Below are 144,179 nucleotides of genomic sequence, written 5' to 3' on the forward strand. Positions count from 1 at the left end.
TTTAAAAACATCATTTTATATCAGAAAGCATGCAGAGACTTAAAGGGGTGGTTCACCTTTGTGTTAACTTTTAGTATGTTATAGGATGACCAATTCTAAGCAACTTTTTAATTGGTATTCATTATATATTTTTTAAAGTTTTTTAATTATTTGCCATCTTCTGACGCTTTCCAACTTCAGATTGGCATCATTGACCCCATCTAAAAAACAAATGCTCTGTAAGGCTACAACTTTATTGTTATTGCTATTTTTTATACTTTGTCTTTTTATTCAGGCCCTCTCCTATTCATATTCCAGTCTCCTTATCAACTCAGTGCACAGTTACTAGGGTAATTTGGACCCTAGCAACCGGATTGCTGAAATTGCAAACTGAAGAGCTGCTGAAAAAAGCTAAATAACGCGAAAAAAGTAATAAAAATGAAAACCAATTGCAAATCGTCTCAGAATATCACTCTCCACATCATTTAAAAGGGAACAACCCCTTTAAGGTGGCCATACACTGCCAGATCAGTTTGTTTGGCAAGGTTGTGCCTCTTCTGGTAAGATTTTCCATACCTGTTGCCTAGATATCAGTTGGGCACCCAACAGGTGGACCCATACATGCTTTCTCCCTAGTAATGGAAAGCTGGGTACATTTTTAAAAGCAAAAGATTGAAGGGTGCATGAAATCTAGTTATGCATCTAGTTTGGAGATAATTCCAACATAATAAGGGGTCCGTTTATTTAAGCGCGGTAAAAATATGTGCACAAAATATAGAAAAATTTGTCGCCAAATATGTTTTCGCCAGTTTACTAACCTGTGGTAAATATAAATTTGCGAATTTTCTTGCGCAAAAATATGTTTTCGCCAGTTATCGCATTTGCTGAAAATAATTCTACGTACACATTAAAGCCTGGTTTAATAAACAGTGAAATGTGCAAAAGAATACATTTACGCAAGAATATTTTCAAAATTTTACCGCCGCCTATGTAGTGCCATAAAAGTATTTTTTAGCCAGAAAATTCTCAAGGGGCAGGAAATATCCTATAATACTTTTTTTTTTACCCATCATTCTTTGCTGACAGGAGAGAGACCTGTAGCTATTGCTGACAGGATGTTTTGGCTTCTGCTTCTATCTGCTGTAACAGCAGCAGTTTCAGCTCAGAGGCCTTTATTGGCAGCGGGCATCACAGTCAAGGATTTGTCAGCCTCTATGCTTTTTTGGTTTCATTGTGATTGGCTACATTAAACTGTACATTTCTATGAAGCAAAGAGATTGACTGGTATCATTTCTTGTTCATATGATTCTATTGGCAGAAGGGTTTATATGATGCATACATGTTTGATTGGTGTTACTCTGGTAATGTTGTTGGATGGTATATAGTCAATAAAGTTTATGAGTTTTGAAGATGCATTACTGGCCATAAATGTCCATAATAACCTCCATAAAACAAGATAAATATTCACAAAAACGTAATTTGTCGCCATAAAATTTGTAACTCGCTAAAATTACCACTAACGTAAGCTGGTTCGTTAACGTAGTTATCGCAAGTGATCCCAATGACTTCTGAGCAAATCGCTGTTTAGTAAACTTAGTCGCTACGAATATTCTGGCGGAAAAATATTCTCAGCGATAACACGCTGAAACTTAAAGTCAAATTTACCGCACTTTAGTAAACGGACCCGTAAAATATAATGTGGTTTAAGTAGTTATTGACTAATAATTGTTACTATCCATTTAATGTACATTGTATATATACAGAAGAAAGTTTGTTTATTTGGGTGTTTGGACACAGTACGACTAAATACAAATAAACTTCTCGGGGAACATCTCAGCAGGTACTTCTGCTTTTAAATAACACGTAGTATACAGAAAACGGAAATGTGCTTAATTGGGTCTTCTCTTCAGTGTATACAGAGGAGTAAGAATTTTATGAACCACTTTATGGGGGCACAGATGGCTCATCTTGAGTCAATGGCTGACACAGAATATGGTACACAAATATTTACTGAAAATGTATGTGAACAAGGCACCATAGCCTGATATAATACACCCTCAGATACTAAGAGCATAGTTTTAGACAGGCCTCTTATTTTGTCAGACTCTTTCATCTGGCACGGTATTTATGGATTAAAGGAAAGATGGTGTAATTCCAATTTGTAAAATGGAATTATGGTTTCATCCGGACAATCATAGGCCCAGAAATTTCACTGGCACAGCTTCCAATCCTGTCATCTAAAGCAGGGCTGTCCAACTGGCGGCCCGCGACCCCCCCTTCTTTGGCCCCCCCAGATACTGTGTCTGTTTACCATATGTAAAATTTAAAAGGTATCACTGTAGAGATAAACTGCACCCTGCATTGTTTAAACCTCAAATTCAGACTCTAATCCCCTGTATCACACCTGTGATCCCCCTGTATTGTTCACACTTGTGACACCTCTATTGTTTATATCCTAAAGCCCCTGTACTGTTCTACCTGAGACCCAGACTGAAACTGCCACATTGTTCTCCTGTTCACACTTTATACAAAATGCTAATGGGGCACCAGCACTGTGTCACTGTATGTAGTACATATTAGACTGGTCCTGATTCCTGTCTCCTGCTCTGTTCTGCCTTCCTCCCTGCAGGGCTGGAACTAGGGGCAGGCAGAGTAGGAGCCCACCTAGGGCACAATCATGGAGGGGCACACTTTTAAGGGGAATTTCCTTTCTTTCTTTTTTAAACCCTGATTTGCTTAGCCTTTAATAGTTTTTCAACTTTAAACCCCCGTTCCAGAGAGAATCACTCCCCAGCTCCCTTTTTGGCAGCTGCTGGCACAGTTACATATTTGTGGGCAATGTCTTGGCTGCTACTTGCACAGGTAAACAGATAATATGATGGATATTTGGCTGCTGCTGACACAAGTACATATATGGAGGCAATAGTGTGTATTTTTTGGCTGATGCTGGCACAGGTACAGATTGGGGGCAATATAAGGGATTGGCTGCTGCTGGCTCAGGTACTTGGGGCAATATGGTGGCTACTGGCACAGGTACACAGTATGGATTTTTGGCTACTGCTGGAACAGATGCAAATTGGGGCAATATGATGGATTCTTTTGGTTGCCGCTGGCATAGGTACAGATTGGGGGTAAAAATATGATGGATGTTTTGTCTTATGCTGGCACAGGTACAGATTGGGGCCTGGGGGCAATCTGAGGGATTGACTGCCATTGGCATAGGTACAAATGGAGGCAATATGATAGGTGCTGGCACAGGTACAGGGGGCTGACTGGTAAGGTGGGAAATGGTAATGCAGGACTGGGTGGGGGGGTGCTGATTGAAGCCTTTGCCTAGGGTGCAAAAATACCTTAGCCCGTCCCTGCCTCCCTGTGTGTGCCATTCTCTGCTTGCCCAGTGCTGCTTGCCCTACCCTACCTGTGGGATGTAAGCCTGTTAGGGGTTTGTTAGCATTTGGAAATTGTTATTAAGGGCCCCTAAGGTGTTTAATCATGTGTTGGGGGGTTGTTGTATTATCCACAGGGGAGGATGAGGCATATGGATTTAAGGGTGTGGTTTTTTTTTTTTTTTGTAATTTAACGTTTTATTGACCTTCATTTCCAAAGAAAGATAACAGGTACAACAATGATGCAAGAAATTATTCAAGTGACTGTATCAGATACTTCACAACAGAATATGACTCTGCAATTAGCTCAATCAACACTTATGCACTGTATCCTGAAAATGGATATCGCAATAATGAAACAATGAATCCTCAAGGAAATGAAAGAGGTTTTTAAGGGTGTGTTTTTAACATTACTTCAATTTTTCACATATGAGTGATGAGGGATTTCCCTGCAGTGAGCACCAACCATTTGGTTTTTCGGTGTTACCACCGTTAATGTGGATACGATCTTGTAGTAAGTTCTTGTAGTAATATGGGTGTGGCTTACAGTGGGTGTGGTTTAAAAGGTGGAGTGTGCCTCTTTATGGAGGATATTGTGCGATAGCAGGAATCGGGGAACTGTAACATTTTGTTTTCCCTGTCCTTTTACTATACAGTATGCCTGCATTCAACATTATTACTCGTAGAAACTAAAACAGAATCAAAATAATATGATATTCGAATCCTATGCATAAATAATCAAGTAAGAGGAAATGAGTTAAAAGAACCATTTAAAAAAAAAGAAAAGGACATTACAGAGCAGTACAGTACAGGAGAGGAGTTTTGTAGTGTGGTGAGGAATGGCAGAGCTGTGATAGGCAAGCTGTGAACCCGTGTGGGGATGTATAAACTATATATAAACTGCAATATTCTACTTGTCAGTCAAGTGTGTTGTACCTTAGAAGCCCTGATTGAGGTGTTTTTTTTTTTTTTACCCTTGACGCATCTCTCCATCTACACACACACAGGTGGTAATATTCCCATAAAGCACAGTGTAACCGGCACAGCCACATGTTTAGCTGCTTGTTTGTGTGGATTAATTTATTTGGGCATAGGAAAGTTTATTAGATTAAAATACTTGCCCTCTCTTGTGTTAAATGAATAGTTATTTTGTGTCGTTTTATATCAAAGTTTTAATGTAATTATTCTATATTGGGATTGCTCCTTTGAAATCAGACAGATTGAATTTGTAAATGTTCACCAGGACAAAGGCATAGGCTTTTTGTTGGAGGGTTCTCTGGTTAGATGAAACAGAAGTGTTTGGCAATGATGATCATATGGAGAAAGAATAGTGAGACTTTTAAGCAGAAGAGCACCATCCCAACTGTGGAGCATGGCGTGGCAACATCATGCTGTGGGGGTGTTTTGCTGGAAAAGGAATTTTGCACTACTGAATGTAGATGACATCATTAGAAAGGAGCGTTATACAGAAATAATGAAGCAATACCTCAAGGCATCAACCAGAAACTTAGAACTTCACAGCGTTGCCTCCAAAATTGTAACTAGTAACATGCAAATCTGTCTGGTAAAATGTGTGAAACACATTGAAGTCAATGTTTTTTTTATTTTGCATAATGCCCTGAAGTCAGTTGGCATTTTTCTCTTCTTTTTTTTGTGCAAAATACTTTATAGCCAAAGAGCATTTTTTCAAGCAAAATGTAATGGAGGCAATGGGTGGGTTTTCAACTGTGAAAACTTTTGTGGTAAAATTGTGCAGCGGTATTGCAACAAAATTCACTGGTGATGAAATTAAAATTTCATGCAAATCTATGCCTTCTGAAAATTTCGCTCATAACTAGTTTTAACAAAATGGATTAAAGACAACAAAGTAAAATATGTCATTGCAGACCCAAAATTGCCTTAACGCCAATGTTATTTTACTTTCCAATTGACTGTGCATTGACTATTGAAATGCATTTCATGAAATCTTACGGTTTCACAAATTTACTGCAGCTTTACACATTTTTATGCCTGTGTGAAATAGGCCAGTTTGGCTCATCATTACAACTGTAAATTTTTGAGGCACAGGAAATCAGACATAGTAAATAAACAGGCACTGTGCCAATGAGGCAAGTTCAGAAACTCGCCTCAGGTGGCTGCACCGAGCAGGATACTAGGGGCAACTACAGCCGCTCCTGGTACTATTAAGAGCTGAGGTTTTTAAACATGCCGCAATTGTGCTCTCTGCACTAGCAATGCGCCCACCGGACTCCCAGCCGCACAGGAAAGGTAAGCAAGGGGGCAAGGTGGAGGGGGGGGCGGCATTGCAGTAGACGACTTAGACGGCTCCCATATCAGAAACACCACTATAAATAAAATCTGTAATAAGTCAGTTTCTAATCTATCACTTTTAAATTACCCATAGAGAAATAAAATATATATCATATCTGACATGTTTAGTAAACTTTAGGACTTAAACAGTAACACCAACACATTAAAGTGTTTCAAGTAATTAAAAAATACATTTGCTATACACTGGTAACATTTGTGCATTTGCTTCTGAAATAAACAAGGCCAAAAGGGATCCTGCCAAGAACTGATGGCTGGATGAAGAACCGTCATCCAAACTATAGTGCTTAATAAATGTCTGGGCTGATGACCATGAAGCCACCTCACAGATGTTGGAAGAAGATACAACCGCTACAGCTGCCCAGGAGGTTGCCACAGCCCGAGTGGAATAAGCCCTCAAACCTGATGGAGCTAGCTTGCCTTGCGCTTGGTAGGCTTTGGAGATACAAAGTGTGATACACCTAGCAACCGCAGAAACTGCCGCCGATTGACCCTTACGACAATGAAGAGTCTATCTGACTTCCTGAAAGGTTCAGAAACTTCCAAATACCTCTTCTAACAGGATCAATACATCCTCTTTCTGGAGAGTCCAGAGGCTCATTCAGGAAAATAGGTAATACCACCTCCTTCTTTAAGTGAAAATTAGATACCACCACTGGCACATGGAGGCTTGCATCCTTCAAATCCATTGAAAGAAGCCAATCTCCAGGCTGGATTGCTTTGATGATGGTGAAAATGGTCTCCATCTCAAATTTTCTTACTACTAGTTGACTGTTTACTTCCTTGAGGTCCAGTACCATTTTCCATCCTCCACATGCCTTTTTTACTAGAAACAGGGTTGAGTAAACACCTGTGCCCTGCTGATACGGGGGAATTGGGACAATCGCTTCCTGCTTCAACAGCTGCTGAAGATGATGCAACATTACTTGTCTCTTTTATGGATTTCTGGGCAACATGGACTGAATGAAAAAATCTTTTGGTGGAGAGGAAGGGAAATTCTAGATGGTACCCCTTCAGCAAAATATCCAGCACCCAGAAATGGAGACTTTCCACACCTAAATGGCCTCCTCTCCATGAAAAGGATTTGAAGGGCTCTTTAGCTCCTCTGGAGCTCTGTTGCTAGAACCTTGATTTCCCTGAGCCTCTAAAAATATTGGACTTAAAAGGCAAATATTTAGATTTTTTCTTCTCCTGAGGCAAAAACGGGCTCTTTCCTTCTGAGGCGGATCCTTCAGAAATGTAACTAGCTGCTAGCTTAATTTCTGCCAGACTGGAGGATAGTTACTTGCGATCTGCTCCCTCCTTGACTGCCTTATCAATGCTATCTATCCAAAGGGATGAGGTCTTTGCGATTGAAATAAGGGCAACAGCTGGCTTACAAGCTGCACCTGCCACCAGGAAGCCCTTTTTCATCTTGGATTCAACCCTCTTATCCATAGGGTCTTTAAGGTCTGACACATAATCAATAGGCAGTGTAGTCTTTTTGGCAAAATGAATCACTGCTGGGTCAACAGCTGGAGGAGATACACAAGCCTTTGTATCCTCCTGAAGAAAAGGATAAAGCTCGGTAAATCTAGTGGCTGGTGAAGCCAAGGAGACTTTCCTTGCTGCCTTTTAGCATTCTGCCTTGATAAGATCAGAAACCTCTTGGATAAGAGGAAAACATTGTCGCTTCTTGACAGGCGTAGGAGACCTTGAGGCAGGGATCCCCAACCAGTAGCTCGTGAGCAACATGTTGCTCTCCAACCCCTTGGATGTTGCTCCCAGTGGCCTCAAACGAGGAGCTTATTTTTTAATTCCTGGCTTGGCGGCAAGGTTTGGTTGTATAAAAACCAGGTGCACTGCCAAACAGAGCCTCAGTATAGGTTGACAATCCTCATAGAGGCTACCAAATGGCCAATCACAGCACTTACTTGGCACACCAAGAACATTTTTCATGCTAGTGTTGCTCTCCAACTCTTTTTACTTCTGAATGTTGCTCACGGGTTCAAAAGGTTGGGGATTCCTGCCTTGAGGGATCTGGGTACCTCTGAGTCCTCCTCCACCCCTAGAGTGAGTCTAACAGCCTTGATATGGGGATTTACCAGATCAATATCAAAAGCATCAGATTGCATCTGCACCTCTTCATCCGAGTCTGAAAGGAGATTTAGATTTCAATGCACACAGTCAAGCTATCAGACTACACTTTTCCCACGCATTCCACCACTAGTGTCATGAAGCTGACCCCAACCTGAGTAAGTCCACTTAGTTTGGTGAAATTACACTGTGGAAATTTACCACAACGCTTCGCCAAATTTTGCAAGTTGCACTAATTTTTAATCCTTGTATGCAAAGTTCTGTTACCCATAGCAACAGGAAATCACATTTCCCTTGCATTCCACTACTAGAGCCATGAATTACACTACCACCTTACTCAGTCCACTTAGTTTGGTGAAATTTCACTTGCGAAATTTACTGCAATGCTTTCCCAAATATTGCAAGTCGCACTAATTTCTAGTCCTCATATGCAAAGTTCTGTTACCCATAGCAACAGCAAATCACATTTCCCATGCATTCCACCACTAGTACTTCATGGCACTAGTGGTGGAATGCACGGGAAATGTGATTTGCTGTTGCTATGGGTAACAGAACTCAGTGTTGAGTGTTTGGGGTGGGGGGAGGGCGGTAGTGTGGTGTTACTTCGGATAGAGAGGATTAATATAGATATAAAAGTGCTGCTGACACATTCAGGACCGGAGGGGGAAGCAGGACTGATGCGTTAACCCCCTCCTTTAGGGCTCTTACAGACGAGCGTTTTTACCTGCGCTCCCCTGCGTTCCGTTTTTCTGCGTTCAGCCGCAGGGGAGCGCAGGGATCAACGCATTACATTTTTTCCAATGGGGCTGTACTCACACAGGCACGTGTAGGCGCCGAACGCAAGAAAAATGCAGCATGTTGCGTCTCAACCCGCGTTCGGCGCCTACACGCTCCTGTGTGAGTACAGCCCCATTTGAAAAAATGTAATGCGTCTATCCCTGCGCTCCCCTGCGGTTGAACGCAGAAAAACGGAACGCAAAGGAGCGCAGGTAAAACGTTTGTCTGTAAGAGCCCTTACAAAGTTACTGCAAATGTAGTTGAACCATAATTCATTTAACAGAACCTGCTGCACTTCCTAGCTGGTAATTACAGGACACAGTCAGTGGTGGCTGGCTCTCTGTGCAACAGGAGGAGGAGGAGGAGGGGAAAGCTGGAGACAGCTACACACTGCTTATTAACCCTATCTGTATGTCATATCACTTGCTTCTTTATTGAACTTAGGGTCGGCCAAATTACATGCTGGTATTTGTATAAATCAGACTATTTGTATATATATATATATATATATATATATATATATATATATATATATATATATATATATATATATATATATTTATTTACTTTTGGAGTTTTATACTTTAAGGTCTGTTATATGTTGTTTTAATATATTAATATGAAGAGCATGAGTTGAGGTTACAGAAATAATTAACATCGGTAATGTTCAGAATGGTTATTGCTTTCTCCCAGTGATGTCAAACTTTTTTTCTTTGTACTGATCATTTGATACCCCACATACGAGATTGTACTAGAATAATGTCATATGTCTACTTAGTCCTTTTGGCAGACAGAACTATAAAAATTGTGTGGAGCGCCACATCCAACTTAGGGACCTTGATTGCTTTGCCTTAACCAATGTTTTGAATTATTTTGGGATTGTATGTTAGCAATTATTTGAGGTATTACACAGATATCAAGTAGTACCTTAAAGGGGTGGTTCATCTTTAAAGGACCAGTAACGTCAATTAAAAAAAAAAAAAAAATTGTCTGTATAGAATGAAAAAAAACCGACCAAGCCATACGTAACTTTAAAATCGCAAAGTCTTTATTAAAAAATAACTTACCGAAACTCCGCTTACGCTCCACTTCAGAAAAGCAGACAGGGCGACCAGGCCAGGACTTGCAATCTGTGGGTTCTGGCAAATGCCATAGACCGTCACTATTTATTGGGCTGGTGGGGTGCTTTTTGGGCCTCTGTTTGGGCCTCTGTGTACCTAAAATGCTCAGTCCAGACCTGAGGGCAACGATCCATCATGTGGCGCTCAATTTCTCCTCCCTGGCCATCTCCTATAGCAGGAAGGAGAAATTGAGCACTGCACGATGGATCGTTGCCCTCTCGCCTTTTCTGAAGAGGAGCACAAGTGGCGTTTCAGTAAGTTATTTTTTAATAAAAACTTTGCAATTTTAAAGTTACATATGTATTGGTGTTTTTTTTTTTCGTTCTATACAAGCGTTATTTAAAAAAAAAAAAAAAAAAAAAAATTACGTTACTGGTCCTGTCGTTTATTTGCCTTCTTCTGACTCTTTCCAGCTTTCAAATTGGGGTCACTGACCCCATCTAAAAACAAATGCTACTAATGTATTGTTATTGCTACTTTTTAATATGTAGCATTCTATTCAGGATTCATATTCCAGTCTCTTATTCAAATCAGTGCATGGTTGCAACCAGATTGCTGAAATTGCAAACTGGAGAACTGCTAAATAACTCAAAAACCACATATCATACTAAAAGTTAACTCAAAGATAAAACGACCTATTGAATCTGTTAGGAAACAACTATTTGTACATATTATTTATATGGCTCTACTTATATTTGCATCGCTGTTAGTTCTGATGGGGGTGGAAACATTGCAATACTTAAATATATACAGTTACAAAGATTAAAAGGTACAGGAGAAAGGAAAGCCCTACACTGTAAAGCATACAATCTAAATATAAATTTATGGTGTACAGATGCAGATGTGGAATGCACGGGAACTGTGATTTGCTGTTGCTATGGGTAACAGAACTCTGCATATGAGGACTAGAAATAAGTGCGACTTGCAATATTTGGCGAAGCGTTGCAGTAAATTTCGACAGTGAAATTTCACCAAACTAAGTGGACTGAGTAAGATTGTTGTGTACTTCATGGATCTAGTGGTGGAAAGCATGGGAAATTTGATTTGCTGTTGCTATGGATAACAGAACTTTGCAAATGAGGACTAGAAATTAGTGCGACTTGCAATATTTGGTGAAGTGCTGCAGTAAATTTCCACAGTGAAATTTCACCAACTGAGGCGGGCCTGGCTGATCAGGCACCCAAGGCAGTCCAGCCAAACAGCTCGCCCCCATCGATGGCCCATGCGTGCACAAGCACGCCATCAGCGCGAGTCATTAGCGCGTGCGAGTTACCAGTGCTTGCATGCGAGGCATCATCGCTCGTCAGTGTATTCGCGGGCCGGCATCATCGATCACATGTGCATGCGCGGCATCATCGCTTGCGTCCTTGGCAACAGCTTTCACCTATGCAGAAGGGCCACACCAGGGCCGGAACTAGGGGTAGGCAGAGTAGGCACGTGCCTAGGGCGCAAAGCTGGGAGGGCGCCAGACACGTACGTCCTCTGTCGTCTACCCCAAGTCCGGTTCCCTTCTCTGGCCAACTCGATATCGTTTTCACGATTTGTGAGCTTGCGCATGCGCACACAATCGCAAACTCGCGCACGCGCGCACTAAATAGGCGCTGCGACTGCCAGGCCTGCCTAGGGCGCCTGCCCAGCATGGCCCGGCACTGGGCCACCCTAAGGCGCAATTCTAGTGCCAGGTTTGGGAGTAGGCAGAAGAGGTAGCTGCCCAGCGCCCCCCAATCGTTGCGCCCTAGGCAGCTGCCTCTTCTGCCTACCCCTAGTTCCGGCCCTGTTCACCAAACTAAGTGGACTTACTCAGGTTGGGGTCAGCTCCATGACACTAGTGGTGGAATGCGTGGGAAAAGAGTAGTGTGATAGCTTGACTGTGTGCATTGAAATAAATGGTCTGATAGCTTGACTGCTTTTCAGAAACAGTCTGATAGCTTGACTCCAGTCAAAACCACCACATGGGAGGTGTCTTTGTGCGTTTAGCCCCGCCCACAACACATCTGCGTTGCAGCCCAGTAGACGTGGGGGAGTGGAGGCCCAGAACACTAGGTGGGTGGGAGTGGGGAGCGAGCGCTGCTGCAGGGAGACTGGTGCAAGTGCACAGGACAGAGCTGCTGTAGGAGTACAGTGAGGAATTGGAAGGCATCATAATGTGACTTCTCAACAGCTGAGAGGTCCAAAGGGGGCATCACGCATTGGGCATTGCTGAGGACTAACCTCATGGACACTAGAATCCTTGCATGACACGCATCGCTATGGCTGCCCAGTCCAGGTAAGGCGCTTCTAGTGCGTTACTGATGCGTCTAATCGCAAAACTTATTTCCCACTGCACTGATACCTAGGCTGTGGCTTTTGCTGCCAACCAATGTTTGCTTTATAGCAGAGCTACTAGTACTCCTCCTATATCCGCCTGTCGTCTACTGGTGATAGATGTAGTTCAACAGCTGGAAAGTCATAGATTGTAGACTTTCATTTTTTTTTTTTGCGGTTAACTCTTTCAGTTTTTTTTGTTTGTTTCATAATCCTGTGGTGTCATTCATCATGTGTGGAATTTTTATAACAGGAGAATAATAAATAGGATTGTCACATACCTACTTGGCACTCAGCAGCCCTGGAGAAGTAAATGTGGGTAACCCACATGCTGATCATTGCTAAATATTGCTATTCAGAACCCCACAAAATGATGGGGCCCAGTAATGCCCCCTCCCAGATTATTGGCATGTATGTAAACTAGGAATATAGATGGTATGGGGTAGAGAACTGGATGTGCCTGAAGGGACGGGGACGGGTAGATGTGACTTTGCTGAGTGTTTGGGGTGGGGGGAGGGCGGTAGTGTGGTGTTACTTCGGATAGAGATGATTAATATAGATATAAAAGTGCTGCTGACACATTCAGGACCGGAGGGGAAGCGGGACTGATGCGTTAACCCCCTCACGCATCACAAAGTTACTGCAAATGTAGTTGAACCATAATTCATTTAACAGAACCTGCTGCACTTCCTAGCTGGTAATTACAGGACACAGTCAGTGGTGGCTGGTTCTCTGTGCAACAGGAGGAGGAGGGGAAAGCTGGAGACAGCTACACACTGCTTATTAACCCTATCTGTATGACATATCACTTGCTTCTTTATTTAATTTAGGGTCGGCCAAATTACATGTTGGTATTTGTATAACTCATACTATTTGTGTATATATATATATATATATATATATATATATATATATATATTTACTTTTGGAGTTTTATACTTTAAGGTCTGTTATGTTGTTTTAATATATTAATATGAAGAGCATGAGTTGAGGTTACAGAAATAATTAACATTGGTTATGTTCAGAATGGTTATTGCTTTCTCCCAGTGATGTCAAACTTTTTTTCTTTGTACTGATCATTTGATACCCCACATACGAGATTGTACTAGAATAATGTCATATGTCTACTTAGTCCTTTTGGCAGACAGAACTATAAAAATTGTGTGGAGCGCCACATCCAACTTAGGGACCTTGATTGCTTTGCCTTAACCAATGTTTTGAATTATTTTGGGATTGTATGTTAGCAATTATTTGAGGTATTACACAGATATCAAGTAGTACCTTAAAGGGGTGGTTCATCTTTAAAGGACCAGTAACGTCAATTTATCAAAATGATCTGTATAGAAAGAAAAAAAACCCACCAAGCCATACGTAACTTTAAAATCGCAAAATCTTTATTAAAAAATAATTTACTGAAACTCTGCTTGCGCTCCACTTCAGAAAAGCAGACAGGGCGACCAGGCCCGGACTGGCAATCTGTGGGTTCTGGCAAATGCCATAGACCGTCACTATTTATTGGGCTGGTGGGGTGCTTTTTGGGCCTCTGTGTACCTAAAATGCAAGGGCCTAATTTCATTCTCAGTCCAGACCTGAGGGCGACGATCCATCATGTGGCGCTCAATTTCTCCTCCCTGGCCATCTCCTATAGCAGGAAGGAGAAATCGAGCAGTGCACGATGGATCGTCGCCCTCTAGCCTTTTCTGAAGAGGAGCACAAGCGGCGTTTCGGTAAGTTATTTTTTAATAAAGACTTTGCATTTTTAAAGTTACATATGTATTGGTGTTTTTTTTTTTTTTGTTCTATACAAGCACAAGCATAATTTTTTTTTTTTTTTTTTTAAAAATTACGTTACTGGTCTTTTAAGTTAACGTTTAGAATGTTCTAGAATTTTAAGCAACTTTCAATTAAATTTTTTTTATTGTTTATTTGCCTTCTTCTTCTGACTCTTTCCAGCTTTCAAATTGGGGTCACTGACCCAATCTAAAAACAAATGCTACTAATGTATTGTCATTGCTACTTTTTAATATGTAGCATTCTATTTAGGATTCATATTCCAGTCTCTTATTCAAATCAGTGCATGGTTGCAACCAGATTGCTGAAATTGCAAACTGGAGAACTGCTAAATAACTCAAAAACCACAAATCGTAAAAAATCAAAACCAATTGCAAATTGCCTCAGAATATCACTCTCTACATCATACTAAAAGTTAACTCAAAGGTAAACGACCTATTGAATCTGTTAGGAAACAACTATTTGTACATATTATTTATATGGCTCTACTTGCATATGCATCGCTGTTAGTTCTGTTGGGGGTGGAAACATTGCAATACTTAAAAATATACAGTTACAAAGATTAAGAGGCACAGGAGAAAGGAAAGCCCTACACTGTAAAGCATAAAATCTAAATATAAATTTATGGTGTACAGATATGTTTTTGTTAATGGACTGTAATGCAGGGAAAACTGCAAAAAGTTTTAATTTTTATAACATAAACAAAATAAGTAGATTGCAAAATGAGCGCAGTTTTTGAAGTGTAGAATTGTACCTTTAGAGGTCATTATACCTATACATGTAGGTATCTGGTGAGCTCAACATGATTGCCCGTATGATCAATTTATATGTTTAATTATCTTTTTTTTTCAAAAAACATATTGAAAAAATCAAAAGTTATACTTTTTGATAAATAATTAAAAAAAAAATATAATGAGCTTGTAATGCTGTGGAGTATTATTGAAGTGTGTTAAGAAAATCTTGTAATTTGACCTGCTCGCTTTCCATTTATATTTGAGGTAGATTGCAGTGACATTGATGTAAATTCTCTTTGTGAAGACACACCATTGAGGTGAAAGCTGCTATAAGCAGCTGGAGAGCTGAGAGGCGAGCATTACTGTGGTCCTGACTCATCTTTCAGGCTGTGGTGAGTGACCAGTTTGCTGACCCAGCAATCACCACTGTGCAGCCTTTTATAGAGCTAGAAATGTCCTGCTTTTTCTAATGATATCTTTGGTGACCTCCCAGTCCCCTTTCCAGTGCTCTAGTTTTAATGAGCTGTTGAGGTTGTCAGAAAAGCCATTCATATTGTATGTCACTTCTGTGTGCCATATAATTCATGATTAACAGACATAAATCTTAAATAAGAGCTGTTTAATAGGTAACAGTTGAATTGTAAATAACACTTTTACATTTTCTGTAGTTCATTTCCTCAGCCAAAGGACAATAGCATGTGAGGAAAATTCCTTTTGTTTTTGTAGTATGCGTTTTTTTTAGGTGCCCACAAAATTGTCTATTATTGTTAATTGACAGAGAGTACATATTCAAGATTACTAGCCAACTTTTGCCTGAAAACATGGACTGCTGCAATTAAAGGTAACGGTCACCTTATATTTCTGAACAATGTATCAACTAAATTGGCAAATTGTAATATTTTGGAGTGTCCATATCTGACATACACTATGCAGGTTATAAATTACATAGGTAGGTAAAACACTGCAAGGAGAACATCAAACTTTAAACATAAATGTAAAAAAAAAAAAAGCAACCAAAAAAAAAAAATGTCATTGCTGGTGTTTTATTGAAAAACAATTTAAATAGCAAGGTTTATGAAAGAACACAGAAAGTTGTGAGAGAATCAAGATCATTGATATCTGATTTGAATCCAACAGGAATTATTTATCTGAGGTTACACCAACCCCTAGAGCAGTGGTCCCCAACCAGTAGCTCGTGAGCAACATGTTGCTCTCCAACCCCTTGGATGTTGCTCTCAGTGTCCTCAAAGCAGGTGTTTATTTTTGTATTCTGGGCTTGGAGGCAAGTTTTGGTTGTATAAAAACCAGGTGCACTGCCAAACAGAGCCTCAATGTAGGCTGACAATCCACATAGGGGCTACTAAATGGCCAATCACAGCACTTATTTGGTACCCCAAGAACATTTTTCATGCTAGTGTTGCTCCCTAACTCCTTTTACTTCTGAATGTTGCTCACGGCTTCAAAAGGTTGGGGATCCCTGCCCTAGAGTGTGAAGGATTCACAGTGCTCAAAGTCAAAGCTTCAGGTTTAGGGTCTGGCCACACGGGCAGATTGGGGGAGATTAGTCGCCAGGCTACAAATCTCCTCTTCTTTGCGGCAACTAATCTCCCCGATCTGCCTTCTGCCGGCTAAAATGTAAATCGCCTGAGGGGCAGGCACACGGAGCGCTTCGTTTTCCGAAGTTTCCTCGGGAGGCAATTACGGGGGACTTCGTAAACTAAGCGCTCTGTGTGCCTGCCACCCAGGGAAAAGCAGATCAGGGAGATTAGTCGCCGCAAAGAAGGAGATTTGTCGCCTGGCGACTAATCTGCCCATGTGGCCAGACCCTTAGTGTCACTTATTGTCTACTAGCGTGACCTGCGGGTCTTTTGTTCAGGAACTTTGCTTATACTGTTTCACTGCCATTCAAGCCACTGCCTCGGTGGCTAGGATACATTGGACCATTTCAAGCAGATAGCTGAACAAAAGGCTAAATAATTTAAAAGCCACCAAAACCCATCAAAAACTGCAACACGTCTTATAATATCAATGTTTACAAAGTTAACTACCGCTTAAAGGAACAGTAGCATCAAAAAAGATAAGTGTTTTAAAGTAATACAAATATAATGCGGTGTTGCCCTGCACTGGTAGAACTGCTGTGTTTGCTTCAGATACACTACGATTGTTTTTATAAATAAGCTGATGTGTAGCAATGGGGCTGCCATCCAAAGGTGAAACTGCTCCGGTTACACAGCAGATAAGCACTGTAGAACATAATGGTGTTATGTTATCCACTATTTAACCTGTGCCATATAGCTTTTTTTTTAAATTTCTGCCATTGCTACACAGCAACTTGTTTATATGACCTATAGTAGTGTTTATGAAGCAAGTAGATCAGTTTTACCAGTGCAGGGCAAAAGTACATGATATTTTCATGACTTAGCTCTTTTAAACTTTTGGTGTTGCTGTTCCTTTAAATGCAACTAAACTGATCTTTTTTTTTTTGTAATTTTACAAAATTATACTGAAGATCTGTTTGCAAAACCAGACTCTAGTTGAAACTGAAACGAAACTCCTTCAATTGTTGACAGTGGCAGACTCGACAAGAAAGTCTCTTTTGTAAATTCATCAGATCTTTTGAAAAATAAGATCTACCGTATATACTCGTGTATAAGCCGACCCGCGTATAAGCCGAGGTACCTAATTTTACCTATGAAACCCAGAAAAACGTATTGACTCGCGTATAAGCCTAGACACAACTCAGAAAAGTCTCAGAAATATCAAACAGTCGGTTTAATGTTAAAAATCAAGCCATGATGCTTAAAACATTAATTCATAAAAACAAGAGACTATTGGCCTCATTCCTCCGCACTTTGATTGGCCAGGCAGCAGCTAGTCGTACCCACCTCATAACAAAGGGAACAAACATCCCAACAGATCCACTCAATAGCTGAGCCACATATATAAATAAAATACAGGTGCTAATAGCAGGCGTGATGTTACCAGTACAAAGAGGCTCTGCCCTGAGCTCTTTTAACCACTCGAAGCCTCTAACTGCAACCCCCAGCGTTGTACTGACAGAGGATTGTGGGAATTGTAGTTAACTGAGTCGCCTTACCTAATCGCTTCCAAATCTCTACGCCCGCAGTGTCCCGTCCCAAACCGATCGTTTTGCTCACCGCAGCTCCCGGTCGTTCCCTCCCCCAGACCTCTCCCCCAGACCTCGCACCTCAGCACCGCTGACTTCCGCCTCCAATCTGCGTCTTCGTTACGTACCGTAACATCTCCCGTATGCCAGAGAAAGGCATGCCGGGAGGAGTAGTTTTAGCTCTGCCCGAAGGGAATTGCGGCTTGTGCGCAGGCGCGGCTGAGAGAAACAGGAAGTACCGGTAGTTGAGAGTAAGGGGAGACTGAAGGCAAAGAGTAGCAGGTACTGGGGTGGGTTTGTTGGTGGGACGGAGGAGGGTTACTCTCTTACTGCCTCTCACCGCGCTGACCCGCGTATAAGCCGAGGTAGGATTTTCAAGCACATTTTGGGTGCTGAAAATCTCGGCTTATACGCGAGTATATACGGTAATTAGTATTCCATGAACATCTATAAAGGATCTTTTATTTATCACCTATATATTTGGCAATAATAACAGAGAGTATACATCATTCATGTCAATCCCTGCTCCATTGGCGCTAGTCTAAGCTTCCTATCACATTCAGACACCAGAAAAAAACCCAGTGAGCCTCAGCCTTCATGAGCTGCCACCGGTCCCCCATAAACACCCGCTCCTGCGCTGTGGCGGGATCACGCATGCGCACTACAGCGATGACCGCTCATGCGCTCAGTGCCCTGGTGGGGCCAAATGCTCCAGTACAATCCTGGTCAGATAAATGAATACAATCACTTGGGGGTACCTAAAATTTGGCCCCCCAAGTGGAAAATAACTTTCCTTTACCTTTAACTTACAAACTACCTGTAGATTGTTCCCTGGTCCAACTGAACCTAGAAACTCCAGAACTGCAAGGCAATGCCATGGAACCATTGCATTTTTTCCAAGTATTTGCATTCGGCAATAATTGTCTGACTCAACCAATTACACAATGCTGTACTCTCTTCTATAATTTTTTCTACTATTTTGCTCCTCCTGTGCTAAATGCTGAATTAAATCAGTGGGAAGTGGTCCACTAATCTTAGGGGGCTTTTTAATTGTCACTGCCAGCAAAATTTGAAATGGTGACTGTAAACTTTTTCATGCCACAGATTAAAATTGTAAAATTGAGGGAATTAATGGTACATGCTGCTTTTTTGTGCTTTAATCTGCTTCATCTGTCAGGTGGTGCCGAAGCACGACAACAACTTATTTACTGGATTGCAGCACTGCCATTGGGAGAGGTTAAGATATGGGCACACAGGCTGTTGTCTGCGGCTGTTCATCGGCTGTTTTCAGCCTGCTTAATTTTGCAGGCTGAGAGAAGCAGATCTGCTCCGTGCCCCTGCTCCATTGATTTGCATCTGATCAGCCTGTGTGCGGCCAGCCCAAATGCGCAGGCTGAAAACAGCCGCTGACAACCGCCTGTGTGTCCATAGCCTAAATTGTGTTTGGGAATAAATGGGAATGTTCTGGCAGATCGGTGACGTGGTTAACTGTGCTTTATAGGTGAGAATTTTTCTTTTGAAATGCATTACTTGATTTATTTAATCTTGTGTATTAAAAAAAAATAATGTACCACTTTTACAAAATATGATGATGATGAAACCTTGGAATTACTTGTTAATTGTGCTTTTATTGTCATGAAAAATTATTGGCGACTGCAAATATCCTAACATTTTACTAGAAAAGGAACAATATTCCATATAATGATTCTTTGCCATAGTGGGTGCTGAGGAAAAGGGAAAACACTCAAATCATGTATTTGCATAAAAATATGTAGAAAGGCAATTAGGCAATTAAAGTAATTTCTCTTGTTACCACCTACTCCTGTATATCGATCGGCATTTATATTGTTTGAAAAATACACTCTTTTGTTAGACCTTTCAATGTTGGTTCTTTCAAAAATTTTAAGTAAGGAGGCAAGTAGCTTTAAAGTAATGTAGATATAGACTTGAAGATAGCATGCTTGAACTGTGATAAAAATATGATTGTAAAAAGTGATAGAAGGATTGCAGCATATATGTATAAAACAAGAAGAATCAAACAGGAGGTAGATTGAGGAGGGATTGGTTTAATTTCTTGAAGAAAATTCTCGATTTTATCTTAAAGGCATAGTATACACCTACTATTATAATATTATATATTATTCACCGTGCACTTTACAGAGTAAAATAATACAAATAAAGACCAAATGGTTAACATATACAGTAATTTTTTTCAAAAATGATTTAGTTATAATTGGATATTGTTGGGAGACAGTACAGGAAGAGCCCTTCTAGGAGGTAGAGGAAGTGAGATGTACAAGGAGGGTAATAAGTGTGGCTTTAGAATTCCTGTTGGTTAGTGAATTGATGGTAAGTGCAGGGTTAGAGATGAATACTAGTAGTTAATAAGTATGTGAGCAAAGAATAGGATGTTAGGTGGGGGTCACGTTACTGAGGGCTTAAATTATAAGTTCGAATGGCAAGGTGAGTTTTAAATGATTGTTTGAAAGCCTGAAGGCTCTGAGAGTGGGCAGGGCTGAACTAGGGGTAGGCAGAAAAGGCACATGCCTAAGGTGCAGAGGTGGGTGGTGCCAGGCACGTACCTCTTCCATCACACCCCTAGTCCTGACCCTCGTCCTCACCCTGCTGGCTCTACTTGCAGCACCCCCGGTCTCACTGCACTCTTAACACATTCGTGCAGTGGCGAGGTGGCTGGCCAGGTTGCTTAGGGTGCCCTGTCGCCTTGGCAGAGCATTTCAGAAAATGGGTGCACCGTAGAAAAGTCCTAGATTCGGGAGTGAGATGAAGTAGAAGTTAAACCATGGAAATTCAGCACTTTACTGCAAATTTACTGGAAACTTGCTACACAATGCTGGTTCAAGCAGGACTTTTTTTTTTTTTGTTCAGGTAAGTTTATTGAAATTGACATGGTTATACAACATTGTGATCATCATCATGGCATGCATAAACATATTGTCCACATGCTATCAAGTCAGGCATTTAGTACAAATAAAAGAGAAACATAAAAAATTACAAAAGCATTTGTGACAGCCTGTATCTTGCCTCAGTAGTTCTTTACGAAACCTCGAGGAAACCTCTTCAACCGGTGTCAGACCACCAATACTGGTGAGGGGGGAATTTCACTAGCCAGGGGTCCCAGATCCTATGGAACTTGTCCTGGCGGCCCTTTCGCTTAGCTAAAAGATATTCTGTATTGGCAAGGCTAGCCATTGCCGCCACCCACTGGTCCACACATGGGGGTGACGCCTGTTTCCAATTCAGGGTGATCAGTCTACGCAATTGGAATAGTGCTTTGCAAATGAATTCTGTCATGTGGGAATCTACTCCCAGCCCTATCTGTATACTTAGTAGGCATACTCTTGGATCATTAAGAGTTTCACACCTTGTCAGTTCACCTAGAATCTCAAGGGCCTTGTCCCAGTAGTTACGCAGAGCCGGGCAGCTCCAGAGGGTATTAATTAAGTCCCCTACAGCTTGGTCACATCTAAGGCACTGAGAAGATGTATTTGGGTACATTTTGCTTAACCTGCTTCTTGTGTAGTAGGCCCTATGTATCAAGTATAGCTGCAGCAATTGGTGCCTAGGGATAAATGAGACCTTCCTGGGGGCTCTAAGGACTGCTTCCCACTGGGTGTCAGTAAGAGCACCGAGGTCACTCTCCCAGAGATCCCTGCACTTTAACTGGGTGCCCTTAGATCTGTAGTCCACCATGAGTTTGTACACCTTGGAAATCATACCCTGGGGCTTGAGCTTACCAAGCAAAGAAATTAGCGGATGTGCAATTAGATCCGTTGGTTTGCCTTTAAGCCACTCCGTCAGCTTACCCCTAAGTCTCATGTAAAACAGCCAGTGTGAGGACGGTACATTCCACTTATTTCTTAGTTCCAGAAAGGTAAGAGGGCCCCTGAGACCCCAAACATCTGCTAAGGTACAAATCCCCGTATCTATCCAGTAATGGGGGGGTACGAGATCCGCCACTCCACCCAGTTTAGAGTTGTGCCAGAGGGGGGTGGATGGGTCTGTTTGAGTAAACCCTGTAGTTTGGTTAATTCTGGCAAATACCCATTTGACATTCCCCAGGACTGGGTTGAGTTTTGCCCTGTTCGGTCTTGTGGGAGCCACTAAGAGGGCTTGCACAGGGGATACACCTGGGGGAAGTAAAGTATGCCATACCTTGAACAAGGCCGAGCAAGGGCCATTCGGTTTGAGAGCTGTCAGATGTGAGATCTGCAAAGCAAGATACAGGGCCTGAAAGTCAGGCAGAGCCATCCCTCCCGCTTTAACCGGCCTTTTAAGTGTTATCATACTTAGCCGGCTCCTGCCGTTCCCCCAAATGAATTTTCTCATTTTCATGTCTAATTTAGTGAAGATACTGAGGGGGAGAGGCAGTGGAGCATGCCACAGCGCATACATTAGCTTAGGTTGTATAAACATTTTGATCAGTTGAATTCTGCCAACTGGGCCAAGAGGAAGGGCCTCCCACGCGTTCAGCTTCACGTCCACCCAGGCTAAAAGAGGGATAACATTCAGTTCGCAGTAACTTGATATCGGTAGTGCAATTTCCACACCTAGGTACGTAAACGTATCTGATAGCTGTAGGGGGCAATTTGTGAAATCCTCAACAGCGGTTGGGGGGTCCACCAAGAATAGTGTGGATTTTGAGGGATTTACTCTCAACCCTGAGACTCTCCCAAACCTCTCAGTCAGGTTAATAAGCTCTGCTAAGGACTGTCCTCTGTCCCCGAGGTATACCAGGGTATCATCTGCATATAGCTGAATTTTATCTTCCCCCGCACTTGAGACCCATCCGGTCATACGTGTGTTTTGCCTGACCGCCGCAGCAAAGGGTTCGATGGCTATTGCAAACAAGAGCGGGGACAGCGGACAGCCCTGCCTGGTGCCTCTAGTCAAAGCAAAAGGAGTAGTCAATGCAGCACCCACCCGCAATGCAGTGATTGGTTTGGCATAAAGCAGCTGTATAAGGTTTATGAAGTGGTCTCCAAAACCCATAAGTCTTAACACGTTCCACAAATACCCCCACTCCACAGTGTCGAATGCCTTGGCGACATCTAATGCCGCCACTGCACGACCTCCTCTGTTGGAGTGCTCCATAGTGAGGTTAACCAATAATCTGCGGATGTTCATGGCAGTTGTCTTGCCTGGCATAAACCCCAGTTGATCATCTGGTATTAGGAGGTGAATTACTTTTTTTAACCTATTTGCTATGATTTTAGCGAGTATTTTTGCATCTGCTGTCAGAAGGGAGATAGGCCTATATGATTCCGGTAGGGTTGGATCTTTACCTTGTTTAGCTAATAATATTACCGCTGCTTCATACATAGACGGGGACAGAGCTTTCGCTTCTAAAGCTTTATCATACACCTTAAGTAGAAAAGGTGCTAGCGTTTTGGAGTGGCATTTATAGAGTTCAACGGGGAGGCCATCAGCCCCTGCAGCTTTCCCGTTAGGGAAGGAGTCGATTGCTTCATGTACCTCAGTTAAAGTCAAATTAGAGTCTAGATACTCACTATATTGAGGGTCAAGATGGGGCAGCCTTAGCGAGCCGAGAAAAGATTCCACTTCCGGGAAATCTGCTGGAGTTAAAGTGGAGGTGTATAGCCTAGAGTAAAAGTCCTTGAGAATATTTTGTATTTCTAACGGTTCCGAGGTTGGCTTACCAGTGGCGTCTTTTAGGAGCGTGATAGCAGGGGGGGTTGAGTGTTGCCTGGATAGGTGTGCCAAAAGTCTACCGGCCGTTTCCCCATGCTCCAGGATGTTAATTTTTGAGAATAGGTGTTGGTGTTTGGCCTTTTCTGTCAGATATGTAGCTAGGGCATCCTGTGCTAATTGCAAGTCCCTGAACCCTTGAGTATCAGGAGCCATGGTTACAAGAAGTTCCAATCTAGTTACTTCCCCTTCCAGCTGTTGCTGCCTATATGCGAGTTGGGCCTTATAGGCATTTATTTCTGAGTTAAAGAATTTTCTGAGGTGGTCTTTCATTATCTCCCAGGCTACAAGATGGTCATTGGGGTCATCCAGTGCTTCAATTAGGTCAGTAATGATTTCCTCTACTCTATCATGGGTCTGAAGGATATTTAACCAGATCGGATTTAGTGACCATCTGGGAGTATTCTGGTGGGATTCCATTCTGAGCACTAGTTCTAAGGGGGCATGATCGGAGATGCCTCTCGGGAGATATTTAATGCTTTTCACCAGGGGGAGAGCCCTATGGTTCACGAAGGCATGGTCAATCCGAGACAGGGCCAGGTGAGAGGTGGAGAAACAGGAGTAGTTTCTTTCCCCTGGGTGATAATGCCTCCATGCCTCCTCAAGCCCGCCCCTCCCGTTATGGCTGATAAGTTGTGATAGGGTGAAGTGCCAGGTTTCCCATCCCTCCGCAACCTGTCTAATGTGGGGTCTAAGACAGCATTATAATCCCCCATAGCCACTACTGCGGCATGCGGAAATTGAGCAACAAACTGTATTAATTGTACCACACAGTCATCAGAATATGGGGGAGGAATATATATGGATGCCAACACCACTTCCTGAGCTTGGAGGAAGCCATGTACAAACACAAATCTGCCTAATTTGTCTGTTTTTATGGATTCAAATCGAAACGGTACTGACTTGTGGATTAGGAGCGCCACCCCCGAGGAATGGGTAGAATAAGGGGCATGGTACATCCAGCCAACCCAGGGGCGCTTAAGGGCCAGTGTCTTTACACCTAGCAGGTGAGTTTCTTGTAGGAACATAACCTTAGCGCCGGATTTTTTTAAGGTAATCAAGAGCCAGCCTACGCTTAATACTATCATTCAGGCCCCGCACGTTCCAGCTAATGCACGTCAAAGACATTTGTACGAGTTGACATATTATATACCTGAGAGAACACAAATCTTGCAAACATGACGACATACCTGAACCATATGCAGCTGACACAGTCTAAGCTACAAAACATACCCCAATCCCAATCCACCCTCCCCACCCCTTCTGCCCATTCCCCCAACTTGTGGCAGAATTTTTCCCAAACTTGCATATCTGCTTAGGAGCGTGAACTCACGCTGGGCCAATATAGGCCGTGAACTGGTAAATACACTTCACCCAGAAATTGGTGATAGACACTTGTAATCCAAAGTTAACGCATCTCAGTCTCGGACGCTAAAGGTGAACAGCACTAGTGTTGCGAAATAGGATTATTTGAGGCAACACCTAGGGCAAAAAGATCTTACCGTCCCCTTCAATGTCCAAGCTTTGTGATATATGATAAAATACAATTTTAAGGACTGTAGCGGGCCTGCTGGTGCACCCGGTACTCAGGGTGGTATGGCACAGTCCCGACAGACGCTGAAAGATGAGGGGCAGTTTAGGAAAATGATAACTTGGGAGATAACGAGAAAAAAACAAACTAAGTGGAAGGGAGAACTCCCCCACCCACCCCAAAACAGTACTCACGGGGCACTCTCCAAGTGCCGGATTACGCCAGGAGGATGTAGAGTGGGCCTGCTCCTTCTAAGGCCTGGGTGTTTCATGCCCGGTTCTGCTGGGTATCCAGCCAGGCACTCAGCTCAGTGGGCGATGTGAAAAAACGGGTCTGGCCTTCTGCGATGACTCGTAGCCTGGCGGGATATAACATCGCATATTGCAGATTGAGGTCACGTAGCCTCCGCTTCCCATCAAGGAACTTCGCTCTTTGGCGCTGGACCTCCGCAGAGAAGTCTCCAAACACCGAAATCCGTGCATCTTGGAAGTTGAGGGCGTCCCGCTTCCTTGCCATCGTCAGAACACCGTCACGATCCCTGGCGTTGAGAAGGCGCGCAATCAAAGGGCGCGGTGGGGCCCCCGGTATCGGGGCTCTGGTGGGGATCCTGTGGGCCCTCTCGATGGCAAACATTGTGGAGAAGTTGTTTCGCCCAAATTGATCTATAAGCCAGGCTTCCAGAAAGTTCTCTGGGGAATTGCCTTCAGCCTTTTCAGGGAAACCAATAAATCGAAGGTTGTTGCGTCGCAACCTGTTTTCCAAGTCATCCGACTTGGAGGTGCATGCGACCACCGCTTGTTGTAGGTGCTGAATACGCTCAGGCAGGGGATGACATAAGTCCTCCACAGAGCTCACCCTTTGTTCCAAGGCCGCCGTCCGTTCCCGCACCTTTTGCAGATCAAGCTTAATAATAGAGAGGTCAACTTTGATTTCCTCCGTCTTGGAGCAGATAAGGCTGTTGCTAGATTCCGTTGATGCTCTGATTTCAGCCAGCAGGTCTGCTAGGGTCGGTTCTTGCGAACTACCATCTGCGTGGCTTTGGCCTTCCCTTGCATCCGGCCCGGGAGACTGCTCTCTAGCGCCATTTTGATCAGAGAGATTCTCCCGCGCATACTTTTCAAGCTTCGATGCAGCCTCCGAGGCTCTCTTTACTGCCCGATTTTGCCCCATCAGTGTTCTTAGGGGTAGTCCGTCGGTAGGGGTTGCCTCTGCTGCCGTGATTCTGCTGTTCGTTCAGGATAAAATCAGGGATAATGAGACCGATCACCGGAGCTGCACTAACTCACGTCTATTCACATGCCGCTCCAAGCCACGCCCCCTCAAGCAGGACTTTTACTTTGAATCATGGCAAGAGCGGTCCCCGATTATCTGTAAATTATATTCTTCTAAACAATGCTTAATGATTCCATTCTTTACCATCTGTGCTTATGGCTGTTGCATGTATCACTTGATTTATTTAATCTTGTATATAACAAAAATAATATACCACTTAAATATGATGAAAACTTGGAATTACATGTTAGAAAAGGATTCTTTGCCATAGTGGGTGCTGAGTATCACTAAAGGGAAAACACTCAAATCATGTTTTTGCATAAAATTATGTAGAAAGGCGATTAAAATGATTTCTCTTGTTACCTACAGTATTACTGTATATCAATCGGCATTCATATTGTTTGACTCATACACTCTTTTGTTAGACCGTTCAATGAAATATGTTGGTTCTTTAAAAATGTTTATTAATAATAATAATAATAATAATAATAAATGGTTTGCATTTGCTGCATATCGGAACTGCAAAGCAAATGTCCATAATTTATATAAGCTGTTCAGTGCTTTCCACATAGTTTACTGCAGATCTTAAATATGATCATTTTGAAGGTAAGCTACCTTTGTAATGATATCTGGATTTTCCACACTCTCTGGGGGAACTTTTCTTCAACATCTGTTGCTTACATTGTGGGATTGCTAATTAAGACCTTTCCTTGAGGGAGTACAATCATATCTTTGTAAATACTGTCGCTTGGTTCCTATTAAATTGTCTCAAGCTTCTTGTGTGAACTAAGGAATTGTAAGCATAAGGAAAAATCTAAATGATATGGAAATTCAAAGTCAATTCTGTTCTCTCAAGGAAATTCCATTTTCTTAAATAATTTCACTGTAACAAGGGTATGTGCTAAAGAAAAACAATGCATATTTGGGCTAATCACAACCCTTGATAATAGAGAAGTCTTTGCAATTTTATATGGCCATAAATGCCCTGAATACATTTAAAGTTATTTCCAAATCAGCAGATGTTGTGATTTACCTGTTTGCTTGATTACACTTTTTTTCCCCTTGTATAGGCTTGTCTGAAAATAATGGCCAGTAAATAGGCTGCACTGGGGGCCCTCAATATTTTATCTAGGCTAAAACAGGCCTTCCCAGCTAGTTAAGATAGATCACGGGTCATGTTGGACTCTCTCACCCAGGATGGACCTTTACTAAGTGGAAGAGTAAAGGTGTTGCTGTTGTATGAAAATAAATATAGAGGAATCCAGATTTTCTTGCACTTACAAACAGAACAAAGGCCACCAGGGTTAATACAAGAAATATTCAAATATGAGTTGGGGCAAACCGGACGTCACATGGAAAAAATTTTTTTGTGCCTTAGTCACTTAGTCATAGGCTGATATCATTCAAAATGCATGTTTTTTTTTATAAGTTAAAGACACATGTACACTATTGTCTTGTCACACCCACCACCTCCTCTTGCTGCTAAGTTACCATCGTCTACTGCCTCCACCTTCTGCCAAGCTGTGTGCTCTTGGAAGAAAGCAGTGTGTAGTATAACCTGCAGGAGAGGCGCTGAGTAAAAAAGAGGAGGAGGGGGGATATTTCATTTAGATGGGGCACACAGTATTTACAGAGAAGCATAATCTGACGTACTGAGCTACCTTAAGGGTAGTGGCACACCGAAAGACTTGTTGCCCGCAATTTTTTATTTGTGGCTGCCGGCCACAAATCACCTGAAAATAACTCTCAATTGCCAATAATTAAAATCGCTGGGGGTATGCCCAACAGATCGCTAAATCACCCAACATTTCTAGCAATAAATTGGGCTTACCGACAGTGATTTAAATTATTGGCAATTTCGGCAGATTTGTCATCCACATGCACACATAAAAAATCATGGGTGACAAATCTTCTGGTGTGTCACTACCCCAAAGAGAGTTACTGAGGGCCAATACACACATTCTTCAGCAATTTCATTGTGCACTTGCCCCCTCCCCATTTTGGATCTGAATTATTCTAGCATCCACAGTGATAATGACAACATAATCATCAACCCACTTTTTTAAACCTGGCAGAAAGACATCTGCCAGATTTTTGGCAAGATATTGAACGGGGCAGTCTGATGGAGGGACCTACACTGCCCAATAAGCTGCCACCTTACGTGTAATAGCTATTGAATGCAATATCTGCCATTCTATTCTCTGCTTTTATTGCTGGTTCGAACTATTTAAACAAAGTTATAAAAGCCAGCTCTCCTCCAGTCAAGACTCCAATTTCCACTATGCCTTACAATCCAGCGGCTATTTCATTTCAAAAGTCGGAACAAGCCATGCAGAGAAAAGCAAGTGACGGATACAGTATTGCTTTCAGTACCAATTACATTTAAAAGTTTAAAATGTTTTATCAAATTAATCTGTAATAAATGTATATTGGGAAGTTGCTTAGAATTCAGTTTTCTTTTATAAGGGCAAAATGTTATTTTTAAGTTTACACTTCTTTAATGGTGTGAAGCAACGTAAGTGCATTTTAAAGGAACACATATGTACATTAATGAGCATGCCACCCCTGATGTCCACCCATTCTTACTTTATTAACCCCCTTTGTACTAAACTCAAACTTGTCATCCCAACGAGAATGCTGAGCAACAGCATGAACTTATATTAGTATTTTTGATGCGTATCTGTTACATCCATGTATATTTGAGGGAATTGGGGGTTTGGTTCAAACCACAAGTCCAAATGCATACTTTGAATCATACAATGAAATGTCTCATAATTAATGATAAGGGGCTAAATTTTTACTATTAAAGTTCCAAACCTGCATACAAAAACCTGACTTAATATGGGTACAAGAAACCCTCTTTAGAAAAGGGGACCCAATGTGCCTTCAGAACTCCACTCCTACTCCAATGGTCAGAGTGGCTTCTGCCCCAGGCAAAAAAGCATATTGCTAAAAATGACCATAACCTGTTATAGATGAATGGTGTGATTCGAAAGGGAGAGCTCTTATATTGATCTGTAATGTTAAAAATGTTCTATACCCTGCTGCCTTCCAACCCGCTAGAATCTAAATCGCCGGCAGCGTGACACTTGGGGGGAGAATTACTAAAGGGCGACGTCAGTATTGCTGGCAACGATTTACCAGCGTTACCACTTTCAGGCACTTTGCCGATTTACTACCAGACGCACACATGTAACTTCGCTAGTGAAAGAGACAGGTGCTCATTTGCACTCTATCGCCAGGCAAATTTTCCCAAAAAACGCTGGCGTCTTTTCCTTTTTTCAGAATGATAGCCTGGAAAAGTTTACTAATCTCCACGTGTGTCTTTGCCCTTACCCTACAGCCGGAGATTATTCATACTATACCCCCTTAAGGAATATTCCAAGATACATACATGCCTCTTCAATGCTACCCTTCTCCTCCAGTATTTCCATTAGCCCAATCTTATAGACTAAACACAGATCTGTGATTCTGGAGCTAAATTATTACAGTTGCACAAGGGAAAAGACCTGTTGGAAGTTGGTACCAGCACTTTGAGCAGACCTAGAATTTAATCCGGTTCTGCACAAAGGAGTACAGGGATATTTTAAAGAAAATTATACCTCTAAATGGTGTGCACATTCTGGGACGAATAATACAGCAAAATGTCAAGCTCAACAGACAAGGGGCACAGACCAGGAGAGACCTTTGCACTCAACTGGTGTCCCTGATGACTCTCAACAAGTAAAACCCTACAAAACGGAGAGCTAAGCAGATACAAGCTATCAGGGAACAGTTGAACACAATGGATCTGGCCAGTTGTTATGCTGTATTCATCAATTGGGGGTTTCTACCTTGATTGAAGCCTAAGGGACTCGCCCCAGTTCACATGCAATCATATACAAAAAATTCCTTTATCAAAAGATAACTGTCCCAAGGCTTTTTTTCTCCAGTTAAAAAAACATTTTATTTAGATTCACATTAATAATTCAGATACATACTGACCCCACAAGGCCAACCTTACGTGTTTCACACCCTCCGGCGCTTAGTCATGGGTGTGTCTGTAAACAGCATATCCTATGCAGCATTTAAACCCTATTAATCCCTCCCATTTTCTTTAAAACCAATCAAAAGTTAAGAGGGATTAACCCTACTTTTTCAATATGTTCCCAAAATTTACCTCTGTGGGATGTTCGTATCCTATTCTATGTATCTCAAATTGTAAATTCAAATAGTATTTCAAAGTTATCAATGTTCATAAAGGCAGTATAAAACGTATCACATTAAAACAGTATAATACCAAAGTAATTTATAAACACTTCTTTGCACAAGTTATTAATAATAAAAGCTGTCACTAGTTCTCCCTGTTAGAGATTTCCAGCGGAGATGTTTTAGATACTTAAAGCAAGTGTTCTACTTAACCTCTTCAAATATAACAGGTGACATCAAACTCATAATTGAGACCTAGGGGCAGATGTGTTCCCAAATGGAAAATCCAAAACACCTTTCTCCTTTCCAATAGACTCAATTGATCACCCCCTCTCACTCCCAATCTAACTCTTTCAATTCCTTGAATGGAGAAGAATTCTAAATCTCCCCCATTACAGACAGTAAAGTGTCTAGTGATATTACTCTCCTCTGCTGTTCGTGGATTTTTTATCTGACTCATATGTTCCCTTGCCCTTTCTTTCAATTTTCTAGTCGTGCACCCCACATATTGCATCTGACATTTGAGGCAGTTGTGATGCTGGCCTCCGTTTCTAAAACTGGAGCACTATTCTAAAGATAACCGGCCCCCTGATTACCTGGCAAAAACAAGTTAAAGGACCAGTAACATCACTTTTTTTAAAAAACATTTTTAGTTTGTATATAACAAAAAAAAAAACACCAAGGCATATTTAACTTTAAAATCGCAAAGCTTTTATTAAGAAATAACTCACTGAAACTCCACTTCTGCTCCTCTTCAGAAAAGGCGGCAGGGCGAGGATCCATCGTGCACAGCTGGATTTCTCCTCCCTGGCTATCAGCCCTTATTCTCCTGACAGCATTTGAAGGAGCGTGGGCGAGCAACAAGGGACACTAAGCTGTCCGAGGCACTGTGACACCAACTAGCCATTGGTAGGACCACTCCAAGCAGTAGCAGCACAGGAGTAAGAGAACCAGGTGTCCAACAGCAGCAGTAGCGCCGGCAGCGCAGGAGGAGGTTTCACCATCGGTTCGGCCTCGGCTCCCCCCTGCAGGCTTTACATTCTCCCGTGCTTTCTGTCACCAGTGTCTGCAGGGGCGCTGGAACCCTGTGTATTCTCTCCAGCTGCGGTGCCCGGTCTTCCCTAAGCCAGCAGGCCCATCACTAGTGCACCATTCAGGCTTTTTGAGGCTGAACCGCTGCCAACAATGCGTGGATTGTAAGGGTGCATAGAGCCATGTGAAATGTTATTGCTATCAATAACTTACTAGCAAGTATTCTTTAGAGCAGTGAGAGATTGAGGCCCAGAATGAATGATTCAATAAGAGCAATAAGAGAGTCGCAGCAGTAGCGCATGGTGTTTGTAGTGGCGCTGATAGAGACCTGCAATGAGAGCCAGTGAATTGGATAATTTCATATGCCCCAAGCTTGCGGCAGTGCGGCCACAGAAAGGCTGAATGGTGCACTAGTGATGGGCCTGCTGGCTTAGGGAGGACCGGGCACCACAGCTGGATAGAATCCACCGGGGCTCCGGCGCCCCTCCAGACACTGCCGATAGAAGGCATGGGAGAACGTGCAGCCTGCATGTGGGAGCCGAGGCTGAACCGATGGTGCTACCTCCTCCTGCACTGCCGGTGCTACTGCTGCTGTTGGACTCCTGGTTCACTAACTCCTGTGCTGCTTGGAGTGGCTCTACCAATGGCTAGTTGGTGTCACAGTGCCTCGGATGGCATGGTGTCCCTTGTTGCTCGCCAACGCTCCTTTAAATGCTGTAAGTAGAATATGGGTGATAGCCCGGGAGGAGAAATCCAGCGCTGCGCAATGGATCATTGCCCTGTCGCCTCTTCTGAAGAGGAGCAGAAGTGGAGTTTCGGTAAGTTATTTCCTAATAAAGGCTTTGCGATTTTAAAGTTAAATATTTCTTGGTGTTTTTTTTTTGTTATATACAAACACATTTTTTTTGGATGTTACTGGTCCTTTAAGAGACAGAGAGTTAAAGGAACAGTAACATCAAAAAATGAAAGTGTTTTAAAGTAATAAAAATGTAATGCATGTTGCCCTGCATTGGTTAAACTGCTGTGTTTGCTTCCTTCATAAACACTACTATAGTTTATATAAATAAGCTGCTGTGTAGCAATGGGGACAGCCATTCAAAGGAGAAAAGCCTCAGGTTACAGAGTAGATAGCAGATAAGCTCTGTAAAATAATAATGGTTTTATCGGTTTTCTAATTAACCTGTGCCGTATAGCCTTTTTTCAATTTCCACCATTTGTTAAACAGCAGCTTGTTTATATGAACTATAATAGTGTTTCAGAATCCGTTTTACCAGTACATGGAAACAGTACATCATATATTCTTACTCATATTTTTATTACTTTAAAACTTTTTCATTTTTTGGTGTTGCTGTTCCTTTAAGACCTTCATAGCTAAAATGTCCAAACATGTTTGGTGTACTTGTATAGGCCTCTGCTCATGTTTGTCACAACAATTTTTCAAATTAAAACTCAAATTCACCAGACTCAAATGTGTGCTTTTTTTTTTCTAAAAATTTGAGTCTCGAAAACATGGAAGAGTAAAATGTGCACAGCAAAATTGTCTTTTATTTATTATTTAAAATGAGTCTAACCAACTTAAAAAAAATTTGAAAAAAACTAAATTGAAAAAGCAAATTTTGCCAAGGACAACTCCCATTGACTTGTACAAGAACTCGACAGCGTTTAGAAGCTTACATTTTACATTCAATGTAAATCTCAAACATTTGAGTTTCAGAAACCATTTTAATTTGTGAATTTAGGCGAAAAAAACCTCAAATCATGGTAAAAACTCGAATTTGAACATTGATAAATTTGCCCCTCAGAGATCTGGCAAATAGTTTCTCTTTGTTCATGAATATCATTATTTTCTTTCTTCTTCTGACTCAACTTTTAAATGGTGGTCACTGACCCCCTTCTTAAACAAATGTCTGTAAGTCCGCACATTTATTGTTATGGCTACCTTGTATTACTCATCTTTCCATTCAGGCCCTTTTCTATTCATATTCTAGTCTCTTATTCAAATTATCGCATGGTTGCTAGGGTAGTTAGGATCCCAGCAATCAGATTGCTTAAATTGCAAATTAAAGAATTGTTGAATAAAAAGCTAAATAACTGAAGAAAAATCACAAATAATAACAAATGAAAATCAATTGCAAAATGTCTCAGAATATCACTCTCTACCTCCCCAGCCATTGGCTCATGAGCAACATGTTACTAACCAACCCCTTGGATGTTGATCTCAGTGGTATCAAAGCAGGTGCTTATTTTTAAATCTTGGCTTGGAGGCAAGTATTGGTTGGATAAAAAACAGGTGTACTCACACAGAGCCTCATATATGCTGTCAGTTCACATAGGACCCACCAAATCATAGCCCTTATTTGGCAGAGCAGGAATTTTTTTAATGCTTGTGCTCCTCAACTCTTTTTACATTTGAATGTGACTCACAGGTATAAAAGTTTGGAGACCCCTTCTCTACATCATTCTAAAAATTAAGTTACAAGTGAACAATTCCTTTAAATAGTAATTACATTTAGGGTACCTTGTCACACAACATGTGTCCTTGTTCCCTGATATGCCTACACAGCTGAGAAAACATAAAGCAGTCTGGCATACAGCACTGTAAACTAGCTTGTGATAAATGGAACAGAAAAAGCAAACACGTCAATGCAAACAAACATAGCTGTTTTTTGGTGATAAATGTGAACTATTAAAGGAATAGTTCAGTGTGAAAATAAAAACTGGGTAAATGGATAGGCTGTACAAAATAAAAAATGTTTCTACTATAGTTAGTTAGCCAAAAATGTAATGTATAAAGGCTGGAGTGAACAGATGTCTAATAAAACAGCCAGAATCCAACTTCCTGCTTTTCAGCTCTATAACTCTGAGTTAGTCAGCGACTTGAAGGGGGGCCACATGGTACATTTCTGTTTAGTGAGTTTGTAATTGACCCTCAGCATTCAGCTCAGATTCAAAAGCAACAGATATGACCCATGTGCCCCCCCTCAAGTCTCTGATTGGTTATTGCCTGGTAGCCAGGGTAACCAGTCAGTGTAAACCAAGAGAGCTGAAAAGCAGGAAGTAGTGCTCTGACTGACTTACTATACATCAAATCACTCCAGCCTTTATACATTACATTTTTGGCTAACTAACTATATTAGAAACATTTTTTATTTTGCACAGCCTGTCTATTCCTGAACTATTCCTTTAAAGGAACAATTCAATGTAAAAATAGCTAGCCAAATTGTAATGTATAAAGGCTGGAGTGATTGGATGTGTAACAATAGCCAGAACACTACATCCTGCTTTTCAGATCTCTAACTCTGAGTTAGTCAGTGACTATAAGGGGGGGGGGCACATGTGACATGACTGTTCAGTGAGTTTGAAATTGATCCTTTGCATGCAGCTCAGATTCAAAAGCAACAGTTATGAACCATGTGGCCCCCATCAAGTTACTGATTGGTTACTGTTTGGTAACCAATCAGTAGAAACCAAACCAAACATGCAAAGCACAAAATAGTGTTGTAGTGTAATCAAACAGATGTGAAAGCTTGCGGTGGTTTAAATATAGAACTAACATTCTATAAATAGTTGCAAGCATGGAGCGCAGATGCTTGCGTTTATAACTCCTGTTCCTTCGTAGAAAATCATAATAAAATATATTTAATTTCTTGAAAAACCATGACATTAATGAACTAGTGATGTGTGGGTTTACCTGCTGGTCTAGTTGGTTTGGTCCAGCCTCGCTGCACCATTTGTGGGTTCGGGTTGAGCTCTTCTGCCTGCTCTCCCCACCTGCAACTAGGGTTGCCACCTTTTCATAAAATTTCTACCGCTCGAAGGTGGGGGCGGGAACAAAAGGAGCGGGCTGTGATGTAAATGGCGCAGGACGCGCTGTGACATAAAAGGGGTTGGGGCCACATTGCGCGATGGCCAGAAGTCAGAGAAACGTTAAGTTTTAGCTTGGCAGGTGTTTTATTGGCTGGGTGGCAATCCTACCTGCGACCTTAGACTGCCGGCTTCCAGTTTTATAGGAACATGCCTGCCTACCACTCCCCTTTTGTGACATCATTGGCGGGTCTGTTAAAGGAAGAAGGAAGCCACAGGCGGGCGTGGGACGGGCTGTTGTGGGTTGAGATTTTCCCGACCTGAGTATCACTGTTCTGAACCAAAGCTGTCAGATAACCACTCTCTTTAAAGGAATTGTTCAGTGTAAAAATAAAAACTAGATAAATCGATAGGCTGTGTGAAATAAAAAATATTTGTAATATAGTTAGCCAAAAATGAAATGCTGGAGTGACTGAATGTCTAACATAATAGCCAGAACACTATTTCCTGTTTTGCAGCTCTCTTGGTTTCCACTGATGTTATCAGTCAGCAACCAATCAGTGATTTGAGGGAGGGGGGCATATGGGTCATAATTGTTGCTTTTGAATCTGACCTGAAAGCTAAGGATCAATTGCAACAGTTATGTCCCATGTGGACCCCTTTCAAGTCACTGACGTGAGAGCTGAAAAGCAGGAAGTAGTGTTATGTTCTTTTATGTTAGACATCCAGTCACTCCAGCCTTTATAGATCACCGTACATTTTTGGCTAATTATATTAAAAATTATTTTTATTTTCCACATCCTATCTATTTACCCAGTTTTTATTTTTTCACGGAACTGTTCGTTTAGGGTCAGGACACACAGGCAGATTTGGGGAGATTAGTCGCCCGGCGACAAATCTCCTCTTCTTTGGGGCAACCAATCTCCCCGAACTGCCTCCCCTGCTTTCCCGTCGGCTAAAATGTAAATCGACGGCAAGATGGCACTAGGAGCGATTTGTTTTTTGAAGTCGCCCAGAATTGCCTCACGAGGAAACATTTTAGCCGGTGCGAATGCAGGGGAGGCAGTTTGGGGAGATTAGTCGCTCTGAAGAAGAGGGGATTTGTCACGGGGTGACTAATCTCCCTGAATCTGCCTGTGATGATTACCTCCCTGCACACTCAGATCTGCATCTCTGTGGAGGAGAACAGCACATTAAAGGTTCAGTTCTACAGTGCAATGTAACTTTTAACATGAATTAATTATAAAGTCAAAAAACACGCAAGGAATGCATTATAACTACTGAAAATCTGTCCCTTTCAAAGCACACAGCAGAGTGCGAGGAGCTTAAACCAAATAATATTTAATTAGATGCATGGTTTATATAAATACGACTATTCCTTAAAGCAAGAATCATCTTATATTTGAATTGCTCTTGTGGTACAGGACTACTTCAATAATCTATCCTTTGTCGATGAAAAAACTGCCTTAATCAACATATATGTTTTGATTTTTTTATTTGCAGCTTGTACAATGAAGAAAGGAATCTGCTTCGACTCAGAGAACGAGAAAGACGAAATCAAGAAGTTCATCAGGAGAAGGAAACTTTCATTGACTGTGCTCCCCTGTTTCCCGAACCCTACAAGGTAGACACTAATAATGCTGATTTAGCAAAGCTAAAATGACTAATGATGGTGTGGATTTAAAAGCTGTCCTAGAAAAGGAATTGATGCATCAAATGAATTCATTAAAATTGTTATCTATTACTGTGTTATATGAAACAATAGTTTGGAGCAGGGGTAGGCAACCCGCGGCTCCGGAGCCTCATGCGGCTCTTCATCCTGCTTGCTGCAGCTCGGTGTTGTAGCTTTGCCTGTCATTTCGTCTATACAGCCCTCGCACCTGCTGGCGGCTTCTTGAGCGTGCGACTGCGGTAAGCTAATGGTTAGCTTACCGCGATCGCACACTCAGGAAGCCGCCAGCAGTTGTGAGGGCTGTATAGACATCCCAGGAGTGACAGGCAAGACTGAGCCTCAGCAAGATGATTCATCATGGACCTTACCGTGGTCACACACTCAAGACAAGAGAGGGAAGATCAGCATGGAGCTTCAGAAACAGAAGTCACATTAAACAGTTGGGAACACTAACATTTAACATGGCTATTCAGTGTTTAATTTATTTCAAAGTAGGCCTTCACATACACACTGCACTTCTGTTTGTTGTATTCTGTTGTTGTAACAGTTGTAATTAAAAAAAGGTTAAAACTTTTAAAAGTTTATAAGCTGTGCTATTTTTTGCGGCTCCAGACTATTTTTCTTTAGTGGAAGAGGGGGCAAAATGGCTCTTTTGATAATAAAGGTTGCTGACCCCTGGTTTGGAGTGAAAAAATAAACTCCCTTTACAAGCCTGGTGCATCTTGTGAAGGTATTTACAGAGCATTACTTCTTTGCATAGAAATGTTCAAATATTTGCAAGAATAATGCAATACTGTTTGCCTCCCTGAAGAAACCTTTATATGCTTTTTAAACTAAACTAGCACCAGAAGTGACCTCAAATAGATGGTGCTTGGGAATTTTACATTACGTTCAAAGCAATTATATAGTGGTATCATAAAACAATTATGCTACAGATGTAAGCAGAGGTCTCTGTTTCACAAATATACAAATATGTACTTGATAGTGTAAAAAAATCTTCCCTTTTAGTGAGGCACAAGTCCTCTTTGACATCTTAATATTAATTGTTTACAGATATTTAAATGTAAGCATAATGGTTATTATCATTGCCATACCCCTAGTACAGGTATGGGATCTGTTATTCGGAAACCCATTATACGGAAAGGCAGTCTCCCATAGACTCCATTATAATCAAATAATCCAAATTTTTAAAAATTATTTAGTTTTTCTCTGTAATAATTAAACAGTAGCTTGTACTTGATCCCAACTCAGATAAAATCAATCCTTATTGGAGGCAAAAGCAGCCTATTGAGTTTGTTTAATGTTTAAATGATTTTATAGTAGACCTAAGGTATGGACATCCATTATCCGGAATACCCCAGGTCCTGAGCATTCTGGATAACAGGTCTCATACCTGTAGAAAGTATTGTATGATCAGCTTTTAGCCCTTCCATGAATGAAGGGGCGGTGGACACAAAGTGCAACTGTGCTTTAACACGCAGTCTTGATTGTTTAATAAGGTAAATTGAAATGATGCGGATCGCATCGGAGCTCATCCAGTTCAACTGTGTCTTCCCAGCCGATGCCTTATCGAGAAGCCAGCCACTCCGCGCCGGTAAATCCGAAATGCAAAGAGAAACTCCCGCATGCTAGGCGCTGAACCAGGAAACGATGCGAGGACACAGGCGTGAAGAAAAGTTGGCTTTATTAAAACAAACACACAGGGGGAATCTTGCGGTTGATGTGCTGTGCTGACTTGCGCATTTCTTGCCGTGTTACCCGGCACTTCCTCAGAGTCTCTCTGAGGGTTACACGGTACGAAACGCGTAAGTCAGCACAGCACATCCACTGCAAGATTCCCCCTGTATGTTTGTTTAAATAAAGCCGACTTTTCTACACAACACCTGTGTCCTCGCATCGTTTCCTGGTTCAGCGCCTAGTATGCGGGAGTTTCTATTTGCATTTCAGTCTTGATTGTTGCCTGGCAGTCAGAATGTTTAACACATTTTGTTGTTTAGTATTTGCTTGGGATGCATCACAATAGCTTCAGCAAACCTAATTTAATTGTTCTTGAAGCAGTGTTTCTGTGGATTAAATTAATAATTATAATTGTGTTTTTTTAACCCCTAAATTATTGATTTATGTAATTTTATCTTTAGACAAGCAAAGGAGATGAGTTATCAAGTCGAATTCAAAGCATGCTTGGTAATTATGAAGAAGTAGAGGAGCCAATTGGTGCAAACGGCAATATACATATATCTGATATTTCCAAAAGTGGTGTAGCGGTTTCCACACTGCAGAAGACTGAGCGACAGAGAGTAGGGCCTCCTATTTCCTCTACTGCTGTATCTTCTAGACACCACCAAAGGCCTCAAACAGACAATGACATCCCTTCTTGGCAGCTAATTAAAAGCCACAGTTCAGTTCGAAGTCACACACAGGATCTCATACCTTTTGAGCAGCGCAGCAGAACCAAGACAAAGAATAAGAATGGTAAGAGACTTAAGGAATATGACTGTACTGAACAATCGTCCTCTCCTTCCTCGATTTCTGCCCTTTCTCCTCTTCTTTCCTCCTTGTCTTCTCCCATCAAGCCCTTGTCCCCATTACATTCCACCCAACAAACTGATTCCAAGCCACAAACTGACGAGACCGAGGATAAAGCTTACCGCCATGCTACTCCAGTCCACAATGACACAGGGAACAGGGATGGTCCTGCATCTGTTACAAATCTGATAACTGCCACTCAAACCTTTCCATCATCCATGTCTTCAAAAGCTAGTGCTATGCCTCAAAAACCTACAGCTTATGTGCGCCCAATGGATGGACAAGATCAGGTTCTTAGTGAGTCTCCATATATAAAACCTTTGCAAGAAGACTATTATGAAGAGTCTTATGGAAACCTTACAGATGAGAAATTATCGAAGTTGGAAAATCCTTCTGAAACATTTGATGTAAGTCCTGCCAAATAGGTTTTGTAGTTTATGCTTGTTCTAAACTTTCATATTTCTATAATTTGAAGCCTTGCAGTCTGAGAATATATTGCTGTTTTGTTATCTGACATGTGCAAAACAGGCGGGCCTAGGGCAGCACATTTTTAGGGGCAGAATGTCGCCCAGCTTCATCTATAATATAGGCACTGGGAGCAGGTAGAGGATTTGCACGTGCATGCTTTGGGGAGGGAGCACAGGAGAAACAGCTTTGTTAGGGAGAATGGTTGACAGCAGGTGGGATAGGCATAATCAAGGTTTTAAGTGTACACACAACTTTTTTCCCTGTGTTGTTATAAAGGTAAACATATATTTTTTTCCAAATGACATTCTTTTGGAATCTGCAGATATTATCCATGTGTGTTATTGTTTATTTTTCTAAGTTAAAGCTCAATAAATAGTTCACTTCATTACAGCTTTTAGAACTGATTGCTACACAGAGTGATAATGTGTAATTAAGTCCAAAAATGCATCAAGAAATGTGGTCTGCTTTTGACCCTAAATGACATGACAGGGAGAGCTGGAGAAATGTTACTAGTCACATAAGGGAACTGTTCTCACTTTTCTATTTTAAAAAGCACACGTATTTCACATATAAGCAGTACATAGAAATATCTAAATAGAAATGTTCAGAGTCAGATGTTACAAAATGGACTGCTGTTTAAATAACTTAAATATTCAGGTAGATAGTAAGAAAAACGTACAAGATCAGTAATTAATTTAAGGCTGCAGCCACACATATGCCGAGAATCAGCCCTTCGCTTGAATGAAGTCCATTCTGTGCCTGCATCTGGAACTGCGGCTTCGTCCAGGGTGCAGGCACACAGCAGATTTTGACACTAAGACGCTTAAGTATGCATTTCATCACCAAAATCCGCTCCATGTGCCTGCACCCGGGCTGATACAGTGGTTCCAGACACAGAAGAGTGCTGATAGAGTAAAGGTGCTTATTCTCTTCTGTTTATCTGTAGGCTGAGAATTAACTCAGTGTAGCCATAACCTATATTAAAAGCTGAATCTGCAACCACACTCCTGGCCTCATAGAGTGGCAACAACTTATGTTGACAGTTGACATAGCCTAGACCTAATCTTTCACTTATTGCTTTCAAATAAAGGCATTTTTTTTCCTCTGCTTGGTGTTCTTGTTAGCCTTTCCCCATTGCCACTCGTGGCTAAAGCCTAATGCCACACGGCACTGAAAATCAGGCAAACGTGTGCTTGCACCCAGGCAGACGCAGTTGTTGTGCAGGCAGGGCAGGAGGCTAATGCTAGCATAGGGGCTGATTCACGGTCTGTGGATTTCAACATGCCAATGTTCAGCCCCATATGGCAGTAGCCTATAATGACAAAAAGCTAAAAAGTTTTCCTATTTACCATAGCTTTTAGCTAATTACATTTCTTGGCCTGTGTCTCTTGCAGCTGGCCTGCTATTTTATTGTTGGTTACTCGTGCCATGACATTTGAAAAGGCCAGAATTTTTTGGTACAAAAATAAATAATCCATACTGAATAACTATTGAGTGATTCACAGGCGGAATGAACCTCATAGGCATTCATATTGGCTATATGTTTAGGAAAAATTTAACCGTTACAAAACTTCTGTGTTGTCTTATAAATCATCAAAGTTTTTTTTTGCATTGCTCTTTATTTCCTTGATGGAGATTGGGGGACAAATGATCATGGAAAAGCTTTACAGCTGAATTAACCAGTTGTATCTTCAATCTGTGGAAGAACCATTAGATATCCTTGTTAAAGATGACCTTCCCTCCAATGAATAAACAAAAATATTGAAGTAAATAAGACTCAATGGACAGTCCAGTGCTGCTTTTTTTCTGTTTACTTGGACAATTACCTGTGCCACTTGTCTAGTATTTTCACCCTATATATGTTTAAGAAACATTTTCTTTTAACATTTTGAGTTATTTAGAGGCCCTGAAAAAAGTATATAGTTTTTCTAGCTTAACAAAAAGACCCCTGTCCCACAGGAAATACAACCAAATGGGTAGCATACAAGCCCCATATGTAATAAAAAGCAAAAAGTCTGCCCAGGAGCAGTAACCAATAGTGACCACTAAAAGCTACCTGCTGATGGTTTACTGCTCCTTTGTCTTATCAGCTGTCAGGAGCTTGTCGTTTTAATTAAAAAATATGTAGGTTTTTGTTGTTCTTTCTTGCAACAATTCCTGCATCAGTGCTCAGAAGATCACTCTAAGCAATTTTACTTTTTTTGATCTTTACATCCCCTTTAAAATTATTTTTGGTGGTGTAATATTTGGATTTGCTCTTAAAGGAATGCTGTTACCTTTAAAATAAAAGGGTTTAATAAACTTATTGTATGGTACAGGGATGTCCTAATCTGCCCTGCAATCTTTCCTGGACTTCTGGTGCAGCTTTCATGGCACATGTCTTGTACTTTAATTGAAGAAAAAATTCCTTTTATGTAAGCTACATGATCTGTAATTTTGTATTGGTGCTTAAACTTTAAAGGATTAAAATTTACATTATTATTTTGTAATCATATTATATGCATGCCTACATGCATTCATAATTTATTTCTATTTCATTCCTGTAGTTTTATGTAAAAAACATTAAAATGGGAGCAGCATCCAGCTTTTCTTATGTGTGTATTAAAGGGATACTGTCATGGGAAAAAAAATTATATTCAAAATGAATCAGTTAATAGTGCTGCTCCAGCAGAATTCTGCACTGAAATCTATTTCTCAAAAGAGCAAACAGATTTTTTATATTCAATTTTGAAATCTGACATGGGGCTAGACATTTTGTCAATTTCCCAGCTGCCCCAAGTCATGTGACTTGAATATCAATACCCCTACCTCCTGCAGAGTGGTGTTTACTTGTTTGGCTTTTGTGAAGGGGTTTCTCTTCACCATGGAAATGATCCTGCAATCATCCACCACTGTTGTCTTCCGTGGACTTCCAGGTCTTTTTGTGTTGCTGAGTTCACCAGTGCTTTCTTTCTTTCTCCGGATGTACCAAACTGTAGATTTTGCCAGTCCTAATATTGTAGCAATTTCTCGATGGGTTTTTTCTGTTTTTGCAGCTTAAAGGAAAACTATACCCCCAAAATGAATACTTAAGCAACAGATAGTTTATATCAAATTGAATGACATATTAAAGAATCTTATCAAACTGGAACATATATTTACATAAATATTGCCCTTTTACATCTCTTGCCTTGAACCACCATTTCGTGACTCTATCTGTGCTGCCTCAGAGATCACCTGACCAGAAATACTACAACACTAACTGTAACAGGAAGAAGTGAGGAAGCAAAAGGCAGAACTCTGTCTGTTAATTGGCTCATGTGACCTTACATGTGGTTTGTATGTGTGCACAGTGAATCTTACGATCTCGGGGGGCGGCCCTTATTTTTTAAAATGGCAATTTTCTATTTATGATTACCCAATGGCACATACTACTAAAAAACTATATTATTATGATAATGGTTCATTTACATGAAGCAGGGTTTTACACATGAGCTGTTTTACTCAGTATCTTTTAATAGAGACCTACATTGTTTGGGGGGTATAGTTTTCCTTTAAGGATGGCTTGTTTCACCTGCATGGAGAGCTCCTTTGACCGCATGTTGTCTGTTCACAGCAAAATCTTCCACATACAAGCCACCACATACATTGCCCACACCTGCCCATGAGATGGCCTTTGAGTCAATTGTCCAATTACTTTTGAGTCCCTGAAATGAAGTGATTGTTTTTTTTAAAAAAAAGAAAGGCTTTAGTTCCTCAAATTTTTATGCAATTTTTTTGTTCAACCCACTGAATTAAATTTGAAAGTTTGCAGTTTAACTCCATCTGAGTTGTTTCATTTAAAATTCATTGTGGTAATGTACAGAACCAAAATTAGAAAAAAAAGTTGTCTGTCCAAATATTTATGGACCTAACCTTATTTCTGATACCCAAAAAAGACCCCTATCTCCAGCTGGTGTTGGACCTCAAATATTTAAACAAATTTCTACATGTCCCATCATTCACAATGTAGTTGCTCGATCATTGATTGCAAATGTGGAGCACAGGGATTACTTCACGTCCATTGGTTTACAGGACACCTATCTCCACATCCCAATTCATGAAGATCATCAACAGTATCTTTACTTCTCTATCCAAAAAGGACCATTTCGTGCCCTTCCTTTCAGATTATCAATGGCACGCTGAGTCACAATGGTCATGGCGCAGTACAGCTGCCTAATCAAATGTCTTCAACATAGATATACTAGCCACAACTTTCTTGTTTTGCACCTAATTCTAAATGTGCTATTTTAGGGCTGAAAGTATACTGGTACCTCATGTTCTAAATAAATATATAAATATATAAAAAAAAACAAAGTTTGTCTGAACGTTTAAAAAACTGAAAAGATAAACTTCACATATTGAAGCAATGTATATTTAAATATATATGTTGCATTAGTTTATGGATTCTAAACAGGCAGATTAATATTTTAGAGTGAACTTCCTGTAAGAAGTAAACTAGTTCCTGGCAAATCTTTGAATTTTTCCATTTTATAATAATAAGCAATGTGACATGCTAACATGCAGATCTAATTCACACCCAACCTCAAAAACATATATATTAACACGATGCAGGAGCTGTGAGACTGGATTATATATTCTAGGTCATCTAGCCATGTTATTTTGCTTGGTGGAAAATGGCTAAAACATGGACAGACAGTCTCCACTTACATCACTGTGTGCGAAGTGTGCTGTTCCCATGGCTTTCTGGCAGGTCAGGGTTGGGTTGCTGCTAAACTAATAAATTATTGTGTCATAGGAGGAGGCTATGGAAGGTGCAGGCAACGGAGTAGAACAGATTGTACAAACTCAAAAGTACAGAGTGCAAACCGATTACATAACAAAAATTTCTGTCCTTCTGCCTGTGTGCATCGAAGCCTTCTGAAGTGTACACTTTTTTGCAGCTTCAGATTAATAACCATATGTCATTACAGTACTCAAAATGTATTTATTTCTTTGTGCATCCTCAACATTAAAGGTTATGGTATGTGCACTTACAGTTGAATATAAAAGGACAGAAAGTTTTGTCATATTCCATATTAGCCCCCAAATGTAATAAAATTGGTTGCTATAGGTTATGGCACCTGGGCAAACTTAGTACATTATATGAAATAGCCCCAAATAGTAGCAAACATTTACTGAAGGAATCAGTGTGTTAAAATTACATATTTGTAATGAGTGAAATTTGTTGCCAGGCTTGGATGTTTTTGCAAAATTATTGCATTTTGTGCGGGGGGGGGGGAAAAAAAAACATTTGAAAACAACAAATGCCCATTGAATTTTTGCTCATCGCTATATATTTGGAATGGCCATGCCCAATTACATTTAGGGGCAGATTAACTAAGCTCAAGTGAATGGTTCGAATGAATTTTGGGGTAATTTGACCATCGAATAGGCTAAATCAGGGGTCAGCAACCTTTACTATCAAAAGATCCATTTTGCCCCTCTCCCACTAAAGAAAAATATTCTGGAGCCGCAAAACATAACACAGCTTATAAACTTTTTTAAACTTTTTTTAATTTTAACTGTTACAACAACAGAATACAACAAACAGAAGTGCATTGTGTATATGCAGGGCTACTTTGAAATAAATTAAACACTGAATAGCCCTATTAAATGCTAGTGTTCTCATCTGTTTATTGTGACTTCTGTTTCTGAAGCTCCATGCTGATCTTCCCTCTCTTGTCTTGAGTGTGTGTCCGCGGTAAGGACCATAATGAATCATCTTGCTGTGGCTCAGTCTTGCCACTCCTGGGACGTCTATACAGCCCTCGCACCTGCTGGCGGCTTCTTGAGTGTGCTTACCGCGGTCGCACACTCAAGAAGCCACCAGCAGGTGCGAGGGCTGTAAATACGACCTGACAGGCAAAGCTGCAAGACTGAGCCCACAGCAAGCAGGATGAAGAGCCGCATGAGGCTCTAGAGCCGCAGGTTCCCTACCCCTGGGCTAAATTCAACTTCGATTTGAATGTTTCGAAGTAAAAATCGTTTGGCTATCCGACCATTCGATAATCGAAGTACTGTCTCTTAAAAAACAAACTTCGACTTCATACTTCCCAAATGGGGACCTTCCACAGCACTTTTCTAATTTTTTTTTGGTCGAATAGAAATCCTTCGATCAATCGCTAAAAATCGTTCGATTCGAACAATTTCTGTTCGATCGATTGAATACGCGAAAAAACCCTCGACTTCGAAGTCGAGAGATTACAGTTCAATGTCGAATTTCAAGGGTTTTAACCCCTCGAAATTCGACCCTTGATAAATACCCCCCTAAATGTCATAAACTTTAAAACATAGAATAGTATTTGTGGTATGTGCAAAAGTTTGGACACTCTAGAACATCAGCTTTTAAATGCCTTCTGTATACCAAAGAATACAAAAGACTCAACTACTCTTCTTTCAGTTCTTCTTGCATAGATCACTACCTACACTTCTATGTAGTTTTAACTTGCATTAAAATTTTGCAGGGGGTGCCCAAACCTTTCCATTTAACTATACAGTCATTGAAGGAGAAGAAGCAGAAGCCTTTTTACCAGGGGCGCTGCTGCTATGAGGCAAGTTGAGCAACTTGCCTCAGTCTTTAGTGCCTAAGGGCAACAGGGGCGACATAAAGCTGCTCCTGGTAACAGTAGGATGCAAATTTTTCAAAAAATTCAAATTCTTCAAACTCTGGTGAATGGGATCGACCCGCAAATTCCAATCGAATTTCACTAAAATAAACTCAAATTTCGAATTTTCACTTCTACCCTTGATAAATCTACCTCTTAGTGTGCAAACAAATTTCTCGCACTCGGCAAAGCAAATGTATTCAAAGGTACAACATTTTATTTTGGTGAAATCCCAGCAAATGTTTTAGGGAGGTGCCTAGGATAAAGATTGTTCCATATGTACAGGTTGTTGAGCATGTCTAAAGGCATTGTAAACCTAAAAATAAAAATGTGCCAAATGAAAGAAAATTTAATTATTTACAACAGAAATTTTTTTTAAAATGTATTTACTATTGAAAGTGGTATAAATCTGCCCCATGCTATTATCTGCATTGTTCGATATGACTATTTTATAACAAATAATGCTGAAGCCAGCTGATTCACTGTGAAGAGGAATGTTGTATTGCAGGAACTGGGGTTTTGGCCATAGAAGAGAGAGTATCTGTAAATTATTTATTTATGTAGTCCTTATTTTCACTAGTCAGAACCATCCGTGTAGAGAATACCAAGGTCAGATACAGAATGCATTCAGTAGCTATAAAATTTTCAAATAATTTTAAAGTCACTGAATATTTGTAATTACTGTATATTGGAAAGTCTTTAAGATTTACATATTATTATTTATGCTGTGTTGGGTGGTTGGAGCACTATTCTTCTTCCTATTGATCTTCTCCGTGAAGTGTTTGCAGTTAACCTAATTACAGTTTACAATTTGCCCTGTTTCGCCAGAGGGTTAAACAGAGACAAGCTAATACGCCAGCACTCTTATGTGCACATCGTAACAAGGGCAAAGAACTATTTAATTCTCTTTCAGGGTTTTCATGAGAACCTACGCAGGTAACTTGCATTAATGATTAACATGCGATTTGCCTCATACTATCTGCCTGTGTCTCATTTATAAGTCTACTCTAAAGAAATGTAGAAAACACTGGCACACTTGTAAAAACGTTTGTAAACTCGTTGAATATTCAAGTTTTGAAACTCATGGGAACATTTTATTTTATTTTGAATACTTAATTTGTTTTCTCAGCAACACAACTTTATTTATTTTTTCTTTATGTTGTGAAACCTTATAAGTTAGCTTGATGTTTGTAACCTTGTCATCAGCCTACACATAGCATACATATCTTGCTGGTCCATTATCTACTCAATATTAGTCACAAGTGTAATATTTTTCTAACATAAACCTTGCTATACAGCTACAAGTTAGCTACATGTCAGCTACATGCTATACTCATGTCTTGCATATCCCTGAACTTATTGATTGTCATTACCTACTATATTGGTGTCAGTTGTTATCTTCTTTTATGTATTGCACTGTAGAACTGTATTCCTCTTCTGCTGGACATAAAATTATTCACATACAAGTACAGAAAGGCTGTCAGCTATAGCCAAATAATGCACATTTTTAAAAATGATTTCCTTTTTCTCTGTAATAATAAAACAGTACCTTGTACTTAGTCCAAACTAATATATAATTAATACTTATTGGATGCAAAGCCAGTCTATTGGTTTTATTTAATGTTTAAATGATTTTCTAGTAGACTTAAGGTATGAAGATCCAAATTACAGAAAGATTCTTTATCCAGAAAGCCCCAGTTCCTGAGCATTCTGGATAACAGCTCCCATACCTGTATAAACATAAGCAAACAGATGAAGGGTCATTGGTACATCAACCTTGCAGTAAGGGTAAGTGCACACCTGGAGATTCGGGGAGATTTAGTTGCCCGGCAACTGCCCTCCGCCGGCTTAAATGAGAATCACCTGGGGGAATGCACACGCGGCACTTCGTTTTCCGAAGTTGCCCTGAAGTCGCCTCACGACTTTTAAATTAAAACATCTGTACCTTTAAAAAAAGGTATTTGAAAATCTCAGCTGTCAATCATATATTTTTTGCCCTGCCTCAATGCCTCGGGTATCAAATCCCCCATTCTGGAGCATAAACAAGATTTTTGCATGATAAAAGCTTGCCCCAATAAGTGTTTTACTAAATGGCAGCTGCATGCTTCCTGTGATTGTGTAATTCCAAGACTGAAGGAAACAACATCTAAGTAATGTATAGAGTGTAAGTGCTTGACTAACAATAGGAAAGAATTATTTGTTATTTGAGTGACAGGCCCCCATTTATAGACTACATGTATTCCTACATATGTCTGCATAGAATAAATGATCTGTACACACAAAAAGCTGTGCCAGTAGGCCCATGGTACATGAAGTATGGAGTACTTTGCATATTCTTTGTGCAATTCTTGGGAATGCACAGCGGCGCTTCAGGGGCTGCTGCTGTCTGAGGCAGCAGTCCCAATGCCGCCCCCCCTCCTGCTTCACACTTTCAACTTTTATGGTTGGATCGGGTCCAAGGGGGTCACATCACTAGTGCAGTGAGCAATATTGTGCTCGTTGCACTAGCAGAGCAGAATTTCCATTTTAAAAAAAAATGGAAATTCACCTCTTAAAGTTACCAGAGGCGGCTTTTTTCCTGTCCTGGGAACGCACATTTGCTGGTGATGCAAATTAATGGTTCATTGATGAAAAGGGGAGGATCTTGCATTCTGGACCATCCCAGTAGAGAAGAGGTAAGATGGAGCTAGATTTGAAGGGGTACTGGGCTTAAGTAGCCAGGGGCAGAACAACAGGCAGAGTGGCAACTCTATTTGTCATGGACATTAAATTTCAGTATATTATGGTGACCTCTATGACTGACCTATATATATATATATATATATATATATATATATATATATATATATATATATATATATATATATATATATATATATATATATATATATATATATATATATATATATATATATATATATATTAGGGATGCATCGAATCCGGAATTCGGCCAGGATTCGGCCTTTTTCAGCAGGATTCGATTCGGCCGAATCCTTCTGCCTGGCTGAACCGAATCTGAATTCTAATTTGCATGTACAAATTAGGGCTGGGGAGGGAAATTGCGTCACTTTTTGTCACAAAACAAGGAAGTAAAAAATGATTTCCCCTTCCCACCCCTAATTTGTAAACATTTGGCAGTGCAAGTAAAATGCCCGTCTCAAAATATTTCTTGGAAAATTCTCATACGTGTGTGTCAATATACATTCATAAATTGGATGTTCTTGACACCATGGAACCAAATGTATGTTTATTATGAAACCGAGGAAGCGCTCCATGGTCACTGAGCTCCTCCCTCCTAATACATTTCGCGTCATTGGATGCTTCATTAGGTGACCCGCAGTTTTCAAAATGTGCACTAAAACACAAAGGTAAATAAAACATTTGCATGTGCAAGTTATCCAGTTGGTTTAATTTGGGAGGTGTTGCCCTTTTCAAACTTTCTACTGTTAATAGTGGTGTTGGTTTATCCTTTTTCATGACCTTTGCTGTTTTTGCCACCTGTGGCACTGTGGATAGTGAAGCTCTGTGTACATGTATTTACAAGATTAGTGTAATACACGCACATGTAACTTGATAATTCTAAGTATCGCAGCATTTCTGAGAATGCAGTTTTTTATATTCAATTATTATATGTAATCGGATGCATATAATGTATCTGACTTAATTTTATCAGATGATAAAGTAACAGGTGTTTGCTTTTGCGCAAGTGAAGGGAAAAAAAGATCACAACAGTGCATGGTTACTAAGGAGGTCCCATGGGTACTTAGGCTTTCATCACCTCCAGCCCCACCTTCACAAAAAGACAATCCTTTTATTAAAATCAAAAGGCTTCTGAGCTGACCTAGAGGCATTTTTGAAAAACAGAAGTGTTTGTGTGTATCAGCTTCTCGCCATGTTGTCTTCGTGCTAGTCAACGAGCTGCCAGAGGGACAGATGTTGCCAATTTCAAATATACAGAGGGGAAGGCAAATATTGCTAAGCAACCATTTACTTGAGAGAGCATTTTTAGGAGCGCAGCCAAGGGAGTTATGCCTGGGAGCTCAGTGAGACTTCTCATGGCCCTGCCTGTGCAAGGGAACAGATTAAAAGTTCTTTCCCGTGAAAGCCACTGTGGAAGCAAAAAGCAGACTAACCTGTTCACACTGATTAGGACTGACAAGTGGGCTTATGTGGAGACGAAAAAAGCTTTCGGCCATGTAGGAGCGATGTAAGACATGTTCACAGAAGTAAGTGCTGCTTGCTGGAGATCAGGGTTAAGCCTGACAACATCTGCTAGAAGGTGCAAGGTTGAGGTGTTTACTTGAAACTGGCAATTCTTTATTTCTGCACAAAAATGTTATCACCCTTCTGTTTATTGTTCGAAAGTGAGACTAAGCTGTCTTTAAAAAAAAATGCTCTGGGTCAAACATATGTTAATAATCTCATGACGGGAGAGTGAGGCTTGTTTATAAACAAGAAAACCTGCTTTGGGAAAGCCTAAGTGGGATTTTGCCCCTCCTCCTTATACACGAAGATTAATGGATTGGGTGTGCATTTCTTCATGGGTAGGGATTTAAAAATGTTCACTACACTATCTCTTGAGAGCCTGCTTGTTGGGAAGCAATGGGTATCAAGGGTCTTTATTCAGTATATATATATATATATATATATATATATATATATATATATATATATATATATATATATATATATATATATATATATATAAATTGTGTGTGTGTGTATGTATGTGTATGTATATATATATATATATATAGTCATCCTGACGACGGTTCAGAGAGAACCGAAACGCGTTGATGTGGGGTAGAGTGTAATACTCTATCCCAACTATGGACTTGTTCAGAGGGGGCACATAATTACAGATACAATGTGTGTGTGGAAAAAATATAGATGTATCTTTATATAAAATATGTAGATGTATTCATGTGAGAGCTTTATGGAAAAGTACACAGTATAAAGACTAAGCACACTTAAAAGTCAGTCAGTGTTCATAAATTCTAAATAATTCTATTTAGAATTATGAGCTGGACCACTGCATGTAAAATATTTTATATGTGGCGATTCCCTTTGTTCTGTATTACAAGGTATTTTTGGACACTTTGTCACCAATGGGAGTGCTTCTTCCTCATTTAAAGGGCTGAGAATGTCAGTGTTGTGTACATAAATAAAGGGTAATCTGCAGGACTAAAAGCTGTTATAACTAGTTTTAAGCAGAAGTTTACACTAAAGAGAGTGTTTTGGAGAATGCCATTAGCTATAGTAATCAGCATGGATTTATGAAGGACAGATCAAGGCACCATAATTGCTTTTTTTATAAATAAAACAAGTAGAAACTTGGATTTTGCCAAAGCTTTTGATACAGTGCCACATAAACAACTGCTTTCTAAACTAAGGCCTGTTTTTACATGGTTAGGAAACTGAGCTTGTGAAAGGTACTTTCTCTACTAGGTGTACAGTTCTTCATTGGGTACCACAGGGTACAGGTTGTCAATTGGTTTTTGCAGATGACACAAGAGAGACCAATTCATTCCATCCAATATTTGACATCCTTGCAACATGATCTGGTCAAAATGGTGGTGTAGGCCTGTTAAGTGGCAAAACTGTTGATAAATGTGAGGTTATGCATCTGGCATGTAAAAATATGCAAGCCACTTACAACCTTAATGGAACTGCAGTATAAATCCATGATGAAAAGGGACTTTGAGTACTTGTGGATTCTAAACTTTGCCCTTCCAGCTTCTGATTTGCATTGGTTGCTAAGGCAAACACGGTTTTAAGGTATATTAAAATTTACAATCTTTCCCATTTACAAAAAACCTGACCCTAAAATGCAGCGCAGAGCTCCAGGGCACCATCTTCCGCCACTTCGTATTCTTTCAGGACTCAATGCCAATGCTGTGGGAGCATGACTAGTTGGGCCAAGTCAGGAATCGGCTTCAACTGCACATGCTCAAATGGGCGTTGAGTTTCGAAAGAATACAAAGAGGTGGAAGATGGTGACCTGGAGCTTTGCTGGGTTGCTCTGTATTTTAGGGTCAGGTATTTTTTTTTTTTTACTAATGCACATTGCGTATAGGGAGAGGGAAGGGGGTCAATGCCAGGCAGTTAAGGGGTGGTTCAGTTCTCCTTTAAGTGCAGAAAAGGAGCTGGGCCAACAGAGCCAATTCTCTGTGTGCTCTCTGCCTTATTAAAGTCAACTTTGAAAATGAATACATTAGTTACTGACATTCCTGAGATGCTGCTGTGAAATGTATAGAGAAATGTACTGCAAACTGTAAGTATACAGTTCTCAGCAGTCTCACTGAACTGTTTGTCTTAGGTGAACAGGTCATTGTTCATGGAAGTGCATCCATGAAGTATGGAGAAAACCGAAATGTCATGGAATAGAATTTTGTCATAGAATATCGAATCGCAGTCAATATTTGTTTGATTAATCAGCAGAAATAAACTCATGTCAAAGTGAAAACATATCTCTGCAATATAAAAACACAAAATAAATGATTGCATAAGCATACACTCCTATAGGACACACCTAAATCATCTGTGGTTCAGCCAATTTTTTTTCCAAAGGCACATAATTAAAGTGAAATGGAAATCGGCTATATGTAGCCAAGAGTTTTGGAGTGATTGTCCAAATACATGTGTATCTGGAAGGTCCAAATTCTGGTCAGTAGTGTAGCATAACCTACAACAAAGAGACCATGAATGGACATGAATATCCATTGGAGCAAGGAATGAAAAGAATTGAAAGAGTAAATCTGCCAAGACCATGCCCTCCAAAAAAGGGTCTGGCCACACGGGCAGATTCGGGGAGATTAGTCGCCCCAGTGACAAATCTCCTTTTCTTCGGGGCGACAATCTCCCTGAACTGTCTTCCCCCTGCCCTCCGCCGGCTAAAATGAAAATCGCCTGCGGCAATGCACTTGCGGCACTTCAATTTCCGAAGTCGCCCAAAGTTTCCTCGTGAGGCAACTTTGGGCGACTTCGGTAAAACGAAGAGCCGTGTGTGCCTTTCCCCAGGCGATTTTCATTTTAGCTGGCGGAGAGCAGGGTTAAGGCAGATTTGTCCCCAGGGCAACTAATCTCCCCGAATCTGCTTGTATGGCCAGACCCTTAAAGTGAGTGACTGTGCAAGAATTGGATTAGTGAGGGAGGCCACCATGAGATGAATACTAAGGAGTTACAAGCCTTTGTGGCCAAGATAAGAGAATGTATGCATTCTTGTTCCCCTTTGCTTTTCTCCCTCTGACTTCTGCAGATTCAGTTCTCCAGATGGTCCAAGCAGGAAATGCAAACCAATCCTTCAGCAGAGGTGTCAAGTAGCTGCTAACTGCTTAGGGTAAGGGCACACCTGGAGATTCGGAGAGATGTAGTCGCCCAGCGACTAATCGCCTCTTCTTTGGGGTGACTAATCCCTGTGTCTTCCGCCCGGCTTTAATGAAAAACGACAGCGCAAATGCACTCGTGGCGCTTCAATTTACAAAGTCGCCCAGAGTTTCCTCACTAGTAAACTTCGGAAATCGAAGCGACGCGAGTGCATTGGCGCAGGCATTTTTTCATTAAAACTGGCGGAAGACACAGGAAAGCAGTTCGGTGAAATTAGTCGTCCCAAAGAAGAGGCAATTAGTCGCCGGGGGACTAAATCTACCCGAATCTCCAGGTTTGCCCTTACCCTTAGCTGCCCATTGTTCTGTTGATTGGCTGCTGATGGGCTGCTGCGGAGCAAAGGGAGGGGGAGTTATCACTCCAACTTTCAGTGTAGCAGTAAAGTGACTGAAGTTTATCAGCTTACAAGTCACATGGTTTGGGGCATATGGAAAATTAACTTCATGTCTAGCCCCATACCAAATTTAAAAATGAAATATAAAAAAAATCTTTTTACTCTTTTAAATAAAATGGATTTCAGTGCAGAATTGCACTATTAATTGTGCAATTTGAATAAAACATGTTTTCCCACGACAGTATCCCTTTAAGATTAGCAGGTCTCTTGGAAGACTCATGCAAATTAAAGAGCAATACATCTTCATTAGCAAAACTAGAAATGTGTCCAGACTTTACATAAACTACCAACTTTTTGTCCCTCTTTCCAACTTTTATATGTTGGGAGCTACAGTATGCTGTGGGAATGCTTCTCTACAGTAGGTTCTGAAAGGCTTGTGAGGGTAAAATATATGCTACAAAATCATACCTCCCAACATTTCAGAGGGACAAAAACATAAGCCACACATTTTATGGCCACACCCCCTAAATACCATGTCTATTTTACAAAATTTGGCAGGTTATGAAAGTTTGAACACATTTCTGGAAATTTTACTAATGAAGGTGAATTGCCCTTTAAGCTGTAAGCCTCCGTTCTCCCAAGAGACCTGCTTATCTTAAAAGAACAGTAAACAGTAAAGTAAAAGACCAAAAACTGAAATTTAAAGTATTTAAAATATGATGTAGTGTTACCTGCACTGGTAAAACTGCTTTAAAAAGACTACTGTAGTTAATATAAACAAGCTGCTGTGTAGCCATGGGGGCAGCCATTCAAAGCTGAAAAAGGAAAAAAGGCACTGGTTACAAAGCAGATAACTGATAAGCCCTGCCCAATACAATAGCATTTTATCTGTTATCTGCTATGTAACCTGTGCCTTTTCTCATTTTTTCCAGTTTAAATGGCTTCTCCCAATAGTATTCTTTCTGAAGCAAACGCACAGCTTTTCCCAGTGCATGCTAACAGTATATTATATGTTCATTACTTTAAAATGCTTTAATTGTTTTGGTGTTACGGTTCCTTTAAATAGTTATAATTGTATCTTTGCTTATCTTAAATTGTTACAGATGTATCAAAGGGCAGGGGCTGAGTGTTCTGGACTCCTTGCCAAGAGCCTCTTATTTAATTAAGTTTCAGAAACTTTGATTTCCTGCACTAAACAGCTAGAAAAAGATACAAAGAGAATGTTGGGACATTTCAGTAACTGTGTGCTGAGCTGTCATACTCAAACTATCCCGCAAAACACAGGAAATTTGGAAGGTATACAAAATATAGAAAAATCCTGGAGGAAAACCTGATGCCAGTGGTGTAAATTCAGGCCCCCGGAGGCACAACATCTTGGGTGACCCACTATGTGAGCAAATCTCAGCAGCCATTCAAAGGAGAATGATGAAGCGCCAAAAACTGCTCAAGCTTCTTCAGGTTGCATGGAGATCATGGGTATTTTAACATTGCTGTTTTTAAATGACACAGTAGAATCTGAACATAAGTTAAAAAAACAAAAGCGCCTAAGGGGGAAATACTTTTTATAGGCACTGTATATATCCATTATTCTTCCCTACCACAACTTCAGAAAATGTTACAAACAATCTTCTTGACAAGGCTTTATGCATCTAGGACACAAGACTATATGCCAGGGGCTAATAGTAATAAGATTTATTGCAGAAAAATGAAGTTTGCCTAGAAATGTACACAGCCAAAGTGGAGCGATAAAAAAATATTTTCTGTTAATAATAATGGGCAAAGCTGTGTGAAAAGCACAGTAGAGCACACAATACTATAAAAATGTCTGTCCAGGTACAGTTGCAGTGCAGTTAAATATATTTTATAATATGGTATAGTTTTACATCTGTTTTTCCCATATACATTTCCATAAAAATGCCCCATCCAATGTTTATTTCTTAATTGTATTGTATTGTATTCATGGCCATTATTTTGTAAGGCTCATTGAAAGGGTAGAGGACATCCATTCTTTTGTCCTAAGTTTGCCTTCCGTCAGGTGTCTTTCATTGCTTATAAATTCATTACTTTTTGTGTATAGGGAAAAACTTCCCTTTGTTTTAAATGAAGAGCATGCTCCTTTAAAATACCTTTGCTCCAATACCTCCCAAACATAAGGAAACATCAAAAAATAGGCTGGCACAAGCCTGGACCCACAAAGAAGTAAAGCTGGAGTCAGATTGTAAAAGGTTAAAAGGCTTACATTTTATTCTCCATAATTAAGAACCAAGGCCTGACACGTTTTGTGTCTACCAGGGACACTTAGTCATAGGCATGTGCCAGCCTCTTTTTGATGTTTCCTGGTGTTTGCTCCCTTTGCAGAAGGTCTGGGGAGTGTGCACCCGGGCCCATCGTGTACAGCGGTAAGCTCAATCAATGCATTCTAATACAGCATATACTGGTTACATATTTGTATACCTCCCAAACAAAACTATGTCTTTTCAAACCTAAAATTTTAAGTTGTTTACACATCCCAACATATATTGTATAGAAAATATAGAAATGGGAGATACTTCAACTATATTGATTGCTTACCTTCACATATGAATCCACAAGGAACACCTACAATTTGCTGTTCTATGAAATCACTTTCATTTTTAGGCCCTTCACTTTTGATTAGCCATGAACATGGCCATGACCACTGTGGTGCATCACACGGTAGACTTGTGTGTACTTCTTGAACAATCTGTTGCTGAGGGCATTCTACTCCACTTCCCTAGCCAAGACTAGACTATGCATCCAAATATTAGAGTAACATAATTGGAAAGTCCATGACTCAAAGAGCACTCTTCAGCCCACTCATTTATATGTCTTTCTGGGAGTGAGGCTCAATAAGTCTCTGAGAGCAGTGAAAGCAACACAAGATTCAGCCAACAAGGAATTCTTTGTGCTGGATAGGGTCTGTTCTCTTCAAGACTGGCTAGGTATTTCAGCAGATGCCAGCCTCACCAGTTGGGGAGGCATGTTCACCCCTAGAACTGTACAAATCCAGTGGTTACATGACTACATTATGCACATCAGAGTATTCAAGCTCAGATCCATCTATTTCTTCCCTATTCAATGTAAGCATTTCCTCAAAGGGCAACCACTAAATATGAAGTTAGACTGCCACCACTGTGGCTTACATCAGTCATCAAGTGGGAACATGCAGCAGAAGTGGCATGTAAAGAGATGACCTGTTTAAGATAATTACTAGCATTATAATAATATGTCAATCATTTTCTGCTTGGAAAAGTCTTTCTGGCAAAATGCTAGAAAATTGCCCATGTGTCATGAGCTTGCAGAGCTGAGCCATGTACTATAGAATACTAAAGATTATATGAATGAAGGAGTTTTGGGGACATGAAAGTTTGTGCTGTTCCTTAGTAAACACTGATAGTGTTTAATATATTTGTAGCTTATGAGGTGCTTGTGCACAGCATTGGTGATATCGAAGATCCACAAAGCCAGAACAAGAATGATTGGTCTTGTTTGAGCAAATACTAGAGACTGTTTTAGAGATGAGATTAGTAGATACCAAATATTTTATTATTGCTATGCTGCAGAAAAGATGCAGGTAACTGCAAATTCTTGATATTCCTGTCATTAGAGAGAACTACACTGTATACAAATTTGAATACATTTCTTGCAGCATCTGTCTGATGTCTATAGTATAAAAGAAGTCCTAAACGTTTTACACAAGTATATATTATGTAGGAATGTATTTTTTTTTAAATGTGCTTTTTTCTATGAAAAAAGTGGACATAGCAATTGTCCTTCCATGACTATAAAAACTTTGCCAGATGAAATTTAAACAGGAACATCTTTGAAATGTGGGCAACTAACTTTCATTCTCACACCTTCTTTACTGGCAAATGCTAAGAATCTGGTTTGTTTTCCTCCCAGCTATCCAAGTAGAAACTAAAAGTCTTCAAAATATATAAGAATGATCAATTTTACTAACAAAATTACAGAAGATGTATACCATGCAGTACTATACCTATAGATGTTCCTGTAGATTTTTTCTAGGTTATTTGCTAAGATCGCAATGTTCCTCATTCAGTAGTACCATAGTATGTCAATGATTTTTTTTTTTTTTTTTTAATTTTACAAATCCAATTTGGATCTGAAACTTTTGTCACAGTTGTCACAGTTTGTCCAACCACTGGTTGGGGATCACTGCCCTAGGCAATGAGCAGAAGGGGGGAACAAGTAGCCCCTGTGATGCAATAAAGGCAGTAGACACATGAAAACTACATTTAGGGATTGGGGGTTCACACATTCACAGCACTTGCACATACTTGCTTGCTGCCCAACCACACCCACATTGGTTCAGAAACACTGGGGATTACAATAGTAATTACAATAGTTACAATAGTTACAATAGATACATTTCCCGTGCGCCAATCCCCATTGTTCCGGTCCCAATGAAAATTTGTGCAAATAAAAGGGAGGGGACTGGGGCGACAAACAGCAGCGGGCCTAGGGGCGCTTGCTGTGTAAATATGGCCCTGCATACTTGCGTGCACACACATACACACAACGTGCCATTTGCAAAGTGTACAGACACCTACACACACATTTTTTTTCTTACTGCATCCGGAGTTCTTTGAATTTTTTTTATTGTCATTACTGTCATCAATACCTTTCGTATGTTATTTCAGTAATTATATTACCGTTTTGGTGCATTTTAGCTAGGGATGCACCGAATCCTTCTGCCCGGCCGAACCGAATTCGAATCCTAATTTGCATATGCAAAAGGAAATCTCGTGATTTTTTGTCACAAAACAAGGAAGTAAAAAGGAAGTGTTTTCTCCATACCACCCCTAATTTGCATATGCATATTAGGATTTGGTTCGGTATTCGGAATCTTTCGCAAAGGATTCAGGGGTTTGGCCAAATCCGAAATAGTGGATTCGGTGCATTCCTTATTTTAGCCATTTTATTGCATTTTAACTATTTTATTGCAAATTATTTGGCCAAAATATTATGTCTGTGTTTCTTATTGCTGATACACTGGGCTTTTAGCACTGTTACTTTTGCCCATGGAAATTTTGTCAGCTATATATCCATTTGGGTGCCTTTGTACACCACAAAGCTTGGTTAATCAATGCATATTGGGCATCAAACTGTTCAGTAGACCCCTGGTGTTCAATGGTTTATGTTGGTTCTTTACGAAATGTGGGGTTAATAATGAGGAAAATGCAAGCTTTGTGATGATTTTCAGAAATTTCATAAAAACCTTTATGTTCAGCATAGCTTTGCAGTTTGGTAGTTTGCAGTAGAAAAATGGATTTACCCATTTTGGATTAGGCAGAATGTGTACTTTGGTTTCCCTGCTGTTAGGTGGTCTTACAGCACATAATACACATACCGGGTGTGTGAAAACAATTTCAAAATGTGTGCATATAGCCGAGAAGTAATTAGAGGGAACATTGGTTGCCACCTTTTCTGGAAGAAAATACAAATATATATATTTACCTTGACGTGGTATGGTGGCTTATCAATTTTATGATCATAACTTTGTAACAAAATAACCCCTATTTGGGTACATATGCAATAGCATTTATTATACTTATATATTATATATACTTTAAAGCCTTTAGAGTGCTCCCACAACCCCCCTGTTTTGATATTGTGTGTGTGTGTATATATATATATATATATATATATATATATTCTCTCTTATTTGCTAATTGCCATAACTTTAGCAGAGACTGGGTTAACCCCTTTAGGAGTTTAGCATATACTCCCAGTAGCATTAATATTTTCAGCCCCACTATTCTATTTGTTCCAGTACGATTACCCATTCAACAACATATTTTATTAATTCTTACCCACCAGCCCACTACAGATGCGGTGTGAACATATGGAACTGTGAGCACTAGATTCAAACAGTTTTTAGCAGGTTCCATGCTATTTTTTCAGTAACTTCAATAATATTAATCATTCATACTAAACAGTTAAATGAAGAACTATCTATGAACTAGCTAAATTTTCAACCAGAATGTGTAACATTTCACAATGCCTGCACGGGTTTCCTGATCTGCTTCTCCCTGTAGCTCCTCCCCCACTGGGTAGGCTAAGCTCTCTCAGGGAAGGAGGGCAGAACTACAGACATAGAACACAAGGTACAAATTAAAGTACTACAGCTACAGGGGTGGGGTTTGTTTATAGGTGACCGACACTTCAGAACAAAAGTATTAGCTTCTTCCCAACCTCCCCCCCCCCCACAGAGCCTACATAAAATGCTTTAACTTGCATGCAATATAGGCAATTCTACAACAGAAAGCTAAACAACTTGCCATTTCAGGCAGGTTAAAGTGCTTTAACATTGGATTTTAGCCGCTCATGTCTTAGGGCTAATTGGTTGAATGCTGTGTGGGGTTGCAGTGCATATGGCCACATTTACAGGAACATGTAAAGGGAAAAAATTTAAGTTTTTCGTATATGGTTGATGTTTAGTCAAGGGGACTCCTACTCAAAGGAGTAGTATGCCTTTTGTTCAAAGTGAGCTCAATTAATAGGGATTGTACTGAACTACTCTCATTGTTTTAATCATTAAAAATCTATGCCTTTGTTATTTTTGATCAATATGCATAGTAGTGGGAGCACTTACCGGTCTTCGCTTGATTTCAACGTGCTTCACATCCACTGTGATACCAACAGTCAATTTACAGCGAACAATTCCATAAGAATGGAACACAGGGGAAGCCAATATTCGTAGAATTAAAATGTGAAATTTATTACATTATCTTTAAAAGTCACAAACACATGCCTCAAACCATCCCGTGGGCTGAACGCTTAACGCGTTTCGTGGCTACCTGCCACTTCCTTAGAAGCTAAATGCAACCCACTTCCAATAGCCCTTAAAAGATGTACAAACCCACGCCCATAAAACACATTAACCCTAACATTGCACTATAGAGCAATCCAATATACATAACCCACAAGTACTAGAAAATTAACTGCTGTTAACACATCGGCATATAGCGCATACATTAAAGCAAATACATACATTTAATTCAAGTTGTCATCTTAGAGCAGTAATGTATATCAGTCCTGCCCTTCTAAGGATGCACAAAAGCTGAGTTTCTTGAGTTAAACTTGGAAATTGAAGCTACTCTATGTTTGATCCTTATGAGTTAGATGCTATTTTCAATTTATGGTGTTAAGGCCCTTTTAATTGTAGCTTCAATAAAACAGGCTAGTAACTTATGAGCAGTTTTAGCAATGCATGTTTAAAAATATATTTGCATTTAAAATTTTATTGAAATTAAAATGAAAAGTTTAGGTTTAGTTCAACCTAGATAATGTGCTTGATTTATTCTTGACAAAGATTAGTACTCATACAGAGAGACTGCCTGGGACTAGCTGTGCACTACCCCTTTTATTTTTAACCTATAAAAAAAGTTGGCTTTCTGTGTAACTTTATAATGTTTAAATGAGCAACTTATTAATAAATACTGAAAACGCTTTACTCACATAAGAAGGTCTTGATTTTAATCTGAGTGGAAATGTAAATAAAACCTTGGTATGGTAGAGGCAGCACTGGAAAAGTCATTTTGCACTTTGCCCAGAAGATAAATCAACAGTTTGGAACACAGCAAGAGGTTTGTTTTTTATGTGCTGTTTAACTCCTTGTAGGATGGCTGTAAATATATGAAACAGTTACTGTGGTGCATTTATCCACTTCTCTTTTAAAATGTACGATTTTGCTATTTTTTGATTTATGGAAATAATTGTTTCTATCCATAATTCAATATAGACTTTTAACATAAATGTAATGAAGAAGAAAGAAGAGATTCATATTAGGCATCTGTTGTCTTTGGTTTGCCAGCCATATTCTCTTATGGAAGCAGTTTGAACTTGCTGGATGTTTAAGGAAAATAAAAGGTGAACTCACTGGGGGTGTAAAAAATTAGGCACCCTCCAGTAATTGTATTCACTTATCTGATAGCCTGGGGCAGTGCCCAGAAGACTTCACTGGCTTGGGGTTCTACTCAGAGAGCACCACAGAGCAATCCTCTTCCTGCTTCTTCATTCTTCGCTTGGGTGCACCTGTGCAGTAGTAAAAAAAAGCCAAACTTTAAAGGGGTTCTGTCACCCAGACATAAAAACTGTATAAAAACAGCCACTTAATTAAACGTGAAACTAAAATATCTTTTTTAAATTTTTACATTAATTAAACATCCATAAATATAACGGTGCATATGTTGGGAATAGGTATTTGTTTATAAATGCTTACAAATTTGAATCGCCAATCTGTATCTATATGACTGAAATCAATATTTGACTAATCCTACAGGTGACAGGTCCCCTTTAACGAAAAAACTGTCCTTATCACTTAACTATGCAAACTTTGGCCCCTGGGTAGCGAAGAAGGGCAAAGCAGAAAAGAGAATGGCTCTGTGGTGTTCGGGGCAGGGTGGGAACCCAGTCTGATGCAGTTTTCTGCTAACAGGAGCAGCAGCTTTGGGTATCAGTTAAGTGAATACAATCACTTTGTTGTGCCTAACTTTTGGCACCCCCTTCCCCACTGACTTCATCTTTCTTTCTTCTTCTTCAAGTTCTATAGGAGGGCATGAGCAAATTTCCATCATACAGGGTTTGTGATACGCAACCTTTGTATGCTTATGTGATAATTTATATATGTTATACTTACAGATAACCAACATTTATTTTATAAGATACATGGCTGTCCCTATAGGTAGAGAGCTCAAATAACATGCAAGATTATTATTGAAATAAATCATATGTATAAAGTGCCAATATATTCCCTTGTCCTGTAAGTAAATAAAATAAATGGGTGTATACATTAAACATACAGATTTACATACAAAATTAAATCAATAACCAAAAAAGCTGAAAGGGCATTGCTCAAAAGTGATTGCAATCTAAAAGATACTGGATGTAATATATTCAAGCGTTTATGGAAAATAGAAACAAAAAGACTGAAGCAAAATACATTTTTGGTTTGTATGTACTGTACTGATTATATGCTCCTTAACAATATCCCTGATCCACACATCACCTTTATTCTACACCTGACTGTTGTACAGCAGGATGGGCTAAAATAGACTGTAACATTAGTGGTTACAGGCAATTATCGGTGATGTTTACAAGAATCCCACCGGGGACATTTGATGTTGAAAACACTGACTTGCAAAAACTTCCCTTAGTAGATGAGCAGCATCACGAAACAAGATATTATAGATATTATGGCTTAAGATAAAGAGCAGGGGCATGAAATCTTTCCATATTTTGTATGTTTGGTGCTTTGTTGTACGGACATAAGTAATCCAGCTTTTACCAATAGTCAGGTCACAGGGATAACTGGTTGTTCTCCCATGTAAATCAGTGTTGTGCTTGCGTGACACTTAAAGGAACAGTAACACCAAAAACTGAACGTGTATCAAAGTAATTAAAATAATGTACTGGTGCTTGGTAAAACCAGTCTACAGCATCGTACCAAGATAAAATCCCCTAAACATGAAAGCAACACCTCAATATTCCAACTCTGAAGCATCGTATCTCCCACAAATCATTACATACCAAGATAAAAAGATAAAATCTGAAAGGCCGGGGTCCGATGAACAGTTTGATGCCCAATATGCATAGGTATACCTTAAGTATGTGGCGTATAGGGGCCCCAGAAAGAAGACCCCCCCCATATGAGTGATCAGTTCTATAATTCCAAATACTGGAAAATCAACACATTTACAGCATTTTTGAAGAGGCAATCATACAAAAATGTTTGTTCACCCCAGAAAACCATATCTTTTTGGAAAGTACACATTCCGACAAATCTAAAATGGGTATGCATGCCTTTCTACTCCAAAGTACTAAGCCGAAAAGCTTTTGTACATTTGGCAATTTTTTTTGACATTTCCGAAAATCACCTCAGTACTCCAACTCTGAAGCATCCTATCTCCCACATATCAATACATACCAAGATAAAACACCCTAAATCTGAAAGCCCGGTAAGTATGTGGCGTATAGGTATGGGGTGTCGTTTGTCCCAAATACATTCTGTATACAAAACTATCCCTAATACACAAAATTAATGTCTCTCAAGTATTTGTGACCATACACAGATAACAAAAATATACAAAAGACTCATTTCTATTAAAGAATGAAAACAAAATCTGGTTAGTGCACAAAAGGATGTCATTATATCACAAACTCCATTCTGTACATTTTAACAAGCAATCTGTCTCACAAATGTATAACCTCCATGTAATGGACACACTTATGTGCAAAGTTACTTACAGAATGAAATATGTAAAAAAAAACTTGGACATAATATATAATAGTGTAACTAACTAGTGCATGTCAAGCTAGATTTGAATGACAAAGTAGATATTTGTGACAGAAAGCAAAATTTTATAGTACAGGATTCATTCCTTCCACAAAATGAAAGTTTTGTTTCACAAAACAGATAACCATTCTGTGAAGCAATACTGTCAGTCACTTTCCTGAACCAATAAGAACAAGGCTTATTGCCATATAACAAACAAGATGAGAAGTTGCCAGCTCTGCTCCACATGGCTGCATCTTCCCTAAAGGCATAGGGGCAAATTCACTAAGATGCGAAGTTGTGTCAGGCGCAACTTCGCCACACTTCGCCAGGCGTAGTTTCGCCAGCGCTCCGCAAATTCACTAAAATCCGAAGTTGCGCACAGGGGTAGCGTAAGGTTGCGAAGTTGCGCTAGCGTTGATTCGCTATGTAAAGCAAAGTTACGCTAGCGAAGGCTAATTTGCATACGGCGCGAAATTCAAATTTCAATGGAGGAATACGTATCAGCACTACAAATGCCTAGAAAACCTTCAAATCAGCAAATAAAATTTTTATTTTGCCCTACACATGTTCCCACTGTCTAGGTAAGTTGCCATGAGTCAGGAAATGTAGGGGGGAAGGAGGGGAGCCCCAAAAAAAATTTCGATCTTTTTCAGCCTATCACCCATCATGTAGAAAACACGCCAGCGTTTTTTGGGACTTAGAAAAAATTTTAACTTTTTTTGAAACAATCCCTATCTACTCTTTTGCCCTTTGCCAGGTCTGAGGTGGCGAAGGAAGTCTAGCGTAAAAGGTAGCGTTCAGTACACTGCGCAAGTTAGTGAATTTGCGTAGTTACATCGCTAGCGAAAATTCGCCTGGCATAAGGGTGCGGAGTAACACTCACTAACGAACGCTGGCGTAGTTTCGCTAATTTGCGCAGTAACGAAAATGCCAAACGCTAGCGAATTAACGCTAGGGTTCGGCTCTTCGGCGCTTAGTGAATTTGCCCCATAGTATCTGGCAAACATTTCCTAAAAGGGCTGCTGTTAAACACTACAGGTTCATAATTGGAAGTTTTTAAAACATTTTAGAAATATAATGCTGCACTTATAATGATTGTAGAGAAAGAAAAGTATGCAAAACATTAATATGATCATTTTAGGTGATATAGCTATTCTTATTGTAGTAACCTGCTTGTGTGGCCATTTTGGTTAAGGGCATTCCTGCTGCTTTGCCATTGTCTTATGATTCACTCCTGTTTCTGTTTCCCTCTTCCTGTCTAAGCTGAGACCAATAATGGGACAGGCCACACCTACCTGCCATGTTGTAATAAAGCAGTAGCAGGGGGGTAACTACAGAGGAAGTAGACCTTGCGGGTGCAGGGTGGGCCAGGAGGTATAGGGGCCCAATAAGGCCCTAATTCATATACAGTTTAAATAAATATTGGTAAAACAAGTCAAAAACTAGACATTTTAGGGGCCTGGAAGACATCTCTGTCATCTCAACTGCAATGTGGTGAAAAACATGGCAACTGTAGTCATAAATGACCCCTAAAGTCTATGTAGTACAATGTGTAGCCTTGGTGATTAGGGTTAGTGATGGGCCGTCAAAAATTCTGCTGCATCAAAATGGAAAATTGGCGCTAGTAAAATCGACACACACATTAAAATTATTCAGACGCCCATTGACTTTAATGCATTTGGCCCAAATAGTTGCATGTAGTAGCTCGCGTCAAAATTGACACGGGTCAGAATTATTTTGACGCCCATTGCATTTTGCGAATTTTTGCTGTTTTGAAAATTTCAAGGCACAGATTTGTCCATCACTAATTAGGGACATTGTATAATTAATACTGTCAAATCTGAACTGCGGAGTTCCTTGCCCAGCAAGGTGCATGTCATACAATAATATAATTAGAAAAACAGTATTTTACTTAGTGTGTTCAGAATCTTTCAACAAGACTGTACTGCTGAACTCCATCTGCCAGTCGGACATTCAGCTGTTTTACCAGATTAATCCATATGTGAAAACTTCACTCATGAGTAGTCTCTGCTCACTCACAAACTGTTACACTGCTTTTGACAAAGCTGCCATAGCGATGAAATGGAAACTTCCAAGAAACTGCTTATAATCCTACTCATACTATACAGACTGGGTGTGAGTCCCCATTGTCTGGAGTGGAGCCAAGGATCTATTGAGCAGTTTGATGCCCAATATGCATAGATATACCAAAGCAGGTGGGCATGTGTAGACCCCAAATGAAAATAGCACATATGAATTTTCTCGGCTGCCAATTTGCTTTCTGTGACCAAAACCCCCTGTGCATTACGTGCTGCAACACCCCCTACAAAGACCCCCAGAAAACCATATATTTTTGGAAAGTACATATTCCTACTAATCTAATACTGGTAAAGCTACCTTTCTACTACAGGTATGGGACTTGTTATCCAGAATGCTCGGGACCTGGGGTTTTCCAGATAACGGATCTTTCCGTAATTTGGGTCTTCATGTCTTAAGTCTACTAGAAATTCATTTAAATATTAAATAAACCCAATAGGCTGGTTTTGCTTCCAATAAGGATTAATTATATCTTAGTTGAGATCAAGTACAAGCTATTGTTTTATTATTACAGAGAAAAAGGAAATAATTTTTAAAAATTTTGATTATTTGAATAAAATGGAGTCTATGGGAGATGGCCATTCCGTAATTCGGAGATTTCTGGATATCGGGTTTCCGTATAAGGGATCCTATACCTGTACCAAGTTCCAAACTGCAAAGCTACGCTAAAAAAGGCAATAAGTAGGGATAAAAATGCAAAATTTGAAAATCAATGAAATAACAAAATAATTGATCTAACACAATAATTAGTAGTTCAAATACATCATCTAGCTGTCACGCTAATAAAATAAACTGATTTAAGGGGGAACAAAAAAAGACAAAAGGATAAAATAAATACCAAAAAAAACAAGTATTTGTGTATACAGGTGTGTACAAGTCTAAAACTTATGTGACAGTGTGTAATAAATTGCATACAAGTGTGCAAAATACCAAAAAAATTATAAAAAAGCAATCTTTACTAAAAGTTGTGTTGTATGAGTGTGTAAATGTATGTAAGTGTGGGTAAATGTGTATAAATGTATGCAAATTAGTGTAAGTGTGTGCAAGTGTGTAAATAAAGGCCACTTACCTTTTTTGAAGCAGGAGGAACGGCTGGAGGCGCCCCTGAAGAATCGCCACGTGCAGAGTCCAGCAGCAGGAAGTCGGTAGGTGGTGTTGGGAGAGCATGCATGAAGGAGGAAGCCTGGTCGGCCCTGTGACGATCACGTCGCAGGACTGACACAACAGCCCCTCAGCCTCGTTGCCTAGGGGGCTGTTAAGACTCCCGACCCTCTGCAGAGGCAGCTAACGCCAACAATGCAGAGGGAAACCGATACGCAAGAAACAAATACGCAAGAACGTACATTGTACATTCTTGGCAGATAAGACCTTTGCATGCCAGCATGTATGGTGTATGTGCGTGGCAGGCAAAGGGTTAAAAAGCCCCAGTGGTGGGAAAGGGAAAGTGGTGATGTCATAGTACTTCAATATAGGGAGACACTAACTTAATTAAATCAATATACCCAGTAAGATGAAGAAACAAAATATAAATTGCACAACCTAGTGGGCAGATAATAATACAGAAAAGAAAGTATTACACGCAATACATCAGCAGATTTAGAATGAAAACACAGTAACAGTGTTCTTGCAATAATGTATCCAGTGCTTATTACCGTAATAAAAGTGTCCAAATCCAGTAATAGTGGGATTCAGTCAGGAAATATATGTACAGACGTTCAGAGCGAAACGAGTCGCTGTTTTGGCAAAGACTGCGAGTCACTAGGGTGTCCGATTTGGTTTAAATAGAGGCATGGAGAGATGTCATCGGGGTCTGTTCGTTGAAATTCAGTCACAGGAAAATGGAGATTGCTGGCTTCCATATAAATGGACAGCCCTCTGGTAATAGTACTTAGTCCTTAATGGACTATCTCTGTAAATATTAACAATAAGCTAGTCAGGTACAAAGTCTCGGAGCGGGTAAGGAATTACAGGTTTGATGGGCCATTAGAAATTACGGGTTTGATCGCGTGTGATAGACACAGGGGACCTTCTCATCAAGCTTAAGAACTGTCAACCTATACCTACACATACCCTGCATACCACCATCTACCGCAAAAAGACTGACAAACACTTTTTATTTCATCATGCTTCCTGTCAACAGCCACATCTTCTTCTGAGGAGTATGCCATACTCACAAATGATTCGTATTATCTGCAACAACTCTGACCCAGTACGGCTCAATGACCAACTCGAGGAACTCATTGCTCAATTCCAGCAACGTGGATACCGTCTCCATTAACTACTAGACAGCCGAGCAAGGGCCAAACATCATACACAGAATGATCTCCTGGTCTCTACGGACAACCCCATGCCAACAAATAATGAAGATCGACTTACTTTTCTTACCACTTACTCACCCGGTACCTGTTCATTCACACAAGCCATTCGCAACCATTGGTCGATTATTCAAAAAGACATTCAAGCTACCCCTCAGAGTAGCCTACAAAAGGGGATTGAACCTCAGAGATCATCTTGTGAACACCGACCCCAGACATTGCTACCAACCCTTATCCAAGGACTGGCTCCTATCGATGTATGGATTGCACTACCTGGAGACAACTTTTGACAGGTCCCACCTTCTGACTGGTCCCACCTTCGCCCACCCACACTCAGGCAAGCTTATCAAACATAAAGTGACTTGCGCTTCCGAATACATTATTTATATCATAAAGTGTCCCTGCGGTCTCATATATGTGGGCATCCAACGTTTCGGCCCATGCCTGGGCCTTTATCAAGGATCCTTGATAAAGGCCCAGGCATGGGCCGAAACGTTGGATGCACAAGTTGAAATAAAAATCTTTTTTTCACGAAACATTGGAGTGCGGGTCCCTATCCAATTACTATATATATATATATATATATTATATATATATATATATATATATATATATATATATATATATATATATATATATATATATATATATATATATATATATATATATATTATAATATATATATATATATAATTATATAATGTGTGTAATATATATATAATGTGTGTAATAAGAAAACGTGTGGATTTACTAGTGTTCATATAGCTAAAGGCTATAGACATGGTATTGTAAAAGAAGGAATATTAATAAAATATACTGGCAAAGATAGTCATTTCTCTGCCAGTATATTTTATTGGTTATGGCTCTTTGATATGTGTTGTGTTTTTAATTTGTGACTATCACACTTTAAGTTACATCATTTTATTTTTGTATACAAATATTACTGCATTTACAATAAAATGTCTACAGAGTTTAGCTATGTGAATACTAGTACTGATCAGTGATCCACACATGGTTTCTTCCACTCTGTTGTTACCTTGACAAAGGTCTCATAGAAAACCGAAACGTTGGAATAATAAATAAACTTTATCTTTTTTTTCACCATATTTTAAGTCCTGTGAGTGCCTTGCTTTACATGATATTGTATTTGACTTTTCTGCAGTGTGCATCCAGGCTTTTTCTCCAGTAAGTGAATGCAGCTATTTAAGTGAATGCAGCTATTTCAGGGAGATTAGTGGCCAGGCGACTAATCGCCGCGTCTAATCTCCCTGAATGGTACTTACTAGTGTTCATATAGCTAAAGGCTATAGACATGGTATTGTAAAAGAAGGAATATTAATAAAATATACTGGCAAAGATAGTCATTTCTCTGCCAGTATATTTTATTGGTTATGGCTCTTTGATATGTGTTGTGTTTTTAATTTGTGACTATCACACTTTAAGTTACATCATTTTATTTTTGTATACAAATATTACTGCATTTACAATAAAATGTCTACAGAGTTTAGCTATGTGAATACTAGTACTGATCAGTGATCCACACATGGTTTCTTCCACTCTGTTGTTACCTTGACAAAGGTCTCAAGGAAGACCGAAACGTTGGAATAATAAATAAACTTTATCTTTTTTTTCACCATATTTTAAGTCCTGTGAGTGCCTTGCTTTACATGATATTGTATTTGACTTTTCTGCAGTGTGCATCCAGGCTTTTTCTCCAGTAAGTGAATGCAGCTATTTAAGTGAATGCAGCTATTTCAGGGAGATTAGTGGCCAGGCGACTAATCGCCGCGTCTAATCTCCCTGAATGGCTTGCTGGTATCTTGAACCCGCTAGCACTAAAGTCGCATGCGCCTATTGACACGCGGCGACACGTTTTCCAAAGTTGCTTGAAATTGCCTCGTGAGGCAATTTCGAGCGACTTTGAAAAACTTATTGTGTGAATAGGCGCAGGTGACTTTAGCGCTAGCGGGTGCGAGATTCCAGCAAGCCATTCAGGGAGATTAATCGACCAATCTCCCTGAATTTTCCCGTGTGGCCCTAGCCTAAGAGCGAATTTCCAGGGGAGGGGGGGGGCAGCAACTGCTGCTGCCTCAGGCGGCGAAGGGGCCAGGATCGCCCCTGTGCTCGCACGTTTGTAAACTTGCTCTTACGGATTTTCTGGCGTTTTTTTCTGGTGCAGGCTATTACCACTACTTATCGCACTGTAGTAAACGGATACCATAATGCTTAAAACATGGTCGTTAGATGTGTTTTTTTTTGTTTGTTTTTTTAAAATAATCATCCTTCTGCCTGTTGATAGATACTTGTCCCAGGTGACATCTCTGTGTAAAAAATAGTTCAGCAGCTGGTATTAGGCGTAATTAACTATTTCCACTCAGTAAGTCATGACATAATTCTTTCTGCCCCTTGACAATATTAGCCATTACGCACAGCAGTGACTTAACACTAATGATTAGTAGTTTTTTTATGGGCCTTACTGCCTTACTGCCTTACAATGTATATAGTTTTTCCAATTAACTCTTTTCAGACATTTGGTAAAAGGAATGTATAATTACATTTTAAGTGTGACCCAAATAAATAGGACATGTACTAAAATGTGCCCTTGTTTTTACCTCGTTCACTTTTACTGTAATGCGTTGTGTAAGTGTGATGAATAACACCTATAGATTTTTCAGATTAAAAAGCAGAATACATTTTCAAAGCAAGAATTAGTTATTGAGCTCATGTTAAACACAGGTTTATATCACCCTTTTAATTAGCTTTGCAACATGTGGTTTGGCAGCTTTTGTATCTGAATAAGCTTTATCCTGCATTTCTAAAATGCAATGGAACAATGGCCTCCTGTGACCACATTGTGATGAATGACAAAGCCATGGAACACCTTCTGAAAGTGTCCATACACTGGCGAGTTCTCAAAAGCTGAACAATGTACGAGTGGCCGTACATGCTTGGTCACTATATATTGTTCCATTTGTTTGGGCCAATAGCTTGAAATATTGGAAATATTGTTGCGACTCTTTGTCACTTTTTCATCTGTTATTACGTCTTCTGTCAAACAGGGCAGATCATCTGCAGCTGTGTCAGTTGAAATGGATTCCTGACATAGCATATACATACCTCCCAACTGTCCAGTTTTTAGCAGGACAGTCCCAATTTTGACAGCTCAGCCGCAGTCCCGGATTGTTACTGAAATGGCCCTACTTTCTCTTTGATCTACTGCTAACAGCCAGAAAAATATACAAAGTTTCTAAAACTTAATTGGCTTTTGACAGAAATCCCAGAATATGTGGCAGGTGCATGTCAAAGTTTCACTATTTACTTATTCTCTTCTGGAAACTGTCACTTGCAGTTTAAAGGGCAATTCACCTTCATTAGCAAAACAGTAATAACACATAAAAACCAAAGAAATGTGTTCAAACTTTTATAACCTGCCAAATTTTGTAAAATGAATATGGTAATTAGGAGTGTGGGCCAAAAATCAGCATGGTCAAAAAATCTTGCCACGCTCCGTGCACCAAATCTTTTTGTCCCTCTTTCTATTTTCATAATTTTGGGAGGTATGCATATATGACTACATGATGAGGAATTATGGTGAAAAATTACCAAAATGCCCAACCAAATCTGGCCATGTATAATTAGATTTAGTTTTATCAAGCTGCAAGAACGCTATACAATTTTGATAAGTTTAGAATTGTTTAGTAATCCTGGTATATTGGTTAGGATTATTTTATTAATCTAGTTATGTCTGTTATGTTAGAAAATTAGGGGAAAGAAGTCTTATAGGTAGAGTTCTTCTTCACAAATTGTAGAGAGTCCAGCAAATTAATTGTAGGAGTATGCTATAGACCCCCTAATGTAAGTGAGGAGGAGGAGGAGGATAATGGGAGATTTTAATTACCCAGATATTGACTGGAGCAACTGTACTGCCAGATCACTAAATGGGAACAAGTTTATAAACATGTTGCATGACAATTTTATGGCAAAAAATGCTATTCTGGATCTAGTGATCTCAAATGACCCAAACTTATAGCAAATGTGCAAGTCATTGAACCTCTGTGTAATAGTGACCATAATATTATATAATTTAATGTCTGGTGCAAAAAACAAATATACACTTGGGCAACAAAAACCATGAGTTTCAGAAAAGCTAATTTTAGTGCCTTGAGGGCTGTCCTTCAGAGCATTGATTGGGGCATTAAGTTTTCAGCTAGAAACACATAATAGAAATGGTTGTAATTTAAACTGTTATTAAATCATTACTGTTCTCAATTTATTCCCTTAAAGGAGAAGGAAAGGCTAAAATTAAGTAAGCTTTATCAGAAAGGTCTATATTAATACATCAGTAAACCCTTAGTAAAGCTTCCCTGAGTCCTCAATCAAAAGAAACAAAGCATTTCTTTCCTTCTGTTGTGTACACACGGGCTTCTGTATCAGACTTCCTGTTTTCATCTTAAACCTCCAGGGCTAGGGCTTGAGCATGCTCAGTTTGTTTCTCTCCCCCTCCCTTCTCCCCCCCCACTGTAATCTAATTCTAGAGCTATGAGCAAGGAAACTCAGGCCGGATGTGATGTCACACCAAGTGAATATGGCAGCTGCAATCCTAAACAAAGAGAGAGGTTCTAGAGCTGTTTACTTAGATATGGTAAAGCATTCTATAGAATAAATAGTGTTATCGCTTGCACTATTGTGGCTAATCTACTAACAATAAACTGCTTTGGTACCTTTCCTTCTCCTTTAAGGAGTAAATGTAGAAGCTCTAAGAATCATACTATGTGGCTTAATATAGAAGTAAAGAAGTTAATATTAAGATATTAATTAATAATAAGAATTATATAATTAATAATAAGAAGAGAAAGGCATTAAACTACAAAGGGACAGAAGCTGCATTTAATGAATATAAACACTATAATAAATGTTGTAAATCAACAATCTGGACTTAGTCCAAAAAGTTTTTTAAATATATTAATAGTAAAAAGATGCAGGTTGAGAGTGTTGCACCATTACATAATGGTACCAATATAGGTGTAACAGATAAAGAAAAGGCAAATGTGCTAAATCAGCTCTTTTCTTCAGTGTATGCTGAGTTCCCAGGCTCACTTCATAGCTGCACTGATGGCTCAGCTCAGTCTAGTTAGTGGCTGACTCAGGATATAATCCATAAAGCTTTAATAAAAATTAATGTAAACAAAGCTCCAGGGCCTGATGGCATACACCCCTTGGTTCTAAGAGAGCTTACCGTATATACTCGAGTATAAGCCGAGTTTTTCAGCCCCCAAAATATGCTGAAAAACTCTACAAGCGCAAAAACAGTCGCCTAAGAATTTTCGCCGGCGCCTAAGAATTTTCGCCGGCGCCTAAGAATTTTCGCCGGCGCCTAAGAATTTTCGCCGGCGCCTAAGAATTTTCGCCAGCGCCTTAGAATAGTAGCCGGTGCCTAAGAATATTCGCTGGCGCCTTAGAATAGTAGCCGGCGCCTAAGAATATTCGCCAGTGCTTAGAATAGTAGCCGGCGCCTAAGAATAGTCATCCAAAAACGAGATTGAAACTTACCAGAAGCTGCTGCATTTCTCACACTCGGCTTATACTCGAGTCAATAAGCTTTCCCAGTTTTTGGAGGTAAAATTAGGTACCTCGGCTTATACTCGGGACGGCTTATACTCGAGTATATACGGTAGTTCAGTTTTAGACCAGCCCCTATCTCTGATTTTCTCAGATTCATTTTTATCTGGTATGGTACCTATGGATTGGAGAAAAGATGATCTTATTCCAATATTTATCAAGGGATTACAATCTCAGCCAGGCAATTATAGACCAGTAAGTTTGACATCTGTGGTGGGCAAATTATTTTAAGGCTTGTTAAGGGATCACATTCAAAATGTTGTCCTAGTGAATGGCATTATCAGCATGGCTTAATGAAGGATAGGTCATATCAGACAAATTTGATTGCTTTTTATGATGAGGTAAGTAGGATGCTGGACAACTAACTAAGGTCTGTTGGGCTTAATGAAGTTGTTTGCACATGGATAGGAAACTGCCTACAGGATCAAGTACAGGGGGAGGTTGTTTATGTTACATTCTATACTTGGAGTAAGGTTCTTAGTGGGGTCTACCAGTGCTCGGTATTGAGGTCCACTTTTATTTAACTTGTTCATTAATGACTAAGGGGAGGGTGTTGTAAGTAATATATCAGTGTTTGCATTATATCAGTGTTTGCAGATGACACAAAACTATCCAGCCCAATTAATTCCATCCAGGATGTGGCATCCTTGCAACAGGATCTTGGCAATCTGGGCAGCTAAGTGGCAAATGAGATTCAATGTTGATAAATGTAAAGTCATCCACCTGGGGTGTAAAAATATCCAAGCCACTTATACCCTTAATTGGACTGCACTAGGCAAATCCATTATGGAAAAGGAGCTTGGAGTCCTTTTAGATGATAAACTTGGCTGTAGTAAGCAATGCCAGTCAGCAGCATCAAGGGCAAACAAGGTCTTGAGCTGTATTAAAAGGGGCATTGATTCAAGGCAGGAAGTGGTCATTCTTTCACTTTATAGAGCACTGGTGAAGCCCCATCTAGAATATGCGGTACAGAGAAGGGCAACTAAGCTGGTAAAAGCTATGGAAAATCTTAGCTATGAAGAAAGACTGGCCAATGGGGATGTTCACGCGGGAGAAGAGGGGTGATATGATAACTATGTATAAATATATAAGGGAATCACATAATCTCTCTAATGCTTTATTTAGCAGTAGGTCTTTCCAGCTGACACAAAGTCACCCATTCCGTTTAGAATAAAAGAGGTTCCGCCTAAATATTCGGAAGGGGTTTTTTACAGTGAGAGCTGTGAAGATGTGGAATTCTCTCCCTTAATCAGTTGTACAGGCTGATACATTAAATAGCTTTAAGAAGGGGTTGAATGGCTTATTAGCAAGTGAGGGAATACAGGGTTATGGAAGAAAGCTCATAGTACAAGTTGATCCAGGGACTAGTCCAATTGCCATTTTGCAGTCACAAAGGAATTCCCCCCCCTCCCCCGAAGCAAATTGGAGAGGCTTCAGGTTTTTTTGCCTTCCTCTGGATCAACTGACAGGCAGGTTAAAAAAAGTTAAAAGGTTGAACTTGATGTTCATGTGTCTTTTTATCAACCTAACTTACTTTGTTATGAGTCTGTATATAGTCTGTATAGTATTCCAGAAATAGTTTTATTTATAATATGTTTTATTCAATTCTTTCAGACCCTTTCCAATGAAGCCCAATGTGTTGAAGAGATACTTAAGGTAACTAATTTTAGTCTTTCTGTTTCAGTTATGAATTGTCATTGCCATTTAAACAACATTATTGGGGACCAATTTAAAGACCCACTTTACAGTCCACATGATGTATTTTTAAAGATGTTAAGCGGTATGATGATGAATACTATTTAAGTTTGCTTTATTCGACAATTCTAAAATAAATGTTTCTACACGTTGCGCATATTATGTGAACATGAAACTGCGTTCAGATATATATATTTGAAAATACTATGACAAAAATGAAGAGATTCTGAATTTTAGCCTATGCCATATGCTGTGCCTATGATATCTAGGAAGATGGATAAAGCAATTGGCTATGAATGAATGTTTTACTTCCTTTCTCTGCTGAAAACCGCACACTGTAAACCAGGCACTGAAAATGTATGTGTTTATTTTTGTGCCAGCTGTATTCCAGCATTTTTTGTTTTGTCATAATGCAGATCTGTTTCATTTAAACAAGTACAGGGATAGGATCCATTATCCAGAAACCCATTATCTGGAAAGCTTTGAATTACTGAAGACCATCTCCCACCGACTCCATTTTATACAAATAATCCAATTTTTAACCCTTTAGGTGCCAGCAGAATTTTGGATATGCGAAATGCCAGACGTTTTTGAAACATTTTGTGCTCTCTCACTTTATGGGCATTTTCTGATGGGAAACCTATAGTTTACTTTGGAAAACTATACATTGATTTATTTTTGGGGAAAAACTGAGCTTTCCAAATCTGTCTGAGTTTTTATGTATTTCCACCTCTGCAAAAAAGATTTATAGTGCTAAATACCTGAAAAATATCCCATTTTACACATGAAAATCCAACTGATTTGGAGAGCCTCGTGTCTCTCAAACGTGCCAATACTAGATGTATAGTTTTAGGGAGATTTAGGACTTCTGTACAGCAAAAACTCTTGGCAGTACATACCAAATTTTGAAAACACTAAGGCAGAAAATGGCATACTTTAGATTCCAAGCCCAAAAAATCCTGAAACAGTAGGTTTACCCCAGAAAGCCATATATTTTTGAAAAGTTCAGATTCAGTTGAATCCAAAATGGGTAACTATGTCTCTCTACTCCTAACTACCAAACATCAAAGCTTGTCTGAACATAGCGTTTTTTATTCAAATTTATCAAAATTCTGAAAATCACTTCAGAGGGTTTTATTTTGCTGCTCCGCATATCCCACACTGTATTAGGTACCAAGAAAAAGCACCCTGAATATGATTGCCAGGGGTCCACTGAACAGTTTGATGCCCATTGTGCATAGGTTTACCAAAAGTATCTGGCATATAGAGACCCCAATATGGATATATAACAGACAAAATTTCCATGGGCAAAATGAAGAAACAAAGAACAGAGCTAAATGGTATAAAATCACTAAAATCCAACAAAACCATAAAAATGCAATGCTTTTTTTTTGCCTAGTGTAATCAGCAGTCAGAATAAAAGTTTGAATATTTTAGCATGGCCAAATTGGTTTTACTGACAGAATTAATCAAACAATACTCACGCAATGCTGAAAATGTAATAAAATGGCTAAAAATGCACCAAAATCACCAAATTGCAGTATAATCACCAGAATAACATACAAAATGTATTGCAAGGTTGTCAAGGTTGGGGTTGTTTTCTCTGGGAAAAAAGGCGCTTGCGAGGGGACATGATTACACTTTACAAGTACATTAGAGGACATTATAGACAAATAGCAGGGGACCTTTTTACCCATAAAGTGTTTCACCGTACCGGAGGCCACCCCTTTAGACTAGAAGAAAAGAACTTTCATTTGAAGCAACGTAGGGGGTTCTTCACAGTCAGGACAGTGAGGTTGTGGAATGCACTGCCGGGTGATGTTGTGATGGCTGATTCAGTTAATGCCTTTAAGAATGGCTTGGATGATTTTTTGGACAGACATAATATCAAAGGCTATTGTGATACTAAGCTCTATAGTTAGTATTGGTATGGGTATATAGAATTTAATTAAAAGTAGGGAGGGGTGTGTGTATGGATGCAGGGTTTTCATTTGGAGGGGTTAAACTTGATGGACTTTGTCTTTTTTCAACCCAATTTAACTATGCAAGTGCAATTAGCACATACGCTATTCTTAATGGCAATAAAAAAAAAAATTTCAGGCAAAAAAATAGATGATGTGATAAAAAAAAGACACAAAATAGTGTGTACAATTGACCACATGTTTTGTGCGTGTGCAAACGTGTGAGTGCTGTGAATGTGTGTGACGCCCTGATCCCCCAAAATTGTATGTGAATGTAAGTGTGTGTGTGTGGGGGCACTAATCTGGGGTGGCAGGCTCAACGATCGTCCAGGAGGGTTTGCAGGCATGCTGGCATCGTCTTCTTGATGATCTGGTAAAAGGGGCGAGCTTGCGGGTCAGGAAGTGCAGGCAGCAGCAGAACATGTCCATTGCACGTGTCTGCTGCTGCCTTTGGGGCCCTGGGCGATCGCGCCTCAGGGGGCGACTCGTCCCCTGGTCTAGGCTTTTTGCCTAGGGGCTTGGGAATGAGAAGGAATGAAGCAAACCTATTAATGCTGCAAAACGTAGAATCTATGTTCTATGTCATTACAAAAAACATTTCTACAGAACTAAGATACAATGTTCTGTGGCACTTAAAGGGTTAAAAAAGTATTTCCTTTTTCTCTGTAATAATAAAACAGTAGCTCGTACTTGATCCCAACTAAGATATAATTAATCCTTAGTGGAGGCAAAACCAGCCTATTGTGTTTATTTAATGTTTAAATGATTCTAGTAGACTTGTGGTATGAAGATCTCAATTATCGAAAGACCCATTATCCGGAAAACCTCAGGTCCCAAGCATTCTGGATAACAGGCCCCATACCTGTACTTTCAAACTCAGTGCCTGCATACTGTGATCATGCAGATCTTAGCTATCCAATAAATTAAAAAGTATCAAATGTAGAATTGTAATGCAGTGTAAAAATGCATGCTTTTATGTCCTGTAAATATAATGGACACTTTGCTCCATACGCATTCACCAATAAAATAATTTGATTGCATAATGTGCACATCTAAATATAGCATTGTACAGCCCACTTTATTGTTAATTCTATTAAAAAGTTCATCTTTATAAAACTGGGCATACCATTCATATACTTCAGACTAATTTATGTTAATAACAGATGCAGTGTGAATCTAAATCGATTGTTAGCCATACAGTGTCTTTATTTATAAGTCGTCCAGTTTTGATCTAACTACACTTTACAACAATAAAAGGAAGGAGGAAACCTCTAAAGCGTATGTAAAAACAAATTTATCATTTTTCAGTGGCATAGGAAACCCAGCAGTCTTTTTCTTTGATCTCATTTTCAGCCTTTTGTATACAGATAGCAAAAACTAAAAACTATATACAGACAACTTTTGTATGAGAAGACATGAATGATAATGAACAGAAATACACCAGTTTCAGTGACTTACTCAAGAAAATATAAGTCGTGAACTTTTATTTCTTCTTTTAGGAAATGACCCATTCATGGCCTCCACCACTTACAGCTATTCATACACCCAGCACTTCTGAACCTTCCAAATTCTCATTTCCCTCAAAGGTTTGTAACACTACTTAATTCTTGTATGCCTGCATTTTTTTCTTCTTTATGCAATTCAATATAAAAATCTATTTTTTACTGATTGCAAGATGCATTTTGTTCTAATAAGAAAATACTCCCCCTTTAAAACATAGGGATTATAACGTGGTCGATTTATAATTCTTCGTGTTTTCCAGCTATTCTCTGAGTTGTGGCTTGTAATTCATGTTTTTAATTCAAAGCTCTATTCCAGGTATTAACTAAAGCTATTTACTATTTTCTCCCCTTCTCTTCCCCACTTGGTCATCTCAGGAAAATCAACGTGTTCCATCTGTCAAAGGGAACCAGAGTGAGTGTTAAACATAAATATGTAAGATGCATCAGGTTGTTGACACAAAACTTTACCCAGATACCCTATATATGAGAGTATTGTGTGTGTCTGTGTAGCTTAGTTAAATTGTGTGTCAGTTATGCCTCATTTTTAAAAATATGTTGTGGTTACTAAACTAGATTATAGGTACACCTGTTTGCTCTTAAATTAATTACTAACTTTATTTTGTGGTATTAGATTTAATAACATTTCTGTTGAAGGAGCAGCATGAACATGCTTAGGTTGAAGACTATTGGCATTCTAGGCAGCATAATCAAGTGGATGTGGAAGGGATTTCAGATTTACAGAGATGTATGTTCTAAAGTGAAACTAACAAGGCTACAGTTAGTTTGGTAAAGTACATTTATATGTGTGTATATATATATATATATATATATATATATATATATATGGTCAACTACAAGAAGTCCTCTGCACTCAACCCATTATCAATATATTTAAGACAGAGACATTTTGTGCATACTGCTACTAAAAAATGCCTTACCCTTTAAACAACACAGGGATTGTTTGTCCATATATTGCAATATATTTAAGCTGGCCAACTACGTCAAAGTCATCCCATATCTGGCCAGTCCTACGCTTAATTTTCATCTGATTCATTAAGAATTCAATTGCTTCATTATACATTTTACAAAGGGACTAAGTTTTACCTGCAACTTACTAGCTGCTTTCAAAGTAAAACTCCCAAACTTGGCTGCCCTTTTATTAGACACCAGTGGGATCATCTGACTATAGCTGGGAGGGGTGGGAGCTACAACATGGAGCTGGTCACTGCTCCTGTATAACTATAACAAACAAGGGAAAGTTGTGCTCACCACTATTTTTTAAAACCATTATGTATATATATGTATATGTCTCTGGGGAATGATGCCCAAATTGTCAGCAGGCATTTTGTTTTGTATCTGATGCTTTTATTGTAAACATTGTGGGATATGTAAGTTCCTGTTTACAAAATGGGTATACATCCTCAAGAGAGAGATCTGGGGCGAAGGTATCTAGGTCCTACAGTATATTGGAGAGCTTTGATGATACTAGATTGCTTCCACTTGTGTCCAGGACTTGGTTCAGTATTCTGCCTTTTTTCAGCAGGATTCGGCCAAATCCACATGCCTTGTCAAACTGAATATAAAAATATCACGACTTTACATCACACCAACAAGGAAGTAAAAATATTTAACCGGTTCTCTTCTACCTTTCCTATCCCTAATTTGCATATGCAAATTATGGTTCGGTATTTGGCCAAATCGTTCATGTAGATTCAGATTTCAATATATTGAGAATGGGTTGAGTGCAGAGGACCTCTTGTATTTTTCTATATGATCTCATGTTACAGGGTAATCCTTTTAAAATAAAAAAAAATAACAAGTGGTATAAAAGAGACCTTTATTGGCTAACTAATATAATCATAGCAAGCTTTTAGAACATTTTAGTTCCTTTTTCAAGCTGATTACAATGACGCTGTGGTATTCTCTGGTATATATACAACATTCAGCTCATAGGTCAAATGACCAACAAAAAGGAATATCAATCCATGTGTAAGGTGTCAAAGTCATTTACGAGGGGATCTGCAGATAAGGTACAAGATAATGTGGGTCAAAGAGGCTGAGTATAAATTAGGGCTGAATTATTGGAGTGTAGAATTAAAGGAATTCCATATGATTTCTTAGTCCAGACATGTTGGTAATTGTGACCTGGTGCAGTAATTTCTTAGTCCACATAATTAGCCATAAAGCCAAGGCCCAGGTTTAGTCCATTCTTTAGAGAATTGAGAGTTTCCATTAATTTGTATTCCCACACTTTTCTTTCATTATCTGTTTTAAAATTGCCCTTAAGTACCAAAAATCTTAAAACCTTTATAGAGTGAGTGATGAGGGCTACTGAAATGAATTCCTATAGGTGTGTCCAGTTTTTTATTGGTTATAGTGAATCTGTGGTGTGTATTTCTCTTTCTCAGACTTTGTCCAGTCTCTTCTATATATAGCCCCCCTGTGATGCATTTAGTGCATTGTATAAAGTACACCACATTGAAAGAAGAACAGTTGTAGTGACCATGGGTGCTGTATTCCTGTGTCTGGAATTGGTATTTTGTCTGAAGTCAGGTTTTCCATTGTTTTTTGCCACATGGATATGTTCCATTTTTGGTTGGTTGCAATAAGGCACTTCTTGTTATTAGTGACTTTAGGTTGGGAGGCTGTCTAAATGCTAGGAGTGGTGGGTCTGTCAATATGCTTTTGAGCCTCTTGTCCTTATGAAGTATACCCTGTAGATCTCTGGCTATTTTTCTGAGGGTCCTTAGTTGTGGATTTTATGTGACCACTAGGAGAACCCGATTTATTTCAGGTTTCTGTTTATATTGTAGAAGGTGAGTTCTGAGAATCCTGGTGGATGCATTAATGTATTGATCTACAATCATGGGGTTGTAGCCCCTGTTGATGAAGTCTGCTTTGAGTGTTTTGAGGTGGTGGTTCCTCTCAGCAGTGTCCGCACATATACGATTGTATCGTAAAGCCTGGCTGTAGATTATTGAGTGTTTAGTGTGGTCAGGGTGAAAGCCGTCATACATTGGATATGATGATCTCCAGTTGTCATACTTAGTGTACCTAAAAGGACATGATTGCAGTAAAGCATTTTGCACAGAAGGAAAATTGAAACTATGGATTCAAGTGAGGGAATATAGTATAGTATTTTCTCCTAATGTGCACAGTGATTGCAGAGCATTCTGTTGATGATCTGTATGTATTGCTTCTGCTCTTTTCACCTAAATAACAACTATTGGCTCTCAACTATAGTAATGCTAACTGAAGAACTCAGGCCACACATTTTGTTTGTCGGTTCTTTATATAAAATATTTTGTACATAGTGGCATCTTTATACATGCTCTCACATTCCTTGTGACATATTTTCCATAAAGCAAAACAAATCTGTGTTCTTTTTCCTTTGCAGAACAGTATGACACCTCTTCAAAGCAATTGCCAAGTCCACAGCAGGGAACATCGTAAGTAAATCTGTTCTTTTATTTCCTTCAGGATCGAGAATACTGCAAGTAACTGTGTAGGTCTCCTGAAATCCATTTTAGTTATTGATTCTGCCATTATGTTTGTACTACAGGCACATATATTTTGGTCGTTATAATTTACCAAAAAGGTTTTTGATTTCTGGATTTATGTAATATGAAACATAACAGATACTGTTGCATTGTAACGCTCCTTGTACTGTACAATACAGGGCACATGTTATCAGAATTAAATATTGTGGTTGGTGTTTCCAGCTTGGAGTCTTGCCATCTGCTTCTGAGTTACAGCCAATAATATATTGTCATACCTCCCAACTGTCCCGTTTTCAGTGGAAGAGTCCTGCTTTTGACAGCTCAATTCTGTCCCGCTATTGTGCTTTTAAGTCCTGGCATTGTGAACAGACAGAAAAAAAAAAAGTTTCTAACCACATCATTGAGGGGCGGAACCATCATTGTCTGAGAGCAGAGGCGTGACGGACAGGGCTCTTTCAGTCCTAAACTCCACCCTCTCCCCGTGCTGGTGACTGAAGTTGGTGTAGTGCAGGGGGGGGGGCCTCCGGTAAGGGAGCAGAAACATGGCGTCAGACTCATCTCACTGGTGCTGCTGTCATCGGGTGCTGGGCTGGATCCCCTTGCTTGTTTGTGCTAGAACTGTGTGATCTGTGACAAACTGCTTCCTTTTTGGGGGAGGGGTTGATTTAGGAAGGAGGATGCCGTGCAGGTGCAGCAGTAATTTGTGTATGTGTGTGTGTTACTGTGTGTTATTGTGTGTATGTATGTAACTGTGTGTGTGTTATTGTGTGTGAGTGATTGGTACATTTGCTGTTGTGTGTGTGATACCAGCTGTATCCACACTCATGCCTAGGGATGGGCGAATTGACCTGTTTCGTTTCGCCAAAAATTTGCCGCTGGTTAATTGTCGCCGACGCCCATTAAAGTCTATGGGCGTCAAAAAAATTGTCACGCGGCGTGCGTCTTTTTTTTCTGACTCATTCTGCCATACAAGTCTAAGGGCGTCATTTTCACGGCGAAACAAGGCGAAAAAATTTGCCCATCCCTACTCATGCCCCTTATCCCCACTCTATTCACACAGTGCCAAGGCAATAAACTCATTCTGTTTTACCATTGGTCTGACATTAAAGTTCCAGGCACAGGTTCCTTCCTCTCTCCCCTCTAGCCCTGGGCCAAGGCTGTAGCTCGGGTGTTGGTGCTGGGAGTTGTAGTCCAATAACTTGGAAGCCAGTTGCACTATGGCTTTCTACATTCCCTTAGTGTGGACTGCTATACAGCTCTCCCTGCCCATTTAAAGTGATATGGCTTATTTACAATGTGTAACATGAACATGGTAATCAGGGGGTGTGGCCACACAAATGGGTGCGGCCAAAATGGGCGTGGCCAACAAAAAATTGCCACGCTACACGTAGCACATTTTTTTCCAGTTTTGCTATTTGCTTGTTAACAGTCTACCATGCTGCACAATTTCTGTCACATTTGCTTACTTTTTGATAAAGGACATAATTGTATGGAGAGTGTATATATATATATATATATATATATATATATATATATATATATATATATATATATATATATATATATATATATATATATATATAAAAGAAAGAAAAAGCTCGCACTCACAGGACTTATCAAAAAACAAAAAAGGTGTTTATTCAGGTAACAATAACCACTAAAGTTTTGGCTTACACTCAAGTCTTTCTCAAAGTAAAAACAGAAACGCACACCAACCTTTTAAACCCAAAATGGCGGGAAACTGAGACTAGTGACGTCACAGTGACGTGGGTGGGGGTATAACATAAAACAAGTCAAAAACAAAAACACACAAAAAGAAAAAAATCAAAAAAATCAATGCAACGAGGGCACAATATTAATAGACACTTGCAGATAAGTCTAAACATAGACATTGTTACAGTAACATTGTATACAATATGCCACCGGATTGCAACAGTGTTCATCAGTCAGAAAGAATAAAGTCTTTGATCAGACATATGTTGCGAACTCCAAAACTTCCTAGTGTGCGCTTGGCTTGTGAAGCTCAAGGCAGCATACAGTGTCAGACAAATAGCGATCATGAAAAGAAAGGCAGGCACTGTATGCTGCCTTGAGCTGAACACTGGTGTGTGTGTGTGTGTCTATGTCTGTGTGTAAAATTAACTGTTAGTGTTAATAGGCAACTGTGTTTAAGAAGGTCTGACAGACTGTGTGTGTGAGTTATCGAGACTTTAATGAATCTGTGTTTGGCTTTGTAACTACATTATTCAGTCTTATAGGTACAGGTCGGATGTGGGTTTTGCCTACAACCATTCAGTGTATTTGCCATAAAGCACATTAACCTCTACAGCTCCTTGCCCCCCTGCTCCACTGAATCCCCCACCTATCCATGGCCTCACTCAATTATCTGTACTCGTTGACCCGTTCTCATTCTGCTGCGTTACCCCCACACTCACCTCTCAGTCTCTGATAACCCTCTTACTCACTCTATATATCTGTATAGATAGAAATATCTATATATATATATATATATATATATATCTATTATAATATGTATATTTGTACCTCACCCCTCTCCTGCTCCTATCCTATATACATCTCATTGTTATTTTTGGATGATCTCTTATCTTTTAATCTATCTGCTACTCTGGGAACAAAGCAGCTTTCCCCTAGATTGAAATAGAATGTATAAACATAGATTCTATGCTAGTGACATTTTGTTGTGCACAACCTCTTCCTGCTGTTGTTATGATATTTTATGTATAGTAGAACCCCCATTTTACATTTTTTCAGGGGACCAGATAAAAGGTGTAACGTCAAGGAAATGTATTATGCATTAAATATTGGTGGGCCCACAAAAAATGGTATAACAAATGGAAACACTTAAAATTAGGGTAAGTATAATGGAGACTTCACTGTATGTCCAGCTGTAACTAGAAGTCTAGAGCAGGGATCCCCAACCTTTAGAACCTGTGAGCAACATTCAGAAGTAAAAGGAGTTGGGGTGCAACACAAGCATGAATGATGTTCCTGGGGTGCCAAATAAGGGCTGTGGTTGGCCATTTAGTAGCCCCTATGTGGTTTGTCAACCGGTTAGATTCGGTTTTTATGCAACTAAAACTTGCCTCCAAGCCTGAAATTGAAAAATAAGCACCTGTTTGAGGTCAATGGGAGCAACATCCAAGGGGGTTCTGCTCTAGAGGGAATAACATTCTGCAATTGCTGGCTAGTAATTGTGCTAAGAAAGTAGAAAATACCCTGTCCTGGCAAACAAGGAGTTTGTGTCACTAATAGAATTGCAAAGCTTTACATATGCAACAGTTACTTGTTTATATATTTGTAGAAAAGCTGTTGTTAGTTGGAGTGTGGAGACCAAAATATGGGTACAAGTAATCTGTAATATGTTTTCAAATCAGATGTAAGGTTCAGAGCACAGCCTCTGCCAGTGCTTCTGACAAGTCAGGTTAGTGGACGGGAAGGGGATACCCTCATAAACACAGACATTGCTTTTTTTTTTAAAGGGACAATCTCAGATCTCTGAAATAGAGAGCAGATACCTGCTGCAATTTATTTAGAGTGGACTGTGTAGGTGCAAAGTGCAAAAAAGGGTACATTTCCTTTGTACCCTGCCTTGCACTTTTTAAATGGTCTTAACTGGAGAGGCAGCAAAGTGCAGATTATCATTCTCAGATCTGGGGGATGTAGCTGTGGGCTGGGGTTTGCAGTCAGTTCTTGTTACTACTTGCAAAACAGCATATAAACACTTATACCCTGATTTTTTCTGCATTTAACTCTATCAGTATAAAGGACAAAGTCTAGTTCTTTTTACAGTACTGTAGTTACAAGTCCACAGAGTTCAGCACAGATGTCTATTGGTAGTATAAATATAGCTATGCTGCTTTTCCTTGGAGACAGGATCCACGTGTGTAAGGAGAAAATGTTTCTACACATCAGAATTGTATATCAAGTATTTCTGTAAGTAAAGTGCAAAATGCTTAGGGTACTGTCACATGAGGCAATTTTAATATCCATATGATACAAAATACATCTGAATCATTCCCCATTGAAAAGAAAAAATGCTGCAAATCGTGTGGGCCCTTACCAGTTTGCACTTAATTTGCTTATAACAATGGTTGATATATGACACCAAAAACCTGTTATCCAGAAAGCGTTTAATTGTTTTCTACTTGGTTTAGGAATGTTAGTGGGGTCCCACAGGGTTCTGTATTGGGTCCACTTTTATTTAAATTGTAAACTACTGACTTAGAAGAGGGTATTGTAAGTAATGTATCTGTTTGCAGATGACACAAAGCAATTCATTCCATCAATAATGTGGCACCTTTGCAACAGAATTTGGACAAACTGGCAAATAATATTCAGTTTTGATAAATGTAAGGTGCAAAAATAGATTGCAAAAATATGCGAGCCACTTGGACCTTTAATGGGAGAGTGTTAGGCAAATCCATTCTGTAGATGGAACTAGTGGTACTTGTGGAATATAAACTTGGTCGTAACAAGCAATTATAGTCAACAACTGGAAGTACAAACATGGTTTCAAGTTGTATTAAAAGGGGTATAGATTCGCAGGAGGAGTGGATTATTCTTTCCCTTTACAAAGCGGTGGTAAGGCCCCATCTGGAATATGCAGTGCAGTTTTGGTCTTCAGTGCTCACACATTATATGATTGACTTAATGAGAATCTAAAGGACAACTAAACTGGTTAAGTGTATGGGAATTCTCAATTAAGAAGAAAGCCTTGAACAGATGAAATCTCTACAGTAGGGGAATGCAGGAAGAAACTTTAATGCAAGAGGCCTTAGGCAAAAAGGTTGAACTGGTTCAGCCTCTTCTACTATATTACGAAGTCTTCTATGACTTCTGACTATACAGGTAATTCTTGTTCAGACAAAGTACTTTCACATATTAAAGGGGCCATATACAATTTTTTTCAACATGAATTCAATATAAAGGGCTTTTGTTTGAGATGCATGATGCTTGTTGCTTTATTTTAAAATTCAGCATTTTTAAAATGTTACTTGCACATTGTAGAGTTGTGAAAGAACTTTTATTGTACACGTGATCGACACTCCTTTGTGCAATTGTGGGAGGATGTAAGATCAACTACAGCAGGGATCCCCAACCTTTTGAACCTGTGAGCAACATTCAGATGTAAAAGGAGTTGGGGAGCAACACAAGCATGAAAAATGTTCTTGGGGTGCCAAATAAGTTCTGTGATTGGCCATTTAGTACCCCCTATGTGGATTGTCAACCTACATTGAAGCTCTGTTTAGCAGTACACCTGGTTTTTATACAACCAAAACTTGCCTCCAAGCCTGGAATTCAATAATATGACCTGCTTTGAGGCCACTGGGAGCAACATCCAAGGGGTCGGAGAGCAACATGTTGCTCATGAGCTACTGGTTGGGGATCACTGAACTACAGAGAGAGGATGCTAGTAAGAGCCAACAATTATTTGTTAATAGAAATCAGGATTTCTTAATTAAGGATTTATCCAGAAGACACATTAACTACAAGTCCTATTAGCTGACTAAAATTGAACATAGGTGAACGCTGACCCTTTAAAGCATGTAAGAAAGTAGCCAAACGCTGGACAGGTACCTGTTGTAATGTAGACAATAAGGGAAGGAAGTACCACAGTTGTTTTGCAAATCAAGTTCTTTTGATATCACTACTTATATTGGCATTTTACTTTTTTGCTGTTGCTAACTCTTGACTGGAAAGGAACTAACTATATCAGACTTAGTCACTCTGAAGCTGGACATAGACGCAAAGATCTGATCAAACGAATCAAGGATTCGTACGATTTTCAGACCATGTGCGGAGAGTCCCAACATTTTTGTTCAACGGAGATCGGTCGTTTGGTCGATCGGACAGGTTAGAAAATTTCTGTCGGCTGCCGATAATATCTCTGAATGTATTGCCGATCGTACGATTTTCAGTGGGAGACTGTCTCTAGCTTTGGTCGGACATAACTTTCGTTTATGCGATTGCTGTCAGGGGCAGAACATCGGCTTATCTGTTCTTTTCTACTTTATTTGATCGGAATGGTTAGTGGCAAGTTGGGAGATGGGGAAGTCCCATCGTACGATGATTCGTACGATCGGATCTTTGCGTCTATGGCCAGCTTGACATAAAGCTAGACTTGTGGATTAGTGGTCAGGGCCCTGAACCAATTAGCTGTAGTACTGATAACCCTCTGCAAGTAGCAGAATGGGTGCGCTAAGCACCACAGACAGACCAAATTAAATATATGAGTATTCCATTTGTCCCCTTATTCAAAATGGTTGAACTTGATATAGGTATATTTTTTTCAGCCTTACCTATTACTTTTTATAGAAATTCAATGCGTTTAGGCTTCTGTTTTTAATCCTGCCCCTCATAGACTAGATATAAAGGGGTTGCACATGGGAGTTGAAGGTAAAGTTGGATTGTTAAGATGGGTTTGTATAGATTTCACATATGAGCTATGCACAATAAATGCACTTTATTATTGGTTGTGAGAGGATGTTACAGATATGCACTTTATTGAACATATTGATGGAAATAAAAAAAAAATAGATAATGTGAATTGTGGTTATATAGGCACTAAAATAGTATCTTATATTAGGTACTTTATAGGAAGGTTTGTAGTAGATTTTAGATAAGGTGTGATTGCACAACATAAATGGCACAAAAAATAAAGAAATATTCTTGTGTTAAAATGTAAGAGTTGGAAAAATAGGTTTTCTTCTTCTTTGTATTTTATTTATTATATACTTGGCTTGAAAGTGTACACTGAAATATGTTTTTTTTTTTTAACACGGTATATGTTTGTCTGGGAGTATGTGTAATACGTATGTGGTCTGGGGCAGACAGGGACATTGCAATTTCATCTCATTATGTATGCATTTTTTTATTGTATGCAGAAGAGATGACAATAAATATGACTATGGTGTGTATGGTAGATGCGGCACAGCTTCACAGACACATACCCAATTGCTAATTTAAAAAAAAAGGTATCATAAAATAAATATATTTTTACACAGACAAAAACAATTCCACAGATTCCCCCTTAGACTCTACGGGCAAATTTATCAAAATACGAGTTTAGATTTTAATAAATAAAAACTCACCCATGGTCTATTCATTCCTTTTGGATTTTTGGAAGCGCATTTACCAATTGGTGAGTTATAACTTTCACCCATTGATAGATATACTTCTAAAAATCCCATAGGAATGAAAAGACCATGGGTGAGTTTTTATTTATTACAATCTAAATTCATATTTTGCAACACCTCCCTCACCTTCACATGGGGATTCTGGGACATTAAGTCCATCTGCTTTTCAGAGAATACACTCACCCCCGTTATTAAAGCAGAGGAACTTTACTGTCATGGGAAAAAAAGTTTTTTCAAAATGAATCAGTTAATAGTGCTGCTCTGCAGTGAAATCCATTTCTCAAAAGAGCAAACAGATTTTTTTATATTCAATTTTGAAATCTGACATGGGGCTGGACATTTTGTCAATTTCCCAGCTGCCCCATGTCATGTGACTTGTGCTTGCACTTCAGGAGAGAAATGCTTTCTGGCAGGCTGCTGTTTTTGCTTCTCAATGTAACTGAATGTGTCTCAGTGAGACATGGGTTTTTACAATTGAGTGCTGTTCTTAGATCTACCAGGCAGCTGCTATCTTATGTTAGGGAGCTGCTATCTGGTTACCTTCCCATTGTTCTGTTGATAGGCTGCTGGGGGGAGGGGGTGATATCACTCCAACTTGCAGTACAGCAGTAAAGAGTGATTGAAGTTTATCAGAGCACAAGTCACATGACTTGGGGCAGCTGGGAAATTGACAATATGTCTAGCCCCATGTCAGATTTCAAAATTGAATATAAAAAAAATCTTTTTTTTTTTTTTTTTTTGAGAAATGGATTTCAGTGCAGAATTCTGCTGGAGCAAGCACTATTAACTGATTCATTTTGACATTTTTTTTTCTCCAATGACAGTATCTCTTTAAGCTCCAGAATACATTACTTAACCATGAAAAGAAAGGTGAGTGAGGGGTTGCATGACTTTCCCAGGGCCCAAAGAGTGTTTTGCTTGACTGTGATCATGCGTTTTCATGTTTACATAATGTATGCCAGTGTCATAGAAACTTAAAATGCTGATGTTAAAGCAAGGGGGAGAACGAGAACATAAAAACTAATAGTAGGGGCCAGTGTCTTGTCTAATTTCATGAAAAAATAAACAAAAAAAACCCTGTGTTCACTTTTAAAAAATGTCATGCACAGAGCAGTCCGTGTATGTGCAAGAGAGCCCAGTTTAGGATGAACATTGGTATCAGACTGAACTGATGGGCAAGCGCATGTTCATCCTCCAGAACAATATTACAGGTCACCTGCTTACTGCTGCTTGTTATATGTGTATCTGGTATTTACAACCCAAAAGATAAGTGTAGTATGTTTACATGACATTTTATGTCTTACCATTTTGTCTCTCAGCATGCTGGAAGATGACCTCCAACTCAGTGATAGTGATAACAGTAATGAAGATGAGGTAAATTTGAAAAACTAGCATAAAAACAAGATTTACTTTGTGTTTAAATTGATCTTTTAAATATTTGTACTATTTTAACTATCCAGGTCTGCGAAAAGCCATCGTCTTCTGCTCCACCAAGGTATAGCTTTCCTTCTAAAACACGGTATATTGCTCTGTGTTTCAAACTATGATCTGTGTTGGTTAGAGAGATATTGACAGAATTCAGAACTGTAAAATGTTCTATAAATGTGTTTTATTTATCAGGTTGTTTACTTATTTTACATTCAAGAATGAACTTTTTAAAAACTATCCAATTATTTGCTAAAAAAATAGAGACATCCCACAGTTATTGCTCAAAGGGGAACTCCAGCTTCCAAACCAAAATTTGATAACGAGGCCCACATAACACAGAAACCCCCTAATAAACCCATTATAGTTACTGTTTTTTTCAAAAAAGTATGAATAAATGCCATTTTCAATGCTGAAATTCCGCTGTTTAACAGGTCTCTTTCTGCATCATTTGAAATCCTGTCAGGGAAGGAGGGACTAAACACTGATGTTACAAATTGTAACAATTTCTCCACAGCTTACAGATAGCATGCAGGTTCTACATAACCCACAATGCATTGCACTGAGATGTTCTGTTCCTTATTGAAATCATGTGTTCAGGGAATTGTGGGGTTTGGAGGGTGCAGGCTAAGGACAGATGGCTGCTGATGCAAAGTAACAGTAGTCAGCCAGCTCAGCAAAGTAGCCAGCTCAGCAGGAGAGCAGGAGGCTAGGCTTAGGGAACTGTTCCAAACCATTAAAAAAGTTATGTTTTTGTGAACTTCCCCTTTTAATAATTCTGTGCAAACTGGCTGCTAATCAATACTGAGTGATCATTGGACACAGGAAATGCGCACAATAAACTTACTAGAAGGCTACATTCTACATTTTTGCTTTAAAGTGGACCTGTCACCCAGACATAAAAATCTGTATAATAAAAGTACTTTTCAAATTAAACATGAAATCCAAATTCGTTTTTTATTGAAGCATTCATAGCTGTTGTAAACTCATTTAAAAATCCCAGTTGTCAATCATATATTGCCTGCCCCTCCTCTATGCCTTAGGCATAGAGGTGGGGGAGGCAATTACTTTCACCTTCCATTCAGCACTTACTAGATGTCACTGCACTACCCACATTCCCCCTCCCTCCTCACCATTTAATTGTGTAGCCAGTGCATGGGCATGGGCATCAGGTCCACTATTCTGGTGAAAAAACAAGATCTTGAGATGAAGCAAGGCTTAATAACAGTGCCCACAAAATGTCACCTTCCTGCTCACTATAATTATGAATTACCAGATGTAAGTAAACAAAATTGAAATGATTTAAATAGTGTAAGTAAAGTTTATTTTGCTTGACTAATATGATAAAATAGGATTTGGAATTATTTCATAAGGCGATAGGTCCCCTTTAAAGCCATCTGCATTAGTAATTTTACATTTGGTGAAGAGAAATTACATGATCTTTTTTGTTTTTGTATCATTTCTGGATCTGATCTGGAGGCATGCTGTAAATATGTATAGTTTTTTTAATATATCATGCACAATATTAGACATTGTGTCATATAATAGTAAGCTACATTATAAGTGTCATAATCATTGCTTAAATATAACACTTAAACATAGTGGTGAAATGTTTTAAATGCAGTCTGTGGGTACATGCCTTAATGCAATCTGCTTGGTATTTAGTGTCCTGCAGTCCCAGACCAACAGTGTGGTTTCAGCACATTCCAGCAGTGTAGAATCAGAAAGCAGCGAGTCAGACAGCTCGTCAGATTCTGGGAGCGAAGACATCTCAAGTGACAACGAAGTGATTGAGCCTCCAAGAGTGCCTACTCCAGAGGTACAGGACTATTATGCCTGTTGCATGGATCATATATGCAGTTACGTTGGCATGTATTCAAAGAACTTGCATTGACTTAAATATATATCTGGTATCAGCCTTCACAAAACCTTGAAGCTGATAAATTGGATCTGCAGAAGTAAGCACTTTGTCTGAAATAAACACAATCCTCAGAGTGCATTCACAGAGAATAGTATAAAACTTTGTATACCTTTAAATTCAATGTTAGGGAATAGAAGCAGAAGCCTGTTTATAAATGCAAATGAGTTTAATTTTAATATATATAGCACCGTACACAGTTTAATACAGTTTAGTGCACTAGTATGTATGATTGCTGTAAATTTTGTGAACGGAAAAACTTCTACATGTCCACTATGCTTTAAAGGACCAGTAACTACATATGTGATTACAATGCAATATAGGTGAATACATAAATCTTCAATTGAATGACTTCGCTGATTTGTATTTCTGAAGCAAACTACATTTTTAAAGATTGCACGGTAACTGTACATTTTATTTAAAGCTATATAAAAAATGTTTTGGTGTTACAAGTCCTTTTGGGCTAAAACAGATGCTACACTTTGCACCTACCGGAAATCTCCTCTTCCATGGGTACCGAAGCACCCGAAAATACCAATACTGATTTGTTGGAATTGCTACATGAAATATGATTTACATTCAGTGATCCTGACACCCTTGAGTTAGATGGGGCCGTACGGAGTGTGCAAAATGGCTAAGCAAATGGCAATGGCCAATTGCCAAATTACATATTTAGTTAATCTAAGTGAAAAGTATTAAACAACTACCACAGAAATCAGTGTAATAAAAAAACGTTTTTGAAATATTAATGCACAGTTACATTTTATTACACAAACGTTAAAACATAGGAACAAACTATTTAGTAATTGTGGTATTTTCAAATGTTCGGACATTCTCCTCACACAGATCACAGCCTGTATCCATCTTAGAGCCTTTCAAGAGAAATTTAAGTGTTTAAGGGATTTTTTTATCCAACCTTCCTTGCAGATGACGTTTAAAGGAGTGGTTCACCTTTAAATTAAGTTTTAGCATTTTATAGAAAAAATATCCAAGCCACTTATATCCTTAATGGGACTGCACTAGGCAAATCCATTATGGAAAAGGACCTTGGAGTCCTTGTAGATGATAAACTTGGCTCAAGCAATGCCAGTCAGCAGCATCAAGGGCAAATAAGGTCTTGAGTTGTATTAAAAGGGGCATAAATTCACGGGAGGAGGGGGTCATTCTTCCACTGTATAGAGCACTGGTAAGGCCCCATCTAGAATATGCCGTACAGTTTTGGTCTCCATCACTCAAACAGGACATTATTGTATTAGAGAGGGTAAAGAGAAAGGCAACGAAGCTGGTAAAAGGTATGGGAAATGTTAGCTATGAGGAAAGACTGGCCAAATTGGCAATGTTCATACCAGAGAAGAGGCGCTTACGGGATAATATGATAACTATGTATAAATATATAAGGGGATCATATAATGATCTCTCTAATGCTTTATTTACCAGTAGGTCTTTCCAGCTGACACAAGGTCAACCATTCCGATTTGAAGAAAAGAGGGTTTTGGGGTACAGGGTTATGGAAGGCAGCTCATAGTACAAGTTGATCCAAGGACTAGTCCGATTGCCATTTTGGAGTCAGGAAGGAATTTTTTTCCCCCTCTGAGGCAAATTGGAGATGCTTTACATGGGGTTTTTTGCCTTCCTCTGGATCAACTGGCAGTTAGGCAGGTATAAAAAAAGTTAAAACGTTGAATTTGATGGGTGTTTGTCTTTTTTCAACCTAACTTACTATGTTACCATGTCAAGATGCTGCAGACCTCAGATGTTGACATTTGTGATGAGGTCGCAGATAAGGTCACATGTAGTGAATCTTGGTCTGCGACAAATGCAAGACGAGAATCTATTCCTGTACTACTTGATTTTTTTTGCATTTTTGCCCTGGAATCCTGCACCTGGGCCAACATTATGTCTCTTGGAAAGGTACATCAAGAAGCATAGGAACAGATTCTTGGCCTGCGCTTGTCTGTAGGCTGAAATCCGCTATATGTGACATTAGCCTAAGGCTTCTTCCTGTTTACTCTTCCATGCAGTTTGTGCAAGCAAGCAACAATCCTGTTTTAGCCAAATTTTCCTGCAGTTCTTATGAGGTTTTATGCAGTTCATATGAGGTTTTGCCTTTCTGGCGTCCAGCAGTCAATGTTCCCTCTTAGGTGTGTGCTTTTGCATGTACACACACACATTTTGAGGCCAGTGCACACAACAAATTGTGTAATACACAAAGTATTTTGGGTGAAGACACAAAATTTGGTATTAATTCTGACCAGAGCACACAGTTTTTAAAAAACTTAGCACACATATGTTTAAAATGTGTGCACAAAATCTTTTTTTGCGCACATAGCTATGTGTCAGGGCCCGAAGGCGCAGTTTGGAGTGCGGACCAAGGAGGAAGCAACTAGGCAAACACAGTTCGTGGTACAAAAGGGTTTAGGCAGAAGAATCGTCAGTTCAGGCAAAGGTCGGTCCAGGCAGCAAGATAACGTGGTCGATATTCCAGGCAGAGGTCGGTCCAGGCAGCAAGATATCAAAGTCGAGGTTTCAGGCAAGGTCAAAGATCAAGGAATCAATAATAGTGAACACCCAGGAACTCAGGATAGAAGAAGCTATACTCGGGCACTGAGAAAACCTTCTGGCGACTTTAAATAGGTGGATTTTCGCGCCAAAACGCGCTAGATGACGTCACAGGATGTGCGTCAGAATATGCGCCAGAATATGCGTCAGCGTCTAAGGATGCGCCAGCGTTAATATGCTGCGTAAAAAAAAACCAGCGTAAATACGCTGCGTGAAAACGCCAGCGCTACGCTGGCGTCTGACGGCCTCATGGCCTCTTCTGGGCGCCGCCATCTTGGACGCACCGAGGACGCCTTACACTATGAAGGAATTAGAGGGAACATTGCCAGCAGTTTTCTTGGTCTTCCAGTTCTTGGTTTGATTTTCATAGTTCCAATTAAAGGGGATGTTCACCTTCCAAACACTTTTTTCAGATCAGTTTTCAGGTTGTTTACCCGTCTTATTTCAATTGCTTTCCATGTTTTATCTTTTAACTGTTGTTCCAGAATTGAAGTCTAAAGTTTAATGTTCCTATCTCTGATGTTTCATTCTGGCAGCTCAGTAATCCAGGTGCTTATTCGGAACTGTTACTGTGACCCACCAACCAGAGCCACAAAATAAACTTTTGCACATGCCACAGCCCAATAAGATCTCTGAATGGCAAAAAAAAGCTACAAGAAATGAATGACTCTTAAGGTGGCCATACACGGACATACTTTTATCGTTCTGCGATGAACAATCGCATCACTATCGTCTGACGATTATTTTACCATATGATATGCCATCCACGGAGAACGATCATATGAACAGATATAACCGTTGTTCAACAAACGCGAAGTGGTGCTAGCCTTGTGTCACTGTCTGTAGTATATAGTCAGTTTCTCCTTCCCTGCTCCATGCAGACATATGGAATTATGTCTTGCTATGGCATAATAAATTTCTTTCACATATGAGGTGATATTCCTGCAGTCAGCACCAATTTATTTCTTACATAGTTCATATGGTTACAAATGAAGTTTTCAGCAAAGAACAATCGGGTCCTTCCGTATATGTTCATTGTTCTGTATATGTTCGTTGGCTTGTGCTACAATCCGGACATGCGAAAAGACAGATTTTATCCCTGAACGACTAAAATTTTTAAACTCATCCGATCAATTTTGGGAACGATAATGTTGAGGCGATCGTTCGTCCAACGATCGTTCGTATACAATCAATCATCCAATAGGTTATCAATATTATCGGAACGTTCTGGAATCAGTCTTTGGAAGTAAAAAAAATTACCTTTATCTTTAGTTGGATACAAGCTATCATTTGTGTCAAAGAGGGTGTTCAGTCTTTTGAAAATGCAACAATTACTATTTTGTTTGTTCCTAAGTTTTATATTTGTGAAATAGGATATCATTTTGCATTGTATTTCTAATATGTTGCTTTTAAAACAGATTCTTGCAGTTGTTGTCTATTACTTTTCAGTTACAAAACTATATATGTAATTTGGTGACTGGTGTCCAAACTTTTGCATTCCACCCAACTAGTAAAATGATATATTCTTCCATGATAGCGTTTCTTTAGAAATATATTTTAATCTATATGTAGATTTACAGTACTAATGAGTTGAGGTTTATGAAAACAAAAAATTAAATAAATTATTTGTTTTAAGTGTATAGATAAGGTAGAATCTAATGTACATTGTTGATTAAAATCTTCCCCCTCCCCTATCTTTATTACAGCCAGATCCTGATATATGGCAGTTACGCCATTATATGAATAAAGTTGGACAGTCTGCAGCACCAGTTGAAAACCATAACCTTGTGGACCAGGAACTATCAAGTCAGTGGGAGAGTAAAACACAAGGAAGTATTCCCCCCTCTCCTCATGAGTCCCCAAAGAATTTAGAAACATCCCACAAAACATCACCATGGACTTCTCCAGAACAAGTTCAGAATAAAGAAGACTGCCCAGAGTCTCCTGTGGTCAGTAAAACTGTTACTCCAAGGCAGACAGCTGGCATAAAACAGCCAAGCAAGTCTTTCAAATCTTTGGGGCCAGAAGAGCCAAATGTGGGACTTAAAGTAGAAAGTGAACCTTACAGGCCTAGAGATCAGCCTTCCAAAGAGAAGCCATCTGTGAAAACGAAAGATAAAATAGAATTAAATGTTTGTAAGGACACAAAAGCAAGCATTGCACAAACCAGTGAAAAAAAGAAGCACAAGAGTTCTCATCATGTTAGTAGCAGCAAAAAGTGTTCAAATAGTCTTTCAGAAAAGAGCCATTCAACCCATTCACTCCCACAATGCTCCCACAATGCTCTCTCAGTGACTTCTGTGAAGGTGCAGAGCAAAGCCAATAATAGGACGCATCTTTCTCACCCAGCAGTTGTTGTACGTGAGAATTTACACAAAGACAAAGTGTTATTACCCATTGGAGACAATAGACTACCACCACTTACTAACAACCACAAAACGTGTTCCCTTGTTGTTAAAATTGAGCTATCACTACTTTCAAATGTCCCAGGGGTTGCTATAAAAGCAAACCAGCTTAAAAGTAAGAAGGAAAGCTGCAAAGAAACAACTTCTTTGAGAAAAGAAGAGTCACAGAAGAAACACTCTAAAAATCACAGCAAAGAGCATACAAAGAGAAAGGTAATGAGTGGGGGTTCTAATTATCAACAGTGGAAGTTATGCAAGCATCAGGATTCAAAGGGACATTAGTTCATTCTGTTTGGTCCTCGTTCCAAAATTAAATAAATATATTTTTTAGGGATACATCAAATCCACTGTTTTGGCCAATTCCAAAATTGTCATGAAGGATCTGGTCAAATCCTGACCTGAATTAATTTGTATATGCAAGTAAAAGAATAAAGGGTTAAAAAGAACCACACCCTGTGCACACATAAAGAAAAAAATCGTAATTTCTTTATTCATATGCAGAAAAGTCACATAATTTTAATGATTCTGTTGGTTCAGAAATCTGAATCTTACTGAAAAAGGCTGAATCCCATAACGAATACTGGATTTGCTGCATCCCAAATGTTTTTTTTTTAACAGAAACATACCTGGTTCCACAGAAAACCATGATAGTCTATCTCTTATCACAGGGACGAGTTTCTGACCTCCCTTAAAGGAGAACTCAAGCCTAGCTAAAGATGTAGGCTAGATATGTTGTACATTATGTTTTGGGCTTCTGTACCAGCCCCAGGCAACCACAGCCCTTTAGCAGTAAAGATCTGTGCCTCTGAAGATGCCCCTTTAGCTCCCCATCTTCTTTTCTACTGATTCACTGCACATGCTTTGTGCTGCTGTCAGTTACTGAACTTAGGATTCACATATATAGTACAAATAGAATATAAATGTCACAATATAAGTACTTAATACAGATAATTACTACATGGCAGCACAGAAACCAGAGGTACTAGCATGAGAATTTAATATTCAACACTGTAACATCATCTTATATTAAAGGCTAACCTCATTTCTGCTTGATAATTTAGCTTCTCAACAGCTGCTTAGAGCCCATTGAGTGTCACAGATACTTTCCAAAATGGTGACTCCCTGTGAGAAGTTTGAAGTCCTGGATCATTGCTGCTATCGAAAAGTTGAAACTTTAGGCTTGTGCAATAAGTTCAGTATATAAAATATGGCATTTTTAGCCATATTAATTTTTTAGGGTTTAGTTCTCCTTTAAGCTCACAGTGTAATTCAAGGTGAGGGAATTGTTGCATTACACTGTGATTTCCAGTGTCATAACTAGATGTTACTGGGTTCCACAACAAAATATATTGCAATTTCTCATTAATTAGGGCTTTACAGGTCCCTTCACACTCCTGGGCTTCCTGCAATTGCGAGGTCTGCTTCCTCTGTAGTTACACCCCTGATGGTTTCCTTTCAGTCTGTGGAATCAGGTATCAGGAATTTTGCTTTTCAAAATTCAGATAGTGTTTATGCACTTTTGTGTGGCAGAAGATACTGATGACTGATAATGTAGCTTTCAAAAGTATTCACACTGCAAAGTTTCCATCAAACCTAAAAACAAATGTGATAAAGAAATCTGGAATCTATTGCATTCTTCATTTTACTGCAGGGGTGCCCAAACTTTTTGCAACAAGAGCCAGATTTGGTGAGGTGAAAATGTGTGGGGGCCGACCATTTAGCCCGACATTCTTTGAACCATTAAAATTAAATTACAGGAATCAAGTAATCGTAGCAGTAATATTTGGGCATTGAAATGATCTGCCACTTGGTCTATACTGAAGGTGTTAGCAATAGACACGTACTGGAACATAGTGAAGCCATACTTCTTTAGTTTACTGTACTGGCACGTCAGTACGTCTATTGACACCTTCATCCCTAAAGAAGTATGCGAAAACAACGCATCTCTACGTGCCAGATCATTAATGTTACTGCTATGGGATTCCTGATCGCACTGTGCTGGGGGGCCTCGTTATTATTAATTTCATAATGGAGGCTGAGGGCCGGTGTAAATTTGAAAATGGGTCGCAATTGACCCCCGGGCCGCACTTTGGACATGCCTGTTTTACTGTCTCCTAATTTAATTATCTCTGTATATAGTTATTCAACAAGAACAATGATTATAGAATGGGACATTGGAACAGAATTAATGTTTTTACACTGTAAAAACTTTCTAGAGTCAAAGGTCACTCTTTTTGCTAGGGTCTTAAGATAAAGTATATTCCTTAGAAACAACGAACAGATCTTGTCCTCTTACTAGTATTGCTTGGCAAACAATTTCACAAATAGTTTCAGAAACCGATATGCTGCATAGATACCATTCTGGAAACAGTGGGCTGTGTGGAATTTGTACTTTTACCAGATATACCTTTCTGGGCTATTGTGCTGAGAAAGTACTGGGGCTCATTTATAAACACTGGGCACATTTGCACCTGGGCAGTAAGCTATGGCAACCGGTCAGATGATTGCTTTTATTGTTCAACCTGTAGCTGACTGAAAAAAAGCTAATCAGTGGTTACAGCATTGTAAGGAGCTTTCATGATATATGAGCTATTATTGAATACTTAGTATTGTAATACCCTGTATTAATGGGATACTGTCATGACTTTTATGGATTATATAATCCATAGGTACCATATCTGATGAAAGGGAGTCTGAGAAAATGAGAAAAACTGTATTAGCCTTTGCTGCCTGTGTGTGCCCTACTCTGCTTGTTCTACACTGCCTGGGTCTTCCCTACTCTGCCTACCCTATGCTGCCTGTGTGTGCCATAATCTGCTTGTCATACCCAGTCTGTGTTTACCCTAGTCTGCCTGTGTGTGCCCTGCTGAGAATTTGTTAGCATTTAGAAATAGTTGTTAGGGGGTCCCTAAGGTGTTTAGTTATGTGTTGGGGGTTGCTGTCTACAGGGGAGGAGTATGTGTTAATATGACTTTTTTAAAGTTTTTTTGAAATCCAACCTTTTGGTTTTTTTGGTATGCTTCCACCATTAACTTGCATATGAATTTACATAGCAACATAGTAAGTTAGGTTGAAAAAAACACACGTCCATCAAGTTCAACCTTTAAACTCTATTTTAACCTGCCTAACTGCTAGTTGATCCGGAGGATGGCAAAAAAACATCTGAAGCCTCTCCAAAAGGGTGAAAAAATCCTTCCTGACCTGACTGAATTTCTTGTGATAGCATGGGTGTTGTTTAAAGTGGGTGTTGTTTTAAAATTGAGTGGTCAGCACTGGCTTTAATTATCAGCCTTCCAGAAAAATTCCAGCTCTTGAGGGCAAATTTACTAAAGAGTGAAGTGACTAACGCTGGCGTAAATTTGCTAGCGAAGGAGATTGTAGTGCTACTTAGCACTCTTAACGGCAGGCAAATTTTCTCTCTGGTGAATGGACTTAACTACGCAAATTCACTAAGATGCGGATTTTAATGAACGTTACCTCTTGCGCCAGACTTGCCTTCGCCACCTCAGACGAGGCGAAGTGCAATAGAGTAGATAGGAGATCCTGAAACATTTTTCTAAGTCCCAAAAACGCTGGGGCTTTTCAGTTTTTCAGGGTGATAGGCTGCAAAAGATCGTAATTTTTTTTAAAATACACTGGGCACATGTGTAGGTCATTATAACAACTTTTTTATTTTATTTTTTATTTTATTAAGATTCCCTGGGCTTGTGTAGTGTAATGTATTTGCTGCAACATATAGGTCCATTGAAATTTAACTTCCAACCGTATGCAAATTAGCCAACACTAGAGCAACTTCGCTTTGCTTGACGAATTAACGCTAGCACAAATTCGCCATCGTTCCGCGCCCTGGACACAACTTTGCATTTTAGAGAATTAGGCGAATTTTCACCTGGCGAAGTGTGGCGATGTGAGTGAAGTTGTCGCTGGCGAATTTCCGGAGGTTTGTGAATTTGCCCCTTGGTAGATTCTAGATGGGGCCTTACGAGTGCTCTATACAGTGGAAGAATGACCCCTTCCTGCTGTCAATCAATACCCCTTTTAATACAGCTCAAGACCTTATTTGCCCTTGATGCCACTGACTGGCATTGCTTGCTACAGCTAAGTGTATTATCTATAAGGACTCCAAGCTCCTTTTTCATAATGGATTTGCCCAGTGTAGTCCCATTAAGGGTATAAGTGGGTTGGATATTTTTACATCCCAGGTGCATGACTTACAGTGTAAGTTCAAATTTAATTTTTTTGCCTATTAGCTTGTAATTTGCAGGCCAATGCTAACTGCATGTTTGCATCAGATTGTTGTAGTCTGGTAGTTTTTGTAATGAAAATCACTGTATATTTTGTATCACAAGATTTTAGTCTGAAGCTACATACACAATGCTTTCCCCCTGTATTTTATTAATTTATTAATTATGTTTAAATTTAGGTGGAAGAAGGAGAAAGAAATGTAACACACAAGAAAATCAAGTTGGAAACAGAAACACAATCAAATTCTAGTCATAAACAGCTGCCTACGAAAAAGTAAGTGATTTGATAAGCCCATTCTAGTTTCAAAATAGTTTCTGTTTACATGTATAGAGTGAGTTCTTTGTTTGCAAAGGCAAGTGGTCTGACTGCTTTTTCCTTATGTTTTTCTTATGTTGCCTATAAATTCATGGAAATACATAGTTCAGAAGAACACCTGTAACGATAGAATCTGATGTGCCTGCATTATTTTTATTCTAATGGTGATGTCATTAAATTGATTATACCACAATAATATGGTATAATAATATAATAAATATAGTTTATTTATAAAGTGGCAACCTACTGTATTTCCCTGTGCTGTACAATATATTTGAACAATGGCAAAACAATTACAAAAAATGTGACAAGCATACATTGAGACCAGAAGGCTGTCCATGAGAGGGATCTTAAAATTGAGAGGTTGTAGCTGCCAGAAATAGGCCTTTAAAAAGGAATTGTTCAGTGTAAAAATTAAAACTGGCTAAATAGATAGGCTGTGCAAAATGTATCTAAATGTATCTAATATAGTTTGGGAAAAATGTAATGTATAAAGGCTGGAGTGACTGGATGTGTAACATAATAGTCCGAACACTAGTCCCTGCTTTTCAGCTCTCTTGGTTTCCAATGATTTGTTACTTCCCTGTAATCAATCAGTGACTTGAGGGGGGCCACATGGGTCATAACTGTTTGATTTTTAATCTGAGCTGAGGATCAATGGCAAACTCACTAAACAGTTATGTCCCATGTGGCCCCCCTTCAGGTCGCTTAGTAACTGAAAAGCAGTGTTCTGTTCTGTTAGACATCACTCCAGCCGTTACATTACATTACATATTTGACTAACTATATTAGAAACATTTTTTATTTTGCATAGCCTATCTATTTACCCAGTTTTCATTTTTACACTGAACTGTTCCTTTACATGGCAAGAGTGACGTAGCCATAGATTCTTTTGCACCCTAACAGAAGATCTCTGGGGAAAAATGTTCTTGTTAAAAACTACAAACTTCTTTGCAGAGCACTTAAGGAATCCTCTGAAAGTTTTTCCAAAAAGCATCGGCAAGAGAAACCAATGTCTCCCACAGAGCACACACAGAAGAAACCAGAGAAGCTGCCACAAAAGAGGCATCCTAGTGAAAATACCACCTGCAGCCAACTGTCCACAACAACGAGCAAAAGCAACCAAAAAGAGCCTTCCTCTTCTAAGCACAGGAAATTGGAGGAAAAGCTCTCTCATCATGTGAAAACTAGCAAGGTATTAAGGATATTTTTTGGACTATATCACTTCAACCATATTGATGTAGATTGGCTGTGGGCATCAGACGCACCTATTGTGATTTGATTTTGCTGCTGTAAGCAGATGATTAACGTAGGTCTGTTAACAAGAGGGTAGAAGTTCATAGTAGCTTTGGTGTCTGTAAACAAGCAAATGGCTGCTGGGATTGTTCTGCAAAGCTTGGCTAGCTAATTCAGTGTGCACTTTGCTATGTTAGCAAATTTATTATAAAAGGTGATCCTGGCAAAACAAAATAGAGTATTCTTTGAGGCTAGCCAAATACTCCATCTAGTAGCTATCAGATAGGCCCATGCAGTGAAACATACTCATGCATGTTGTTATTGTTAAGACACACTGGGCACTTTAATTTTTGTTTATACATGGAGGTTATTAATTTGTAGAAAACTATAGGTCACTTCCAGCTAGCAAGCAGTCTACAGCAATTACGTGTAATTGCACTTATACTCCAGAGTCTAAGGGTGGCCATTCACGCTAATTTCTGCTCATTTGGCTACCTTGCCAAACGAGCAGATCTTTTCCCAATGTGCACACTAATGGCAGGGCGATATTGGCTTTATCCAAACATTTGGCCCTAGGGTCGAACAATCAGATTACAATAAAGCGAATGGGTGCCGAAGTATCGTAGAACCACATCAACCAGCCGATGCGGTCCTCGATGCCAGAGAAACCAAACCTTCCCTCCCAGATATCGATTGGGGGGGGGCTGTTGGAAACTGTCATACAGTGGCAGATAAGCCACAGAATCAGTGGCAGATAAGCCACAGGGGTTGTTCTCCTTCCAACACTTTTTACAGTTCAGTAGTTTTCAGATAGTTCACCAGAAATAAAGATTTTATTCTGTTATGCGATATTTTGTATTTGTGACCGTTTTCTAAAATTGAAGTTCAAAGTTTCATTTTTCACCTCATGTCTTTCTGAAGCAGCTCTGGGAGGAAGGGGGGTCACCAACTCAGTAAAATGTTCTAAATTGATACATTTATTTGATACATTTCTTATTTTTGGTCCTGCTGAGCAGCAACCCTCGATTTCCTGTTGGGCAAAAATATTATCAAAGGCGGGGGCTAATAGAGCCTGCACTCCCGTTGGGGGTAACCGTAGTTTTTCAACAGTAGTTTTTAAACAGTAGTTTTTAAATTGCCCCCAACGAGCAATAGGCCACACGCACCGGGAGGGAGCTCCTGGTATGACTAACCATGTTGGGACACATGCATGCGCATAATGAGCGAATACCACAGCTAACTCATTATGCTGATGGGACGCAATTTTTTAATAAAAAAAAACTACTGTTATCCCCAACTGGGGTGAGGGCTCCATTAGCCGCACCTTTGGTTGGGGATAGTATTTTTGCCCAACAGGTACCCTTTAAAGGCAGCTGTTAGAATTGATACAATAGTTTGGGGGTCCCCAACCTTTTTTACTCATGAGCCACATTCAAATGTAAAAAGAGTCGAGGAGCAACACAAGCATGAAAATCGTTCCAGGGGGGTGCTAAAAAAGGGCTGTGGTTGGCAATTTGGTTGCATCTGTGTCAACTGTTGGACCAGGTGTACTGCAAAATAGAGCCTACATGAGATTATTTGGCAGTACACCTGGTTTTTAAGCAACCAAAACTTACCTGCAAACCAGGAATTCAAAAATAAGCATTTGCTTTGAGGTCAATGGGAGCAACATCCAAGGGGTTATTTAGCAATATGTTGTTCATGAGCCACGGGTTGGGGAACACTGCAATAGTTGCTAATGTTCCACAGATACTGCTGAGAAATGTATCAACTAATATAACAAATTATAACAGTTCAGAATCTGTACTTGGATTGCTTAGCTGCTCATCTGAGACAGGAGAATTACACTTTAAACTTCAATTTTGGAAAAATGCTAAAAAATGGAAAGCAAGTCTTTATTTTTGGTGAATCTACCGACAACTATACCTAAGTGTTCGGAAGATGAACCCCTTTAATGAAGGTGCAGGATATGAACTTTTAGTAATTTATTAGTGTATTATACACAACATGTTTTCTGGATGTGTAGCTAGTAGGGATGCACTGAATCCACTATTTTGGATTAAGGCAAATTCCAAATCATTTGTGAAATATTCGGTTGAATCCCAAACCTAATGCGAACCCCAATTTGCATATGTAAATTGGGGTTAGGAAGGGTTAGAGGATTTTAACCTCCTTGTTTGTGTGACGAAAAGTCGTATGATTTTAAGGTTTTGGATTTGGATTGGCCAGGCACTTGGATTTGGCAAAATCCACATTCTGCCCGAGAAGGACAAATCCTGCCTGCGTCCCTAAACAAGTCCTGGATTCAGTTCATCCCTAGTAGCTAGTTACTGGGATTTATTTTTGTAAATACATTTTTGCCCATTATTTAATTTTTTTGGATTTAACTTCTTTCTGTAGTCAGTGGGAATTGTCTTATGGAGATTCTTAATGGTTTAAGGAACACATCCTCTGTGACATAGTCCTTGAGGTGCAAGTAGGTTCACAGATATAGTCAACTGGTTTCGTTTTGACTGTACCAGACATTTGAGAGGCAGTTTTTGACAGATTATTTTGCAGTGCCATCAGTTCAAAGTTAGTCTGTACATACAGAAAATCTGGCATGCCATTAGGCTAATGCCTGGCAGGGCTGAAAATTGGCCTGCTGAAATATGCATGCTGAGAATCAACCACTATGCTGGCATTAGGAAACTCTGCTGCCTGCATTCGGAACAATTGCCTCTGCCCAGGTGCAGGCACACATGGCTGATTTCAGCAAAAAAAGAAGTGGGACTTGGACTTGCACCCAGACCAAGACAATTGTTCCAGGTGCAGGTAGGAGATGATGATAATGACAGTGTAGGGGCTGATTCTTGGCATGCATATTTCAGCAGGCCAATTTAAATAAATTATATATATATATATATATATATATATATATATATATATATATATATATATAATCCAGTAGGACCGCAGATTGCCCGTATACCTTTCATTATAATCTGATTTTTGGGCTCTAGGGCCCACGATTGGATCAGCCCGATATCACCCACCTCAAGGTGGGCATATCAGGGAGAGATCTGCTCCTTTGACGACATTGCGTTGCATTGCTGTATTTAATTTATATACTTAGCTTGGCTCTGCTTTCACCCCTTTTTTGTGTCTGTTTATATCTGTATTGTATTGATAATAAGTATCTGATTTGCCCTGTTTAGCTCAAGAAATAACAAAAACAACAGCTGCTCCTTATGCTGCGCATTCATTTTGCTTATTGTTTTAAATAAGTGTATTCATTGAAACCATGTGTATCAAGGGGATATCTGTCAATGTTACGTCAAAGCGAGGCAATTATTTATTTATAAGATTTTGTTATATAACATTATAAGAATGATAGTACGTTTTTATAACACTTATGGACTAAATTCTTTATAAAAATTTCCAGGGGTCTGCAGAAAATAACACAAATCCTTTCCCAGTGCCTTCTTTGCCAAATGGTAATGCCAAGCCAACAAGACCACAGCTCAAGTTTGAAGAAAAGTATGTTTGTTGGACTATTTAATAGTACTCCTGTTACACATCACTGATTCTGTAACGTCTTATATATGTCCCTTTTATTTTTGCATTGCCTTTAGGTTACTTTCACCAGAACATTACATGAAGGAGGCCAAGAAACTAAAACACAAAGCTGATGCCATGGTATGCATTTTTAGCTTTCATATGTATGATTATATATAAATTATATATAAAGGTCCATAAATATTTGGGCAGACAGCTGTTTTTTCTAATTTTGGTTCTGTACATTACCACAATTAATTTTAAATGAAACAACTCAGATGCAGTTGAACTGCAGACTTTCAGCTTTAATTCAGTGGGTTGAACAAAAAGGTTGCATAAAAATGCAGGGGCTCAAAAATAATTGTACAAATTAAAAAAACTGAAAATAAAATGTACATTTCTAATAATTGGTTTAAAACCCTTTGCTGGCAATGACAGCCTGAAGTCTTGAACTCATGGACATCACCAGATTCTGGGTTCCCTCAATTTTAATGCTCTGCCAGGCCTTTACTGCAGCGGCTTTCAGTTGCTGTTTGTTTGTGTGTCTTTGTGTCCAAAGTTTAGTCTTCAACAAGTGAAATGCATGCTCAATTGGGTTCAGATCAGGTGACTGACTTGGCCATTCAAGAATATTCCACTTCTTTGCTTTAATAAAATCCTGCTTTGGCTCTTATGTCTCTGATAGGGTTGCCACCCAGCCGGTGCCGGTATTAAAAAATTACCGTCCATTACACTGCCGGTAAAATTCTGTGAGGGGAGGAACCGCCATTTTCTAGCAGCTTCGCTGTTCCCTCCTACCTCATTCTCAGCTACGCCTGGACATGTTACGGTGCTTATTTAACGTCACAGTCTCGCGTGATTTGTCACATGACTGGCATCCTTAACGACGGGAGTGCAGGAACGTGCTTGCTTGCGTAAACAGCTGTGTGGAGTGGAAGCAGACGTTGTCAGTTTCCAGCCGTTGCGAATGAAGTATAGCTTGGGACTCGTCGCAGATCACTATTAGTGGACACATTCTGCTCATTTACTAGCATAAAGGGTAAATATACAAAGCTGTAGTAACCCATAGCAAATAAAACAGCGGGAGCTAAAATTGCTCGGTTGCTAGAGGTCACTGCACCAGGACAAACATGCCCAGCGTTATTATTAAAGCCCTAATCGCTCACAAAGTTACAACTTTGAACTTCAGAATGCAACACATGCAAATAAAAAGATAGAAAGCTTTTGGTACATACACCAAAAAAAATCATAATTTGCTAGGCAAATCATTGGGGGTGTGGCTTTGGGTAGAACTAGGGGTGGGACTTTGGGCAGGGCTGGGGGTGGGACTTTGTGCGGGGCAACCCTAGTCTCTGAACACCTCAGAATTCATTTGCTGCTTCTGTCCTGTGTCACGTCATGGATAACACTAGTGTCCCAGTGCCACTGGCAGCCATGCACGCCCAAGCCATCACACTGCCTCCGCCGTTTTACAAATGATGTGGTATGCTCATGAGCTGTTCCACGCCTTCTCCATACTTTTTTGCCATCATTCTGGTAGACGTTGATCTTTATTTCATCTGTCCAAAGAATGTATTTCAGAACTGTCCTGGCTTTTTTAGATGTTTTTTTTTTTTTTTTGCAAAGTCGAATCTAGCTTTTCTATTCTTGATACTTATGAGTGGCTTGCACCTTGCAGTGCACCCTCTGTATTTACTTTCATGCAGTCTTCTCTTTATGGTTGACTTGGATATCGATATGCCTACTTCCTGGAGAGTGGTGTTCACTTGTTTGGCTGTTGTGAAGGGGTTTCTCTTCACAATGGAAATGATTCTGCGATCATCCACCACTGTTGTCTTCCATAGACGTCCAGGTCTTTTTGCGTTGCTGACTTCACCAGTGCTTGCTTTCTTTCTCCTGATGTACTAAACTGTAGATTTTGCTACTCCTAATATTGTAGCAATTTCTCAGATGTTTTTTTTCTTTTTTTTGCAGCTTAAGGATGGCTTGTTTCACCTGCATGGAGAGCTCCTTTGACCACATGTTTTTAACAGCAAAATCTTCCACATACAAGCAACACCCCCCCTCAAATTAACTCCAGGGCTTTTATCTGCTTCATTGATAAACATAACAAAGGAATTGCCCACACCTTCCCATGAAATAGCCTTTGAGTCAATTGTCCAATTACTTTTGAACCCCTGAAATAAAGTGATTGTTTTAAAAAAAGGCTTTAATTCCTCCCATTTTTATGCAATCTTTTTGTTCAACCCACTGAATTAAATCTGAAAGTCTGCAGTTCAACTGCATCTGAGTTGTATCATCTAAAATTCATTGTGGTCATGTACAGAACCAAAATTAGAAAAAAAGTTGTCTGTCCAAATATTTATGGACCTAACTGTAAAACAATACATTTAGTTTATTAAAGAATAATATCTGCCAAACGAAGCAGAAAGCCTTATGGGTTTCATTCAACAGAAAGTTTTCTTTTAGCATCACTTAACTATAGCATCTCCTTCTTTGAGACATGTAATGCTTGAATAATATAGATGTATATTTTTTTTATCTGATTGTGTAAATCAGTGAGTGTCTGCCTAATTTTTCGTAATTATGTGCTTCATGTTGCTAAATTGTGCACTCGCACTGAAGGCCTTTACATTTTTCACTGGGAGAGCTTCCTTCAGTTAATATTTTCTTAAATTCTTCATAACGTGAAGGGAAAGACTCCCTTTCTTTACAGCAGCCATATGTGCTGTGCTATAAGATCAATGAAAGCAGAACACCATGACATATTACCACTTTATAAGGGATTGAGTGCAAAGATTTTACATGGCCCTAATTGCTGTAAAAATACCATAAAGGGATTATTTGCAGTGGCCTTAGAATTCGCACCAGTGGGCTACAAATACCAATAGGTTATACGCAAGCTTAGGGGTTGCTGCAAATCATCATAATTTTATGTATCATATTTAAAAACAGGTGAACGTTTCGGTCACCTTCAAAGGCCTTTATTAAGACCTGAGGTTTTGATAAAGGTCTTAGAAGGATAATGAAACATTGGCCTGATTTTAAATATGATAAATAAAATAGTTTCTTTTTTTTTTACTTTTTTTTAATCCCGGTGTGCTTCTAGTTTTTGTATTCTGTATGACAGAGCGCATCACAGAGCTCTCATTTATTGGTGCAGATAACCTCAGCTTTTATGTTATCATCCAATCACATTTAGCATCTTACACAGAAATACGAAAGCTTTGACAATTATGAAAGATCTTAAAGGGGTGGTTCACCTTTAATGTAACTTTTATTATGCTATAGAACGGCCAATTCTAAGCAACTTTTTTCAATTGGTTTTCAATATTTATTTTTAATAGTTTTATAGTTATTTGTAGGGATGGGCGAATTTGACCCGTTCCGTTTCGCCAAATATTTGCTGCCGGCGAAATGTTGGAGACGCCCATTATAGTCTATGGACGTCAAAAAAAATTAGTTGCGTGTCAAAATTGTTTTGACGCGCGTCTTTATTTTTTTTTTTTGACGCACGGTCGCCATACAAGTCTATGGGCGTCATTTTTGAGGCGAAACAAGGCGAAAAAATTAGTCCATCCCTAGTTATTTGCCTTTTTCTTTTGACTCTTTCAAATGGGTGTCGCTGACTCCCTTCTAAAAAACAAATGCTCTGTAATATATACAAATGTAATGTTATTGTTACTTTTTATTACTGCTCCTTCTATTCAGGCCCTCTCCTATTCATATTCCAGTCTCTTATACAAATCAATGTATGGTTTCTAGGGTAATTTGGACCCTAGTTACCAGATTGGTTAAGATGCAAATTGAAGAGCAGCTGAATAAAAAGCTAAATAACTCAAAAACCTTCTATAATAAAAAATAAAAACAAATAGCAAATTGTCTCTACATCATACTGAAAGTTATCTCAAAGGTGAACAACCCCTTTAACATTCACTTAAAGGTGTCTTTTTTTTTTTTTCTTTAGTCGGACAAGATCGGAAAGTCGTTCAACTATTTGGATGCTGCCATGTTTTTCATTGAATGTGGTATTGCAATGGAGGCTGATGTACAGGCCCCAAAGTCAGCCTACACCATGATTGCTGAAACTGTTGATCTCATTAAGTAAGTTATGTTTCTCAGCAATAGTTTGGTTTAGACTTGCCATTTATATACCCTTTATATTTATTTACAAGGCTGGATTAAAGAACAATACATGAAACTGAGTAGGACTAAAACGAATACCTGCAGGAAGAATTTGAGTTAAAGGGGCAGACCCTCTTGTGCAACATCAATAGGGCTTGTTTTTTCCGATCACAAAAAAATGTTTTTGTTATTTCTTGAGCTAAACAGGGCAATGTTTGGTTCTCTTAAGGTAGATAATTAGATTATTATTATTGTAACCCCAGTGCCAGAGTTTTCGTGTTTGTCCCTGTTCATTGAACTCAAGTTGAATAATGATCTACACTGCCCTTTTTAAAGAGACATATAGTCAACCTCATCTCCCGGTATTATATACCCCAATGTATAGTGTCAAAGAAAAAAATGCCACTTAACAAATCTGACAAGCAGTACTCTGCAGTTGCAACCCAAGTCCTGCCCCTGTCTTTCTGTTTTCCTCCCTATGAAACTGCAGTTAGTGTAAGAGAAAAAGGTATATGTCCACTTTAATAGAGGAAATTAGCCTACATAACTATGATTGCCTAGTCTACAGTTTTTAACTGCAGTGTATCAATAAAGTATTCAGATGTAGAAATCTGATTCCTTTAGTTGAATAATTATGTTATCAATAATAACTTGCAATCATCTGGAACCTTTCCTGTAATGCATATTTGCTTTACTCTAGATTTATATTAAAGTTGAAGAACTTCACTGACTCCTCTGCACCTGCATATGAAAAGTCCTTTGCTGTTTTATGGTAAGTGTCTATGGCATTTTCTTCACTGGTAAAAAGAAGCCAGCTGAGAAAACTTCACTACCACTGGTGACCGCACATTCCACTACAATGGCATTCTGTCGGGGCACAAACAGGGCAAACTTTGGCTAAAAAAAAAACAAGGAAATGCATCAAAACTATTGAGATAGATTTACCTTTGTGTATTTACCTTTGTGTAGTTGACCAAGGAAATCTTATCAGCTCCTACTCCTATGAAAATATGAGTAGGAGCAGCAACATTGTACAGAGTATTACATTAAATCTCAAATGTAAGTCAATTTGGGCCTTCTATGACTAAACAGTCATAAAGGTTTTAGAATCATTCTTGAACAATCACTTTTGTTACCCTTGGTTTAATAAACAATAAAATATGTTTTTATAATTTATAATTAGTATTTTTTAAAACTTTCTTTACTTTCTTTATAGTATGCGTTGCCAGTCCGTTCTTTATATGGCAATGTTTCGATACAAAAAAGACACTGCAATAAAGTATTCTCGCACTCTTGGAGAACACTTCAAGGTAAAGAGTTTCCACTGCACTGTTTTCACTGAATATTCAAATGCTGCTAATATGGGTAAAAGTGCTAGCTATTCACATTTCTCTCTGTATAAAAACAAAGTGAAATTTAATGCCTTTTTTCAATAGGGTCCCTGTCAAGTAACATAGATCCATACTGCATATAATGTGTGACCTTTGCAAGAAAGTTAAATTCCAGCCATGCACTGTTCTAAATTACACTCCCTTTGTTTTTATTTCTGATAGAGTTCTTCCAGAGCTGCACAAGTACCTTCTCCATGTGTCACAAGGTCAGTATACTCCTTTACCAATGCAGGCTTCATTGCAAGAACAATGATATTGCAGTAGGAGGACCACTAATCTATATGTATTTTCTTTTCTGTAAAAGAGATCTTTACTAATCCTACGCTCTTTTGCCACATGATGCATATTCATATAAAAAAAGACTGTTATGCTGGTTGCCCTAACAAGGAAATATGAAGTCACATCTACAGACTGTAGCAGTGAAATGAATGGGGAAAATAGTTGGTAAAGAATATAAAGTTTCAAATAACAGATGTAAAAATTAGTAAAAGGACATAGATAAGTGAGTTTGAAAAGGAAGCTTTTTCCAGTTACTCATGTGACAGTACCTCCTTCCATTTGTTTACGTAGCAGCAGTACTGTCCTGCTTTATGATCTAAATATCTTTATAAAAGGCCATACTGTTAAACTGATTATGGTTCTTGTCTGCAATCTATTTGTTAAAGTGAGATTATTAATTCATTCATGGTTTCTGTCCTCAAATATAAGGGATGAATCAGCTCAACTTTTTCATGAAAATCTTTATATTGTATATGTTTGATAAGTGTTATGTACTGACTGAAATAAAAGGCAAGTGCCTAGAATTATACATTACTAGTTCTACAGCCAGATTGTAAATGATCTCCTATCAGTGATTCCTGTTGGTAAATTAAAGATTTTTATGTTTTTGTTAGAAGCACTGGTACACCGTCCCCTCTGTCTCCTACTCCTTCTCCTGCCAGCTCTGGAGGATCTCAGCCAGGGTCCATTGCTAGCAACAGTGGGAGCTCTTCAGTTGCCATTCCACAGATGATCCATCACATAGCATCATCTTATGTCAACATAACCTCATATTTCCTGTATGCATATGATATCTGGGAACAGGCTGATCTCCTAGCAAAGAAACATAAAGGTATCAATTTTATATAAGTTACTGCCTCTTTCTACACTATCCCTGCTCTCAGCAATCCGTATCTCATGCAGGGGACAGATATTGATTGGCAATTATGTCCAATCCATCTTTTGTTGGGGGAGGAGTGTATTAGAGCTAAAAACGTTTGAAATAAAAGGCTCTGGCACATAGCCTGCATGAGAGACAGGATTTGTGTCCTAATCCGTTTTTTTTTTTAAAGTACTGCTACTCATCTAGTGACCCATAGCAACTAATCAGAAGGTAGAATTTACTTGTTGGCTGTGTGAAAACAAACATCTGATTGGTTGTTATGGATTACTAATTGCGGCCAAACTTTACCCTGTACATCTCAGTCAACTCATGGGGCAAATTAGCTAAAGGGCGAAGTGACTAACGCTGGCGAAAATTCGGCAGCGTGACGTCATTTTGGTACTTTGCCGATTTACTAATGGTCGCCGGCGTAACTTCGCTAGCGAAGTAGATAGACTCTAGCGGTACTTCGCTCCATAACGCATGGCAAATTTGCACTAAGATGCAGATTTTACTGAACGTTACCTCTTGCAACAGACTTGCCTTCGCCACCTCAGACCAGGCGAAGTGCAATAGAGAAGATAGTTCCTCAAAAAGTCCCATAAAACGCTAGCGTCTTTTCCTTTTTCAGGGTGATAGGCTGAAAAATAGCGTAATTTTTTTTTGGGGTAACTGGTTTCCCCCCTACATTTCCTAACATATGGTACATAAACTATACACTGGGCTTATGTGTAGGGCAATACAGGGCCGCCATCAGAAATCACAGTGCCCCATACAGCAACATTTTTTGGACCCCCTGGCCCCGCCCACCCCAGATTCCTCCCACACCACAGTAAAAAGTCCATACAGACACCAGCACTAAAAACAGTAAACCCCCTCACTCACAAGTTATAAAAAAGCCATTGGTGGTCAGGGCCCCCTTATCATTTAAAAAAAATTGGTGGCCAGGGACCCATATAAAAGTTTTTAAAAAACATTGGTGGTCAGGGCCCCCCTACAAGTTAAAAAAAAGAATCATTGGTGTTCAAGGCCCCTCCTATAAGTTTAAAAAACGACAGGGCCCCCATTCAAAATTGTTAAAACATTGGTGGTCAGGGCCCCCTACAATTTTTAAAAAAAATCATTTGTGGTCAGGGCCCCCTATACATCAAAATAAAATATGCACAAGAGCCCGCCATAAAAGTTTCTACAAAAACATTGGTGGTCAGGGAACCCATAGAGTATTTTAAAAAAATCATTGGTGGCCAGGGGTTCAACAAAATAAAAAAAAACATTGGTGTTCAGTGGAACTTACCTAAGGTTCTTCATCAGCTTCTTCGGTTTCCTTCGGCTCCTTTCATAGCTTCGGGTCTTTTCGTAGCTTCAGGACTTCAGCTTCGGGTCTTTTCGTGGCTTCGGGACTTCAACTTCGGTTCTTTTGAAGACAATATTATGATTGATGTAAAAGAAGGATTCATTTCTGGTGTCAGTATCTCTTTAAGGTCCATCTTTTGGACAGGGCCCCCCTTGAAGGTCCAAAACTCATGAAATGAGTATAGCTACAGCATAACATCAGAGTGCCAGTTATTATGTCATGTTTAATATCTAGGGCAGCAAATACATATTTTTCCCTTTCTTACCTTAACCGACCTTCAAGCTAGGTTTTTTATTTCTTTAGTAATGTTGCTTATGGTTCTATTACAACATTTTAATTGTAAACTTTTTTTTAACTTATAGAATAAGTAAGCACTAGAACACCAGAAAGATTTGAATCTGCCAAATAATCACGTCCCAACAGAACTGCTATGATAGAATGCCAGTGACATTAGGCTGGTGCTAAGATAATTAAACAAATACAGACTGGAGAGTCTCCAGTGCCAATGTTAGAGTAGCTGCCTTTTCTCCACAGCTCAGTCTGGAGTTGCAGGGTTAAAAGTTTTTGTTTGTTTCCCCCTTGCTGTCCCTCTGCTCCCAGGCAGTGAATAAGTAAAGCACGCTTTCTAGCAGCAGAAATCTTTCCTTGGTCAGCAACAATAATGTAATTTGCAAACATACGGATCCAAGCAGTAAAAGGTATGGTAGGCTCACCAGGGTTTGTAGGAAAAGCTTCAGGCTGCTGCAGAGGTATAAGAGCCATCCTTGTTGAGGATGAGTAGAGTATAACTAGGGTTGCCACCTGGCTGGTATTTTGCCGGCCTAGACGGTAAAACACCTGCCAGGGCCAGGGCCGGTATTACAAATTTACCTGCAATGCAGTTGCTGGTAATTTGTAATACCCTTGGGAAAAAAAAGCCCCAATTCGCGCAGAACTTACCTTTTTTGCAGTGTTCTTGACATCGCCCCATTTTGCGTCACACTGCCTAGCCCCATCCATTTTTGCATCATAGACCGCCTCCTTTTTCTACCCGTCCCCCCACCGGCCGGTTATTTTTTTCAGTAAAGGTGGCAACCCTAAGTATAACAATGCTTTATTAGCAGAGTCATGCAGGCATTACACAACAGTAAGCTTTCACTTTTAAGCTACCAGGAAGTATGCACAGTAACTCATGTAGACAGTGACACCTGCAGGCCATTTGTATAAACACCACACCCCTCCTCCTCTCCTCCACTCCCATATCAGCCTCAGCCTTACGTATCAGCAGCAGCACCGGAATGGAAGAACAGAAGAGAAAGTATTAGCCGCACAGAGCTTAAGGAGCGAGAAGTGACAGTGTGAGCAGCAGTAGCAGGTCTTTGCGGCTTCAGTCTTTGGTGTAGCTTAGTGTCTTCGCCTGCACATAAACTTCGGCGCTGTTAAGGGGGCCAGCTAATTTGAAAAGTGCAACACAGCCGAGCCCAATACAGCTGTACCCCCTGTGCCCCCCTGATGGCGGCCCTGGGGCAATATAACATTTATTTTATGTTATTAAGTTTTCCTGGGCTTGTGTAGTGTAATGTATTTGATGCAACATATATGTCCATTGAACTTTAACTTCCCGCCGTATGCAAATTAGCCAATGCTAGCACAACTTTGCTTCACTTGGCGCAGTAACGCTAGAGCAACTTCGCCAGCGTTCGGCGCCCTGGATGCAACTTCGGATTTTAGTGAATTAGTGTTGTCCTGGTGAATCTACGCCTGGCGAATTGTTGTGCTGTGATCGAAGCCGTCGCTGGCGAATTTTCTGAGGTTAGTGAATTTGCCCCATAGAGTTTTTGAGAGAAAAATGTGCATCTGGCACATTATTTACTAATACGGATGCAAATTAGGGTATTGGTAAATCCTTTGCTGCTTTGCCTAGTGTTTTTTTTTTGCTTCTTTTGTGCAATGCATTAGAGTAGACTTAAGTTGGCCATACATATTACAATTACGATCTTTCCTGCAGCCAATGGTTCGTTGTAAGGAACATGTATATGCTCAAGTACCTTTGCTAAAAGCATTTAGGCAGGCACAATTTGATCTTTGCTTGTGTTCATAAGAATCACGTTTTGCTGAAAATTGCAGGCAGAGTTTGCCAGCCTCTTTTCCCTATATGCCAATTTGCCAGAAAAAATCCACTGTTACACCGTAACACCATTTTGAGGAATTTAGGTTAATAAAGCCAATCTAATATATTTGTACAGTATAAAATATTTGTGTATAAATGTATTGATCACATATGCTTATATATTTTTTTTATAATCAGAATTCTTTGCAGATCTAAGTACAGTGGTTTGCCCTCTGGCTCTCAACAGCCCTATGGATAAGCTGGTACATTACACTAGACAGGGATTACAGTGGCTGAGACTGGAGACCAGCTTGACTTAAATGGTCCTGTGGACCTGCTCTGTGAATTCTCTGTACTTCAAAAGTTCAGAGCCTGTGACTGGGCACATCAATTCTATTAATAAACACATCATGGAAACTGGTTGTACTGAAAGCTTTCTGGACAACATATATCACAGGAATGAGATGAAGGAGACCACTGCATAAAATATTATTTTCCTTGACAGATATTATGAAATGTATTATTGAAGTAAATAGACATGTAAATGGTCATTAAACATTTCTAAAAAAACAAAAAAACAAACAAAAAACAGTATGAATAAAAGGTCTTCGGGGGTGGGGGGTCCTGCAACCTTAAATCTGCATTGTGGATTATCCTAAAACCAGAGCTTGGCAATTGAACAACTGGAAAAAGTCAATGTAAACAGGTAAACATGATGGGGGAGGAACGATGACACGGAGGAAAGTATACCCTTACAGCACTGCATTGTACAAAGTATAATAAAGCAGGGGTCAATGTGAGGGATTAGCCACCATCCTTTGTACATGTTCAGTTCAGTGCTTTATGCCTTAAACAGCCATTTTTGTATCACATAATATTGGTCATGTCTTATTTAAGAGCCAAAATTCTCGAATCTTGGGGATGATCTATTTTGTGTCATAGTGATATATTTATTATTAAAGCAGAAAAGGGTCATCTTCCATATCTAATAGCCTTGATATCTGCAGATTATTTTAAACAATCAGGATACATCACTCATTCAGAATATTTGCTTTGCCTTAATAAACGAGGGTCTATATGGCTGGGCTATGAAGCAATCTTTGGGGTTCATCTAAACTGGTGATGTGCAACAGGAAGCCCAACAGATTGAGTTGATTTACAGCTCCCAGCAGCCTGCAGAGGATGCTGGGAGTTGCAGTTCAGCAGTGCCTGGAAAACCACCAGTTGTGCATCCCTGAACTAAATACTGCCATCAACTGTGAAAGACTTTTCTGTCAACTGCTGCTGTGATCTAAGACTGTTGCTCCTGGTCATTTTCGTCTATTTTTCTTCGCCATTTTTCTTTACCAATATTTATTTGCTTATTTAATTTATAAAGTGCCGGAAGAATAGTACATTTTTACAAATGGAAACATCCGCCATTAATGTTATTTGGTGTTAAAGATCAACAGGAACTGCCTTTAACTGCTGCTAGTAACATTTCATCATCTTTAATTGAAGCACCAGCATTCCTAGGTCTATATGTTCCTTGCCAGAAATTCTAAAAGGGGTTGTTCACCTTTTAATTAACTTTTAGTTAATTTAGTTGTTATAGAATGGCCATTTCTAAGCAACTTTTCAATTGGCCTTCATTATTTATTTTTTATACTTTTTGAATTATTTGCCTTTTTTTTCTTCTGACTCTTTCCAGCTTTCAAATGAGTATTATTGACCCTCTTTTCAAAAGCAAATGCTCTGTAAGGCTATACATGTATTATAATTTCTCATTTTTATTAGTCATCTTTCTATTCAGGCCTCTTCTATTCATATTCCAGTCTCTTATTCAAATCAGTGCATGGTTGCTAAGGTAATTTGGACCATAGCAACTAGATTGCTTAAAATGCAAATTGAAGAGCTGGGGAATAAAATGCTAAATAACTCAAAAGCCTTAAATAATAAAAAGTGAAAACCAATTGCATATTGTCTCAGAATATCACTCTACATCATACAAACAGTTACCTCAAAGGTGAACAACCCCTTTAACCTTAAGGAGTTTTTTTTTTTGCTCAATGGTTCATCTCTTCCTTTCTAGAGGGAGCATGCACTTCAGCACCATCAGGTCTTTTTGATATGTTTACAATGCAATCAGAAACGCCATGCAAAAAGGTAAACCTTTTCAAACTGGTGATGCTTCGCAACAACAGTGTCATTTAAATAATGAATCATGGGGTTATATGAGATATTACAACATTATTATATTTTTGTGCTCAGCTTAGTTATTACATAGAGGAAATAACTGGCAGATGGTACAGAGAGTCCATCAGCCCATCCAGCACATGTGCCTGTATAATCTTATATCCCACGCACATGTAACTTTGTGAACTGTAGGACTTGAGATTTTGGTTAAAAAATTCCCTGACGCTTGATTGCCATCTATATAATACCACGATTTGTAGATTTAATAGGCTACCATGCTAGGTTTTAGCCTGTCACAGGAAATAAATGGAAAACAGTGCAGTGTAAAGCACCTAGCTTTTCTATATACTAGCATTTCTATATGTGGGGGCTGAATTTAGGGTTTGGGTTTATAGTAGCTGGAAAGTGCCATCTTCTAGTTGTACTCTTGCATTCTCTGGAAATGGCTTTGTTGAGGCTAGCAGTATGACGCAACAGTTATTAAGAATTAAAGGGAAATAGCTAGAGTTCTTGTGCTTCTTAAAATTAACCACATGATTCTGAAAAGTGCAATAACCTGACCTATTCTGGACTTGTGTTTTTTAATCCCTCGATTTAATTTATTTTGGTTTCTATTTTCACATGAAGTAGAGATTTCTTATTTATTTATTAATACACAAAACAAACTGACTGTTGTGCTTTCTAAGCAAACCTCTTTAGGCTGTTAAAACTAGAGATGCACCAAATCCAGGATTTGCTTTGGTATTTAGCCAGGATTCTGCCTTTTTAAGGAAGATTCCGATTCGGCGGAATCCATGTGTCTGGCCGAACTTAATCCGAATTCTTAAAATTACATGACTTGTCGACACATAAACAAGGAATTAAAAAAAATGTTCCTTGCCCTGATTTGTAAATTAGGGGTTGGGTTCGGTATTAGGCCGAATCTTTCACAAAGGATTAGCGGTTCGTCGATTCCGAAAATAATGGATTTGGTGCGTCCCTAGTTAAAACACACAGAAAAACTATCTACCAAATAGGCACCCTGGGCTACCTATGTATGGTGGCAGCTAAAAGAAAAAAATGTCCCCGGTCCCAAAGCTATGGAGAAGGGGGTACCTGCTTCTCCAGCAACTGGCACATGGACAGAACTGACAAGCCGTCTCCACATGAGCCATTTGCTGGAACAAGGGGTTCGGCTGAGATCCGGTGCAGCACAGGGCCGCACCAGATCTTAATACAGCCCAGAGTATTGTGTAACTGTAATCATATCACTCTGATATACCCCATAAATTAGGCTGCTTCTGACACAAACAGGTATCATTTAAAGTGAGTTTTTGTCATTAAAAATACAAATAGCTATAATATATGCATGTAATCCATAAAAGCTGCTGTTCCAAAACCTTGACACATATTTCCACCTTTAAACTAATTTTAGAAAATAGTATTAGTCTTATATAATAGTCTTATATGTATATTAAGCCTACCCTGACGCTGCCAGCAGCAGTGGGTTAAATGACAGACTAGAAGATGAAAACGAGGATATGTAATTGAGACCTAAAAAATAGAGCCTTGGTTGTAAACTAGATATGCCCATATCCGCCACTAAATTTGCATATAAAAATTTGAGAAAAATAAATTACAAGTATGGGATCCATTATCTGGAAACACATTATCCAGAAAGCTCCAACTTACTGAATGCCCATCTCCCATAGACTGCATTTTATCCAAATACTCTAAATTTGTAAAAATGATTTCCCTTTTCTCTGTAATAATAAAACAGCTTTAGCTTGTACTTGATATAATTAATCATTTTTGAAGCAAAACCTGCCTATAGGATTTATTAAATGTTTACATGATTTGCTGGTAGACTTAAGTTATGAAATCCAAATTACGGAAAGATCCTTTATCCAGAAAACCCCAGGTCCCGAGCATTCTTGGACCTGCTTGATACTCGTACCTGCTCAGAGCTTTAAAATCACATGACTTTGAGGGTTCATATTTCGTTTAGCCCGGCACCCAGGATTTGGCGGTATCAAAATAGTGAAAAAAGGTTAAAAACCCAGACATTATTAATAGCATCATTCAGAATACTGAATTGTATTAAAATACTGTATTACAAAAACATAGTTTTTCATCTGTTTTGCTTAGAAATAGCAGGAGCATCACTGTGTATGAATTGGTTTACCCGTCACTGGTTATTTCGGTAAAAAGGTTATGGTTATTTTGCAACATACAGTATGGTTTTAACATTGAAATTTTGTTTTCCAGAAGTTTTAGCAAGTAGAACAAATGCCATTTTCCTAATCAATATCAACATGGCCTCTAAGTTTGTAAAGCATTCAGTATCTAAAGATAAGAGAATAGCTGAACAGGTGCTTTCAATTTAGGGTGAGTGAACTGGAAATTGTTATATAAGCTGACTACTGCAAAATAACACCCTACTCAGTTTCACAAGGTGCAATTAAAATATCCTTAAGTATCATCTCCCAACTGCAGCAGTGCCTTACTTACTGGAACCTTCAGGGAGTGAAGCTAAGCAAACACCTCTCTATTTTTTTTTTTTAATTCTGTAATAAATAGTATTACAATTGCCAGCATATTTCTGGAAGTCAGACTGTGATCTGCTTTTTTCCTATTCATTATTTAATTTTTGTTCAGTCTATCCCGATCAATTTCCATCTTTCTTGATTCCATTACCTATCAACTTAATATTAAACAGTTTGAGCAAAGGCTCATTTTAAAGAACAGTCAGCACAGTGAAGAACAGAGTTGAAGGTAAAGCAGAAAGTGTTAAAGCATAAAAATTGACAGGTAATGGGTAACACTTTTTGGCACATTAATATTCAAACCTAGCTTGATGGCATTTATTTATACATTGTTCCCCAAAAATAGAAATAACATGGCCAGTCCTTATTACATAGTGTAATATCTGTAATATGATGTGCAATGGGAAGATGTGCAAATGAGCAACATTAATGGAGATAACTGGTGTATTTTTAATGACTTTCTGGAATAAATCTACCTTCTGGGAACTCATGTGAATATACTATTGCTGCCTTGTACAGTCCTTTAGGGGCACGAAAGACTATACAAACCTGTGATTTTGTTTGTTTTATTTAAAGAAAGAAAAAGGTCTTTGTGAAATCTCTTTCCAAAGAAGCTGTGCCACTCATATTTTGTTAATTATATTGTCAATAAGGATAATTTGATGTAAAGAGAACAGAAAAAAAACTGATTTATTCTTTCTTTTTGGCTAAAAAGATGTCCAAAATTAAATTGTAAATAAAATATCAAATATATTTATATGAATTTGTCAGTTCTTTTTATTGATTTATTAAGTGCTACACAATATTCCAGATTATCACTTTAAATGCCACAGATTGTAGAATCTACGTTCTGTGGAAACGTTTTTTTTAATGTCACATTCTGCAGCATTAAAGGGTTTTGTAAAGCTGCTCGTTCCATTCCAACTGGTTCCCCAGCCCCTAGGCAATGAGCAGGAGCCCGGAATGAGTGGCCCCTGAGGCGCGATTGCCCATGGGCCCCAAAGCAGCAAGCAGACACTTGCAATGTACGTGTTGTGCTGCTGCCTGCGTTTCCTAATGCGTCAAGCTCCGCTCACTTACCAGATCAACGAAGAAGACAATGCCATCTCTTCCTCCTGGACGATCATTGGCCTACCACCCCAGGTTAGTGCCCCCCCACACACAAACAAACACTTATCTTACCAATGCACACTTACATTCACACTTGAACACACACATACAATTTTGGGGGATCAAGGGCTATTTCGGTGCATTTTTGCCATTTTAATTAATGTTTAACCATTTTATTGCATTTCAGCTTTGCGTAGGTGGTGTTCGCTTATTTCTGTCCGTAAAAACCCATTTGGCCATGCTAAAATATTCAAACTGTGATTCTGACTGCTGATTACAGTAGGCGAGAAAAAGAAAGCATAGATTTTTGTTGGTTTTAGTGATTTTATTGTATGTTGATCTGTTCTTTGAGTCATGGAAAGTTGAAGCTTTGAGGCAATTTTCAGATATTTCACCAAAACCAACAATTTTGAGAAAGCCTTGCGACTCATTTGGACCCCTGACAATCATATTCAGGGTGCTTTTTCTTGGTACCTAATACAGTGCGGGATATGAGGAGCAGCAAAATAAAACATTTGAAGTGATTTTTCAGAAAAACTGCTACGTTCAGACAAGCTTTGATGTTTGGTAGTTAGGAGTAGAAAGACATGGTTACCCATTTTGGAATCAGCAGAATAAGTACATTTCAATAATATATGATTTTCTGGGGTAAACCTACAGTTCCAAGATTTTTTGTCCTTAGAATCTAAAGTATGCCTTTTTCTGCCTTAATGCTTTAAAAATTCGGTAATAAACTGCCGGGAGTTTTTGCTATACAGAAGTCCTAAATCTCCCTAAAACTATACATACAGTATCTGATATTGGCACGTTCGAGAGACATGAGGCTTTCCAAATCAGCTGGATTTTCATGCGTAAAATAAATTATTCTGGTATAAATTCATATATTATGACAAATAAGAATTTTTCATTTTTTTTGGTATTTAGCGCTAAAAATCTTTTTGCAGAGGTGGAAATACATGATTTAGAAAGCTCAGGTACTCCCGAAAAAAACAAAAAAAAACAATCCTAGGTAAACTAAAGGTTTCCCCTCAGAAAATGCCCCTAAAATGAGAGAGCACAAAATGTTTCAAAAACATCTGGCATTTTGTGTAACTGAAATGTCATATTCTGCTGGCGCTTAATGGGTTAAATTAAATGAGACCTTTTATTATTTTGTTTCTCAGGATTCCTTTTATTCTGTGGGAAAGTCCAGGACTGAAACTAGATGTCTTCTATTTTAATTGTCTGGTCCAATACTGAACCACTGCCCACTGTGGATCAATTTGTCTTGGCAAGAAATAGCTTTTAAACACTAATTGCAGATTATTTATAACATGTATAAATCCCTATTCAGAAGATTAAAGACCTTTTGGTACAGGTATAGGATCTATTATCCAGAATGCTTGGGACCTGGGGTTTTCTAGATATGTGATTGTTCCATATCTTTTGGCTCTCGGTGTCAACCAACCATAATGTAAGTTACTTGGCTGACTGAGGTAAATGCTTTTTTTTCCCTCTGTGTGCTAAGGCCAAGTTGGGGAGTGGGAGAAACTGAGCAGAGTGGTGTACATAACTTTTGTATAAACTTGGTACATCTTCTCTGTTGCGACTGTGACTATGGGGTAAGCTAGTGGATAAACACATTGTATCAAAATTGTTTTGTCTGGTGGAAAAAATGTTTTAAGGGGCACTTTTATTAAAGTTAACTGGCTGAATTTTACTGCTGCTGAAAAAAAGTGGATTTTTACCAGGAAAATCCTTGTCTCGTAGGCCCGAGCCACCCGAACTGTCAGTGCAGATATTAGGGGTTTAGTCCCTTATATGGTGTTGGCTCCACCTTTTCCTCCAGTTTGTTGTAGTACTAAGCCAATGGCAAGATGTAGAAATAGAAGCTGCCTATGAGAAAGATTCTACAGGAGATTAGTTACCCTCAGAAGCAGAGGTTTATTTATGGCGATTAATCTCCTGATGCACCATTGCCTTGAAACTCCTAAACCATCAGGTATTTGAACTTGTTTAAGTTTCTAATGCTAAGCGACTACTGCTGCTGAAATATCGCAGCCCCCCCCCCCATAGAGGAGCATGAGGGATCAGATGGGTAATGTAAAAACAAACATTTCTATAGCAAAATTATAAATCGCATGCAAAGGCAATGTTATGATAGATGTAAAAAAAGGTGTAATTTTTGGTGTCACTCTGGCTAATTTATAAACACTGGGCAAATTTGCTCTTGGGCAGTAACACATGGCAACCAATCAGGTAATTGCTTTCAGTGTTCACCCTGCAGCTGACTGAAAAAAGCAAATCACTGATTGGTTGTTATAGGTTACTGCCCAGGTGCAAATTTTCCCAGTGTTTTATAAATGAGCCCCAGTATCTCTTAATCTGTCGTTATCTCAGTTAGCAGTACAAAAGTTATAGGGAAGAGCTTTTGATATGAAACATAACAAAAATGGTGTAAAGGTGATACCTTTATTGGCTAACCAAGATGATAATCACAGCAAGCTTTCAGAACATTGCAGTTCCTTCTTCAAAGAAAACTGAGGAGAGTGCAGAGGAGTGAAGTGAGGAGTACGGTGACATTTTAGAATTGCAGAATGGAAATTCTCAGTTTTAAACCACAATAAGTTACACACTGCACAGCAAGGGCATTCTGCAAGAAATTGCACTTGGGAGGTTGCAGTAAATACCCATTGTAAGGATGAGTGTGGGTTTGTTGGCATCAGTGTATTTTGTTGCATATATGTGACCTTGGTGGGTTTTCTTCTTGGGGGCAGAAAATATGCTGGGAGGTTGGTGAATCACAGAACAACCATTGGAAGGGGCCAGTGAAGTGGGAGGGGGTGGAGAAGGGACAGTGGAGGCTAATGAGAGAGACAGGCTTGTCGCAGTTAAAATGGGATGGAAGGGCAGCTTCAGCTTGTCCAAAGCTAAAGCTTTGCTATTTTGGGTGAAGATGCTGGGGAAAGACTTCTGAACTACCGAGCAGGCTGACAGAGCACCCTGGGGGCTGTCTTTCTTATACAGATGGGGGGAGGAGTGCTAGCAAGTAAAGGCATTTTTCTGGCCTACATGATGGAGGGCCAATAATGGAAGCCAGTGTTATCCACGCCCTGTTTTTAAACCACACCCATGTTACCACAAGACCCTGTCCACATTAAAGCATACCAAAAAAACAAATGGTTGGTGCTTACTGCAGGGATATCACTTATCACTCATGTGAAAAAATGGTCATATCCTCAAATCTATATGGCTCCTTCTCCCCTGTGGATAACACAGCACTCCCCCCCGCACATGATGTTTACCTTAGGGGCCCCTAACAACAATTTTCAAATGCTAACAATCCCCCCAGGACAACCCCCTACCAGGCTTATGATCCACAGGCAGAGCAGGGCACACACAGCCAGAGTATGGCAAACACAGTGAACATCGGGCAGGCAGAGTATGGCACATAAAGGCATATTAGGGCACGAAGAGTATGGCACGCACACAGGGAGCATATGGAAGGCAGAACAGGAGACAGGGAAACCTATCAGGACCACTCTAAGATGTACTACATACTGTGACACAGTGCTGGTGCCCCATTAGCATTTTGTTTGTGTGAACAATGTGGGCAGTTTCAGTCTGGGACTGCTGTGTGAACAGTACAGGGTGTGAACAATAGAGGCGTTACTAGTGTGAACAATGCAGAATATTATAGTCTGAATTTGAGGTGTAAACGAAGCAGGAGCCAGTTAATGTCAGTACTGATATCTTTTAAAGCTTAAACATGTTAAGCAGACACAGCAGGCAAACTTTAATGTGGGGGGCCACACAAGGGGGTCGCCAGTTGGACAGCACATCAGTATATGTATAGGAATGAGCAACTGTATTACTTTGCCTGGTGCTAGGGTTCAGCATGTGGTGGAACAAGTAAACAGATTATTGGGAGGGTGTAGTAATCTATGGAAGATAGGTAGGATGAGGTAGTAGGCATGGGGGGAGGGGCATGCGTGTTTGTTAGCAGGATATTAAAGCCAATATAAAGGAAAAAGTGTGGGTCCAAAATGAGAGAGCCAAAGCCTTATGGGTGGAGGTTTTCACAGATTGTAGAGTCCAGCAAATTAATTGTAGGAGTATGCTATAGACCCCCTAATGTAAGTGGAGAGGAGGCGGCTAAGGGATTTTAATTATTCGGCTATTGACTGGAGCAACAGTACTGCCAGGACAGTTAATAAGAACAAGTTGAAAACTTTTTGCATGACAATTTTATTGCACAGGTTGTTGGGAAGTCATCCAGAGTAGCTAGTATCTCTAACAACCCAGAACACATAGCAAATTTGCAAGTATTTGAACTAGGCAATAGGTGATGCCGCTGTTATTTGCATTGACAGTTAAATACATAATGACAGTGCTCCATCTTCTTGTCCAATGGCATTCTTTTAAACCCTTGTCCCCACAGGGCAGGCCCTTCTTTTCTTCTTGTACAGGTATGTTTTGAATTTTTGTATACAATCTGTATGTTTAGTGCATACAACCACTTTTTGTACAGCAAGGCAGAATATGCTGGTAATGCGATAACAATGCTTCATTGTACTTAAATTTACTGAATTAGTAAACTTATATTTCCGGGCAGGACACCTACCCTGATTTTACTGCTAGTTTCTTATTTGCTTCTATTTTCTATGTTTCCAACTTCCCTTAGGTGCACAGTAATGGCTCTCTACATTGTGGCATAATTATTTATATGTATGTGTTTCTCTTTCTCTCCTTGGCTCCTCAGTTTATAGTTACTTGTGTCAGCTGAGAAAGGCTATATAAATTTGCTTCAGGCATTTCTTTGCACCCAAATGTTTCCCTTCCACCAGAACGTCACCAAAGTGCAACTTGCTCAGTTTCCTCACAGCCTAAGTTACTCTGATGGTTTATATAACATGCACCTTGTCTCTTATTGCCACTTACTCATGCTATTGCCTTATAAAATTCCAAATCACAAACGTAAGCTGCAAAAAACTTTAATAAAGGCTTAATGAAGAGCTATACACCCTTCTGAAAATGTGGGTTGGTACCAGACCCTTTTTTAGACTTTACAATTTTGGAATGCCAGCTTTGAAAGGTCTGGAGAAACCCAATGGTCGGAGGGGTGACTTAGCCAGAGGTAAGCAAAAATAAACTACAGGCTCTTCTAAATTCTACTAAAGTTCTCAGTCACTAGTAAGTGGAGCAGAGCAATAATACGTTTACATATATCATCCTGGGCTTAGACAAAATGGCTGAACTGGTGGCCGAAGAAATGTACCATATATGGCTGTGCCCTTGGCAGCAACAAGAAACATGTAACCCACAACTGTCTGTCTACTCTATGGCTGTTTACTGGAAATAACTATGAGCAAATATAATATTTGAGAGAAAAAAAAAAATCAAGACATTTTTATTCTGTCAGATTTCAAAATAATCAGCTTTGCAAATATCATTCCACAAAACATGTTTAATAAATAGACATCTCTATATACAAATTTAACCTGTTACATCATATTTACAAGACAAAAAAATATATTATCTGTCCGCAAAACTGGGAAGCATCTATGCAAACAACATTTGGCACATCAAGGATTAAATTAACAATTAATAAGGTTCAGTATTCCTTCAAACCATTGGCTGCTATATAACAATGTGCACTTCTGGTATCAGAGGAGTGCCTGGAAAATTTCCTTTGGTTCATCAGAAACCGTTTGAATTTCTTTCAAAATGTTTTCTTTATTCACACGTTTTACCTTTTTACTTTTCACATCATTTGAAGTATACAAATCCCTGCTCAAGGGGAGATTTTGGCAAAACTACTGCGCGCACATCAGTTACATAACTTCTTTGACAGAACTTTTAAAAGGTATAGTTCAACTTTAACAATATTTATTATGTTCCCATTTTTCTAAAATGCAAGTTTAAAAAATGAGCTTTTATATTCCGGCCTCTGATACAAACTCTAAGTTAGATCAATAGTTTTGCAGCATCAGAGAAATACTAGCAAGTAATATCAGTGGTAGTAGACAATGGGGCAAATGTATCAAAATGAGAGATCAGTTTATAATAGAAAGACTCACCTACTTTATATTTATTCGTATATGATTTTTAAAAGCATATTTATAAAATGGTGAATTCTAACTTTCACCCATTGATAAATACACTTCTAAAAATCCCATAGGAATGAATAGAAATTGGGTGAGATTTTCTGTGGTGAGCTCTCTCACATTTTGATACATCTGCCCCATAATTAGGGTTGAAGCTGCTGAGAAAATGTACCAACTCATGTATTAAACTTTACCAGTTTACAAGGAGATATGGATTACCGAGCTGCTACTGAGAAATGCGAGATGGTTAAACAGAAACCATTTGTTTTAAAGGTGAACTGTCACACACAAAAATTATTCAAAATCCTATTTTATTACATTAGTCAAGCAAAATTAACTTTAATTACACTATATAAATTATTTGAATCTTATTACCTTCAGTCTGGGAATTCATAATTATAGCAAGCAGGCAGTTGCCATTTTGTGGACAGTGTTATTAAGGTGAGCCTTGCATAATATCAAAATATTGTTTGAGCACAAGAATGGGGGGACCTGACGTCCATCCCCATGCCCTGGCTACACAATTAAATGGTGAAGAGAACCGGGGAATGTGGGGAATGCTGTGACATCTAGAAAGTGCTGAATGGAAAGTGAAAGTAGTTGTCTGCCCCGCTTCTATGCCTAAGGCATAGAGGATGGGCAGACAATATTTGGTTGACAGCTGAGATGAGCTTACAACAGCTATGAATGCTTTAATAAAAAATAGAAATTGGATTTCATGTTTAATTTGAAAAGAACTTTTATTATACAGCTTTTTGTGTCTGGGTGACAGGTCCACTTATAAATATATATTTTAAAGAACCAGTAAAAAATTGATAATATAGTTTTTCAAAAAATTATTTGTGTTTTATTTTTTTGAAAGTTACACATTTTTTGAAGGTTAGCTACCGGCAAAATCTTAATTGTTATGTTAACTAAACCATAACAATTTATGTGTAATTCTTATATAGTAAAAGGTATTGTGGGTTAACTCCAGCTCCCCAATTTCCAGCAGATCATAAATAAATACTGAATGCGTATCAGAAAACACATTCAGGGAGCGTAAGGCAGTGGATCAGCTTTTCTCCCGTTTTATTAGCCTTACTCTTATCTTAGGCCTATGAACTAAAAGCTTTAGTTCAAAGCTGAAGGTTAGCAATAGAAACCTTATAAACTGCCACTAGATAATACATTTCTCAGCAGCTATAAGAGCAATGTCAGGAATTGGGGAAAGATCAGTAGGATCAAATTGTATAAGTTTAGCAAGCAAGAAATATGAAGTTGGGGGAGGAGGAATAAACAAAACAAAAGTAATTGTAAAATTCTATTATTGGTGTACAATTTGAAAGTGAGATATTTCTCAATTATTCATCATCCACCTCCACAAAAACATATCATGTACATATGTATTACTTGTAAATAGAGCAGGAATCCTTTGCAAGGCATGTTCATAAGGAATCGTAAACCTGTGGCTCTTGGCTATTGCTAAAATACAGTTCTTTCTGGGCGGTTTAGTCCGACAACAGAGTTACAGGATGAAAATGCTCAATCTAGAAGCATTTTTATATTCAAAATGTATATATAAGTATCTGAAGGAAAAAAAACACTCCAGTACAGCTACAAATAACAGCAAATCAAATAACTGAATCACATGGAGGAAATTATACCTTCATTTAACTGCTATGTCAAGGAAGTTGATTAAGCATTGCCATAATGCACATGGAACTAATCATGTTCCTACAGTAACACATTACTACACAAAGCCACGTCACACACTCAACAGACAACATACAGGCCATATGATGCTGTTGAACTACTGAACTCCTACACACCTCAGCAACCTACAGCTGGCAGTGGGAATGACTGGAGGTGTAGCTTAGAAACATCTGGAGGTCAGCAGGTTGCCCAAATAGCCTCACACAAGCAATGATTGTGCTTCCAATCTGGCACCGTTGTGATTTACATGCAGTCTACGACATTGCTAGATCCTTGGCCAACATCTCGGATTTGGCTGCACAGGCAGGCACATACAGCCACTCCAGCTCCAGCTCTGCAATGGGCCACTGATCCTACGAGCTCCCATCTGTCATTAATAAATGGGTGGGGGGAGAGAATGTTACTTTTTTTTTTAGTACAATTAAACCAGTGCAACCCATTTTATCACCTTTGTATCTAAAACTGTTAATTCACAATCACATAATATCTTCAGAAATGTTTATTATAGGCAAAATATTTATAGGCAAACAGGAACTCATCCGTAACCCAGGGCAACCAATGATTCGCTTTTTTCAACCACATGCAGGTACAACAGCAAAAGCTAGAATTTGATTGGATGTCACAGGTTACTGTTCAGGGCAAAAATGTTCCCAGTGTTGATAATTAAGTTCCTGTGTACTCGCTGTGACTATAATAACACAAGGAAATTTAAGTAACTCTGATATAAATGAGATGCATCAGAAGTCTGGTCTTTCCATGACAATTACATGTAAGAACACAAACTGCCCTAGGGAAATCCAGCAGCAAGAAAATAATTATATATTCATCTTTTTTTTTCAGCAGTCATGTTAGGGCAGAGACACAAGCAGCAATTCGGGGAGATTGCCTCACATAGTTAAATTGGGTTGAAAAAAGACATCATCAAGTTCAACAAATGAAATCCCAGCATCCATACACACACCCCTCCATACTTTCACATAAATTATATATGCCCAAATCTATACTAACTATAGAGTTTAGTATCACAATAGCCTTTGATATTATGTCTATCCAAGAAATCATCCAAGCCAGAAGAAGAAATCAGCATTAACTGAAACAGCCATCACAACATCACCCGGCAGTGCATCCACAACCTCACTGTCCTCACTGTGAAGAACCACCTACGTTGCTTCAAATGAAAGTTCTTTTCTTCTAGTCTGAAGGGGTGGCCTCTGGTACGGTGATTCTCTTTATGGGTAAAAAGGTCCCCTGCTATTTGTCTATAATGTCCTCTAATGTACTTGTAAAGTGTTATCGTGTCCCCTCGCAAGCGCCTTTTTTTCCAGAGAAAACAACCCCAACCATGACAGTCTACCCTCATAATTTAAGTCTTCCATCCCCCTAACCAGTTTAGTTGCACGTCTCTGCACTCTCTCCAGCTCATTTATATCCCTCTTAAGGACTGGAGTCCAAAACTGCACTGCATACTCCAGATGAGGCCTTACCAAGGAGAGGCATAATTATGTATTCATCCCTTGAGTTAATGCCTTTTTTTATGCAAGACAGAACTTTATTTGCTTTAGTAGCCACAGAATGACAGAATTAGACAACTTGTTATCTACAAAAACCGCAAGATCCTTCTCATTTAAGGAAATTCCCAACACACTGCCTTTCAGTGTATAACTTGCATTTATATTATTTTTGCCTAAACTTGCCTAAAGTGCATAAACTTGCATTTATCAACATTTAACCTAATTTTCCAGTTTGCTGCCCAGTTTCCCAACTTATACAAGAGGAAACTTAGGAAGACTTTGAAAAATAAAGCGCTCCGAGTGCCATCCCGCTGGAGATTTTCACTCTAGCCAGCGGGAAGGCAGTTCGGGGAGATTAGTTCCCCCGAAGAAGAGATTTGTTGCCACGTGTGTCTTTGCCCTAAAGATGAGAAGTTTCTATGCCTTTTAAATATCTAGACGTCTTAATATCCCCCTGCAGCATGAAAGCTGCATTTACAGATCAGTCTTAAACGTTGTCTCTGTTGTCAACACAGAGGTAATTTAACCTACCTTTTATTATTAAGTAGTTTAAGTTCAAGAATAACCTGCTCAATCCATCTTTTGCAGCAAAATTCTTAAAATCTGTACACAGAGAGTAGATAATTACCTGTTCATACGTGGATCATATGATTCCACCGTGTTTAGATATGCATTCCCATTGTGACCACCAACTGCATATATTTTTCCCATTAATGTTGCTATGCCAACACCACCCCTAGGGGTAGTAAGCTCTGAAACATAATCCCACTTGTTCATGCGAGGATCATATCGTTCTACAGAACTCAGTGGAGAATTGTCATCAAAGCCCCCTGCGGGGAAACACAAAATAGCAAAGTAAACAAACTAGCAGCACAGAAAGGTAAGAAACAAAAACTACAATAATATGTCAATAAAACAAGTTGATGGTATAATAAGATTATTTTAATATAAAATATTGATTGCCCTTGACATCAAAATAACAAGAAAGTTATTTTTTTATTGGGTTAATCAAGCAACATAAACTTTACTTACACTGTATAAATTATCTATATCTTGTTTCCTTCAGTCATTGAATTATACAATAAGAGCAAGCAGGCAGTCGCCATTTTTGTGGACCCTGTTATGGCAAGCTTTTCTTTCCATACACAGAACTCCAGTTTAAGTAAAACCGCCTTTAATGTTTACATGACAGACTGCAACAATGCAACTTTCTAATGGCACCCCACTCTGTCACGCATCGTGTTGCTGTCCTGTTATGTAAACATTAGATGGTTTCACTTCAACTGGAGTGCGGTCTATGGAAAGAAATCCATGCATTTTGGTGGAGCCATTGTGAACAGGCTTAATGACGTGCACCCAATCATATTCTGGGCTGAAAAAGTAAGTGTGGTTTAATTGGAATTACTTATTAAAGGGGTGGTTCACCTTAAAGATAACTTTTAGTATGCTATAAAATGGCCAATTCTAAGCAATGTTTCAATTGGTCTTTATTATTTATTTTTTATAGTTATTTGCCTTTTTCTTCTGACTCTTTGCAACTTTCAAATGGCCGTCGCTAACCCCTTCAAAGGGTAGGACGTTGCGAGCGTTTTTGTTGCGATCCGACAAAAATAAGGTAATAGAACTGTCGCATGTGTCGCATCATTGATCCGACACGACTGTCAGATGCAGACGCTGCACCTGCATCCGACAGTTGTGTCGCTACTGATCAACGCTGCGATACCATGCGACAATTCTATTACTTACCTTATTTTTGTAGCATGTGACAAGTCGCATGCGGTTTTCGCAGTGCGTCGGATCGCGACAAAAACGCTTGTGGAGTCCTACCCTAAAGAGCAAATGCTCTGTAAGGCTACAAATGTATTGTTAGTGCTACTTTTTTTTGCTAATCTTTCTATTCAGACCTCTCCTATTCACATTCTAGTCTTTTCTTCAAATCAATGCATGGTTGGTAAGGTAATTTGGATCCTAGTTACCAGATCGCTTACAATGCAAACTGAAGAGCTGCTGAATAAAAAGCTAAATAACTCAAAAACATTCAATAATAAGAAATGAAAATAATTGACTGCACTGCCTCTATGCCTATGGCATAGAGGTGGGGCAGGCAAAATATGATTGACAGCAGAGATTAATAAATGCTTCTATAACAAGTATGGATGTTTTAATTAATAAAATACAGTGAAACCTCAATTTTGCATACCCCATAAATTTTTTTTCCTCATTTTACACCATTTTTTGTAGTTCCACCAATATAGAATGCATTCCCCTGATTTTACAACATTTCTTCTGGTCCCTTGAAAAACCTAAACTGGAGGGTTCCACTGTAATTTGGGGTTTTGTTTAATTTCAAAATAACTTATACAACTTCATATGTCTGGAAAGAAAAGGAAATTAAAAAAAGGCAAACAAACAATGTCAAGTACAGATTCAAATACAATAAAGCAGGGTTGACAAAGATAGGCTAGAATAGCGTCAAGTGATCGCAGAAAAAGAAATCAGGTAAGCATACCCCTAACTGTAGAAATTGAAAATTACTCACGATAGTACTGTTTGTAGACAATGGGTTAGCACGTGGGAGGATTATAATCGTGATATAGTGGAAGTAAACAGCTGGTTAAGATGATGACTCCTGGGGGTTCCCGTCGTAGGTGATTGTTGCGAATTACCCACGGATCGCAACAGGTGATCCGCCTCACAGACAGGATCGGCCCCCAACAGCAGCTCCCTTTCGTACCACGTGGTGTTTTGAAAAATTTGAAGAGTGAGTGATCTTGTAAGTGGTGTGAAGGTGTTTATGTAAGACATCCAGGTGTCAAAAAATTGTTCAGTGTTTTTTTCTTTGTTTGTTAGGGTCTCTATCCAGTCTAAGTGGAAGAGGTATTGCAGTTTCTGTCGCACCAAAGAGATTGGCGGAGGAAGGCGGGACAGCCAGGTATGTAAAATAGTCTTTCTAGCTGCCGCCGCAAGTCGTTCCGCCAGGGCCCTCTCCGGCTTGGAGATATGTGGGGTAGAGTGAAGTTTGCTAAATATAGCCCAAGTGGCGTTAATGGTTATAGATTTCCCAGATAGGGTTTCCCAATAGCTGGCGACCTCCTTCCAAAACTGTTGTATGAGTGGGCAGGACCATAGACAATGTATCATATCAGCTCTAGGAGTTTCGCATTTCAGACAGCTGTCTGAGTGTGTTGCACCTATATGAAATCTTTTCAAAGGCGTCAGGTAAGTGTGGTGCAATAATTGCAGGGACATTTCCTGATAAGTGCTAGCAGGCAAAATTTGCATCAGGCGCGTGTGGTATCGGAGAACATCCACATTCTCGGCTTGTGGGATGATTGATTTCCATTTTGTAAAGGCCATAGTAGTGGTATCAGGATCGATATTAGTCCTAATCTGTTTGTAGATGTGTGCGGTGGATTTAATAGTATCACGTTTCAGCCAAAGGGAATCAATTGGATTGTTTTTATCTCTGTCCGTGAGTTTGGCCAGTTGTTGTGTAGCGAAATGTAAGAGTTGGATCAGGGAAAACTGATGGAGCTGCAAAAATGGGTATTTTTGGAGCAAGGCCGAAATGGGTTGGATTATGGTAGTAGGGGTGACCACGTCTGTAATGTTTTGTAAGCCTTTGGTATGCCAATCTTTGAAAATCAGGCTATTCCCGCTTTAAGATTTGTGCGATTCTTCCCATGCATGGTGCAGTTAAGTGTTTTTCTTATTAGTTGGCCAGACAGAAACCCATTCCAGCATTATTCCAACAAGTCTATAATGGATAATGTTGGAAAATATAGCAGTCCTTCGTCCCCTACTCAGGAGTGATTCTAGATCCTGTTTACAGCTTTGTAAGCATAGTTGTCGCTCTTAAAGGAGAAGGAAAGGAAAAAAATCAATACCTATCTCCCTGTATTGTACTCCCCAAGCTTGTGCGTCTCCTTAGTTACTGGACGCTTTGAATGCAATTGGGTAGGGGGCGTGTGCTTTAGGGTCAATGATGACGTGCACATATCCAGATTTGAATGCAAGAGAAAGGCATCACCTACAGGACATGCGCAGTTGATCTAAATTATGCTCAATGCGCCTCAAGGCTGCCTCGGGCAGCAGGAAAGATGAAGACAGTGAAATGCGTGACGTCACTCGAGTCACAAGCTGCAGTCTTCCTATGAGCGTAACTGCTTCTAGATGAGACCAGGGAGAAAACACTAAGTAAGTTCTATGTCCACAAGACTTTGCATAGAAGCCTATTTTGGTTTGCCTTTCCTTCTCCTTTAAATTTGGCTCTTAAATTACCTGGAGAGACATATTTACCACACCTGGGTAACCAACAGGGCACTGCCACCTAAGGCGAGTTTTTTAAGTTGCCTCATTGGTGCAGTGCCCTTGTCCCTACTGTATTTGCATGCAGTGTACCTCTACACATGTTTATATTAAGCTTGACATTACATAGCTGTTCCTATTGTATGCAGAACAGCCTGTACAGGTTTTTTAATATTGTACAAGCTTCAACAAGTAATTAGACATCAGTACACAGTGTCTGCAATGGATGATATTACAAAGCTCTCTTTAAAAGTATATATTTTGCATGATTTGTGGTCCTTGTGTATTATATACTGTATAGATACTCACCTACAACATACAAGCAGCCATGAAGTTCACTAACACCATTGCCAGCTCTACGTTGGCCCATCTCTTTGACCTCTATCCATTTGTCCAGATGAGGGTCATACCTCTCTACACTTGAGAGTGAAGCTACTCCATCATTCCCTCCCACAGCATAAACATGGCTCTAAAAATACACACAAACAAGAGAAAAATCACTCAGGCAAAATTCCAGTTCAGAATGTATGAAAACATGGGACTTGCAGAACAGACATGGCCAGACCCACAGGAGTAATGTACAAGATTTAATGGATGGAACTAGGTATAGGACGCAGAGGCATGTGCCTAGTGTGCAGGCCCAACATATGCATTTGCCCTGATAAATGTAAAGGGGATCTTTCACCCTAAGAAATCATTCCACATCCTATTTTATGATGTTAGTCAAGCCAAATAAACTTCACCTACACTTCAAAATCACACGATGAAGGCAGGTACCATTTTGTGGACATTATTTAGGCAAACTTTTCATCATGCCTAGTTTATCTACTTATGGGGCACCTGATGTCCATTTTCTTGCACTGGCTAACCAATTAGATGGTGATGAGAGAAATGGAATGCAAGGGAAGTGACATTAAGGAAATGCAGAATAGAAAGTGAAAGTAATTGCCTGCTGCTCCTCTATGCCTCTGACATAGAGAAGGGGCAGGCAATATATGATTGACAGCTCAGATTTAGGGGCAGATTTACTAAGCTCGAGTGAAGAATTCGAATGGTAATAAATTTGAATTTCAAAGTATTTTTTTGGGTACTTAAGACCATCGAATTGGTTAAATTCAATTAAATTCGATCGAATCGAATGATTCGAACGATTGGAAGTAAAAATCGTTCCACTATTCGACCATTCGATAGTCAAAGTACTGTCTCTACTTTATACCGACTATATGTTCCAGTAGATTAACCCTTTAACCACCAGGCACGTACGGCGTACGTGCTGGCGGTTCAGGGCTCAGGCTGCCAAGAACGTAGGTTTTTGCCGCCTCTGCAGAAAGTCAGGAGGGAAGACAGCCCCGTACCGTTTGTTTTGCCTAAAAACTTGTTATTTTGACAGAGTGACTATTGGATAATCGATTTTGGCCACTAATTATGCTGTTGGATCAATTATTTTGTTATTTCATTGATTTACGCTATTTTTGTGGTTTTATTGCAATTTTATCCCTGCATTATTTTTCCTTATGTATCTTTAGTATAGTTTTTCTGGTTGGTGCTTTGATATAGAAAGATATATTTTACTTATTTTGATCCGCCAGAATATATCCTTTCCAAAAATATAAGGTTTTCTGGGGGTCTTTTTACAGTTTGGGGGTCTTACGGCACATAAGGGGCTCTCTTTTCTGCAGCTTAGTTGGCTTGCTTGAAAATTCATATGCATGTTTTTCATTTGGGGTCCGTACACATCACATACTTTGATGCCCAATATGCATACAATTTATCAAACTACTCAGTAGACCTCTGATGTCCATATTTAGGGTGATTTTTCTTTGTACGTAAAACATTGTGTGCGAAAAATGCGTCAAATTGCAAGATTTTTAGGTGATTTTCAGAAATGTTGTAAAAACCTCTACGTTTAAAAAAAGCTTTGCACAGTAAAGCAATGGGTAAAACTGGTCAATAACAGGCTCCCGATGATAAAACTAACATACATAACCAGACAGTGCCCGGAAAAGTTGGGGAAAATCTGGGAACCCTGGTTAGAGCTCTGTCCCGAAGTAGACCCAGAATCTCAATAAATGCAAGTGTATGAGAGAATATACATGTACTATAACTATTGCTTTTTCAGTAACTTGAATCCTATATAAGCACGCTCAAATCCTGCGAGAATTAGAAGTAACAGGTAATACTCTCATCAACCTACTACGTAGCAGACCCTATGCTCCAAATGTGTACCTGAATGTCTCTATCTAATATGTTGTGGTCCTGCGTGACCAACTGCACTTTTCATCTTCAATGCCTACATTGCCTGTAATTAAATATGTTTGTTTAAAAACGCAAAATAAAAACCTTTTAAAGAAAAAAAAAAAAAAAGCTTTGCAGTTTGGTGTAGTTTCTCTTTGTTGGATTCGTCAGAATGAGTACATAGATATATCTACCCATTTTTAATTCACCAGAATCTGTTATTTCTTAGTAGATTTCTAGGGCAAACCTACTGTTAGTGGAATGTTTGGCCTTGAAATCAGAAGTATGCCATTTGGGGAGCGGTGCTTTGGAAATTTGGTAGTGTACTGCTTGTAGATTTTGATCTATACAAGTGAGAAATCTCCATAAAACTATATATATTTGGTATTACCGCGTTCAGTAAACATAGACCTTTCCAAATTGGCTGTGTTCTTGTACATAAAATAAATGATGTTTCTGATATATGTTCTTTGTGAAACATGATTTTTATCATTTTATTAGACACTTAGAAGCCTATATTTTTTACAGAAGTAGAATTACACCAAAAGTCTTACATATTTTGAAAGTTCAGGTTGTCCTGAAAAAAACAATATATTGTTTTCCTGCGTAAACAGACCGCCCCAGGAAAGGCCCTTAAAGTGAAAGGACAAAATGGCTGGCAGAGAAAGGGTTAACTCTGGTAAATGTTTCTCTGTGGCAGTAGACAATTAGCTACAAAACATCATGCAAACTGCTTTGAATTTGGTATACAACTGAATGGCTTTGCTAATCCATGCAACTAAATTTGTTGCATTCGTATTTTATGATGTTTATGATGTAGTTACAAAAAACATTCTAATTAGGGGTTATAATAAATATAATGCGAATGAAAATATGTTGGTGGTTAACCCTTTAAGTGCGACAGATCTTAGACTCTATGATCTGTGAATAAAAGTACCTAAGTGCCACAGATTGTAGATTCTACAATCTGCAGCACTTCCGGGTTGGGGAGTGGAGGAGCGGCTTTCAAAGCTGCCCGCTCCATCCCCACTTGTTACTCAGCCCCTAGGCAATGAACAGAAGCGGGGATCGAGTGGGGGTCCCTATATTCTACCAGACACGTGGAATATATGAATCTGCTGCAGCCTACAATTCCTGCACCCCCAGGATCTCCCCCCACATGGATAATCTGTGATGCTGCACTTCCTCCAGCACCAGTGACCCTCCTGCGTCTCCTGCTTGCACAAGTGAAGTGACACTACACACATATATTTTGGAGGGATCAGGAGAAATCTCCATAATACTACACATATATGGTATTGGCATATATGAATCTGCTGCAGCCTACAATTCCTGCACCCCCAGGATCTCCCCCCACATGGATAATCTGTGATGCTGCACTTCCTCCAGCACCAGTGACCCTCCTGCGTCTCCTGCTTGCACAAGTGAAGTGACACTACACACATATATTTTGGAGGGATCAGGAGAAATCTCCATAATACTACACATATATGGTATTGGCATGTTTGAGACACTTGAGGCTTTTGAAATCTGTTGACATTTTGTGCATAAAAAAAAAAATTCCAGTATAAATCCTAAATGGAAATACAGAAAAACTGAGGCAGATTTAGAAAGCTCATGTTTTCTTGGAAAACTAAAAATCCCCCCCCCCAGGAAATGCCCCTAAAATTTGAGATTTTTTGAACATTTTGTTCTAAGAGTGCAAATAAAATGCAAAATTCTGCTGGCACTTAGTGTTAAAACTGTAATACACATTGTACTTTGTTTTTAGGTCTCTCACTACAACAATATAATCCTATTTGATCTGTACAACTGGTCCAGTGTTTTTCACATCTAAAAGTTAAAAATGAAAGTGTGTGGGGCTGATAACTACAGTTCTATGAATATATAATTTTAGTAACTTACCATTAGGGCAACTGACCCAACTCCACCTCGAGGAGAGATCATTTGAGCAACAGCAGTCCAGTGGTCACTTTCTATATCATATCTTTCTACATCATTGAAGCATGTATTGTCATCAAGACCACCAATTGCATATATAGGGCCACCCAGAGAAGACAGTGCAATACCCCTCCTATACATGGGGGAAAAAATCATAATGACATAAAACAGAACAACTTTACAAAGCTTTGAAGGTTCTCCAATGCCCTTAAATATGTTTTTTTTTTCTAGTGAAAATAAAAGCTAATGGAGAACTACTGTTATGCAAACAGGTTCCAGATGTAGTGTGAATAATCTTTCCTACATAACACCAGGTCTGTGTTTGCAGGCATTTCTTACATTCACTACAAAGTTTTTAGATGGTACATTTGAGAAACCCCATAAGTTTAAAGCACAGTGTTTTCTAAACTACTATTTTATTCATAGTGTTTCATTGCATAAGCCCAAAGAATAAAGCACTGAAAAAATTAAATTAACAGTATATATACACAATCAAAGACAACAATATAGCTTATAAAACAAAGACCTTTTATGTTTAGGATCAATTGCGGGAAGGGACATGACATAGTATACAAAACCTAATCTGTATATAGAGTTTAGCATTCATCAAATATACATGGGCTCCTGTGAGATGTTCCAGTCAAACGTTATTGTAGATGCAGTTTAGCATTGATAAGTTCAGTGAACCCCCATTTGAACATTGTAAAAAGGCAGAAGAGAAAGGCATATAACTCAAAAACTATAAATAATGAAAACCAATTGCAAAAGTTGGTAGAAATAAGCCATTCTATAACACACTAAAAGTTGAACCACCCCTTTAACAGTTTTTAAAAGCAGATGTTACCTCTTTGTGTTCATTGATGCTTTCATCATCCATTTATTAGTGAGTGGATCAAACAATTCCATACTTCCTAAATGTTCATTTCCATCATGTCCACCAACTGCATACACCTTGCCTTAAAAATTTAAAAAGAAAAAATCAAACTACTAATATATTTGATAAGGTTATCAGTATTTTCAGAACTTTTTCCACCACAGCAGAAACTGTGTGTCCCAGAGCCCTATGCCAGTTTCAGCTGATTCCACATTACATTTGGGGTATTGCTGATAATTAACTCCCATTAAGGTGCCCATACACTATAAGATCCGCTCTTTTGGCGACATCTAACTAACTAACGGCAGGGCTATATCGGGGGTAATCTGAGTGTTCAGCCCTATGGCCGAATGATTGGATTACGACGAGCGAAATGGGCTCCGACGGGTCGGTCAGGAGAAAAAGAGAGATTTTTGTACTTACCGTTAAATCTTTTTCTCTTGTCCTATATTGGGGGACACAGGCACCATGGGGATGAAGATCCTGCAGCTGGAGATGGACACTATGTTGCAAAAGATGACTCCTCCTCCTCCTGCTCTGGGCTTCATCCCCTGCCTCCTCCTATTACTCTCAGTTTCAACCGAAGAAGGAGCAGAATAGCCCAAAAAGACAGAAGCAAAAAACAGCAACAACACCCGAGTACAACTGGAAAAAACTCAGATCAAAAGGAACTAACAACTATTTATACAATCACATAAACAGAATGTGAAAACAGTGTCAGAATCGGGAGGGAAGGCCTGTGTCCCCCAATATAGGACAAGAGAAAAAGATTTAACGGTAAGTACAAAAATCTCTCTTTCTCTTGCCTAAATTGGGGGACACAGGCACCATGGGGATGTCCCAAAGCACCCCAAAAGGGCGGGACACTGAAAAAAGGTGGCTAGCGAACAACAGCGCTTAGCACCTTCCTCCCAAAGGCAGCGTCAGCTGAAGCGTGTGTGTGGAGCCTGTAGAAGCGAGTGAAGGTATGAAGAGATGCCCAAGTGGCCGCTTTACAGATTTGATCCGCAGAAGCATGGTGTCGGAAAGCCCAAGAAGTGCTGACAGAACGTGTAGAGTGCGCTGTTACACGAAGTGGAGGATCCTTCCCCTTGACAGTGTAAGCTCTGGAAATGATGGCTCGAATCCATTTTGACAACGTAGACTTGGCGGCCTTGGCACCGCGTCTGGGGCCAGCAGGTATAATGAAAAGAGCATCCGATCTTCTGATGCCCTCCGTGGCCTTGAGATAACAGGAAATAGCCCTGACGACATCCAGCGTGTGGAGTTTGTTCTCAACGGGACCCTTAGGGTTCGGACATAAGGAGGGAACAACAATGTCCTGGTTGAGGTGGAATTCAGAGACGACCTTGGGCAAAAATTCCGGAGTGGGCCTGAGAACCACTTTGTCCATGTGTAGTACCGTGTAGGGCGATCTGCATGACAGTGCCGCAAGGTCGGAAACCCTCCTAGCCGAGGTGATGGCCAAAAGGAATACAACCTTTTCAGTGAGTGTGGACAGAGGTAGCTGGTCCAATGGTTCGAATGGGTCCTCCTGTAGGGCGGAAAGAACCAGATTGAGGTCCCAAGGTGGAATTGGGCAACGATATGGTGGTATGATACGGGTTGCTCCTTGCAGGAAGGTTT

General features: G+C 39.3%; 2 protein-coding genes across 7 annotated transcripts in view; one reads left to right on the forward strand and one right to left on the reverse strand.

The window, feature by feature from the left end:
- Positions 1-11,539: 11,539 nt before the first annotated feature.
- Positions 11,540-118,654, forward strand: aff1.L (AF4/FMR2 family member 1 L homeolog). Of its 3 annotated transcripts, none has more exons than XM_018253237.2 (21): positions 11,540-11,933; positions 36,681-36,801; positions 38,988-39,782; positions 76,153-76,194; positions 79,694-79,780; positions 80,072-80,108; positions 83,094-83,145; positions 91,673-91,727; positions 91,814-91,848; positions 93,444-93,597; positions 97,962-98,873; positions 103,084-103,178; positions 104,178-104,415; positions 107,881-107,975; positions 108,071-108,134; positions 111,961-112,097; positions 112,819-112,890; positions 113,335-113,428; positions 113,672-113,715; positions 114,406-114,620; positions 118,292-118,654. In XM_018253237.2, exons 1-21 carry the CDS (start codon positions 11,902-11,904, stop codon positions 118,411-118,413), a joined length of 3,498 nt encoding a protein of 1,165 aa, XP_018108726.1. In that variant the 5' UTR covers positions 11,540-11,901; the 3' UTR covers positions 118,414-118,654. The 3 variants fall into 3 exon arrangements, with proteins under 3 accessions (XP_018108726.1, XP_018108715.1, XP_041447179.1); XM_018253226.2 differs by having other exon boundaries at positions 11,546-11,933; positions 114,403-114,620; XM_041591245.1 differs by lacking the exons at positions 11,540-11,933; positions 36,681-36,801; positions 38,988-39,782 and adding an exon at positions 50,502-50,695 and having other exon boundaries at positions 114,403-114,620.
- Positions 118,655-130,810: 12,156 nt separating this feature from the next.
- klhl8.L (kelch like family member 8 L homeolog) overlaps positions 130,811-144,179 on the reverse strand; it is a 23,405-nt gene continuing 10,036 nt past the window's right edge. The window contains exons 6-10 of one of the 4 annotated variants that reach the window (XM_018253251.2): positions 142,524-142,635; positions 141,644-141,812; positions 137,813-137,972; positions 133,824-134,025; positions 130,811-132,051 (exon numbers count right to left, since the gene is read on the reverse strand). In XM_018253251.2, the coding sequence (XP_018108740.1) occupies positions 131,928-132,051; positions 133,824-134,025; positions 137,813-137,972; positions 141,644-141,812; positions 142,524-142,635 (767 nt within the window). In that variant the 3' untranslated portion in view covers positions 130,811-131,927. The other 3 variants (XR_005967427.1, XR_001934912.2, XM_018253267.2) reach the window with 3 other exon arrangements.

The sequence above is a fragment of the Xenopus laevis genome, chromosome 1L (genome assembly GCF_017654675.1).
Source record: "Xenopus laevis strain J_2021 chromosome 1L, Xenopus_laevis_v10.1, whole genome shotgun sequence".
Taxonomy (NCBI): domain Eukaryota; kingdom Metazoa; phylum Chordata; class Amphibia; order Anura; family Pipidae; genus Xenopus; species Xenopus laevis.

Coding starts and splice junctions, on each gene's coding strand:
- aff1.L (XM_018253226.2), top strand. CDS start 11,902: ATGACACGCATCGCTATGGCTGCCCAGTCCAG. Junction 91,728..91,813: donor ATAACAGTAATGAAGATGAG/GTAAATTTGAAA, acceptor TTAACTATCCAG/GTCTGCGAAAAGCCATCGTC. Junction 104,416..107,880: donor ATCATGTGAAAACTAGCAAG/GTATTAAGGATA, acceptor AAAAATTTCCAG/GGGTCTGCAGAAAATAACAC.